Source organism: Lagenorhynchus albirostris, chromosome 1, assembly GCF_949774975.1.
Source record: "Lagenorhynchus albirostris chromosome 1, mLagAlb1.1, whole genome shotgun sequence".
Lineage (NCBI taxonomy): Eukaryota > Metazoa > Chordata > Mammalia > Artiodactyla > Delphinidae > Lagenorhynchus > Lagenorhynchus albirostris.
This window is the reverse complement of record NC_083095.1, coordinates 165,062,397-165,204,317: the sequence shown is the minus strand read 5'-3', so window position 1 is coordinate 165,204,317 and position 141,921 is coordinate 165,062,397. Positions and strand designations below refer to the sequence as shown.

At 49.8% G+C, this 141,921-nt stretch overlaps 3 protein-coding genes and 1 pseudogene across 8 annotated transcripts; 2 read left to right on the top strand and 2 right to left on the bottom strand.

The window, feature by feature from the left end:
• The first annotated feature begins 24,165 nt into the window (after window positions 1-24,165).
• LOC132504650 (U6 spliceosomal RNA) lies at window positions 24,166-24,265 on the top strand (annotated as a pseudogene).
• A 15,606-nt stretch (window positions 24,266-39,871) lies between these two features.
• On the top strand, window positions 39,872-103,226 carry ACAN (aggrecan). Its single transcript, XM_060159235.1, has 18 exons — window positions 39,872-39,912; window positions 67,693-67,769; window positions 69,526-69,909; window positions 70,844-71,018; window positions 72,330-72,457; window positions 74,191-74,484; window positions 75,507-75,911; window positions 77,770-77,944; window positions 78,442-78,569; window positions 79,824-80,117; window positions 81,908-82,123; window positions 85,190-88,324; window positions 96,443-96,556; window positions 99,756-99,914; window positions 100,338-100,420; window positions 101,284-101,428; window positions 102,239-102,421; window positions 102,794-103,226. The coding sequence occupies exons 2-18, from the start codon at window positions 67,700-67,702 to the stop codon at window positions 102,868-102,870; spliced, it is 6,165 nt and encodes a 2,054-aa protein (XP_060015218.1). The 5' UTR covers window positions 39,872-39,912; window positions 67,693-67,699; the 3' UTR covers window positions 102,871-103,226.
• A 1,400-nt stretch (window positions 103,227-104,626) lies between these two features.
• On the bottom strand, window positions 104,627-121,147 carry HAPLN3 (hyaluronan and proteoglycan link protein 3). 6 transcript variants are annotated; one of them, XM_060159166.1, is made up of 7 exons: window positions 120,977-121,147; window positions 120,254-120,552; window positions 112,267-112,446; window positions 109,937-110,305; window positions 107,210-107,512; window positions 106,061-106,316; window positions 104,627-104,857 (listed from the first exon to the last, which is right to left on the bottom strand). In XM_060159166.1, exons 1-7 carry the CDS (start codon window positions 121,099-121,101, stop codon window positions 104,773-104,775), a joined length of 1,617 nt encoding a protein of 538 aa, XP_060015149.1. In that variant the 5' UTR covers window positions 121,102-121,147; the 3' UTR covers window positions 104,627-104,772. The 6 variants fall into 6 exon arrangements, with proteins under 6 accessions (XP_060015149.1, XP_060015191.1, XP_060015180.1 ...); XM_060159208.1 differs by lacking the exon at window positions 120,977-121,147 and adding an exon at window positions 117,780-117,901 and having other exon boundaries at window positions 120,254-120,355; XM_060159197.1 differs by lacking the exons at window positions 120,254-120,552; window positions 120,977-121,147 and adding exons at window positions 117,780-117,901; window positions 118,722-118,763.
• Window positions 121,148-123,468: 2,321 nt separating this feature from the next.
• On the bottom strand, window positions 123,469-137,594 carry MFGE8 (milk fat globule EGF and factor V/VIII domain containing). Its single transcript, XM_060159153.1, has 9 exons — window positions 137,431-137,594; window positions 134,598-134,726; window positions 134,086-134,217; window positions 131,725-131,906; window positions 131,150-131,305; window positions 130,318-130,462; window positions 125,574-125,758; window positions 124,338-124,493; window positions 123,469-124,216 (listed from the first exon to the last, which is right to left on the bottom strand). Exons 1-9 carry the CDS (start codon window positions 137,501-137,503, stop codon window positions 124,079-124,081), a joined length of 1,296 nt encoding a protein of 431 aa, XP_060015136.1. The 5' UTR covers window positions 137,504-137,594; the 3' UTR covers window positions 123,469-124,078.
• Between the last annotated feature and the right edge of the window lie 4,327 nt (window positions 137,595-141,921).

Sequence of the window (141,921 nt, the reverse complement as noted above, 5' to 3'; positions counted from 1 at the left end):
ACAGAGAGGATATAAACTCAACCTTTATCTTGAGCTAAATGGGGCTCTTGCTTCTAGACCCACTCCCACATCCATTTCTTCTGTGAGACCCTCCTCACTTCTCCGCTTTGCCTTCCATTGGGAGGATTTGTTGCCTCATTTGTGACCTTATCTGGACTCTTGTCATTGGAGCCTTTGTCACAGATCTGCCTACCTCCCTGACCAGGCAGCATCCTTGTGTCCTCACACTGCATGGCACAGACCCTCCCATTTAGAAGGTTCTCGAGAAAGAAAACAATGAAGGGCTGAGTGTAAAACACATGTGGGTTTTTAAACCATAGTTCAAGGACGTGTTCATGGCAAATATTCCAACAGTGACAAAGAGGATAAATGTAAAAAGCAAAATTCCCCCGACTCTTCTCTCTCAGGCCCAAGAGGTGGTCATTGTTGTCATTTTCTTGTGTATCCTTCCGGAAATGATCTTGTATTTTTGTGTAAGCCCCTTGTACCCAATGAATGAAGACAGATAATGAAGACAAATTAACATGGGGGGAGGGGGAGTGCAGGCCAGGGATCTGAATGGATCCTTTGCCCATTATAGCTGACACTATAAATGCTCTATCTCGGATCCCCTTTATTTGGTCTGTGAGTCCTCTCCAGCTTCTCTGTGCTTTGCTTTTAAAGGCTTGCATCTGTGTTCTTCAGAGGGCTGCTCTGGGCTGCTGGAGACGTTTCCCCTCCAAACTACTCACTGCTGCAAAGCAGGAAGTGCCCAGGATTTGATATCCACCACTCCCCCCTGTGCCACCCCCCACCTCCCCCGCTTGTTTCTCCTGGGAAAATTTTCTTAATAAATCATTTGCCCACAAATCCTCACCTCAGGGTCTGCTTCTGGGAAACCAGACTAAAATACTCAGCACTATAGACTGAATGTCTGTGTCCCCCAAAATATAGGATGTATATATTGAAGTCATAACCCCTAAGGGGATGGGTATTAGGAGGTGGGACCCTTGGGAGGTGCTTAGGTCATGAGGGTGGAACCCTCGTGAATGTGATTAGTGCCCTTATAAAAGGAACTCCAGATAACTCCCTTGCCCCTTCTGCCATGTGAGGACACTACAAAAAGATAGCCATCTATGAACCAGGAAGCAGGTCCTCACCAGACACAGAATCTGCCAATGCCTTGATCTTGGACTTCCCAGCCTCCAGAACTGTGAGAAACAAATGTTTGTTGTTTAAGCCACCCAACCTATGGTAGTTTGTTCTGGCAGCCCAAACAGATTGAGACACTAGAAAGCTTTTATTCTAGTAGTGGAGATACACAATAAACAAGAGAAAAAAGTAAAAAATATGTAGTATGTTAGTAATAGATGCAAAGTAGAAAATAAAGCAAGGAAAGGGGGAATGTAGTATTTAGAGGAGATTTGGATTTTAGACAGAGTGATCTGAGTAGGTGGTATTTGAATGCAAATCTCAAAAGAGAGAGGGTGAGCAATGGAGACAGAGCTCTGAGCAACAACACATGCAAAGGCCCTGTGGCAGGTGTGTGCCTGGTATATTCCAGGAACATCATGGAGGCCAGGGCAGCTGGAATGGAGTAAGGAAGAGAGTAATGGAGATGAATACAGAGAAGGAAAGTAGAGCCAGTGAAGGGGGGAGATGATAAATGGTTTTGAGTAGAGAAATGTCATGATCTGACATGGGTTTTAATACTGGCTTCCATGTGAAGACTAAAGGGGGACAAAATAGAAGAAGAGAGACCTGTTAGGAGGCTGTTGCAGTAACTCAAAGGGGAGATGATAATGGTGGGGACCATGGTGGTAATGATGGAAGTGGTGAGAAGTGGTTGGATTCTGGATACATTTTGAAGACAGAGTCAAAAATATTTCCTGACATATTAAAGATGAGGTGTGGAAGAAAGAGGTGTCAAAGTTGACTCCAAGATTTCATGCCTCAGATACTAGAAGGATGAAGTTACCTCTAACAGAGATGGGGAAGATTCTAGAAGGTGCAGATTTATAATAAGGGACCAGGAGCTCATTTTTGGACACCATATACTGAGATGCCAATTAGACTCCCAAGTGAAGATGTCAAGTAGGCGGTGGAATAAATAAGTCTAGAGTTAAGGAAAGGCACCTGTTCTACCTAACAGCTGTGGCTTACCTGTAAAATCTGTGCCCAAATTTGAGGATGCAAAGCATCCATTCTGCAGGAAAAAGAACCCCCCCTTGAGAGAATGGGCTCTGACAAGAAGCACAAGGCCAGCCAAAGCATTCCACCATCCAGCGTCAGCCAGGGAGGATGGGGGATGCCGCACAACACAGTTTAATTTGCAAACAGCTCTCACAAGTGGGCAAGATGGAAATTTATTGAGTGTTAAGCATCAACTACCAGGAAAGAGACTTTCTGCTGTGTTTTCTCTTGAGGCCTTTTGCCAAGGTTGCTGAGGCCACCCACACTCCCTAGATCACATTGTCACCCAGATGCTGCTGCTGAATGCAGTGCTCAGACAAGTCAGCCTGGCATTTTTGCTCAAAGAGGTTCTATGTCTATCAACAAATATTTATTGGGGACCTAATACGGGCCAAATACTGATCTAGGCACTAGGCATAAAGCAGTGAACAAAACAGACAAACATTCCTGCCCTCGTGGAGCTTACATTCTATTGTGTGCAGCAGGGAAAGAAGAAGAGACAGACAATTAACAAAGTAAGTAAATGAAATATGTGGCATGTCAAGTGTCAATAATTGCAATGGAGAAAAATAGAGTAAGGAAGAGGAACTACCAGTATGGAAATGTGCTGCAGTTTTTTGCAGGGAAGTCAGGGAAGCCTGACTGAAAAGGTAACAGATGAGAAAGGTCTTGGAGGGGATGAAGGAGGGAGGGTGTGTGTTCTGTGAAAGGGTAATCCAAGAAGAAGAGCCAGCAGGTACAAAGGCCCTGAGGTGGAAGCAGGGTTGAAAAGAAACAAACTCATGTTCTCAGAGTCTTGTCCCAGACAGGCCTACTCTTAAACTGGACTGAAGACAAGAAGTCGTTTTCAGCTTCCGAGCAGCTTTCTGAGCAGCTCCCCTCCTCAGACTGATCAATTATTCCTTTTCCTGAATCAGCTGGGTATGTATCCAGGGGAGAAATGTCCTTCCTGGCCTGCTCCCACCTCAATCCCATCCTTGTAGGGACTCCTCTCCTGATGTCTGCCCTACAGAGGTGAGTGGTGGCAAATGCTCTCCTGGGATTCCTGACTTTGAATTCACCCCAAGGTCACTGTGTTGGGCAGTGGATGCTCACAGAACATAGGCCCTGTTCCAGGTGCCAGCAAGTACCCACGACGGAAGGATTGCAGTTCCCACAGCTATCTGGCTGCTCTGTCCCACATACTCCATTTAAAACCAGGCCTCGAAGCCTCAGCAGAAGCCAGCAAGGGAGACTCTGGGGCGGAGCTGGGTGTGTGGAGGCGAGGCTTGCCTCCAACCTCCCCTCCCCATTCTCCTTCCCCTCACTTCATCCTCCATCGTCCCACTGGCAGGCCACCCCCTTCAGAAAGCCTCCTCCTAGCTGAAGGAAATTCTCTCCTCTTTGGATTGACACAGCAGTTGCTCTCTCTCCGAAGCAGAAGCCACAGCCTACTGTATTCCAGTTGGTTGAGGCAGTTTCCCCACTAAACTGAGGCTCTTTGAGGCAGGAATTGGACTTGAGCCTCCTTGAGGCAGGACAGGCCCTTGCAGGGAGTTCTAATTCAATAAAGCCTTCTTGGATTGACTTGTGACAGGCTGCTTAAACACCTTCCTCCCGAGCCCCCAGGCTCCATTCCTCAAGACCCAATATCCAACCTCTCCCTGGTGGGGTGAGGCCTACAGGGCATCCTGGGTTATAGTGGCCCCAATCTCCTTGGGAAACCTCCAGAAGATCTGCAGCTCAGAGACCCATGGTACTATGGGTCAGAGGGTGAGGCCACAGCTTTAAACACAGAATAGGCTATAATAGTAAAAAGATTAAGCCTGAGTGTTTTTTCTCAAAACACAAGACTATGCCCATCTTTGGCATCAGAGCCGATCTGAGCTTTTCGCTGGTGTTGATTGGGCTCAGCTCAGGAGGCACAGAATACTTTACAACTGTTCATAGGAAAAAGGGGAATGCTCAGAGGGGCCAAAGAAAGGCCTACTGTTGGGAGACCAGATGGACTGAGGTGCCCAACTGGGGGAAGGTCAGCATCTGTGGTCAGCCCTAGGCCAGGGCAATAAGGTCACAGAGAGGAGCTTTTTCCTCAGGTAAACAATACCAGGCATTTGAAGCTGAAGAGGTACTTTTGTAACCAATACTATTCAAATGTTAACCCTGTAATAAGGAGGTGGATGGAATGGGGGACCCGGGGTGCAGCAGAGAAGAGTCATTTGGCTTGAACTTCAAATTTCACAAAGTGTTTCAAACTCAGACTTTTGAAATTCTCCCCAATAAGGCATTTTGTACAGTCACAGATATCAGCTACCAGGATGGACAGAAGATGATGATCAGCACTTGGTTTCAATGTCCCAGGACAGCGCCACCAAGCACTGTGAAATAATATGGTTTTATAAATCCCATTATTCACTTGCAAGTAGCTCAATTGTACTCTATTGCATTTTTATAAAAACATCAATTTATGTCAATATTTTAAATACACCACAACTTCAAGAAGCAAAGCCAACCTAGTAGCAATGAGCATGCCTAATGCTCAGATCTTGGTCTGTAATATTCTTCTCCACTAAAAGAATCAAGGTTCCTTAAAGAAAAGTCTCATTCCAGGCCTGGGGAAGGGTTGGTACAAGATGAGCCTGGAACATCTTGTTATGCTGCAAAGTAAGTGCTCAAAAAATGATAGGCACGTGTCAAAAGGACATGGGACCCAGCTTGAAGGACCAGCCACTGACTAAATCTATAACAATCTGAGCATCAAAGTAATTAAGTACAGTGTGTTACAATTAAGTACAGTCATGAATTATAAACCATTGAGAAAAAATAGGAGTTCATGTCCATGCTGATAATAAATAGGTACATAAATAGGGGACAGGAAGGACTCTTGGTTAAAATACAATATGAGAGTCAACTATTAAATGGGGTGGGAGTACAGGAACTGGAAAATCATCATTTTGCTGCCATGATGATAAAGATAGGCAAGAAGCATTAGTGGATGCTAAATCCAGGGGGAAATTTTGATGAGGAACAGAATATTTACATGGTCTTAAAGTGTTCCCCATAGTTGCAAGGGAGAAAATAATTATACTACAATGAAAAAGTTAGAGAATACCTAGACTGAGGGATCAAAATTAGCATCATCAATGAGAGACAGAGGGGTATCACGTACCTCCAGATGTGATACGCTGAGGAAGGACGTATTATCACCTGTGCAGTATTCCAGCCAAGAATACAAACACCAATCTAATCATCAAGAAACATTAGGCAAACACAAAGTGAGGCACATTCAGTTAAAAGCAGGGGAGGGCAGGGCCTTCCCTGGTGGCGCAGTGGTTGAGAGTCTGCCTGCCGATGCAGGGGACACGGGTTCGTGCCCCAGTCCGGGAAGATCCCACATGCTGCAGAGCGGCTGGGCCCGTGAGCCATGGCCGCTGAGCCTGCGCGTCCGGAGCCTGTGCTCTGCAGCGGGAGAGGCCACAACAGTGAGAGGCCCGCGTACCGCAAAAAAATAAAAAATAAAAATAATAAAATAAAAGAAGGGGAGGGCAAGCTGTATTCCTTCAAAAATGCCAATGTCATGCACGACAAAGGAAGCTGTGGAATGTTCCAGATTAAAGAAAGCTAAAGAGACATGACATTTACGCCTTGGCCCTAGGCAGGATCCTATATGGGAGGGGGGAAAATGTTATTAAGAACATTATTGGGTTAACTGAAAAAATTGGAATACAAATACTAGATTTTATGAAAGTATTGTATCAATGTTAAATTAATGAAGTTTATAACTGTACTATGGTTATGTACAAGAATATCCCTATTCTTAGGAAATACACACTGAACTATGTAGGGGTAAAGAGCCAAAAGGTAGTGGGTTGGCCAAAAAGTTCATTCGAGTTTTCCCATATGATGGAACAGAAAACCCGAACGAATTTTTTGGCCAGCCCAATATATAACTTACCCTTGAATGGCTCAGAAAAGAAAATAGACAGATAGGAGATAGATGGATAGATAGATAAAGAGAGAGAGAGATGATAAAGGAGAGAAAAGGGGGGAAGCAAGTGATAAAGCAAATGGGTAAGATGGTAACAGGAGGTGAATCTGGGTAAAGCGCTATAGGTATGTTTGTACCAGTTTTATTTTTGTATGCTGTCTGTAAGTTTGGAATTATTTCCAAATAAAAAGTTTTAAAAATTTGCCACAGTTTCTATAACTATGTTCTGGAATTTGTTTATTTTTAATATAGCAGAAGTCTCCAAAAACACAGAAGAGGCCCAGATCTCTCTCCGTCTTTCAATCCCAAGAAGCTCTCACCTTACACCTTGTCCTCTCTCTCCGTAGAAGGGGAGGGGCAGAGACTCCCTGGGGAGACTGGGCCATCTCAAGCACCAGCAGAAAGACAGAGGCTCAGTTGGCCCCATCCGGATTTTGATAAGTTGGAGACACCCAGGATTTTGCTAAAGTTCTTAACCTAGAATTCTTACATATCACTAGGCACCTCTGCATCGCCGGGTCCCTGCCGCCTCCCTCTGTACGTTTTCCCAGGCAAGATCGTCCTCTCCACAGCTCCGTTTACAGGGAGCTGACTCCCAGGTTTGTGTATCTAGCCCCAGCCTCTTCTCTGAACTTCAGACCCTCATATTCAACTACCTCCTTGAAAACTACATCTCAGAGGTAGCCCAAAGCCACCATCCCCAGATGCAAACTCTCATCTTCTCAGCTGAAGCTCGTCCTTCTCCAGGGCTCCCTCTCATAGAAAAAGCACCACACAGGTGCCGAAGCCAGGCCCTGCCTCCTAAACATCTGCCCAAGCCATCCACTTCTCTCCATCTCCACATCAACACTGCAACAACCTCCCAGCTGTCCACATTCACCCTCACGTCCATCCTCCAGCAACAGCCAGAAGGGTCTTTCCAAAATGAAAATCATCAAGTCCCCTCCCTCTCTAAAACCTTCCCTCTGTTTACTCTTGGGATAAAATCCAAAGACTTGAATAAGATCTACAAAATCTTGCTTGAATGGTTGATTCCAAGAGCTTCATCTCACATTCCCTCCACGGCAGTTCTGTACACCCACTGACAGACCATGTCCAAGTGCCTGGCGTGCTCCTTGTTCCCCAGTGTCTTTCCAGGGGCTATTCTCTACATCTGGAAGATTCTCCTCCTCCCCCTGCCTCCCCCCGACCCAGCTAACCTCCATTCATCCTTCGACTCCAAGCTGCCTTCTCCTCTTGCGTGCTCAGTGTTCTCTGCACTAATTAACTGACATAGAGTATGCTGGTCACTATAGCTGTATCTGGGTTGACCGGTTTGGAAAAAGAGAATTTTGTGGGAAAGGATGTGGATTTAGAAGTGGGGAAAACTGGACAAAAAATATGGGGTGGTCAGGGAGAAATGGTCTCCCAGAAGCAGGTACAAGACAGGCCTTCCAGAAGGGCTTGGTCAAACCTGTCCTCCCCAAAGCTTCCCAACCAAACTGTCACCGACAAAAGCCCCTGGCACTTCAGACCAGAGTTCCTAGTGTGAAATGGCTGCACCCAACACTTCAGCTCCATGGGTGGTGTACAAAAACTCTGTGCACAACACCTCAATTCAAGATGGCAGCATTTGGCCATGTGCTGGAATTCCAACCTCCTTCCCGCCGACAAAAGCCCAATAAGGCAGCCCTGCCAAAAGCTTTTCAGGGATAGCATGAACTCTAGAGTGCGAGCTCGCACCTCTCTACTCTTTGATCAAAGAATAAAGCTTTCCTTCACTTCTGAACCTAACTCAGTCTCATTCTATTGCCCCGAGCGACACCAGAAGAAGGACCCTGTTGGAAACCGGCTCAGGAGAGTTGGTAACAAAACCTGTCTTAAAAGGAAGAAATGAGCAGTCAACCCAAAGGGACTTCAGAATCAGAACAACAAGGAAACTGTGGGTCCTACTGACCTGAGTGAAACTGCACCCCTTGTGGGCTTTCTCTAGCCTGTGATGCTCTCCGGGGCCATGTGGGGCTGCAGGGCAGGGAGAAGCCAGGGCAGGGGCAGCATGGAGGGCAGGACCTGGAAGTTTGGCCCTGAGTGTGAGAGCGAGTAGGGGTGCAGACAGAGCCCTGGTGGAATTTCAAAAGGTCCTTCAAAGTCCTCAGAGCTTTAACCCACCATTTCTCAGAGTGTGGCAGTATAATTTCCCACTGTAGCCACAGCAGTCTCTCCCATCCCACTTGCTCTTCTTCATGTGACCTTGACACCCAAGGCTGTCATAAAAGACATGTAGCTGCTGCATAGGTCTCTTGGAACACTCGCCTGGGAGCCCTAAGCCACCAGGTAAGAAGTCCGACTACCCAGAGGCCGCTAAGCCCGAGGCACGCGGATGAGACACGCAGAGGTGTTCCAGCTCCCAGCCCTGGCTGAGGTCCCTACCACTGCCAGCAACAACTTTCAGGCGCATGAGTGAAGACAGCCTCCAGCCATAGTTACCCCCAGCCTTCAAGGCCTTTCAGACAAGGCCCCAAACAGCATGGAGAAGACACAAGCCATCCCTCCTGTGTTCCATTCGAGTTTCTGACCCACAGAATCTGGGAGCATAATAACATGGTTGTTTTATGCCACTAAGTTTTGACATGGTTTATTACTCATCAATAGTAACTGAATACACACGATGTTAATAGACATTATGCAAAATAGAGTGGGGGGGGTCCCTATAATTAAATGTTTTGGAAAGTGCTCTGTTACACAAATTCCAAGTGAAACAGGGTTTTATTTTTCTACAGGACTCCTCCCTCACAGCCTTTAATACACTATGTGCACTGTGAATCTCCGAGAGGGAGATATGGTATTTGGTGTTCCCAAAACATATTTTTTTAAATGAGCTGCCATCCTGCAAAAGGCTGAGGGTCCAGCCCTAATGGGATGGAGAATCCATGTGAGGCCCAGAAAGGTCCAGAGACCCGTCCAGTCATAGGCAGAGTCAGGACTGGAAGCCAGGTCACCCGGCGCCTGGCTTAGGGCTGGTTCCACGGTGCCGGGCTGCTCCCACGGGGCCAGCTCGGTGTCGGGCACGTGGGCTGTGCAGACTCAAGTGGAAGTGTGCGGTCCATCTGTTTCCCCATCCCTTCAGCCTCTCCTGTGGCCTGCACCTCTCGCCCCTGCCTCCTTCTCACCCCTTGCCTGCTCCCCCAACCTCTTCCTCCTGTGAGGACGCCTGTCCTCCTCCACAGGCAGCTGGGAGATGGGAAAGGAGAGGCAGGGGTGGGGAGCAACACAGTCCTCACCCCACCACACCCCAGGCACGCACCACACAGCCCACACACTGCCACCTCCACAGCCAACCTCAGCCCCTCGCAGCTGGGCCTGCCTCCGTGAAAGCTGCTTCTCTGCCCTGAACACTGCCTGTTGTCCCATCCATGCAGCCTGGGGCTTCTCCTCCTGCTTCCAGCCCCTGCTGGAAGAGGAACACAGCCGTGCCTTGTCCCTCCTCTTGATATTTCCAGTAAAAGCACCTTGAGCACAATCTCACTGCCACAGCCCTAATTATGTGTGAAATAATTTTTTTTTTTAGCTCGAAACCAAAGCAAACAAGCGCACACAGAGAAGCCCATTCTCTGCGGCCCAGGAGGAGCAGCCTCGCTCCTGTTGGGTTACCTCAGGCCTGCACAGAGACCCCGCTGTGTTTCGCAATCTGCCTGCCTGGCCAAGGTGCCTCCCAGGCCTGACCAGGGAAGCAGTCCACCCGTTCAGGGTAAAGAGTTTGTTTCAAACTGAAACTGGGTTTCAGTTTGTTCTGCACTCTCCACGCAGGCTTCCAGGAGCCTCACACAGGCCTGGTATACTGTGAGGGCACAGGAAAGACCTCTTTAAAAAAAGTGGGTTCTCGGGAGCAACGTGGGGCAGAGCGCTTTCCCCAGAAGACAAGTAACTGTTTTCCTGATCCTGTCAAATAATTATGCACCTTGGTGAAATTTTTATCATTTTATTTTATTTTACGATTTTGTTTTATTTTAGGGTTTCAAGTAGACAAAAGAAGATCATATGCATACTTGTCCCCGCATGGCCACTTTCTCTTGTTTCCATTTCTTCCTCTTCTCCCCAGATCCTCACTCCCAACCTTCTCCATTGACAACTGCATTCAAATTTGTTTAATGTGCATTTTTTATATGTATGTGCCTTTGAAAAGATAATACTATGGTAAGTGTTTGTGATTTTAATTTATGTAAGTGGTACTGTTAGAGATTCACTCTATTTCTAACTTTTTCATCATAGTCCTATATTTGGAAAGTGTATAGTGTTGCTATTTAGCCCTTCTACATATGACCACTACTGCATAACAGCCCACCACACGCCCCCACCACCTTGGTCCATTTGCCTGTTGATGGATACCTGGGCTGTCTCCAACTCCTATCTACCACAAATAATGTAATGATGAACAGCCATGTACATGTCCCTTTATGGATCTTTGCAAGAAATTCTGGGACTTACATGTCCAGGATTTGGATTGCTGACTTGCAAGATACACACTCACTTGGTTTCACTAAGTATTGCTGGATTGGTTTCCTGAATGCCTGTAACCAGTTTACACTTTCACCAATAAGGTATCAGTGTTCCTGTTTCCTCACCATCTGACCAGCACTTGATATTATTCAGCTTTCTAATGATTGCCAATATTTGCATTTAAAATGCTATTGCTTTTTAAAATTATTTTTCTTATGGCTACTGAGGTAAAGTATCTCTTCAAAAAGTTCAGGTTTCACTTTCTGTAAATTGCCCCTTAGTATATTTTCTTAACCATTTTTCTAATTTACACACACACACACACACACACACACACACACACACCTCTGCTGGAATTGTGATTGGAATTGCATTGGATATAGATTGATTAAAGGACAATTTACATCATTACTGTGTTAAGTTATACCATCATAATCACGATCTACCACTGTGAAACAGAAATATAATGTGAGCCATATATGTAATTTTAACAATTTAGTAGCAATATTTTTTAAGAAGTAAAAAGAAATAGGTGAAATTAATTTAACCCAATATGTCCAAAATATCATCATTTCAACATGTGATCAATATAAAGAAGCTAATGAAATCCTTTACATTCTTTTGTTATACTAAGTCTTTGAAATAAGTCTTTGAAATTCAGTGTTTACACTTATGCCACATTTCAGTTGGAACTAGCCACATTTTAAGTGCTCACATGTAGCTAGTGGCTATGGATTGGATAGCATAAGTCTATCTCTTCATTCATTTAAGACCTTAATTTTAAAATTGTATTTATAAATATCTTAAGCATTTTTTTGTCATTAAAATTTTTGTTACTATTGCAAATATTATCCCATTTTCTGGTTGGTTTTTCCTGGAGCACAGAAATGTTCCTGATTTTTTTCAAGTTGATCTTGAATCTGGTAGATCTGTTCAACTGTCTTAGTAGTGCCAGAGGTTTGTTGATTCTGCTGGGTTTTTATGTAACTGATCATCTTATTTATAAATGATGACTGTTTTAATTCTTCCCTCCTAATTGTTCTCCCTATTATTTTCTTTTCTTGTCTTATTGCACTCACAGCACCTCAATTGCTATATCAAATAGCAAGCATCCTTGTCTAATTCCTATTATGAAAAGGAATGCCTCTAAAATTTCTCTTTAAGTATGATGTTTTTGGTAGATATCATTTATCAAGGGAGCTTCTGTCCATTCTTAATTTTCTAAGAATTTTAAAAGTCATAATTAGGTGTGCACTTTATCAAAAAACCATGTATATATCTATTGCACAAAACAGATAAGATTGTCTCTTGGTTTTTGGTGTGTTTTTTCTCCTCTACTCATTAACATGGTGAATTGCATTGACTTTTTTCCCTGATGCTGAGCCATTCTTGCTTTCCTGGGATAAATTCTACTTCATTGTGATTTTTAAAAAATACATATTTAGATTAGTTCAATTAATGTCTCACTTAGGATTTTCATAGTTATGCTTATAAATTAAACAGGCTTATAATTTTCTTTTCTTGATCACAGTTTCTTTTCTTTTATCAGTTTTGAAATCAAGGTTATACTAACCTCATGAAATCATTATTCATTTCATTCCTATTTTCTGGAAAACTTGTGTAAGATAGGGATTATTTGTCCCTTAAATGGTTCATATAATTAACTGATCTTAGGGCTTTTTGATGTAGGGAAGTGTTTCGTTACTACTCTAATTTTTTTTTTATTGGTTTATGTGGGTTTTCTGTTGCTTTTTGTGAAAATTCGGTGGAGCTGACTTCCACTTATGTCTCATGGCATAGAGCTGGGCCCCAAGGCCACTTCACTTGGAGTGGAGATTATGAGAGTAACAATTTAATGTTTCAACCTCTATAAAGAAAAGCAACAAGGAAAAAGGGGTTAGGAATAACACTTTATCTGTCACAGTCTCTGGAAGACAAAATATTGCTTAATCTTGTTTTGTTTTCATTTTGTCATCTAATCTGATCAGTGAGTTTAACTCACATTTATTTTAATTGCTGGTATATTGGGACTTATTTCAGCCATCTCACTTTGTGTTTTACTGTATTTACCATCTTATTTTGTATTTATTCTATGTGTTTTCTGTCTTTGTCCTACTTTCCATTGCATGAATCAGATTTTCTTATGCTAGATTGAAAGTTGTATATTCTATTTTTATTCTTCTAGTTGTTTCCCCTAACTTTTTAAGTATGACACTTATGTTTACTTTTCATTGTCAATTTCTTTTCCCTTGGCACTCACTCACCTCTTTCCAGTCTCTACATCTCCTCAACATTATCCCCACCCTGCCACACTGGTATCACCCAGAATTGGTCCTTGATTGTCACAAACAATTTTTATCCCTTTATTTAAAATTTTATTTTTAGAGAATGACAAATCTTAGTAAGTTATTTACAAGTCCTTCTTTCCCATGCCTCATTGCTTCCTGATGAGAAATCTGACGTCAGTATAATTCTTATATTTGTACATGATCTGCTTTTTCTTCTGCTTTTTCTGAAAGTAAACTTTCAGAATTTTCTCCTGTATTTGGTGTTCTGAGACTTCTCTGTAATGCCTCTAACTTGAGTATTTGTTTGTCTTGAGTCAATGTGCACCATTTTAATACTCTATGAACTTTTAAAATTCAATTTATTTCTTTCAATTCTATGAAATTCTTAGTCACTATTTCCTCTTTTCCATACACTTTTTTCTATCTTTCTGGAAATCTTATTTAATGATCACTACTAAGTACCAAGTACTTTTCTAGGTGATGAGGTTACAGTGCTGAACAAAGCAAAGGCCTCATGGAACTTGCATTATGGTGGGGGGAAATAGGCAACAAACAAATTCCTATGTAATATGTCAAAGATGAAAATGCCATGGAAAAAAATTAAGCAGGATAAAAGGGGTAGGAAGTCCCAGGTGGGGCTGGGGGTAATGGGAAGGTGTCTCTGTGCAAATGCCTAAAAGAACTAAGGGAGCATTAGTTAGAACTAAGCCATGCAGACATCTAGAAGAGCACTAGGCAAAGGCCTTGGGACAAGAGCATGCTTGGCTTGTTTGAGGAACAGAAGGCAACCAGGGAAGATGGAATGAGTAAGGAAGGGACAGGGCAGCAGGGTGAGGTATCTGGGAGCCAGATCAGGTACATCCTTGTAGTCATAGTAAGGACTTGGGCCTTTATCCTGAGAGAAGGCTAGCCATCAAAAGGTTTTGATCAGGGCTTCCCTGGCGGCGCAGTGGTTGAGAGTCTGCCTACTGATGCAGGGGATGCGGGTTCGTGCCCCGGTCCGGGAGGATCCCACATGCCATGGAGTGGCTGAGCCCGTGAGCCATGACCGCTGAGCCTGCGCGTCCGGAGCCTGTGCTTTGCAGCGGAAGAGGCCACAACAGTGAGAGGCCCGCGTACCGCAAAAAAAAAAAAAAAAAAAAATGGTTTTGACCAGAAGAGTGACATGATCTGGATTTCTTTTTAAAAGACTTATCCTGAAGAAGGAAAAAAAAAAGACTTTCTTGGACTGGAGTGGGGAGTGTGGAGGTGGTAGAAGAAGGTCAGATGCTGGATATATTTTAACAGTAGAGCTAATGGAATTTTCTGACATATTCTATATGGAGTGTGAAAGGAAGATACGAATCAGCAAAATTCAAAGGCATGAAATGTCTGCAACAGTTCCAGGCATTACATCCAATCCCAACAATATCCAGTAGAGGAAGAGATTATCTCTTGCATTTCTCTCTTAAGGACTAGGAAACCTTCCCAGAAACCACCCAGAAGAATTCTCTTCATGTTTCACTGGCCAGAATTATGTCACATAACTATGCCTAAACCAATCACTGGCAAGGGGACTAACATTATCTTAGACCAGCAGTTCTTCAAATGTGATCCTTTTTTAAAACTTATTTTATTTTTATTCTTATTTTTGGCTGCATTGGGTCTTTGTTGTGGTGCTCAGACCTCTCATTGCAGTGTCTTCTCTTGTTGCAGAGCACGGGGTCTAGGTGTGTGGGCTTCAGTAGCTGTGGCATGTGGGCTCAGTAGTTGTGGCACAAGGCTTCAGTAGTTATGGCACGTGGGCTCAGTAGTTGTGGCTCGAGGGCTCTAGAGCACAGGCTCAGTAGTTGTGGTGCACGGGCTTAGTTGCTCTGTGGCATGTGGGACCCCTTTAAATGGGTCTGTAAGATTAAAACAATAATAATTAAAATTATAAAAAAACAAAATAATTAAAAAATTTTTCAAAATAATATAAGACTTCATAGGTCTTGTTCATGTTCATCCTTTCCTGAATATATAGTAGATTTTCCCAGAGGCTACATGATATATAACGATATATGATGTCAGACAGTTCGTGAAATGTATACTTGTGTATTGCTCTGTTTTCTAGAATTTTCTAAGAAAAGTAAGCTTAGGGCATAAATATCAATACATGTATTTTCAGAGATTAACTCAGTTTGTTCTCAGTACTTCTACTGTGCTTTTATTGGCTATTTTTAGTTATACCTGCTGTATTTTTGACCTAATTATCATCCAACAAACCTTTATTTTGAAATCCCAAAGTTTCTTCTGCACCTACACAGAAATGTAAGAAGTACAATTTGTTGCTCGCTTTGAAATACTATTCCCTAAATGTTCAAAAATTTTTCTTAATTTTTAAATTGGATCTCAAACTCTTACTTTAGAATTTAATAATATTTTATTCTGAAATTTATAAATTTATTTATAATATATATTTTCTTACATTTAAGAGTCAATCATTAGCTTTAAAAGGGGTGCTTAGAAGACTCACCTTCTCAACCCATCACTAAATCTAAAGATCCTGAAGACGATGAAAGTGATATGTCAGAGAGTTGGCTGACTACTGATAGGAGGAATCTACTCCAAAGAAATTGGGAGGAACCGTGAACAAGAAGCAAAAATAGGATGAAAGCAATCTCTCCCTCAGCTTTATAGAAATTAATTATTTGCCTCATTGTGCCTTATGCAACAGAACATTTCTGAATGGCGTTATGGTGCCCAGAGCCAGTTCTAGGGGGAGGCTAGTGAGGTTCCCAGGACGCAGGATGTCAGGAGACACTCGCTCTCAGGCTCCTGCAAGGGCAGGGAGGCAGCTTGGGCACCTCCTTATACCCTGTGCCCTCGGCTCTCACTTGTCTCATCCCTGTTCCAGCCCTGATGGGGCCATTTGAGTTGTGGCATCATTTTAAAACCAGAGTTTAAAGAAAAAGGAATTAAATATTTTAAACGTAGACATTATGAGCTCTTAAAAAGCCAGAAATGGTTTGTTACAGCTCTTCCAACTAGAAGTGAAAAAGCCACAGAAGCATCTGACAGAATAAGTCATCAAACTGCATTAATCGAAAGACTAAGAAAAGTCTTGTCCAGTGGACACTGTTGAATACCTACCGAATGAAAACTCAGTAAAAAAAAAAAAAAAATCACAGCACTGTCATTTCCCAGTGATACGACAACTTATTGAATTAACAATTTACTTGTCAACATGAAGACTGAATTGATCTCTCGTTGGCAGAATTGTACATTTGTCTTATAAATGGACAAATGCACAGGGGTGCCTGTGTCAGCTGCTTTGTTTGTATTTGTTCAAGATCAGCACTAGCTAATCATCAAAGAAGATCTTTTATGTGAATGCTTGGCAACAGACGAGTGGTGCTGAAATATTCAGGGTTGAAGAACTTTTTTGGAATCTTATGGTTTATCTTAAGGGTTATCAACCATGTTGACATTTGCACTGGTAAAGCAAAAGCAGTGGTGGGTTAAACTGCTGAGGTCTTAGCACCCAAGCAGTGGCAAACAGTAGTATCATTGTATACTTTGGTATCATGCTCTCCCAGTTAAAAGAAAAGCCAGTTTCACTTTAGGATGTCCTTGATGAAGCAGTAAGAATTATTAATTTTATTAAATCTCAACACCTAAACACGTCTTTTTTTAACATGATATTTTAATATCCTGTGATGAAATGAAAATTATGCATAAAGCATAAAAGCAAACAGCATGTCTGATGTATGAAAATGGTTGTCTAGAGAAAAAGCATTTGTACAATTGAGTTGTAAACTAAACTAGCCACTTTTTTCAGAGAACATTATTTTTACGTGGAACAACAATTGCCAAACTATAGTTATTCAAACTTGTTTATCTGGCAGACATTTTCTCAAAAATGAACAAAGTGAGCCTGTCATTTCAAGGAAAACAACTGACAGTGTTTGTGGCCAATGACGAAATTCAAGCTTTCAAACGAAAATTCAGATTTTGGAAAACTTGTGTCTGACATCATGACTTTGGCAGCTTCCCAATAAAAGCTTTTTGGTGGTGATGTTAACAAATATGATTTTATTTTTTACGCTGTATAACAAAATGTGTCAACATTTGGAGTATGTGCATACTCAGTAAACCAGTATTTTCCAAATATCACAGATGGGTAGACGATCCACCCAAAGCACAAAGTACACAGATTTTCCTGCGACAGGGTATGAAAAGTTCTTTGACCTCCTTTCAGATAGCAAATTACAACTAACTTTTTCAAAACTACCTCTCGCTGAGTTTTGGTGTAGTATCAAAGAAAAATATCCAATTATATGAAAGAGCTATTCAAATACTCCTATTTTCTCTTTCCTTTCTCCCCCAGCCTTATTGAGGTATGACTGACAAATAAAAATTGTATACATTTAGGTTGTACAACATGATATTTTGATACAGGTGTTACATTGTGAAATGATTATCACAACCAAGCTAATTAGCACATCCATTAACTCACACAGCTATCTTTTGTGTGTGTGGTGAGATTTACTCTCTTAGCAAGTTTCAACTATACAATACATGAATACTCCTCTCTTTTACAACTAGATAGTCCCATGAAATATTTTTGTGTTAGAAAATATACTAATTTGTCATAAAAAATATGTTAACATGTAATGGGTCTACTGTTGTTGTTTTTTCTTTTTTAATAACAGTGCGGATTTCTTCGTTGTTCGTTTTTATCAATTTATTTATTTATTTTTGGTTCAATTGGGTCTTCGTTGCTGCACTCCGGCTCTCTCCAGTTGCGGCAAGCAGGGGCTACTCTTCGTTGCAGTGTGTGGGCTTCTCATTGCGGTGGCTTCTCTTGTTGCAGAGCACGGGCTCTAGGCACGTGGGCTTCAGTAGTTGTGGCACGTGGGCTCAGTAGTTGTGGTTCACCGGCTCTAGAGCACAGGCTTAATAGTTGTGGCACACGGGCTTAGTTGCTCCGCGGCATGTGGGATCTTCCCGGACCAGGGCTCGAACCCATGTCCCCTGCATTGGCAGGCAGATTCTTAATCACTGCGCCACCAGGGAAGTCCTCTACTGTTATTTTTTAAATGAATTAATAAATAATTTTTAAATTCTCAGCTTTAATTTCTAATCTGGTAAAATCAATTGATATAACACATAAACAAAAGCTCATTAAGAGTCCTCAATTTTTAACAGTCCTGAGAACTGCTGGTTTAAACCCAATCAGGATTCACCCTCTGGGATCCAAGGGTTGTCCATCCTTCCCAGAGGCACATGGCTGCCTTGATGTGAAGGGGGCCTGAAAACCCTCGAGGTTCCCTGAGGAAGGAGGAGTGAATGTGGGTAAGTGACCACTTGGTCTGCTACAGTGGCTGCAGAGTGAATGATGACCTGTACCAGGGACTCCTGAGACACCTCTGGCCAGCAGGGCTGCATTAAGGCCAGTACATGCTGTGGCAGACGGTTGGAGTGAGAGACAGGGGACCTTTCTCCTGTAGAACAAGAAGGCTTTGTGAGGCACGAGGCATCTGCTCTGCAGTGCTGCATGACCTCTTCTGTGAATGGGCAACCCCCTGGCTGTAGAGGCCCTTCTCTATGGAGTGTAACTATGTATTTTGACTTTCCATACAACACCCCCTCAATCCCATCTTTTCACCATATTTGCAAAGTGAAAAGCCGCAGCCAACAATTTAGTTCTCCTGCCTAAACATACAATCCTATCACTTACCCATTCAAAATTCTGAAAAATCCAGTGTGTACAGAATAAAGCCCAAATTTTTACCATGCACTTAAAAGATTTCCACATTGTGGCCCCAGACCATCTTTCCAGACTTTCAGAATAAGTTTAAGCTAGTGGTTAAGAGCATGCACTTAGGAGCCAGGCTGTCAGGGTTCAAGACGCAGGCCTACCAACCACTTACCAACCGAGTGCCCTGAGTGCTATGCCAGTGAATGTTTAACAACTGGCTCTCGGGGTGGGCTTGACACCCTGATTTGTGGCATTTGCCAGTTTCCATTGTGTTAATACTTCCACTATGGCCAGTTTCAAACTACCAATATGACATCACTAAATTTAGAGTTGGGAAGTCATGCTTATAATTTGCTCTCAAGAGCCAGTGCAAGCCGGCTCCGGCACCCCTCTGGACCTTGGTAAGTTACCTTCTCACTCTGAGACGGCTTCCCCATCTGTACAATGGGGATAATGAGTGCCCAGCTATGGCGTTGTTGTAAGCATCAAATTGGATGGGGTAATGTTTCTCAATCATTAGCATGCATCAGTACCATCTAGAGGGCTTGTTAAAACACAGATTGCTGGGTCCCGCTCCCAGAGTTTTTGATTCCATGAGTCTGAGTGGGGCTCAAGAATTTTCATTTCTAACAAATTCCCAGGTGATAACATTTTGAGAGCTACTAGTTTGGTTCCTATAAAAGACTGAACCCAGTCCTAGAACAGAGATGCCCAAACACAGAATTAGCTCTCCTTTGTCTGATGCAACCCCATGCCTCCCCCATCATAGCCACACCAAGCCTCCCATCTTTCCCTGAACCCACAGTACACTTTCCAGTCTCTGTACATTTGTTTTCTCCTTTTCCCTGCACCTAAATGTCATTCTCTCTGCACCACTAACCTTTCCCATTGAAATCTTAATTCAGCTTAAATACCCCCTCCCTGCTAAAGCCTTCCCTGAATCTTCTACTTAGAAATAATTGTTCCTAACCTGTCCTCTCTCAAATTTGCAGTTGCTCTTGTTCTTCTCATCAAAGTTTGCCTCAAACTGGAATGACTGCCTCAATACCATCTCTCTTACTCAAGTGTAAGTACCTGGTGTGCAAAATACTGTCACATCCATCCCTGTCACCCTAGCCCAGCACCTCATATATAGAAGGAAACTCCAATCGCCTCTCAGTGGACAAGTCTCTTGCTAGCAAAGGAAGGTGTCCTGTTCACGGATATATGACCCATCCCCAAATTACAGGCTTCCTCATGTTCAACAGAGTTTTGCTAAGGGAGCTCCCAGGCACCTTCTGGGGTTGAATGAATGATACATACATAGAAAATGTAGCAAACAAATAAAAATATTCTTAAGTCAAGGGAAAACAAGAAGTTCTGTAAGAAAAGAAAATATATGACAGTATTCTACATGGCTGGGCTGTGAAGCACATTTCCACTCTCATAGTAATGCTCTTACTGATTTGTCCAAAATTATGATTTAACTCTACCAGGAGGATGATGGGGACAGAAAGTGTGCACATTTTGGGAGATGGTGGTGAAAGAGAGCTAAATCTTCATTTCCAACACAATGAGAAGTCAATAGATAATGCCTAGAACCTAAAAACCAAGAAGTATTACTATGTTCATATTACTTAAGGATATAGAGATGAATTCCAAATGAAAAAGATAAAAGAATTGAAGTGGTTGCCTCCAGGGAGCAGAAAACAAAGAGAGGCAGGGTCTGATTTGAGAGGTAGAGTAATAAGCCTTAAAGTATAATTGACTCTTTAAGCTGTATTCACACACAGACACACACATACATCTGTGAAAAAACAAAAACTAAATGTTTTTTAAAGTGACAAAGAGGAACCTATGACACAGCTATAATAAGCAAAACGGTGTGGCACTGTCATAAAGATAGACATATAGACTAATGGAATGGAATAGAGACCCCAGAAATAAGCCCTTGAATATATATATGGTCAAATGATTTTCAACAAGAGTGCCATGCAGTGGAGGCCATTCAATGAAAACAGGACAGTCGCTTCAACAAATTGTACTAGGAAAGCTGGACATCCACAAGCAAAAGAATGAATTTTGGACAGTTTGTAACTGGCTTTGAACAGAAGGATAACGGCACCTAGGACCCAGCTTGGGGAATGTCTACATTTAATGGCTTGTGAGAAAAGCATGAGTCTACAAAGAAGACTGAGGAGGAGTGAGCAGAGAGGTAGAAGGAAGTCAGGAGAGAGCAGGGAGGGTGGACCTGAAGAAGGGAGGGGTCATCTGTGCCTCCTGCTGTTGACAGGTCAGGAGGTCAGTCAAACAGAGAGTAAAAAATCCAACAGATTTGGTTACATGGGAGTTCAAAGGTAACATCAGCCAAAGCTGTTTCAGTAGACTGATGGAGGTGAAAGCCAGTGGTTGAAAATAAAAAAGAGAGAAGGGATCACCCACGGGAGGTCCTGAGAAGATAGTGGGGTTGGGGGATGCATGGGGTCTCCGAGGTGAGCTGGAGGACAGGCCTCAGAGAGGGGGAAGGAGGTTCCACTATGGCAACAGGAAGGTTGGGGGAAGAATGAGTGAGGATACTGCTGGTTTGGAAGTTGCAGAATCTTAATCTACAGCTTCAATTTTCTCTATAAAATACAGGATGGGTGCAGGAGTGGAGGGGGCTGGCAAAAGAGTTACTGAAATGATAGGTTGAGTAAGAGAGAAGGAGAGGGTGAAGACTAGAAGAAAGGCGAGATCCCACTGAGGATGTAGTAGGATGGGGGCCAAAGGTGGCCAGAAGGAGAAGCCATCGTGGTAGGAAAGCAGGATGCTTGGATTGGGGGTTTGTGGGGATAACAAGCCCAAGATGAGAATCAGGGCTGAGTCGTGAGGTGGGACAGGAGAAGCCTAAAGAATGAGCCTAAAGCCCCTAGACCAACCAGCTCTCCTGAGTCACTGCCCTGCTCTGCCACCAATCACCACTCCGTGGTATCATGGCAGCGTGCAAAGGACTGAAAACACAGAGCCAAACAAAGCCTATGCCCTTTGCAGCCTGTTCCCCAGCCTGAGGGAGTATGTTTTGCACCCAAAAGGTGATCTTAGGATGGACACTGGAAGAGCATCAGTTACAGCTGAAATAGAAATTTAAAGGAAGTGGGGTGAGGGACTTCCCTGGTGGTCCAGTAGTAAAGAATCCGCCTTCCAATGCAGGGGACGCGGGTTCGATCCCTGGTCAGGGAACTAAGATCCCACCTGCCACGGGGCAACTAGGCCGGTGCGCCACAACTACAGAGCCCATATGCCCTGGAGCCCGCACACCACAACTAGAGAGAAGCCCTCGAGCCACAACGAAAGATCCTGCATGCTGCAAGGAAGATCCCACATGTCGCAACTAAGACCCAACACAGCCAAAAATAAATAAAATACTTTTTAAAAAAATAAAGTGGGGTGATACCCCTATAATTTTAATCAAAAACAAAATAGACTGTGCCATATTTCATCCAGGGAGGCATGTCGACTAAGGTGGGCTCCAGACCCCCCAACTCTGCCTCACCTCTCTCAATGGTGTTGTCCTTTTAGATAGAGCAGCTGCTCTCACACTTAGCAGTGTGTTGGAATCACCTGGGGAACTTTACAGATACTGTAACCCCCGATCCCACCTCCAGAGATACTGGCTGAATTGCTCTGGGATAGAGCCTGGGCTTCAGGAGCTTTCAAAGTTCTCCAGGTGATACTCGTGTACAACCAGGGCTGAGAACCACTGCTTCTGACCAATTTCAGAGCTAAAGCAGCTGTACCCCAGTGCCCAGGCTACCTCCACTTCCAGGGCAACAGCCAGTTGCTGGAATTTCTGGACCATTCTATGGAACAGCAAACAGGCTCCCCTCTCCTTACAGAACTGCAGGGCTCTAGCCCAGACCAGAAAGAAAACCATGTAAAGCTGAGCTTGGTTAATGCCTCCGGGGCCTGGATGCCCTGTCTATTGAGCTGGGTTTGCACATTTTGAGCAATCAGGCTGGACAACGTGCCCAGAAGCACTGATCAGGTGGAGGAGTGGGGGAAGAAAGGCCAAATGGCTTCAAGTCTGGTGTGAAATTGGGCAAGAGGGACAGTCAACCCTACTAGAAGAAGCGACCCAGACGGCAAACAAACAGGGCAGTGTGGACCGAGACCAAGTTATGTGGACAGCTCAGCAGTCACAGAATCCACCAGACCCAACAGAGCTGCCTTCTCTCAGCACCTCCAGAGACCAAAACTTTCCACTAGGGACAGAGCACTTGGAGACAGCGTGACGTAGCCGTCCCAAGACAAAGCCAGAAAGTTCACAAGTGTAGGGAACGTGACATGCAGTCTTAACCTCAAGAAGGAATTCATGGTCAGACTCTAACCAGCACGGGGGTATAGCTAGGCCTCGTGGGGGTCTTTGCAGGACAAAGAGAGGCTCCCTGTATCCCCAAACTGCAGCATCCACAGTGGCACCCAGGACCACCAGATTCACCCACTCTTCCCACAAGGCTCTGTCGGACCCATCTGCACACAAGGGGCTGCACTGGCCTGTTTGCTTGTTCAAACAAACCTTGTTCACTGAGGCACCTCAGAGCCCAGCAGAAGAGCCAGTCGTTATGTGTCTAAGGAACACATGAATGAAAAGGAGAGGATGTATCCATTGTTCTTAAGCAAAGAATCAATAGCTCTTAGTTGGGGAAGTTTTCTTCTGGGGGCTTACTCTAGACGTGCTAAATTAGGCCCTTTGAAGGTGGAGCCCTGGCATTGGGTGATTATCATTTCTATTCCTGATTAGGAACCAATGCCCTATGACCCAAGGGTCTCATACTTTAGCCAGTACAAGAATCACCAAAGGTGCTTGGTAAAAATGCAGATTTGAACAACAAACCATTTGGGAAAAGAAATCTAAAAAGTAATATCATCAAGTAGCTTCAAAAACACATGATCCGTCCATGGATGAATGGGTAAACAACCTACAAGCTGATTTTCAACAAAAGGGCCAAAGTAATTCAACAGGGATAAACTAGTCTTTTCAACAAATGGTGCTGAAAAATCTGAATATCTGTAAGAAAAAAAGTTAATCTTAACTGTTACCTCACATCACACAAAAAATAACTCAAGATGTATCACAGACCTAAACATAAAAGTTAAAACTATAAAACTTCTGGAAGAAAACAGGAGAATATCTTTCTGACCTTGGTAGGCAAAGATTTCTTAGGTGGGACGCAAAAAACACTAACTATACAGGGAAAAAACTGGAAATCTGAACTTTATCAAAATTAAAGACTTCCACTCTTTGAAATTCACTGTCAAAGAAATGAAAAGGAAAGTCATAGACTGGGATAAAATATTTGCAATATTTATATTCAACAAAGGACTTGTAAGGTTCAGTAAGAACTCTTAAAGTTCACTAAGAAATTAAACAACACCTCCTACACACACAATGGGCAAAAGATTTGCACAGGCATTTCAGAAAAATATACAAATGACCAATAAGCACACCAAAAAATGCTTATTTGAGGAGATGCGAATTGAAACCACAGTGAAGTACCTCTATACATTCATTTAAATAACTAAAATTTAAAAGACTGATGTACTAAAATTGGAATGATACAGAGATTAGCACAGCCCCTGTGAAAGGATGGCATGCAAATTTGGGAAGCGTTCCATATTTTTTGACCATAACATTTGTGAAATAACATTTGAAGAATTATGTTGGTTTTTAACACAAAATTTAAGAAAATAAAAATGAAAGATTTCAAGTCTACAACTTTACACTTCACTAAATATCTACACTTTACACTAAATATCATTTGGTTCATATTTAGATATTTCTATAGTTAAAACTACTAGTATTTTCAATCTTCCGGTAATATTAAAGTATCACCTTTGTACATCACTTATCATGAACTTTTTAACTTTTTTTTTTTGGAAAAAAAGAAGCATTTTTTTAACAAGTAAGTGTTTTTCGGAATTTATGTGTGTACTACATATATTCAGTATATTTATTATATATAGTACATATATATTTATTAAAATAACCTATAACTAACTCTAGCATAAATATGTATATTTATTATAGATTATATATAATATATAGATCATAACTTTTTAATTAAAGTTGAATTATATATTTTTATTTATTACATATACATATATAATAAATAAAAGACTGACAAAATCAAGTGTTGGTGGGAACGTGAAGTAACTGGAACTCTTGTACATTGTTCATGGGAATCCAAAATAGTACAACCACTTTGGGAAAGAACTTGATAGTTTCCTATTAAGTTAAACATATACTTATAGTATAACCCAACAATTCCACCCCTTGATATTTACCCAAGAGAAATAAAATACATGTATACACACATACACACACACACACACACAGAAACTTGTTCATAACAGCTTTATTCATAATACTCTGAATCTAGAAACAATTCAAATATTCATCAATAGGTAAAATGAATAAACAAATTGTGGAATATCCATACAGTGAAATACTACTAGAAATAAGAAAAATGAACTATGAACACAAATCTCATGGAGGAATATTAAAGTCAAACTGAACAAAAGAAATCAGACACAAAAAATTGCGTACTACATGCATTAATTTCCTAGAGCTGCTGTGAAAAATTACCACAACCTTGGTGGCTTAAAACAACAGAAATTTATTCTCTCAGAGTTCTGAATGCCAGAAGACTGAAATCGAGATGTCGGCATGGCTGCACTCCCTTCGGAGGCTCTGGGAGAGATTCCATTCCTTGCCTCTTCCAGCTTCTGGTGGCTGCCAGTATTCCTTGGCTTATGGCCACATCACTGTAATCTTTGCCTCCATCTTCACACTGATTTCCCCCAGTGTGCGTGTGGTATTCAATCTCCCTCTACTTCTCTCTTATAAAAACATTTGTGATGGCACTTAGGACCCACCCAGATAATCCAGAAATATTTCCTCATCTCAAAATCATTAACTTAATCCCATCTGCAGAGGCACTTTTTCCAAATAAGGTAACATTTACAGGTTCCAAGGATTAGGACACATCTTTGGGACTACCATTCAACCTACCACATCACAAGTTTCCACTTATATGAAATTCTGGAACAAATCTCTAGAAACAAATAGAAGTGGTCATCTGGAGCCAAGTGGGGTAGTTGATTGACTGCAAAGGAGCAAAAGAGAACTTTCTGGTGTGAAATAGATGCTCTATATCATGATGGAAATGATGGTTACATGACTGTGTAAATTTACCAAAACTCATCAAACTTTATTACAATGGGTACATTTTGTTATGCATAAATTATGCTTCGTTAACATTAATTTTTTTTGATGTGGACCATTTTTAAAGTCTTCATTGAATTTATTACAATACTGCTTCTGTTTTGTGTTTTGTTTTTTTGGCCACGAGGCATGTGGGATCTTAGCTCCCTGACCAGGGATCGAACCTGCCCTCCCTTCACTGGAAGGCAAAGTCTTAACCACTAGACAATGAGGGAAGTCCCAACAGTAATTTTAAAAGAAAGCAAAAAAGTGAAGATTTGGGGGGCCAACCTCGGAAAGTCAGATTTGGCAAGTCTGGGGTGAATTCTAAACAAACAGCCCAAGTACCTGGAAGGCAGGTGGTCCTGGCCCGTCCCTGGAGAAGCAGCACTCTGGAAGATGGGGAAAGGACCCACCACGTCCTGCTGCCTTCCCCTTGGCTTCTCAGATACCTGAGAGCCAGGTGCTGAGCTGGGAGTCCCCTGCGGTGGGGTCCTGTCCACAGAGAGATCAGGCTGTTGGGAGAGACAGCCGTAACTAACTCAAGTACAAGGCACCTATGACAAGAACTGACAGATATAGAATCATAGAAGAAGGTATATTTTGACCCTAGATTATGGTAGAACTCTCTAGATGGGGTAGCATTTGAACTGGGCCCTGACAATGGGGCACGGTTTTTGCATGCAGAAATATCAGTGCCAGTTTCCTCTTGCTCAGAACCCCTTAGTGTGTCCTGAGTCTTCTTGGCCCCTTCCCCATTTGAGTCAAGCTTACTCAGGGTGGCCTCTCCAGGCATTCTATTCTGCCTCCTGTCTTTTGCCCACGCTATGCCATGTGCCAGTCATGCCAGTGCCTTCTCTAGATTCGTCACCAACAAAGCCCCAACAACAAGACATGACCTTCAATAAGGCCCCTGCTGTAGACAAGCTGCCTGGTTGTCCCTTCTCTTGACTCCTCCACCCCAGGTTCCAATCCACAGCTCCAGCCAGGCATTCATGTTCCCAGGGTTCTACTTCTTTGACTTGAATCATTGGTCCCTTCCTGCATCTTCTCTAGCTCTGGTTCCTCATGAAGCCTTTACCTGCCTCCAGGTGAGCCCTATCTTACATAGCGCAGGGGTGCTGTGGATGGTTAGGCCTTCTCCTATGACCTGGCTCTTGATCCCCACCTCCACTCCCCATTCCTGGCTCTTCCTAGGCCACAGTATTTCAACTCCTAGATTCTCACGGATGGACCCAGGCCAAGGCCCCATGGCTTCCCTGGACCAAAAATGAAGCAATTTGAGGCTTCTCAGGCCTTAGTCCCAGCACAAACCCTTGGATTTTGTTCTGTGTGCCTTGCCTAAGGAGACAGCTTGGAATCTCTTAGCCTATATCCTCCCCTTGTCCCAATAAGCCAGGAAGCTTCTCCCTCCTTTGCTGAGTGAGGAAGGGCAGGCTTCCTGGAGCCAGGGCCAAGCTGCGACTAGGAAAGTGGAGCCCTGTGGCTCCAGGTATGCCTCCCTGCATCCTTGCTGTCATTGCACAAGATGCTCCATTCTTTTCTTATAATCATTCCTTGTTTGTATCATTTTTAGGTGTCATCAGAGCTCCTCACTGACCAGCTGAGCAGGTAAGCCTGCAAGAGGTCCCCAAATGGGAATAGCCGGCAAGACCACAACCAACTCCAGTGATGCCTCCACCTTTTGGAGAGCCCAGTGGCCTCCAAGATCTGGTCCCAGAAGAAAAGGAAGAAAGCCATGGGGAAGGAAAGGGGCCTTCTGCAGAGCTAACAATTCTAGAGTGAAGAGGAGCCCTCACCCTGGCAAGCACACTGAACCCACCACCTTGTGTCAAAGACTTGAACACAGCTTAAGTGGGGCCTCCAGGTCCCAAATGCCCAGGTAAGGAACACAAGGAGGAGGCTGCCCTCCTTTCTTTCCAGAAGAGTGGGTCTAGACCACAGGCAAATGGGGTTCCACCAAATGTCCAAGACCCTTGTCAGAGTATGAAGGCTGTTCTGGCAACAAGGATCCAATAATGGAGCCATCCAGGCTGCACCCCCAGCCCCCCATGCATCATATCACCCTTACCTACTCTGGGAGATATTCTGACCCCTAAAGAAGGGATCCCAGGGACCAAAATAGCCATGTGGAACCCAAACCTTATTCGACCACTGAGATACTGACTAGAGACAGTAATCATGCCTTTCACAATATTCCAGCTTTTCATCCACCTGGCACATAGGATTACACTTCCTCTCCCACAGTAGCTGGATGGGATCACCTGACTAGTTCTAGCCAGTAAGTTGTAACCAGAAGTGACGTGTGCCAGTTCTGGGCTGGAGCATTTAACTACTGATATACAACATTCCAGGGCTCTCTTCCCCCCTCTGCCATGGAAACCTGCAATGTTCCAGTTGGTGGCTGCTCCATCAGCCTGACCTGGAGGATAATGACCTGGTGCAAAGCTCCCAACTATCCACAGTGGACGTGGGCAAGAACTAAATCTTTGTTATTTCAACTCACTGAGATTTGGAGACTGTTGTTACTGAAGCATAACCCAGCCTATCCTGACTGAAACATGGGCCAAAGGCCAACCAGCACAGAACAAGTTCAATATCACTATTCCCAGTGACCCATGCTGCTTTGCTTCCCCATCATCCACTTTTAATTTGGGGTCCAAGTCAACACCTCAGTCCTAATACAATGAAAGAGTAAGGATTCCACATAATCCTGCCCAGCTCGAAGACTCCAAATCTATAATCTTCTCTGAGTCAAAGATGCCAACTCTTCCGGATTTGGTAGATTCTGGTTCAGTGTTAAAGTCAGGGTTAGGCAGCTACAGGTGGCAAACTTTAGGCTGCCAAGCAAATGCCAGAAGTCGAACCATGACATATGAACTGATGTCTGACGTCAGACTACGGAGCTCAAACACTTCTTGCCAGGTTTGACTAAAGAAAAACTAACTTTACATCTTCTGTGGTTTCATCTTGGAAAAGGAGAACTCCCATCTGTGGGTCCTGACTTGACGGCCCTGCTGGGTCATCATCTTCAGCTTCACGTCCTAATGCATCTTAGCGGTACTCCTCTTCTCCCATCAATTGTCTAACTTGCTATCTCATGCGATTTGTAGCTTCTAGTTATTTTTGCTCCCCACCCTTGCCAGCTCAAGCCTCAGCCCATGGCCTTGGCCTGTCATCACCCTTCTCTCCTGTCATTTAGACTTCTCCTAACCCCACCATGCCCAGGAAATTCTCCTGGCTGATAGAGGCTGGCTGATCGGTACAGAGGCCTCACCCTACACACCCTTAGAGATTTTATACCTTACACATCTTTACTGTCTTATATAGCTCTAATTTGACCCTTTCAACCAAGTGGAAAGGGAGGGGGAAAGGATAAATGAATGTTTATGAGTCCCTGCAATGAGCTAGTTGCTCTCCTTCACTCACTTCTCATTCAAGCAGGATGGTGAGAGGTTAAAGGCACAATCTCTGGGACCTAATTGTCTGGCATTGAATCTCTGCTCTGCCGTTCACTAGCAAGGGGCTTGACCTCTCCAGGCCTCACTTTCTTTTTTTGTAAAACAGGAATAAGTTGTGAGGGCCATTAACAAACAGTAAGATTACTATGGTTACTAAATGAGTTACTAGACACAAAATGCTTAGAACAGTGCCTAACACAGAGTGCTCAACGCATGTGAGTTATTATGATTCACTTCTAGATTCTCTAAATGTGCCAGACATAGCAGATACAAAGGAGAGCAAACTAGACCTACTCATTCATTCAACAAATATCAATTGGGAGGCTGCAATGCCCCACACTGAGATGGGAGCTGACGATATTTGTCCCTACCCTCCTGAAGCTCAGAGTCTGGTGAGAGAGGGCGGTGGACACTACACAAGTAAACAGCTCAAAATACACACCAGCAAGGCGTGGTCTAGCCCAGGAAGGGAAGGAATGAGATGCCGTAATAGAAACTGGGGGAGGCAGAGAAGTTGGGTGGTCAGGCAAGGCCTCTCTGATATTTAAAGTACAATCTGAGGGACTTCCTTGGTAGCGCAGTAGTTAAGAACCCGCCTACCAATGCAGGGGACATGGGTTCAAGCCCTGGTCTGGGAAGATCCCACATGCCGTGGAGCAACTAAGCCCGTGCGCCACAACTACTGAGCCGACACGCCACAACTACTGAGCCCACGCGCCACAACTACTGAAGCCCGCATGCCTAGAGCCTGTGCTTGGCAACAAGAGAAGCCACTGCAATGAGAAGCCCGCACACGGCAACGACGAGGAGCCCCTGCTCACCGCAACTAGAGAAAGCTCACATGCAGCAACGAAGACCCAACGTAGCCAAAAATAAATCTATAAAAAAAAATAATAAAGTACAATCTGAAGATGAAATGGAGCCAAAACACAGAGGGGAAGAGTAAGGTGACTCGTGGGGAGATGAGGTGAGAGAGGCAGGGCCAGGTTGCTCAAGCTCTGTTGGCCGTGGTGTCCTGAATGCAACCAGAAACCACTGGATGGTTGTAAGCAGAGAAGCAGCAGGATCCCATCTGCATCTTTCTATGGGAATATTGAAATTCCTCTTTTACTAAGGAGGAAACTGAGGTTCAAAGTCACATCGTTGGTAAACGGTACAGTTGGACCTAGAACAGTTCACATAAGGCCAATCTCATGGAACTTGCCAGTTCGCCCTGCACTGCTCATTCACCCCTGTCCCATACAGAGGAACCAAGTGTACAAGGTAAGAGCTTATTACCTCTAAAAGCCCTTCACCTGCTCGTGGGGTCATGGTGCCTGCCTTGGGGGCCTGGTGACAGTTTTCACACCAGTGGCTTCTGCAAACGAGCTGCTTCCCCGCACTTCTTGCCACCACTTTTTCCATCCCCCACAGTCACCAGAGTTGACACCCAAGCCAATAACCACAGGTAAAGGTGTTTCTCCCTGGGACACAGAGTTAAACACACAACCACAGAGATGCATCTTGGGCCCAGAATGGAAGGCGCCAAGGTGCCAGGGATGACAAATCCCCCAAGAATCCAGCTCCAAGCTTCCCCGAGAGAAACCCCTTCCCAAAATAGGCAGAGGGGTCAGGAACACTCGTACAAACAGCTGATCCACAAAACCCCACTGTGCCCACGGCTTTCCCCACCTCAGCCCCTTCTATTTTTATCAGGAGGGTGAGAGGGGGTTGCCAGGTGGGGCTACACAGCTGTTTATGTCTGAAATTTGAAAAGATGCACGGTGTACTTGGGAGAAGGCGTTTGCAGTTAAAGGAATTTCGGAGGAGAATTTCAAACCCGGCGGGGTGAATAGGGGCCTTGTGCTCTGGCTTTTGACTCTGGAAAAGCCACGTTTCCAACTATGGCATGCAGAGGGGCCAGTGATGGGGAGAAAATTTACGGGTGTGAGATTTGGACAGGCAGTGGGACCCAGCTCACCTGGGCACAGGCAACAACTGATCTGCAGACTGAGGGTACTTGGGGAGGAAGCCCTCTGCCCCTCCACTGTAATTTCTATTTATTTATCCCCCAGATATTCATAGACTTTCCTTGCCCTCTTAGTCTTCTCTGATTCACCCCACTCAATGCTAACCATTCTCTCCTCTGCATCTGTCATTTATCACCTCTCAATCAGGGAGTTTTACTGAGTATTAATTTTCTTATATATACATATTTGCTTGTTATGGCTTTAAGTCACTCTCATTTGTCAATTTCCTGTTTTTGAATTCAATTGTAAGTGTCCCTTTGGTAGCTGTATGGCTACTATTCCTTTGACACACACACACATACACACACACACATACACACACACACACACACACACACACACACACACAACTTAGGACCTGGTCGACCATTTTACTCTGTAGGCACAATAGTGGGACTCAATGGTCCTATTCCTTCAATTGTGGAAGATGGGAGGCAAGAAAGAACAACAATTAAATGACACCACCCCCTAAGCTGAATGAATTTTACCATGTCTCTTTTCTTCATCTCTCAAAGGTTAAACTGGCTCTGACACAACTCTGTGTAGAACTTCTAGCCTGAGCTATACATGCCCTTATTAAGCCAGGGATCCTCAAGGAAGGCTGGGGTGACTTCTGCAGGGCTGGACTTCTGACTTGATCTGGGACCTAAGGTGGACTTGATGCCATGGTTCCATGGTGAGATCTGGCCACTGTATATAAGAAGGTCATAGCTGTTGATCTCATTTATTTGGGCCTAGGAGTAAGTGCCACAAAGCATCAGATTCATATTGTATTTGGGCTTATAGCTGCAAATATGCAATAGTCATTCAAAAAATGAATTTAAAAATTCATTAGCCACAAGGTCCTAATAGCCACAAGATGCAGCTGTCATGCAATCAAACCCTAGTTTTGTCTACGGCCGATGGAAGCTCAACGCTTGATACTTGTCCACATTTCTTTTTCTCTAGAACCCCCTTACATGCATCACTTTTCCTTGGTGCGCCAGGGTCTCTGGCATTCCTTTCCTGTTTCTGCGCATCCTTGCATTTCTCTCCAGCAGCCTCTCTTCCTCCTCCTTTTCTGCCCTTCTACTCTCTCCCTTAATTAGTTACAGTATGAAATTAAAGTATATTTTAGCATTTGTCGACTGGAATTTAATGTTCCCTGATCTTATATTAAAAGCAGACGTGTGGAATCTCAGGCCGAGCATTTCCCCAAGCCCGAGCCCCACATTCCTCTCCGCCTGCTGGCCACCTCCTTCTGGATGTCCCTCCACCTCGGAAAACCCAACTTGGCTACAGAGGGGACTCCCTGTCTTTTCTCCCCAAGACAGCTGCCCTTCCAGACTGCCCGGCTCTTGACAGGGACTCCCCATTCCCAGTCATTCAGCTTCAGAAGGTTGAGGCCATTCCTTTTTTTTTCTCTCTCTTTTTTTTTTAAGTTCCCCATGGAGTCTTAACCACTGGACCACCAGGGAAGTCCTGAGGCCATTCTTCATTCTCGCTTCTCTCTCTCCCTCAAGATCCAGTGTCTCTGATTCTTCCTTTCAGATGTCCTTTCCTGTCCATTCTCACTGCCATCACCATAGTATTCATCCAACCACTCATAGATGAATTTTGCTTATCCTTCAGTGTTTTGACATGTACTATAACTTCTCAAATTAATCATAATTTGATATTCCATAAAAATCTAGATATTTGGCTTCTCAAGGAAAACAACAATAATAACTACTATTACTACTACTACTACTACATGACCCAGCAACACTGAGCCTGAACTCCTGAATGGCAACATTTAGTTGGAACTGGCTAGTGGCTCTCCCTCTGGGTGGGCCACACCCTCTCCAGTTTGCCTCTGGTTTGAGTGAAAGAAGCCTGACAAAAAAGAGTACTCGGGCTTCCCTGGCGGCGTAGTGGTTGAGGGTCCGCCTGCCGATGCAGGGGACGCGGATTCATGCCCCGGTCTGGGAAGATCCCATATGCCGCGGAGCGGCTGGGCCCGTGAGCCGTGGCCGCTGGGCCTGCGCGTCCGGAGCCTGTGCTCTGCAACGGGAAAGGCCACAGCGGTGAGAGGCCCGCGTACCGCAAAAAAAAAAAAAAAAGAGTACTCATGTGAAGATCACATTTCTATCAAGTAAAAAATAGACAAAACTGGTCTGTCAGTGAGGTTAGAACAGTGATCTTCCTGGGGCAGGGGCCGAGGGGGGACGCGGGCAGGAGACGGTGTACTCACTAGAACACGCCCAAAGGAACCTTCTAAAGAGCTGAAAATGTTCTACATCCTGATTTGGTTGTGATTAGAGTGGTGTTTGTCGATGTAAAAAAATTACATAGAATAAAGTGCATACTTAAGATGTACTTTATTCTATGTAAATTATATATCAAAAGAAAGAAAGGGGGGGGTGGAAATGGTACAATGCCTAGCCTAGTACCAAGCACATAGGTGCTCAATAAATGACTGATATTGACATTTTCTTTAAGTATGAGAGCTCTGAAGCCAGGTGGCCTGGATTAGATGCCTGGTTCTACCATTTAGCAACTACATGAACTTGAGCAGCTTACTAAACTTCCCTGTCCTCAGTTTCTTCATCAGTGAAATGCAGGCAACAAGACCTCACAGGATCATTGTGAGGTTTAACAAAGCACTTAGCACAGGGCCTAGCATAGGGTAAGTACCCAGTAAATATTACTGGGAAATAAAGAAAATTCTGACCCCTGCTACAACATGGATGAACCTTAAAGACATTAGGCTAAATGAACAAGCTGTCAATAAAGGACTAATACTGTGTGATTACAGTTATACGAGGTACCTAGAGTAGTTAAACTCAGAGACAGAAAGTAGAGTGGTGGTTGCCAGGCTCTGGAAGGAGAGAGGGCATGGGGAGTTTACTATTTAATGGGTACAGAGTTTCAGTTTGTGAAGATGAAAGAGTTCTGGAGATGGAGGGTGGGGACGGATGCACAACAATGTGCATGTACTTAATACCACTGAACTAAACACTTAAAACTGTTAAAATGATGAATTTTATGTTACTTATATTTTACCACAATAATAAATATTAAATATCATAAATAACAAATAAACGAACCAATAAATATTATCACGATGATGAGGCTGCGCTAGCCCATGAAGAAACTGAAATCACATTTTTTTAAACTTGGGATTTTTGAGACCAGTCAGAGAACCCGCCAGCATTTTTAATGCCTATTTTTATGACTCTTTCAAGATTAAAATGTTAACAAGTAAATGTCCTAAGAATAAAAGATCATCTACTTAAATAAGACTTTTTCTCATATTCTGAGTTTTCTTATATATTCTGGTTTTCTCCTCTTGAAGGCATACACATTAAAAAACCAAATAGATCAGGAGAAACAACCAAAATGTCAAGATGACTATTCTCCAGCACCGTATATCAAATGAGTACCAAGTTTTGTGGTGAAAAGTCATGCCTGTGTCTTAGCAGATCATTTCCAAACTATGGAGTTGCTGTCTGTTCCTCTTATATTTCATTTCTAGCAAGCATTTGTTTGTGGGGTACCATATTTGTTCATTTTATACATATTTTGTATCTGTACTATTATGTGTAAAAATCTAGGAAAAATTTTCCAGAATGACACAATGTTTACCAGTGAAAGAAAATGAAAACATCAAGCCCAGTGTGACAAGGGCTGGGCGGTCAGTCCCCAAAGACTCTGATGGCTGGAATAAAGGGAAAAGCAGAGAAGAGCCAGCTCAGCTCAGGCCCGGTTGTAGGAGGTGCCCCATAGGATGCAGGGTGGGGAAAAGGAAAGATGGCGAGGCTTTCAGGAGCTTTGGGGCCTGGAGTTACCTAGGGAAGCATCCTTCTACACCTCTTCTTACCCCAGACCTGCTTGAAAAGTGTTTTTGTAATTGGTGACGATGATGATGAAGATGATGATGACAACTATGACGGTAGAAACCAACACGGTAACACCCCACTTCCCTCTGAGTTTGTCACTCGCACGGTGTTAAAGAAATAAAACGGCACTTTTCAAATGTTCCATTAGTTCTCAGAAGACTCCACTCCCCGGCCCAGTTCTGCAATAAGAACGCTTTTCTCTATCATGTTTCTATGGCCCTTTGCTTCCAGAAAGGATCACAGCGTTTTCTACACACATTACATATAGTATTAATCATTGCCACACTCCTATGAGGTGAGTATTTTTAGCTTCTTTTACAAACCCAGAAACCAGCATACAGAAGAGAATGCACTTATTCAGGGACATCAAACTGCAAAGAAGGGCAGCAGGGAAGAAAACTAACCACCTTGCACCTCGAGCCAGATCATTTGCTAGGTGCTGACATCCTAGCTCATTCTAATTCTCACAACAATTCCATAGGGTAGCTCCATTTTTCAGATGAGAACACCAAGACCCAGGGAGCTTACAAAACTTGCCCAAGATCTCTGTGCCAGACATGGGATTCACATCCAATGCTCTCGAACATACAGGGAACCTTCCCCTCCTCAACCCTGTTTTGTTGCTTGAGATACACAGGAAGCCCTTTCGTGGTGGCCAGCATGAAAACAGTTTGATGGTTTCAACTGTCCACAAGTTTCAATATCAACCAAAGGCATAAGCTCAAAGACTCACCAATCTTTGGTGGCGCCAGTAGGAGCAGAATGCCCAAACAGTGAGAGGGAAAGGTTGCCTTGGCTCTGCCCTGGTCAGTCCACAGCTGAGCTTGGGCATCCAATGCTGGGAATTACACATTTGAGGGGCATCCACAAACAGGAGTTTCCAGAGAGTGAGGAAGCCAGAGGAAACTCCTTTGGGAAATAGTTGAAGGACCTGAGGGCATTCTGCTGTGAGGAGAGACATAGAGGGATGATATGAAAACGCCCTTGGGCTAAATGAAGCCTGTCCTGCAGAAACTGAGACAGATGTGTTGTCCCAGAGAGCAGGCTAGACCCCTTACTCATACAGGGGTATTGGAAAGATGCTTCAGAGGAATTCTGAAAACACCTTACACTTGGACTTAGTGAGGCATTTACGTGGTATCACCATGTAAGGGACAATAACATGATGATACAGTTAGATGGACTGGGAGACTGGTCATCTTCTAACAGTCAGTTTAATGGAGGGTAGAAGCCAGCCTCCAAGATGCCTCTCGGCGATCCCCATGCCCTGGTATTCACACCCTTGTATGTCCCTTCCCACACTAATACAGGGTTGGCCTTATGTGACCAATAGACTACAGTGGACATGACCATGTGTGACTTCCAAAGCTAGGACAAAAAAGCATTGTGGCTTCCCCTTGTGCTCTTGTATCACTCACTGTGGTGGAAGCCAGGTGTCATGCCATGAGGCAGCTCCACCAGCAGGCCCTGTATGGAGAAGATCTGAAGCCTCCAGCCAACAGCAAACACCGACTCGCCAGCCATGTGAGTAAGCCAACTTTGACCTGGATCCTCAAGCCTCGGTCTAGCCTTCAGATGATGGGCCTACAGCTGACATCTGACTGCAACCCCATGAGACAGCCCAAGCCGGAACTGCCTGGGCGAGCTTCTCCCAAATTCCTGACCCATAGAAACCATGAGGGATAGTAAATGAGTCTTAAGCCAGTAAGTTTTGGGGTGATGTGACACACAGCCATAATTACTGGGTTATGGAGCCATGGCATCCTAGGAGGGATGTCTCCAGTGCCCTGCCCTAGAACTCAGTCCCAGGCTGAGTGAAGACCCAGAAAAAGTTGTCCTCAACCTTCTCTAAGAGCCCTTCCTAGCTCAGAGATTCTCTTGTTCTGTAATGAGTAAACCTGCTGAACAATGCCAGCACAGTGCCTCTCAAACATCAGCAGGTATAGGAAACACCTGGGGGGTCTCATTAAAATGCAGATTCTGAGTCTGGGGTGGGCATGAGTGTCTGCATTTCCAACAAGCTCCCAGCTGACTGTGCTAGTCTGTAGACTACTCTGAGCAGTGAGAGGTTAGAACATGCCTATGACAGCAGACCAGGTCAGGCAGCCTGGAAAAGGCAGTGGGCAGCTACAAAGTATTTGAGCAGAGGAGAGATAACCAGGATCAGAAATACTACACAAGGAGTTCCCTTGTGTAGACTCCTGCATTGAATAGGGGAACGTCCATATGCCACCAAGGGCTTTCAGACACTCATGTCCTTTGATTCTCTCAACACGGTCTTTAAAGTATCCAAATGTTTTCCCATCATGCTGGGTTTTCTGCAGCCTGTTAAGGTAGGCAGTGTGGAGTCATGCCAACCTGCACTCATTCACTACCTGGGTGGCCTCTTAGTCTCAGCTTCTTAGTGTGTAAAATGGTAATAAGAGTCACCTGCCAGGCCGTGGTATCAAGCAGTGTCTGGCACACAAAAGGTGCCTGTTATATGCTTCTTAGTTTCGTTACAAACTAGATGATCAATAAACATTCATTCCCTTCATTACAAAGATTAATTACCTAATTAATATTTTTCCTTGAATTGAATTGTCCTTCACTAACCCCATGTGTCCTGGGATATATGGCAGATACGGCCCCATTTCACAGATGAGGGTGCGGTTTGTTCTCACCAAGAGCATCTGATGAATGAATACTGACATGAGAATTCATGACCCTCCTGTTGGAATTTTAAAGGTTTTTTTTTTTCTAGAAGGGTCATTTCCCCTGGTCCCGACATTAGGGCCAGTAACTAATAAGATTTCATCCCATTTCTTTGAAAGTTGCTGTTTCCACCTAAGGGGTTCTGGTCACTGTCCTGTCAGCAGTGCCCAAAGTGCTCTGCAACTTAGAGACCTGACTCGGAGAAGCCAACAGACTCAGGTAGAACACTGGTGAAGCCAGAATCGCCAACCAGTGGAACACCTTAACCCCAGCTCCCCGGACCAGCGGGCGGAGTGGGCACCACGCCCTCCCTAGGCTTCACTGTCCTGTGCAGGGAAGGGCTGGGGGCCAGCTCCAGAGAATGTGCTGGGCCAGGGCCAGTCCTGCCCCGCAGAAGAGATGGCCAGTAAAATACCCACACAATTCCAGAGGACTCACGCTGGGGAAAGTGAGGCACTCCGACTCCTCTTAGCCAAGGAAAAGCTGGGTCTGTTATCTCTGTAATGGGCAGCCCCCAAAGATCCCACTTCTTGTCTTTCTCCATTCAGTCCCTGCCCAATCAGGGGTCTAGCGGCTTCTACCACACTGACCAAGGCCACTAAATCTTAGTGTCAATCACCAGCAGCTTCCTCCATAAGGACCCTGAAGGCCACCAGCCAGCCTGGGTCCCCCAAAGTGCTAAGGTTGAACCAGCAGCTTGTGTAGCAGCAGAGAGTATGACCTTGGGTTTGAATTCAAACCCCACCTTGACTGGTAACTCCATTACCCTCTGAGCCTCAGTTTTCACATCTTTTTTTTTTTTTCTTTGCAAGGGGAGATTAGTTGTAATATTTACGTGTATTTACCTCATTGGGCTCTTTGGGAAAATTAAATGAGACATTAATGTGTATTAAACAACCAGCTCAGAAGGTCTTCAAAACCTGTCAGTTCTTTTATTCTTTTGCGTGGAAACAAAATTAAGGAGGGTGGTCTCTGCAGCTACTGGAGAATTCCTGCTTCATTTGAGATGTCCTTGGTCTCTCCTAGATTTTGAAAACCCTCAGCCTTTGGTCTTGAGGCTCCCAGCCCCAGCACGCCTCCCAGCTGTCCCCTAACTTCCTCCCCACCGCCACCACCAGCCCCGCTCCGCACTCCCCTGCCATCTCGCCGCACCCCATCCCCAAAAACTTTCAGCCAGCTCTTCAGGAGGGTCCTTCCGAATTGTGGCCTGGGAGCAGGGGGCCACGCCCCTCCCTATCGCATCTTGAGGGGCGTCAGCTGCAGACCCCCGCGCGGGCGCCGGGGAGCCCTGTCCGGCCGCGGCGGCTGCAGAGCCGGGCCCGCAGGGGCTGCCAGTGCGGGTACAGCCCTCCCGGGCCCCTCCGACTGAGGAGCGGCCGACCGCATTGCAGACGCGGGCGCTCCAGCCCTTCCCGCGCCGCCGTCCTCCGGCGGGCGCCGGGGCCGCCGGGGCCGCGCCGCGGCAGGGAGCGCTCCTCTCGCGCCCTGCGCGCCCGGCGGCTTCCCTAGCCGCGCGCCGGTCCGCGCCTCTGCCTTCCCCTCCCTTTGTCGGCCGCCCCTCGGGTCCCCCGGGGGTGGGGTTTCCCTTCGCGCTCGCCCCCTCCCGCCCCGCTCCTGGGCCTTCCCCTCCCCCGCCCGCCCCTATGTATGTGTCACCGCGCGCCGTGCCCGCCCGCCCACCTACCTTCCCGCTGCTCCAGAGGGGGCTCTCAGAGCTGAGGACGCGCGCGGCGCTGCTCAAGTCTCTCTCTCAGCACCCTCGCCGGCCGGCATCTGACACGGGTGCCAGGGGGCTCCGGGCGCCTTTCAGTGTCCCTTCCCTAGGCCGGCCGGGACTCCGCAACCCAGACGCTGCCGCTGCGGCCACCGCCCGAGGGGACCTGCGGACAGGACGCCGGCAGGAGGAGGAGTGCGCAGCGCCCTCCCAGAGCGTCTCCGCCTGTGCGCGGCGAGACCCGGGCTTCCTGGCCCCAGGAGACCCCGCTGCCTCGCCAAGTGTATGGGACTGAAGTTCTTGGAGAAGGGAGCCCAACTCTTCAAGGTAACCGTCTCCTGCCCTCCAGAGAGAGGCTCTCCCAGGGCGCCTGGCGAGTCGGGAGCGGTGCTGTGGCTGCCCCCTCTGTGCTGGAGGCTGTGCTGCCTCCGTCTCCCCCACCCCCCTGGGAGGTGTGTGCTGGGGGCCCCGACATCCACCGGCTGCGTCCGCAGTGGACTTGAGCAAACTTTCTGGCTGTTGCAGACTCAGAGTGAATGGGGCGAAGGGACACGTGAGGAGGGGCTCTTGTCTCCTGGTCCCCAGAATTAAGGGACCCACTTTTCAAGCCCCAGGGTCTGGGAAGAGCCATAGTGGACAGAGTAGCAGCTCCAGAGTCAGGAAACTGTGGGTCCAAATCCCGCTGTGCTATTTTTGAGCTGGGGGAGTTGCTTCATCTTCCTGAGCCTTGGCCTGCCCTCTGTCAGTGGGGAAGGAGGAGGCCTCTTCAGCAGCAGAGTGGCTGAGGAATAAACGAAATGACACGGCAGTGTGTCAGATACCCAGCAGGTGCCTAAGTAGAGGCTGAGAGAACCCTTTGGTCCCACTTCCTTGGCCACTGGGCACCTGGAGGGGTGGGGGAAAGCCAGGAGGAATTGGCAGAGCCTGGGACAGGGCTCCTGAGCTGCCAGCAAGGGAGACAAGAGCAGCGCTCTGAACATGCCACCAAGAAGGGGCATTTCTCAAGGAAAAGGAGAGGAGGGGAGGACACATGGCCATGGGTTGCCTTTCCATCTCTGGATCCCTCTGCAGAAGAAGCCAGTGATGGTGGAGCAGGAACCCTTTCTACCCCTGGGGTTGGGTAGGCAGTTGTCAATGCCAATGGAAGCCACATTCTAGGCTACAGCAAACTGTAGGGGTGGGAGTCATCTCCTATTGGGGGACAAGATCCAACCCAAACTTCTTCATCATTCTCCTCCTTGCAGTCATAGCGGGGTTCTGATGGGGTTTTTCTAGGGTTTCACCGCTAAGGAACCCAGGTCTCTGCATTTTGATTGATGTGTAAATTCCAGTTTTGCGGTGGGGTGGCTGGCTACCAGGAGGGAAGGGAGGAAGATGCAAAGCTGAATTGGGTTAGTGTGGCATTTTGGTTCCTGGATGCTGCGGTGGGCGGGTAGCTGACAGTCTGAAACACACTCATCTCATCTCATGATAAGTGAAAGTGAACCTAGAAAGGTGTGATCATTCACTAAAGGTTGCACTGTGACTTAGGGGTAGGGGTAGGACTAGAATCTAGGTTTTCTGAGGCCATAGTTGATCACGAGTACTGATTGAAGGGTCCGGAGGTCTGGGATCAAATCCTCCTCTCTCTTCCTTGTCTTCTGGGCTGCCAGGGAGAAGGGGCAAAGGGGCTTAGGAGGCTCTGTGAAGATCCATGTTGGCATGTTGGCCTGTCAGTCACTGAGCCAGGAAGAGACTACTCAGGAATGGAAAAGCAATGGGGGAGAAAACCCAAAAGCTCGTTAGGGGTGGGAGTGTGGGGCTGGGGAGACGCTTCTAACCTGAAAGAAAAAATTACAGAACAAAAGATCTCTCCAGTTTAAGAAGTTTTGGATGGAGGAATTATCAAAAGGAAGAAAATCTCTCTCAGAGAAATGCTGCAATTCCTCAGGTTACATCAAGTTGTGTTTAAATTCGATGTATTTCTGTGCAGTTTCTAGCTAAATGCCTGGTATATTCATTCATTCATTCTCTGACATCTACTAAGCACCACCTAGGTGCCAGGCTCTGTGCTCAGTGCTGGCCCATAGCGGGTCCTCAATAAACAGAAGCTGTGATGTGACCCAAGCAAAGCTCTTAGCACAGTGCCTGCCACTGGACAAGTACTCAAAGCTGTTCGATATTATTATTATTACTGATTTTAATCTTAAGTAGAAGTTTTTCCTTCCTAGAATTTTCAGTGAAAATCATACTTAAATTGGCATTCTTCCTTTATTATTTGAAAGCCCTCTGATCAACACAAGAGCAAAGAAGCCAGAGGGGAAAACAACATATATTATTACTTCTTTGGAGGAAGTCTGTGCGCTTGAGGGGTGAGCTCCTGCGCTGTCTGGTGTGAGCCACACCTGTCCGCATGCCTTTCCTCACACCCAGGCACACATTTTGCCCCTGTCACCCTCTCACACACACACTCCTATCCCAGGCAGCCTGTACCCCCGCCTGCCAAGATGGGGCACTCTCCATCCTCACAGACCCAGAATGGCCTGTCAGACTCCCCAGTCTGAGAGGGAGTCCAAGAGAGAGCTCGCCTGCTGAGCTGGTGGGAAAGAGCCATGTGGGTGGGCAGGCAGCCTGCCGGCCAAGGCAGACCCGGGTTCAAATCCCGGCTCGGCCAACTACTAGCTACATGACTTTGTCAAGCAAGGTTTCCTTGACAAAGGAAACTCAGTTTCCTCTTCTCTAAAAAGGGGATGAAAACCTCCGATTGGGGATTTTTATGAGAATTAAAAGACCCAGTGTGGGTGCCTTGTTTGGCTCTCAGCAGGTACCACAAACCTGAATTCCTCTCCTCTAGTGGTTTCTAGGCCCCTTTGGGGTCCCAGTTCTGTCTTAGTAAAAGACCGTGTGTCCAACTTTTGGTGTGGATTTTTTTAATGATCCCTGCTAGAACCTGGTCCCCCCAAGGCCCTTCTTGTTGGATAGTAGGAAGACCTCAGCTGAGCCAGGGGAAGCCCGCAGGACCCTGTTCGGAGTGTCATTTTTAGTCCGCTCGCACATGAACATCTAGAACAGGAGTGGTCCAACTGCTGGTTTTGAAACCAATTTCGTGGAGGTTTAATGAAATAGGAAAGAATAATCTCATAGTGCCTCCCATGTCATAAAGGTAAGTATTGCTTCTGGAAACTTTTCTTTCTGATATATACTTATGCAGGTCTACATAAGTGTATATATGTTGATAATATATATGTATACACACAAATAGACACAAATTTGATATTTGTATAATGTATTTCTTACTGCGGGTTGTGATCAAAAGAATTTGGGAGACTCTGATCCTGATGATATTTCTGTCTCTGAGAAATTCCTGCCTCGTGGCTCCAGCTGGCGGGCGCTGGGGCATCCTTGCTGCTCCTATAGGAACAAAACCCTTAAGTATCATGGGAGTAGAGGCAGCGAGGGATGGAAGCTGGAGGTGGGAGTGAAGGGCAAGTTCAAGGAAGAGGACAAGCCTGCTTACAAGTGGAGCAGAAGAAGGGACAGGGCTAATGGACTGCCCTGGTAAAGAGGGTCTGTGGATGGGAACACATCTAGAAATGGGAGCCGGGAACCATCCTCTCCTGCTGTCACCAGGCTGCCTGTGGGCCATGCTTTGGGTCCTGATGGGAGCTTTACTACCACCCTCCTTCCTAAAGAAAGCCCTGTTGCAGGGGGCAAAGGTTGGGCTGTCCGTGTGGCATCTCCCCTGGGGAGGCTGCTCTCCTTCCCCTGACCTAACAGAACAGCCCCATCCCTGTCAGGGGGTCTGGGCCCCTGGGCACGGTGGGAGCTGGAGTGGTGACTGAAGAGGATGGGTTGCTGGGGGTGGGCAAGGGTAGGGGTAGAGGGAGGGAGCGGGATTGAGGCAAAGGGAGGACCAGAGAGACGGGAATTTGTAGGGAAACCGGTGAAACGGTTCCTTTTTTAAAAAGTTGAATCCAGGGCAAGAACGGAAACGGTAGAGTTTACTTTTAAAAACTCAGAGCCTTCTTGTAAGCGGCCGAGTATGTGTGTGTGTGTGAGTGTGTGTATGTGTGTGCTGGGAGGGCGGCCCTGTGGGCTGGCCTGGGCGTGTAAGAGGCGACTTTTCTCCCTCTCAATGGCCTTACAGTGTATCCTAAAGAAGCTTTTTGTTAAACTCATGAATAGGTGGATTTGGGGTGTGTGATGCTGGGCACCGTGATTTGGATATTTGGTTACCTTTGAGGTTACATGTTTTTCCTTTTAAGACACACACCCAAAAAGGGAGCCACCTCTGCTGCATATGGTCTTGGGGCGGGAGGGGGGGTACTTCCCGTCTCTCTGTAATTGATTTGACTTGGGGAGCAAGAGTAGGAAGGAGAAACTCAAGACTGGGCAGATCTTAATGTCCAGCCTGGGAGACAGCCCCTCTCCTCAACCCCTGGACTCCGGGCCTCTGAGGTGGAACATGGCAGTTCCCAGGCCACAGACGTCCAGGGCTTCAGGGCCAGTGAGGACCCTTATTTAAGAGATGGCAAAGGGGACCAAGGCCTAGAGAGGAAAAGGTATTGTGCTCCAGGCCAGCCCAGTGCAGGTCAATGAGGATCTGGAAGGGAACCTAGGCCTTCAGGCCCTCATCCTGAAACATACCATGCCCGTGGAAACTACTCGTTCATTCATTCATTCATTCTTCTTTCAGCAGCACTTGTCACATGCTAGGCACAGCACTAGGTGTGGGTAACACAGCAGTGAATAAAACGATTCACTCTTCCTGCCCTCCAGCCACTCATGGTCTAAAGGGGAAGACAGGTTATAATCAACTTGACCCTGACCCCTCATTTCTATAAAGCAGTGGTTCTCAACTGGGGAGCTATTTTGCCCCCCAGGGAACATTTGGTCATGTCTGTAGACAATTTTTGTTGTCACCGTGGGAGAGAAGCGATACTACTGGCATCTAGTGGGTAGAGACCAGGGATGCTGCTAAACATTTACAATGCACAGGACAGTGCCTTCTCCTCAACAAGAGAGAATTATACAGCCCCAAATGTCCCTAGTGCCAAGATTAAGAAACTCTGCTCCAGATCTTCATTTAGTCATTGGGTCAGGCCATGCCCAACTGTGTGTAACAGCAGGAAGGTAAGCTGGGGGTAGGAGGGCAAGAAGGGAGAGTTTGGCAGGCAATAAAGAGGAGACAGCAAATGAAAAAAGAGCCAGGGGCACAGAGGTAAAGTAGAGAGAACTTGGACTCTGGTGGCCCAGATACAGGTTGAAATCCGAACTATGAGCACTTAGACAAGTCATCTTCTCTGAGCCTCAGTTTCTGCACCTGTGAAATTGGGCTTGTGAGACAGCTGAGAGAATTCAAGATAAAGCAAATAAAGGACTTGACACAGAGTAGACCTACAATAAAATAGCAGCTGTTATGATTATCTGAGGTTTTTAAAGGTCCCACTATGGAAAGTTACAGTATCAGCAGGTACGGACATGTGATCATGAGGTCAAAGAAGGTTGCTGTTTGGGACACAGTTGCCACAATAATGCCTTCTGCTTCTGGGGGTGCAGGGTCAGCACCTCTTCACACACACAGCTCCCAGCAAAGGGTGAGAAGATGGGAGAACGGTTAGCTGCAGCAAGAAGCCCAATGTGTGCATCCTCCAGTGTGTGCAGGGGGAAGAGCACTGACTTGGAGTCACGTGAACTGGGCACTGACTGGCTGTGTGATGTGGGGAAATTGTTTCACCTCTCTGAGCCTCAGGTTCCTTATCTGTAAAATGGATATACTAAGCCCTGCCCTCATAGGTCGAGATCCAGTGAGAAATTACTGTCCAGGAAGGGGTGCCTGTGAAGGGGTGCCTGTGAAGCCCAAGCAGGACTCTTTTGTATCTGGTGTGCATTGTGCCCAAACCAGTGCTAGGCACAGTCTGAATGAACGAATGAACAAACTAGTGGACCACTGCACTATAAACTCCTCTCAATTCTTGACAAGGAAAGTGCCAGCAACACCCAAACAGGCATCCTCCACTTTGCCACTCTATCCCAAGAAAGCCAGAAGCCAGGACCTCTGGTTCCCAGTGCCTGCTAGGGTCAGGTTACCGCACCAGGCAGCAGCGCCCTCTAGAGGGAACTGCAGGTACAGCCTTTGAGCCATTGAGCTGTGACAGTCCCAAGAGCAGGATCCCCATGGGGGGAGGGAGGTAGGAATGGGACATCAGAACTGAGGAAGCTGCTGAACAGAGGACCAAATCAGGATCAGGAACCTGGAGACTTATCTCAGTGCAGGCACGTCATTGAATACCTCCATTTTCCTTTCTTTAAAATGGAACCATTACTCAACCACATGGAGTTGAAATCACAACAAATTAAGGCCTAACTGAAAGCCACTAGCCAAATGGGTGGATTTGGGAAATCAGCAAACTTCCCTGAGCCTTCTCAGAATCATGAAGCATTAGACCACAGGGGGACTAAGGAGACATTTAAATCACCTGGATCCTTCATCATGCAGGTGAAGAGACCAAGTCCCAGAGAGGGGAGGGCCTTGGACTGGGAGGGCACAGGCTGCTCTTGGCAGAGCCACGGCTTTAACCAGGCTTCTGAGGCTCCTCCCTCCACATCATATGTCACGTCCAAACCAGTAATAGGAGGTGCTAGGTCACATAAACACTGTGCCATCCCATCCAACTGTGGACACATTTTGTCCTGGGACCACCCCTTGCCCACCCTTGGGCCACCTTCTGACTCTGTCCTTCCAGGGTCCTTCCTGGCCCCAGGGTTGCTTTGGGGAAGAAAACCCTTTAGAAGAGAAATGTCCAAGGCAAGGGGGGAGCCCAGACTCCCGTCTCTCTCAAGAAACCTGGGCTTCCTTGTCCTGGCCACCACCCTGGGTCATATGTAGGGGTATTTTCCCCAACAAACCCTAGATCTTCCCTGACCTTCCCTCCGCTACTTCCCTTCCCCATCAAGGGTGCTCCTTCCGCCTCCCGACCAAACCCCCTCACTTTGACATGCTTATTCAGATGGTTCAGGGGAACACCTGGATTTTAGGATGACTCAGGGATGTAGCAGATGTTTGCCAGTTTTACGAGGCACTGAAAAAGGGGTCTGGAAGGCTGTCACCAGAGGTGACCTCTGTCCCTAGAATCAGAAACATTTAAGGAGCTTTTGAGAAACAAGGATTCCCAGGCCTCATGTGCCCCCAGAGATTGTTGATAGTGGGGGGCAGGTTAGTAATCTGCATTTTTCAAAATCTCCCCAGGTGATTCTAATGCAGTCCTGATTCTGAACCCCTAGTTTAAAGCCCAAAACAGTTCCTCCTGTTGTGTTTGGTTCTAAGCCCCTCCCTCTAGCCCTGCCTCTCAAGGTGACTTGTCCTCCCTTCCCTGCAGACAGAACTACAGCCTCTGGCCTCACCTTTGTCCTTTAGGGGAGTGAGAAAGTGGAAGCCTGCCTCCCCTCTCCTGCCTGAGACAGGGGCCCTTCTTCCTTAACACAATTGTCCTTGACCCTGGATTAAAGTACCTTTGTCCCAAGGGGCAGAAAAAGCTAGGCCAGGGTTCCCCAAAGTAGAACATTCCTTCCAGGGATGTCAGTAGCATTGCATGTAAAAAGGATCTCATCCCTAAGGGTTAAACAGAATAAAAAGTGCCCTTTCTTGCAGGACTGCTCAATATGCTAAGGGGCATTGGAAATCTCCATCAAGTTCCTCACATTGAATGTGACCAAGAACTCTTCTTCCCTAGAGCAGAGTGAGGGACTCAGTCTAGAGATGCTGATCTAGGCAGTCAGCCAGGTCTGATGCTGCAGCAGGAATGAGGCTGCTGCACCAGGGCCCCAGGCCCAATCCGGGACAAGGGAGACCCCACCAAGTAGAGCTTAAAACCCTAAACTTCAAATGCAGTCACTGACCCAACAAGCCCTCTCCACCCCCAGGGCAAGGCTGGACCCAACCTCTCCTTTTTCACCTCCTACCTGCTACCTTCCGTTTAAAGGGTGGTCATGTTGGAAGCTCATTTTAGTTCCTTTTTTTTCCTGGATTTAAAAGAAAAATGGGGAGAGAGGTAGAACATTCTGTGTGGTTTTCCGGAGGGTGGGGCCCTGGCTCCTTGGCTGAGTCCTGCATCTGAACACTTTCTCTCTCCAGACCTGACTGCCCTTGCCTCCTACCCCGTCGGCTGCAGGCCTAACCCTGTGTGCTCTACTGGCTGTCCGACTCTAGGGGGCACCAGTCTCCCAGAAGTCTCAGTGAGTAGCATCCCCAGGGGGGAATGGCAGCCCCAGAGCTGAGCAAAGAGGTGCCCTGTCTACCTACCTGTCTCTGTCTCCTGTCCTCACCACGCCATCGGTGGGCATCACCCCCACCCAGGCCCACACAGCCCAGCCAGGGGGCTTCTCCAGCCCTTTCCTCAGCCCTTAATTCCCCTTAGGGCAGCCTTATTCTGGGATTCCTACTTGCTTCCTAAGCCCAGCCTGCAAGTGGCTTCTGCTGTAACTCGCTTTGGTGATGTTTTAAGAGACAGGGTCCCCCTGGTGTGAGGGAACCTGATTGCTTAGATTGTCTTCAAACCCATCCCTGAGGGAGAGGACTGCTATGTAGCCGGGTTGGGGATTGGAGTGGCTTCGTTAGTCAAGGAAGCTCCTAGCACTGACTCAGAGCCTTGGCCTCCTACTGCCCCCTCGACCCACCTCGGCCTCCATCGCTCGTCTCTCAGGCGCTCCCTCTGCCCTCTCAGTGCCTGGGGGCACCCGGGCTTTACCCACAGGGGTCAGCAAGACTCTTATATACACCAGATAAGGCTCAGGCAACTTCAATGGCTGGAAACTGGCAACTAGTCTGGACTACTCCTCAGTCACTGCAAGTACCCTGTGGGATGACCTACCCTTAGATGCAGGCAGCAATCACGCCTGCCTCAGCCCTCTGGGGATTGCAGAGGCCCTTAGAAGGCCGTAGAGATGTGGTCCTCTCACACTAAGAATAAAGCCCAATCCCCTTCTTTGGCCCAAGGCCCTCAGGAGCTGTCTCCCTGCCATCTCAGCATCCACGATTCACTCTCCCCTCACCCACCACCCTCCAGCCACTGGCCTCCCACTTCGTTCCCACCTCAGGGCCTTTGCCCACATGGTCTCCCCTGCCAGGATGCCCTTCCCACATCACTTTGCGTAGCTGGTTCATTCTGGTCATTCAGGTCCAAATGTCACCTCCTTGGTGAAGCCTTTAAGTTGGCCACCCAATTTCAATCCTTTGTTGCATTTTCTCTGTAGCTTATCACTATCTAAAAGTTGCTGCTTGGTTGTTTTCCTTGGTGGTTGTCTGCCCCCTTCCCAGCCCCTCCAACAACAAAAGCTGCATGGGACAGGAGCCCTGTCTGTCTTGATCACCTTCTGTCTCCAACACCTAGAAAATGCTTAGCATGCAGTAGGTGCTCAGTCAAAGTCTGCTGAGTGACTTCAATCCAGTAATTTTCAAACCATGCTCCACAAGGAGTCGGCATGGGGGCGGGTGTCTCTGACACCCCTCAGGGGCCACAGAAGTGAGTTGAGAGGGGCAGTGATTGTGAGGGTCTGTGTCAGGTTCTATGAGAACAACTCTGATTTTATGTCTTTTGAAAGCCATCGTGTGGTGCATCTTTCTCTTGTCATAGATATGAAAGCTGGGACCTAGAAAAGAGTATGTCCTGGCTAGAGGTGTGGCTGTCAGAGCTGGAACAAGGGCCCAGTCTCCCAGCTCCCAATGCTCTATCTCCAGAACGTGGTGGCTGTCTAAGAACAGTCCCCACTGTCCCAGGCACCTTAGTAGCCCCATCCCACCCTGGCCAGGGCCCAGGGACTTTGCATAGTCACCTGGGCCAGCTGATGTTCTGCCATCAGCGGGACCCAGCTGAGGAGAGGAATGGCCACTCCCCTTCCAAGCTTTCCTTAGCAGTTCATGATGAATCGAATGTCTTGGGGAGCAGCTGCTTCTAGAAATAAATTTACACTTTTAGGTTCTACCACCTTTGGAGCTTCAAATTCTATCATTGGGCCACCCAACATGGACCATGGGCTATCTTTCATCTCATTTCCTGTACATCTTTCAAGCTGCAGAGTCCCAGCACTACCCATGACATGGTAGGAGGTAGGCCAGGCACCAGGGAGAGCATAGAGAACAAGATGAGGTTTCCTTGGCCTCAGAGCTCAGCGTCTTCATGATTCTGAAGACATCAGTGGGCATCTCTTCTGCACCTTCACTGTCCACACTGAGCAACATTACCCCCGACCAGCTCTGCACCTGTCATCTCAGGCCCCGCCCACTCTGGGCCTTCCTTGAACTCCAGCTCCACCTTGTCTTTCTTTTGTGGTGGAGAGTCCAGCACATTGTCACCTACATTTTATTCCCAGTTCCCTTCCTGATGACAACTAGCACTTGGACTCACCAAGAAATCCATCAGGCCACTGTCTTCCAGGGGTGGAGTCAGGTCAAAGGGCTCCAGGCCCAGTTTGGCCAATTCGCCAGCAGTGTGACCTTGCCAGAGTTGATTAGTCTTGCATGCCTCAGTTTCCTTATCTGCAAATTGGGTATAATGACTCTCCCCTCATAAGTTTATTGGGAGGATAAAGCAAGATAACATAGCTAAACCAAGGTACGTAGCACAGAGCAAGTGCTCTCGAAACACTCTCAAAGCTGTTCATCATGAATATCCCCGGACCCGTTCCTGGTGTCTCAGAACCTGACGTTTTGTAGCAGTGGGTTGGCTGATCATGTGACTGCCTCCTCTTGCCCAAACGGAAGTTCCTCAGTTGCTTTCCTGCCCACTTATGCTCTTAAGGTAGTCATACAAGCTTGGAGCAGGAAGGGACCTGAGGGATGCAACAAGAGCCTTATGTTCCCTGCCACCTTGAAGCTAGCACAAGTCTCCCGACACACCTGGAAACTGCAGCAAGCCTACTGTACCATTGTAATGACCTCATCTTAACGATTATATCTGCAAAGATTCTATTTCCAGATAAGGTCACATTCACAGGTACTGGGGGTTAGAGCTTCAACATATCTTTTGGGGTGGGGGAGAGACAAAATTCAGCCTATGGCATCCTTTATTGACTTGCTGTTATATTTTAGATCTATGCTTCATTTGTAAGATATAAAGGAAGTTCTATCAGGGAAGGCAGATTAAATAAATGATATATCTTCCAATAGGTCAGTGCGTGTAAGCTAACCAGAGACTGGGCAAGTTGAGTACAAAGGATATAAATGCCTTCCCATGACCTGAACCAAACTCTCCACGCACACACACTTCATGCTGCGTCAGCAGGAAGCTCTTTGAAGTAGGTCTAATTATCCCTATTTTATAGATAGTGAAACTGAGGCAAAGTTGTTAAGTGGTAGGGCCAGGACTTGCACTCATGACTCTCTGATTATAAAGTTAATGGTTTCCTGGCTATTCTGTGCACTGTGCCTCGAGAGAAGATGAATTTCCCAGACCAGACCCTGACATCTAGCATAAGAAAGAGAAGCACCAGGGCTTGTTACCCAGTCTGGGGCCTGTCCTTCAGGGGGTGTGTGTAAAGCCCTGTTTATTCCTGCACACCATGCCCTTGAACTTCATGGGGATTCCTTGGCTCAGAGTCAGGGCCACCTTCAGGAGAGGGAGCCATGAGCTGGAAAGACCTTGGGCCCAAAGTCTGTTGAACACTCACTGTGACAGAAGAAAATTTTGTTTCCCAGCAGGTTTCCAAGACTTCTAACACATAGACAACTGTCTCCCTCCTCCCTTCCTCCCTGAGACACTCCTCCCCACCTCCCCACACCAACCCTAATTGGCTGTCACCTTGGTCACTGGGGAGTCCATTGGCTTTGACCCACAAACTCCAGTTCTCCTAACGTCCTGGCAGGACTGGAGCTTATTTTCTATTGCGATTGTCCTGAATGTAGATTCTTTTTTTTTTTTTTTAAGAAGGACATAAGCTCAGCTTTTTATTTATTTATTTATTTATTTTTTTTGGCTGTGTTGGGTCTTCGTTTCTGTGCAAGGGCTTTCTCTAGTTGCGGCAAGTGGGGGCCACTCTTCATCGCGGTGCGCAGGCCTCTCACTATCAGGGCCTCTCTTGTTGTGGAGCACAGCCTCCAGACGTGCAGGCTCAGTAGTTGTGGCTCACGGGCCTAGTTGCTCCGCGGCATGTGGGATCTTCCCATACCAGGGCTCAAACCCGTGTCCTCTGCATTGGCAGGCAGATTCTCAACCACTGTGCCACCAGGGAAGCCCCTAGATTTTTTTAAAGGATATAAAATTTCATTTTATTTTTAGAAACATTTTTCCTTTAAAAAATAATAGAGAACAACATAGAAAGTTTAGGAAATAAAAATGCTCAAAATGGAAAAAATTAAAATCTACTGTAAACTCTCCCCCAACAATGACCAGAGTTAAATTTCTATTTATTTTTCTGGTCTCTTTTCTGTGAATAGGTATACATAAGTACAGAATGGAATTGCATTCTACATATTATTTTGCAACTTGATTTTTGAGCTTTATGATATAGTGTGAACATGTTTCCAAGTCAGTAAATAGTTTTCCATAATTGGACTATTCTACATGCCAGGCTCTCTACTGGACACAGTAGGGAATACAAAAGGAGAAATTAAAAGTTTTCCCTGACTTTCCGGAAAGCCCACAAGCTAGGTTGGAGAAAGTGATGTGTGCTCATCATGTGATGCAGAGAGCCCTAGTTCCTTGCCCTCGTACAGCTGATTGTGCAGCTGTGAGTGAATTTTTCCATCAAGGGAAATTGGCATCAAGCTATCCTGGGTTGGAGGCTCAGCTACAGTGCAGTGGTGGTCACTGGGAGAGAGCACGCTTTAGTAAGAAACTCTGCAGGCATTCCGCTGATGGGTCTGTGTTCCCAGTGAGCCAGAGACAAGGGGCTTAAATTTGCTGCTCCCAGGGTTAGCCTCCGTTCCCTCATTTCTCTGAGTGAGAGCATTTTGAGGCACCACACGTGTATCTAGTGTTTCATGACATGTATTTCTCATACAACATGGCCCTCCTAACAAGCAATTCATCTGCTGCTCAGATAAACAAACAACAGTCCCACCCAGTAATGGAAGAAAGATGATTGTGTTCAACTCTTTAGGAGAGAATGTGGGGGGCTCCACCATGACACCTTCCTAAGAGATTTTCAAGGTGAGTTTTGATCGTACCTGGTTTCCATCTTGTGTGTGGCTTTAGAGCCCAACCCCATGAAGATGCAGCTCCTCTCTGGGGTATGTGAAGGTGTCCCAGGATGCTGGAGACCAGGTGGTACCTGGGAGAGCCCTGAGTATGTGAAGGCCTCCTTGGATATAAAAAACAGTCCAGAAAAACATGGAACCTGTCCAATAAAAATAGCATGCAAAGATCTCTAGATGGTTCCAGTTACGGATATATATTTGCCTCCTCAAAAGGAAAGACAGTAGTCCAGTTCATAGAGACAGAAAGTAGAATGGTGGTTGCCAGGGGCTGGGCGAGAGGGGAGGAGGGGAAATGGGAGTTATTGTTTAATGGGTACAGAATTTCAGTTTTGCAGGATGAAAGGTGTTCTAAAGATGGATAGTGGTGATGGTTAAGAAACAGGGCTTCCCTGGCGGCACAGTGGTTGGGAGTCCGCCTGCCGATGCAGGGGACACGGGTTCGTGCCCCGGTCTGGGAAGATCCCCATGCCGCGGAGCGGCTGGGCCCGTGAGCCATGGCCGCTGAGCCTGCGTGTCCGGAGCCTGTGCTCCGCAACGGGAGAGGCCACAACAGTGAGAGGTCCGCGTACCCCAAAAAAAAAAAAAAAAAGAAACAATGTGAATGCGCTTAATGCCACTGAACTATAAAATATATGAACTTGAAAATAGTTAAGATGGTAAATGTTATGTTATGTGTATTTTATCACAGCTTTTTTAAAAAGGAGATCAATTTGTTAAAAAGGGAAAGGTAACTTTCTTGGTGAGGACAATGTTGTTGAAGAAACCCTGACTGGGAGGCAGCAGATGGCATGAATCCCTAGAAGGTGCTTTCATGAAGCTCGCTGCTCTGGCATCCTGTCGGGAGGCTGTTGGGCACCATAATCCTGACAGCCTTGCAGGGCACAGTTACACAGCCAGGAACAGCTGGCAGAGAACTGGGGACACGCCAGGGACAGCTGGAAAGGGAGGAAACGGGAACGGGGTGGGGGCAACATCATCTCATGTCGATGTTTGCACCTCTTTGCCGACTATTCTTGAACAAGTCAAGAGTCAGAGAGGTCTGTGAGGGGCTCAGAGAGCAAGCTCTCTGCCTCTCGTGAGGTCTTATTCTACAGCACCGAGGTGCCTTGGTGCTTCGAGTCAAAATGCGAAGCTCCCCGTGTAGGAGGCACACAACTAATGTCCGTTCTTTGAATCGTGCCTTTAAGCTGAGGCCACAGATTGTCAAAGGTCTTTGGGTGACAAGAACAAACTCGTGACAGGCTGTATCCTCAGCACCTGCCCCCATCCCTGGCACGGGCATGGGAAGCAGAGAATTGGCTAGGAGCACTGGTGTTGGAGTCAGACTAATCTGGGTTTGAATTCTGGCTCGGCCACTCCTTGGCTGTGGGATTTACGGTAAGTCATTTACCCACGCTGAGCCTCGATATCCTCCTTTCTAAAAATGGGACTAGTAACGGTGCCCCTCCCAGGATGACTGTGAGCCTTGAATGACATGATTTGTTTGTTCACACTGCTGCTGTGCACCGTGCCCGGCCTGGGCTCAACCTTCAACAGACAGCCATTTTTAGAGGAAGTAGTTATGGTAGGTGCTCGTGGGTGAGGGAGGCCCAAGGATGGGCAAGCCCAGTGGGTGAAATCTCCCTGCAGAGGCAGACAAATGCTCTAGGAGCATGTGCTCCTGCTGTAATGGAGGAGGTGAACCTGATCACCATGGGAACTTCACAGAGCAAGGATCAGCCAACAGAGATAGTGGGGGCTGTGATTTCCTCCTGACACACACCTTAGATCAGGTCATTCCCCAAACCCCCGAGAGCCCCCCATCACCTACAGAATAAAGCCAAAGTCATTAGCCCAATCATGGAGGCTCCTCAGAATCTGGCCCAACTTTGTTTCTAACTTTATTTGATCCTTCACCAGTTGGATCCACTCCTTTCGCCATGCCTTTGTTCATGTGGTCCCTTCCTCCTAGAATGCCCTCTCCCTACCTCCACATGCCCAGAGTGTCCTCATCTTTCAAGGCTCAGCTCAAAAGCCACCTCTTCTTCAAAGCTCTCTCACGTCCTCCCAACAGGAGTGATTTCTGTATCGCAGCTTCTGGAGTCCTCTCATTGAGAGAGGCTCCCCTCTTGTATTGTAGGATTTATTCCCATATCTTATCTCCAATCTCCCACAGTGAGCCCCAGGGGTGGATTCACACTGGTCCTTCCTTAAATCCCCCTCATCACCTGCTGCAGAGTTTTCCACATGGTGGGTGTTTGACAGAGGAAACGACAGAGGGAGGAGGGCCAAGAAGTCCTTGGAACTTTTCCATATGAAAGGCAATTATTCCTTCCACATGAGGGCCAAAAAAAGAATGCTCGGCTCTTCAGAGCACATGCACCAAGAAGGGAAAGCAGTGTCACTGATGGACGGCTGTGGGAAGAAGAGGGCTTGTCCACTGTCTTGTCCACTCAACCCACACTGAACCACCCTGGGCAGGACAAACTAACCTGATGTAGCAGAAAGGTGCAGTTTCAGGAGGTCTCCAAGACCTCCTCTTGGTCCAGTAATTCACTAGAAGGACTCAAAGAACTCAGCAAAGCTGCTGTGCTCACAAGTTACGGTTTATTACAGCAGACGAATACAGATCAAAATCAGCAAAGGGAAGAGGCCCACAGGACAGGGTCCCAGAGAGACTGGGCATGAGCATCCAGAGGTGCTCGCCCAGGGCATTTTGTGGACAATGCTTACTTCTCCCAGCAACAATGGGTTACAGCATGCATAGAGTGTTGCCAGCCAGGAAAGATCACTTGAGCCTGGCTGTCCAGGGTTTTCACTGGAGGTTGGTCATATAGACGTGGCTGACCACCCACATGGCTGACCTTAGTCTCCAGCCCCTCCAGAGGTCAAGTTGATATCACATGACCCAAGACCCCCACCGTAAATCACACTGTTAGTATAGACTATCCAGCATGGCCCAAGGCCCCCAGCTAAATAAGGGCTTAGAGATTACCTTCTGGGAGCCAGGTCTGCAGCTCCCATTGGCTCTCAAAGAGAAGCATGACCCAAAAGGAGCTAAGTGGATGTTCTCTATGAAGTCTTCCCAGTCCTGGAATCAGGGCATGCAAACTAGAGTCAAAAGAATGAGGTTTGATTCCAAATGACTAGACCCCAGGACTAAACTCCAAGAACGTGCATCCGCCCCTAGAGTTTAAGAGGTTGGGCTAGTTGCCCCTTGTTTCCTTTCAGCTGCATCTCAGGCACCTGGCCCTCGGCTTTGTTCAGGAATTTGGCTGTAACCCCAAATGCCTGGTGGCCCTTTCTGGCAAGGACCCTTGGCTTCTAGAAACCATTACTGAAGATCATTTTTGAAACCTGGGCTCAGTTTCTACCCAGAGAGGCCACCAAGGAGTCATGCTTGGTCCCCTAGCCCCTTCCCAAACTCCTGCAGGAAGGAGCATTCTGTCCTGCCAGGTTGGTGGTCAGCGCCAAGTTGAGGGAACTCAGTTCTTGGCCCAAGATTCCTGCCCCAAGAAAGGTGCTTGTGCCTGATGGAAAGTTTGGGCTGAAGGATACTCTTCCAAACTCCCAGGCCTGATATTTACACAACGTCTGAAATTAATGCAGAGAAAACCTCCAAAGTGCCCGGGCTGGAACGGAAGGCTGAGAACAGGAAGGGGCATGTCCCAAGTACCAGGTTTTTTTCCACAAAGAGAGCAGGGCAAAGCTCAGTGTCCCCGGGTGAGTGAATCAGGATCCATTAATCTTGCCGTGTACCACTCTCCACTTTAAACTGGTTTTACAAGGAAATTGCAACTGGGAGTGGGGAGAGGTGGGAATAACGGGGAAAGGTTGGTGGTGTTGAGCTGAATTCTTCCCTCTGGTGCCCACCCTGGTCCAGTCATAGGCTTCGGGGCCAGGTTTGGCTGCTTCCATCCCACCCTAGGAAGTTCCATCATGGCTGGCCTTCCTTCCCAGTTCTGGACTTGGCTCACTCCCGGCACCTTAGAAAAGCAGCCTTCATCAGGCTGCCAGCATGACTCTGAGTTCTGTTTTGTCCCTGGATGCTATCTCCTGGGTCACCCACCACTCCCTGCTTGGTGGTCCCTGAGCCCATCCTGACCACTCCTGGTCCTCTCTTAACAGGAGAGGAGGGTGGATGAATCTTTCCAGGGGCCATGGCATGCTCTAGGCTACCCCTGTTCGCCACATTTGGAGTTACCCTTCCTCCTAGAGCTTCCAACATATTCCAGGACTGCAGAGGCAAGAATGCTTTGAAATCACTTGCAACAGTTACGATCAGTCTTAAGCTTAACACTCCTTCCATTCCAGAACTTAATCCAGAAAGAACATTGCCCATTCATGAAGCACCATTCATTCATTTATTCAGCAAATATTTGTTGAACACCTGCTATGTGACAGGCACTGTTCCAGGCACCTGAAGTGTGTAGAGTAGTAAGCGAAGCAGACAAAAGTCCCTGCCCTCATTGAGGGCAGGGAAAAAAGAAGAAACAGCTAGAATGTGGCTGGGAATAGAGGTAGGATGAGGTGTGTGCAGGAGCGAGGGCATATCATGTAGGATACTTACAGGCCATGGGGACAGGCTGGACTTCATTTTAAGGACATTCGTCCTGTTCTGCCATGAAATATAGGCCAAGATCCCTTTTTTTGTTGTTGTTGTTGCGGTACGCGGGCCTCTCACCATTGTGGCCTATCCCATTGCAGAGCACAGGCTCCGGACGCACAGGCTCAGCGGCCATGGCTCACGGGTCCAGCCGCTCCGCGGCATGTGGGATCTTCCCAGACCAGGGCACGAACCTGTGTCCCCTGCGTTGGCAGGCAGACTCTCAACCACTGCTCCACCAGGGAAGCCCTGGCCAAGATCCCTTTTGCTTTATCTGTCCCTCCTGACCTGAGCTCAGCATCCCTGACTCATTCAAGGTTCCAGTGTGATACAAGCTCCCTTCCTCTATCTCCTCCTGCCACACCACCCGACAGGACCAGACTACTCAGGGGACGTAAAGGCTTCTGTTTGATAATTTAAAGGAAATTAGAAGTTTAGAGCAATTTGTCATGGGAATCATCATTCCCTGCCTCTCCTCCTAACTGGAAATTAGCCATTTCCAGAGGCCTCATTCATGGATATTCTGGCCAGAGCTGCCAAGAGACTTCCCCAAGCTCACCCAGATGGCAAGTGATGAGTCAACGGTATGAATTCAGGTTGTATTTTTAAGGTACCCACCTTCTCCCAAACCATATTGTCTCCCTGGAAACTGAGAAGAGGCCATTTGAGGAAATTGCATGGGGTTTAAAGTAGACCCCAGAGAGAAGATGAAGAACAGAATATATCTTGTCACAATAGATCCAGGTCAGTTATTACTAGCAAGGACCTTTATTGGTGAGTGAAGGGAATCACGACAGAAAGGCCAGAGAGAGGAGAAATTGATGTTTTCTAAAGTCTTTTATGTGCTCTGTGCCCTGAACCAGGGTCTACTCCTTCCAATTTCCCATTGTGCATATCACCCACCTCCGCAGGGAGGGCCTTTACCTTCAAACCTACATAGACCTTCAGCAAACCAAGGCCAGTGCTGTTTTTGTTGTGGGACCAGCATCCTCCTGGCCCCTGGTAAGGACAGGGAGTTTGGCCACAGATTGACGTTGGCAGAAATAGCTCATTGGGCTGATGTCTGAAGCTGAAATTCAGAAAGGGCTTCCTTCCCTTGAGTCGCCTCTCCCTGCAAGGAGTTGGCCAGTTCTTCTAGCTGGTGGAGGCAAGGGTCCTCACGTGGCAGGGTGGGACATTAGAAAGGTCCAGAACACCCAGCCCAAGGGAGGGCTCTACTGACTTTTCTGGTGAGTTGGCTGATAGGAGGCCAATTATTCATGAGCAAGTGATGTTCATGCCTTTGCAGACACTGGCTGAGACATGGCGCATTCAATCAAGAATGACTTGATTGGAGCTCTTTTAAAAACCAGCCCTGAAGACCCCTGGAAAGAAGTTAGCAAGGGCTGCCTGCAGCCCAGCAGAGCAGAATTGGATTTGTGCAGTGGCCATCTTTTTTTGGACCCCCTCAGGCAATTTGCCTGAAGGACTTTGGGGAAGAGCTGCCATGTTGGGCTGCAGGGGCCATTCCTCCATTGGACTTCTAGGCACAAAGGGAAAGACAGGACTCGGAGCTCTGGCTGGGGACCTCCCTGCTGATGGAAGTTCCAAGAGTGGGTCAGGACTCTCACTTGGGAATTCACCTTCTCCAGATTGGACCCTGTGTTAATCTTTGTCAAGATCCCCCCAGCCCTGCCCAATATTCCAGGTGCTCTGTAGTCCTGGGCAGAGCTGGAGTGAATGTGGATTTCCCTCTGATGAACTAATTAGGGACTCATTTTACGCTCTACCAATCCCTAAAACCCTCTGGATCTGAAATTCAATGAGAACATCCCCTATCTTCCCCTTAATTTAAATATGTTTGTTGACTGAAGAGTGGAATGAACGAGTAAAACTAATGAATGTAGAGGGGCTGGGAATGTTGAGAAGAAACATGGAATTTATAGCCATAAGACATGGGTTCCAAGCCAAGTTCAGCCACGTACTATCTGTGTGACTTTTGGCAAGTTGCTTAACCTCTCTGAGCAGTCATCTCACAATCTGTAAAGTGAGGATAACAAAACCAATCTTTGAAAGGTTTTTTTAAGCATGGCGTTATGTACCATTATGATCAGAGTATAGTTCCTGGCACATAGTAAGCCCTTCATAAAGGTAGTCTTCAGATGGTCCCTGAAACCACTGTATAAGCTGATTCTGACTGTAAGATACTCACTGTTGCTGGAGGGTGGAACCAGGAGGGCTGCCCTCAGTCAGTGAACACGGAGAAGCTCTGAGAGTGACAGGTCTTGTGTCACTGGATACGACCCCAGCAGCATTAAGATCTTACTTACAGTCCAGAATTTTACTTGAACCCACATCCTGTGCCCAGGCTTGGTGCGAATACAGGAATGAGCCTAGGTTAACCAAGTTGGTGGGGGAGGGGGTCCCATGGTTTGTTATCATTGCAGATCAAAAGACCATCCTCATGGGGCATCATTTAAATTAGATCGAGGCATAAACTGTATTTGGGTGTAACTTCTTATCAAGTCAGCACGTGTTGGTTGTGGAGCTGCTACATGCAGAGCCCTGTCCTCGGCGACCACGGCAGGGGCTCAGGGCGTCTATGCTAGACTGAATGCCGTGATGGGTGTACATGATGCAGCTGTTCTCTTCTCCCTCCTCAGTGAGGGAGGATTCAGTTGGACAAGACTTAGGAAAGGAGACAAAATTTACTGAGAGCCACACAGTGTCTCTCATTTAATCCCCACAAAAGCCCTATGCGATAGATCCTATTTGATCAGCACTTTAGAAGTAAGGAAACCGATCCTTCAAGAGGTTAAATAATTGGGCCAAGATTTTATGTTCCCATATAAGTATCAGGACTGCAAGTTAACAGCATCTCTGTGACTCCACAGCCATCTTCTCACTACACAGCCCTGCCCTCCACCCAAGCCATTCCACCCAGCCACCCACACACCCCCATAAGTGCTTGGCCTGGTAGTTTAAACCAGCGGTGGGAAAGAAGTCACAAGCTGGGATGTATGCGTTAATTAATTGGTGGTAACAACAAGGAATGACAAGAACATGGGCAGAAAGGAGATGGTTTCAGGCCAGGGTACCTGGAAGTTCCCAGGAGGTAGTATTTGCACTGCGTTCAGAGAAGGCTATGATTAGGTCAGATGTAGAGCTGTTCTACAGATGTAGAGTCTTCTGGAAAGAACAAACTGTGTGAGCAAAAGGAAGGATGGGAAAGTGCAGGGCCAGACCCAAGCCAAGGGCACTGCTGGGAGATAAGCCCATGGCCACATTTGCAGAGATACCAGGTATGGACCTGTGTCATTTCTTGATTTCTTTATTTTTTCTCCCAATTCCACCACTTGAGCCTTGCTCCTCTCCTTAGAGCCTCCCCTAATTCCCCTGAGGCTTAGGCAGGACCCCCACAACCTCACAGCTCCCCTCTTTGCATCCTGCTGCCCCTCACTTCTTCCCCAGCACATTGAGGGCACAAGGGACATCTTTCCAAGTGGGCTTGAACTTTCCCAGATAATGCTGTTCTTGGTGCAGGGGCAAGTAACAGATGATCTGATTCTTAACCATGGGGGAGGCTGTGATGTGACTATGAGATGTGACTCACTCTGACCCCATATCAAATGAGTCTCTCTTCTGAACTGTGTGGAGCTGGCATTTAGAATCTCAGAGAACTCCAGGGCCAATTTTCCCACTCTGCCCCATGTCAGTGATGGAAAAACTGACGCTCGGGGTCATACAGTCATTCTAGGCAGGGTCAAGGTTAGGATCCAGCGCCCACTCACTGATGTCTGCTATCTCTGGGTATAGGTTTGTCTCCATCCGCTAGGCTATAAGCAACTCAGAGGAAAACCCTTCCTCCCCACCTCATTGTGCCCTTCTGTCTAAGCACAGTGCTGCTTGAGGCCAATCCTAGACAAAACTATGGGCTTGAAAGGTCGATCTACAGCCCCCCACCCACTGCCAGCAGCCTTTTTCAGAGGACCCACTTAATTGCCCAGAAAGCAGGAAAACATTTGCAGAATTTACTATGCTTTGGTGATGACCAAGCAAGTAACACAATAGGAATAAGGAAATCAACTATATGGGAAAAGATACAGATGGAGAGAGAATATGGAAAAGGGAGAGAAGAGAAAGAGGAGGAAATACAAAAACAGTATTAGCATCCATGAAAATTACCTTCACAGTGTTCCTGGGGTGAAGCTTGCATTCTGATTCCAGTTTGCAGTTAGGAAAACTGAGGGCTTGTATATGTTCTCCTGGAATCAGTTTCCTGGCTCCCCTTTTGCACACCACCCCCCACCATGTCTATTTAGAATATGTGGAAAATTAGCAGCTGCAGTTGGGGTCACTCTGGCCAGATGTGTCCTTGGTGTGGGAGCCCTACCACTTCCCCTATGCTGGGTTTAAAACTCCAATCTCAAGTGCATATGCCACCACTTGTATGCATGGATCCATGAGTGGTAAGAGAAGAGGCACCACTGGGAAGTTAGCCTGCAAATAAATGATGTGCTGGAGGCTGGTGGCTAGGGGAATGGCTGACCTTGGTCCTCTTGAATCTCTCCTCAGGACTTAAGTCACAGACACAGAGCTTCTTGGGTACTGACAAATCTTACTGGTCAACTAGTCTACTAAATTCCAGCATCCACCCATTCGTTTAACAAGTAGGTGTCAAATACCATTTTTTGTTGTTCCCGACCCCCAACCCACTCCCCACCCGACCCGCCCTGTGTGAATTAACACAGGAGGACTTTTTTTTTTTTCAGTTAAGGTTTGATTTTAACTTTAAGGAGGTCACAGTCTGCATGATGAGGCCAAGCTAACGTATGTAAAACAATAGAGAAAAATAAGTGCCAAAGTGGCTGTACAAGCAGTCACAGTTGGGAGAGCAGAACTGAGGGGCAGGGCCTGATGAGGCTTCACGGAGGACACAGGGGCCCTGCAGGGTCAGGGAAGGGGGAGTGAATACATTCACTTAACCAGCAAACATTTGCTGAGTCCACACTAATGTGGCTGTCAGGCTGGGCCTGGATAATAACATGGAGATGACTGTGACCCCACCCTGCCCTCAGGCTGGCAAACTGGGCTTGGTTTCAGGGTCAGCTTCAGAACTCATGCAGGACAGCAAAATGAAGGAAGAATAAGCCTTCATTAGAAAAGGAGAAGTGCTCATGACCCTTCTGCCGGCTGCCTTCTTTATTTAGTGTTAGTAACTTCCAGGAGTGTGCTGGTAAGCCCACTCTCAGAAAAGGAAAGAAGAAAAAGAAAAGCCCTTGTTTGTAGTGTTTCCTGATTTCCATGGTGTAAATACTCCCATCGTGACCAATTTCAAGCATTGGCTCTCCCTGGAGCCCTGGGAAGGGAAGACCCTGGGGGGGTCACACTCCTGGGCTGCACCTGGACTATGACCTTCCCAAAGTCACACACTGTCACACACTGTACTGATGCACTAGCATTAATCATTACTGCTGTGCGCATCACAAGCAAGCAATATATGTCTCTAGCTGAGATTTATTGACTGCAAAATAGTCTACCTCAAAGGGCTGTGCCCCTCATGGGTGCTCAACAAATGTGGGCCTCCAGCCCAAGCCTCCTCCCTCAGAGGCCTGGGGTTGAAGGAGGTGACTTCTAAGGTTCTTGGGCCTCCATTTGTTCATTCATTCATTCATTCATTTGGTAGATATTTCCTAATTGCCCTCTCTCTCTGCTGGATACTCTGCTGGGGGCCAGGGAGACAGTGAGGAACAAGCAGACACAGTTGCCGCCTTGTGGAGCTCACAAACCTGGCATTAAGACAGCCAGTCCTGAGAACTCGGGACCAGAACGCTGGTCCTGGCTCCATCTCCAACTTACTGTGTGGCCTTGAGCAAATCACTTACCTCCTTTGGCCTCGGTTTCTTCACCTGTAAAATGGAAGAGTTGGACTTGATGTTCACTAAAGTCTATCCCAGCTTTGACCTTCTGTGGCTCCAGGGAGGGAGGAGAAGCCACATGAGGAACATTTGAAGGGACTAGGAATGTCTCCATAGGAGAACAGCAGATGGGAGAGCAGATTAGACCCCTGAAGATCTGGCATGAGTCCCATAAAGGAGGAGTGGGCTTGTTTAGTGTGGTCCCTGAGGGGAGAACGCATGGGTGGAAATTGTAATAGGGGTGGGTCACCTTGATTCCATCTTGAAATATATTGAGCACAATTGGAGCTGTCCAGCCATGGGTGGGTCACCCCGTGAAGGAATGAGCACTTCCTGTTCGATTAGAGGCTGAAGACCACCTGTCCCGGCCACATAGAAAGGATTTCCGGCAGTGAGGTCATGATTGTAAAACCCCAAAGCCATCAGTTCTGAAGGAAGCAAAAGCAGTCATTTGGTCCATCGTGCTATGTGGAAGAAGCAAATAGGATGCAAAAAGATTACAACTCCATGAAAAGCAAGTAGATGCCTAAGGAAAAAGACCAGAAGGAAAACTATCAAAACACGAATAATGGTTGGATTAGGATCGAGGATTATGGTGATTTATTTTCTCTAGTTTCTTATTTTCCAAAGTTTGGTAGGGTGGTGATGTTGTTTTTGAAGCAAACGCAGTTTTATTCTTTATAGAAAGTCATCTAGTCCAACCCTCATCCCAGGGCAAGAAGCCACCCTGTAACCGCTAAACTCTCTCCAGTCCCCACGTTCTGAGGGGCTCACCCGGGCCTGATGCCAGGGAGGTGGGAAGAGAGTGGCGCTGGTGGATGCCTGCTGAGTGCCAGACCCTGGGCTGGGTACCAAGCCAGAGACAAAGCCCCCGCCCTCCAGAAGCAGGGCCTGCCTGGCACCTTATCCTACTCGGTCTCTGAAACAGTGGTGGAGGTGGGTCCTGTGTTATTAGAGCAGGAGGTGGCCGAGCCAGGACTGGGACCCAGGTCTGGGGGTCTCCACTGCACGTTGCTGGAATAGGAATTCAGGGCAAGCAGGCAAGCTGCCCATTCAATCCCATAATCTGATGGAATAAAGGTCAAAGGCCCAGCAGGGTTGGCAACCATGGGACAGAGTCTAGCTGAAGAGGAGGTGGGTTTTCCTGTGTTCAGCTATGGGTCTCTCTCTCTCTCTCTCTCTCGCTCTCTCTCTCTCTCTCTCTCTCACACACACACACACACACACACACACACACACACACATGCACACACGCAGCCTCAGCTCAGGTTCAAAGCACTAGCAAGCTTACTTTCTCCCATCAAGCCTCCTAATAATTCTCTCCTAAAAAAGCCGATTCCTTGATGATGAACCCAACCTCACACACATGGCTCCCACAGAAGCTCCACTCACACACCCCTGCCTTCACCCAGCATCCACTTCCCACTCTCCAGGCTCCTCTTTCCCTCCATTTCAGATGCCCCTTTCCCCCTTCCTCAGTCCCAGCTACCCAATCCCCTCGCCACAACTAACTCTGCCTCCCATGGAGAAAGGCCTCCCTGTTGACGGACTGGCAAAGTCCATCTCATCACATAAAGGCTCAGTGAGTCCTGGAGACACTTGGAACCCAGACAGAATGGAATTTCTCCCTATTTTCTTTACAGCTGAGAAAACACACGCAAACACAAGAGCATATTTATTGCGATATTTCTATCCCAAAGTTTGTCTTAAAAAAAAAGAAGAAGAAATAAAATTAGTTTCTCTGCCCACACCCCGCCTCCCCCATGCCCACTCCCTGCCCTTTTCATTCCTGGCCGAGGCCAGGGAGAAAAACAGAGCGGGCCCAAGCCCCACAGAGAACCATTGCCTCCCGGACAATGTCAGGCTTGTTCAGAGAGTGAGAAAAGAAGCACAACTCCGAAAACATACACAGAACTTCTCCGTGAAGGGTGTTCCTGAGGAAAGAAGAACAGGCAGCCTTGTGTCTGGACACGGTTTCCCTGAGGCTCTGGGAAGAGGGGGGCCCGCAAGTCTAGCCCCCTCCTCACAGTGGAGGAGACACCTGACCGTTTTAGCCTCCGGGGGAATAGTTCTTGGCCATGACGGATCACACTGGACCTGAGAGAGCCAGAACCTGGAGCCCCAGAGATTTTTCTTTTTGAAGACAGCCTCTAAGGAGAAACATCCCTGAGGAGAAGCAAGGGGCTGCTTCTTAAGCCTTTGGGATTTCCCAGACTTCCCACTCATTTTGTGCCTCATGGCTCCATCTCTGGGGCCCCAGCAGCACCCGTACAGACGGCCCTTCATCCCTCAGGTGCCCAATGTATGTGGAATGAATGAAGGATAGCAGTGGAAAGATCACTCAAATGACAGACTGGGGTCACCCAAGAGGGTCCCTAGAGTCCTGGGCCCTGCCCACCCCTCCCACACAGATTCCAGAGATGGGGACCATGGGAGGCCCTCATCCTCACATCCATCCGGCCCCAGCTGATGGTGACTGAGCCAATAGCGACGCCTGCTGGGCCATCAGACGCTGACAGAGTCAAGGTCAGGGACACTGGCCGCAGCCTCAGTTGGGCATTACTCTCAGCCTCTGAAAGCTCCCTCCTTGTCTTTAGTTCCAGGCTTCCTCCCTCCTTCCGGCGGAGCATGCAAACACTCATTAAACCAAGACTAAACGCTCACAGACCGAGAGGAGGGTAGGGAAGGTGCCAATGCAGGTCCATCCAACAGAACAGCTCAGTAAACATCCTCGGGCACGTGTCATGGGGTGCGAGTCACAGGTGTCAGCAATGTGACTGCCCACATCCTGGCTGCACGTTAGAACCTTCTGGGGAGATTTTAAAACGCCTGAGGACCAGGCTGAAGCCCAGGTGATCTCAACGTGCAGCCAAAGCTGAGAACCACCGCTCTGGTTGATCTCTTGGAACTTCAGATGGGTTTTCTTGGGGTCTAAATGCACTCGCCCACTTGGAGTCAGGATCCCAGTAATGCAGGGGTTGCCCTTCAAAGATTAGTATACTTAGCGTGACCGTTTTCCAGCAGATGGCAATAAGGAAAGTTTGTTTCTCTAATTCACATGAAATCATTGTTTGGGCCAGCAAGAGGGCTCCAGGGATCCTGGGCTCTCATTTCTCTCCTAAATTATTAACCTGTCCATCCCACAGAGCTCTCTGGGTGAGCATCCTTCCCCTGACTTGAACCAGGCCCCTGAATTGTGCCCCAAATCTTGGAGCATCCTCCATCCTAAAACGCACAAGATTCCTGAATTTGAAATTGGTGGCAGGTCCAGATTTCATCAGGGAGGTTGGGTAACTCATGTCACTTTTCTGGGCCTGGGGAATTGTGTTAGTCAGGGTTCTCCAGAGAGATAGAACCATTTGGATGTGTGTATACATATAGAAAGAGATTTATTCTAAGGAATTGGCTCACATGATTACTGAGGTTTTTGGCAAGCTAGAGACCCAGGAGAGCTAGGGTGTTGTTCCAACCTGAGTATGAAGCCTTGAGACCCAGGAAGAACCAATGTTGCAGTTCGAGTCTGAAGACAGTTTGAAGGTCATCAGGCAGGAGAAATTATCTCTTATTCGGGGGAGGTTCAGCCGTTTTGTTTGACTCAGGCCTTCAACTGATTGGGCGAGACTCACCCCCATTAGCTGGGCAATCTGCTTTACTCAGTCTGCCAATTTAAAAGTTAATCTCATCCTTGAGACTTCCCTCGCAGTCCAGTGGTTAAGACTTCGCCTTCCAATGCAGGGGGTGTGGGTTCGATCCCCGGTTGGGGAGCTAAGATCCCACATGCCTCACAGCCAAAAAACCAAAACATAAAAAGCAGAAGCAATATTGTAACAAATTCAGTAAAGACTAAAAAATGGTCCACATCAAAAAAAACGAAAAATCTTTTTTAAAAAATGTTTATCTCATCCCAAAACACCCTCATAAACCCACCCAGAATAACGTTTGACCAAATATTGGAGCCCAGTCAAGCTGACATAAAATCAACCATTGCAGGGATCCTTTAGGATGAGCCTTTGTTGGTCAGAAGATGAGAGGTTCCCTAGAAAAGGTAGGAGGAGGTTTCCAGCCTCACACCGGTAATTAAACTGAGAAATCCGTGAAGGTTTTGTGAGGAGGGGATTCTTGGAGAAGATCTCTCTAGTCACAGGCAGCTTCCTTACCTTTTTTTTTTTTTTCATTTTTATTGGAGTATAGTTGATTTACAATGTTGCGTTAGTTTCTGCTGTACAGCAAAGTGAATCCGTTATACGTATACATACATCCACTCTTTTTTCAGATTCTTTTCCCATATAGGTCATTACAGAGTACTGAGCAGAGTTCCCTGTGCTTATACAGTATAGCCTCCTTATCCCTATGCAATTTCAGATCCACAGGCCAGGACTTTATCACACTTGTCATGTGACACATGACCCTCAACCTCACTGTATCTGAACCTCCGAATAACTCCTCTCTTCCAGGTGAACTATGACCACTTTACTCTTCGTGTTTCTGACTCTGAGAGTCATCGCAGCAGCCATCTCAGTAGAAGTTTCAGGTGAGGACATTCCCACTCATGTCTCATCTCCCCAGCAGGCACTGAGGACTGGACCCTGGGGATGGGGGACCCGAACCTAGTCCTGCCAGTCCTAGTGCTTACTCTGGGCCATCACCCTAGAGGCCCCTCTTATCCTCCTCCAGCCCCAAAGCTCCCTAAAGAATGAGGAATCTGTAGGGCCAGTGAGATGTGTCCGCTCAGATCTGTGCTCCCTCTGGGTACCCAGAACGCCCAGAATTCCCTGTCCAGCTGGACCCAAGTCACTTCCAGGGCTGCATGGTTCGTTCCTCTGGGTCCATCCTCCCATGGAGGAACCACGCCTCCAGTCTGAGAGGTGAAGGGGTGGCTGTTTGAGTGTAGACAGGGCTGGGATGTGAGGACTGGGGTACACACAGACCCCTCAAAGTGCAGAGCTGTGGTGGGAAGAGAAGGGGCCCTGATTTCCCCTCCTCCAGCTTAGCCAACACATCTCAATGCAAAACTCTAAGGAATCCAAGAATTCTAAATTTGAATCCTGCTTTTCATTTTGAAAAGTATCACTGTCAAATAAGAAGATAGAACATGTTTTACTTAACAATCTGTTGGCTTGATTTATAGCTTTTAAATATTTAGACATATGGTCCATGGGTCTCCGTCTGTACTCTTGCTCTGGGACCCCTGGCTATAACCTGGGGTGGTTTGCCCACACAGCCCACCCAGTTCACGAGGGTTGGTTGAGAGCTTTCAAAACTGTAGAGCCAGGCGCTGCTGTCACTTCCAGCTGTCCGCAGACAACCACCACCACTAAAACCACACTGTGTCACGTGCTAGGGTTGAGTATCAGAGGGAGGTTTCTGTGAAGGGCCTGGTGGTGACCGGCCAGGACATCAAAAGGTTAGAGTTCACCCCAAACATTCCTGGCTCCCCTTTCCCTGCCTTGTTATGTATCTGCCACCCACAAATACCTGAAACATTTTTATTTTCAACCTCTAGGTTCTCCTGGAAAAAAAAGATTCAATAAGTGTATGAATCTCCATGAAAGGTGCTATTTTTTCAAAGGCACCTTCTTGCCAATTCCAGGAAGATCTTTGACTTCTAACAGGATTTGTCAGACACGCTGCATCTTCCCTATCAATGCTCTCCATGTGTTTTTGTGGAGTCTAATCATATCCCACCCCACCCCAGTCTGACCCTTTGCAGACTTAAATGTCTGATCCTCTCTGGTGCTTCTCCAGCTAGGCTCCCGATCCCCCAACAGCAGAAGAGAATGATTCATCCTTCTGCAAGGTCAGGATGGAGCCTGAGGCAGACCTCCTTATAGCAGGCCTCGCTATACTCCTTAAGTATTTGATATTTTTATATCTTAGCTTAAAAAGTTGTATGGATATTTTTTCCTCCCTATAATAATTTTTTCTATCTCCAGATAATTTTTTGCCAATTTTTGAGTCAAGCTGTCACTCCAGGAAGATGGGTTCTGTTTATCCTATGGCTTGGCATCACTTTGGGTACCCCAGTTTCAGAAACAGAGAAGTGGTCTCCCCTCTGAAGCTTCCCCTGCCCTCCTCTGCAGCCCTTTCTGGCTCCATAGTTCCTGTCTTGAGGCACAGAGACCAGAGGTCTTGAGAAAGCTGCTCTGGAAAGGGAATTCCATATGGCGCAGGATAGACACCAGCACACTCATGGGACTTTGTCATTTCCAGAAACACTGACAGGGAGGCTGGGTGGTCCTCTCTGGGCACTAACAGGTCTGTCTCCCACCCCCGTGTCTCCCGCACAGACCCTGACAACTCGCTGAGTGTCAGCATCCCTGAACCGTCCCCGCTGCGGGTCCTCCTGGGGAGCTCCCTCACCATCCCCTGCTACTTCATCGACCCCATGCACCCCGTGACCACCGCCCCCTCCACCGCCCCCCTCGCCCCAAGAATCAAGTGGAGCTGCATTTCCAAGGAGAAGGAGCTGGTGCTGCTGGTGGCGACTGAAGGGCAGGTGCGGGTTAACAGTGCCTACCGAGACAGGGTCACGCTGCCCAACTACCCGGCCATCCCCAGCGACGCCACCCTGGAAATCCAGAACCTGCGCTCCAATGACTCTGGGATCTATCGCTGCGAGGTGATGCACGGCATTGAGGACAGCAAGGCCACCGTGGAGGTCGTGGTGAAAGGTGAGAGCCTCCTCCCACAGGGGCCCTGCTTCACCTGCAGGAAGAACCAGAATGGCATCCTCTCTCGGGCCAGGCTGTCTGGCTTTCAAATCCCGGCTCCTCCCCCTGACGGTTTGCACCTCAGTCAAGTTACTTAACTTCTAACACAGAGCTGGTAACATCACTCTCTCTGGAATTTAAATGAATTAAATTCTTCAGGGCCACAGTCGCATGAAAATGACAGTCTATTCTTCCCATCAATCCTGTGATTCGGTTGCCTTGTGATCATCCCCATTTTACAGACAAGCAAACTGAGGTTAAGTGACTTGCCTGAATGAAGTTTCCCTGGAAGTGAGCCAGAGTAGTCTCCTGACTCTCTACCCAGGTGTCTTTTCCCTCCCCCATCTCCAGTTCCAGAAGCCAAAGAAAGGGATGAGGACACCCTGGTTCCCTTGCTCTCAATGGACCAAGGAATGTGGTTGTCCTTGGTTGGCTCTAGGACTTCAGTCGGCACCAGATTTTTTCTGCTGGGTGACTCTGCCAAAGACGGTCCACTCCTGCCTGTGCCTTAAACAGGATTCCCACTAGGATGCCCCTGGGCTGAGGGTGCATGGAGCTCTAAGTGTCTCTTTCTGCAAAGCAAATATAGGGACCTGGAATGACAAGAAAAAATTATAAGGAGGCAGATTTTAGTTCAAGTCAAAGAACTTTCTGATTATCAGAATTATCACAGGTTTCCAAAAAGATGCCTTGTGAGGTAGTGAGCTCCCCATTACCGGAGGTGTTTCAGGAAAGGCAGAAGGACCACATGCAAATGTGGAGACAGGAGCCACCCATCAGCTAGGGGCCCGACCAGATGTCTCTACATCCCCTTGACTCCTGCCCTAATTCTGCAAGGGCCTGGGTGACGGGAGGCTGTGCCTGACCTGCTCTCTTGCCGTCTCGTGTCTTGCAGGCATCGTGTTCCATTACAGAGCCATCTCCACACGCTACACCCTGGACTTCGACAGGGCGCAGCGAGCCTGCCTGCAGAACAGCGCCATCATCGCCACGCCCGAGCAGCTGCAGGCCGCCTATGAGGACGGCTTCCACCAGTGCGACGCCGGCTGGCTGGCAGACCAGACTGTCAGGTGAGCCCCAGGCTACCATAGGAGTAGGGTGGGTGATGGGCTGGAACGTTGAACAGTACTGAGCTGGTGCCGGCCAGACACAGAGCCCAACCTCAGCTGGGGCTGAAGGGATGCCTTGACCAGTTCTAGGTCAGGCCCCGATAACCTGTCCCAAATCCTTGGTCTTCTGTCCTGCGGTGGAGTGAGTGGCCACTAGCAACTTTGCGCTACACAAGCATTTTCTCCATGCAAATTACACATGATTATTTTTCCTACTCATTTTTCCCTTTGCCATGATTTCTTCACTTATATCTTTTTAAAACTTTGTTGTTTATACATTTTTGTAAACCACTTTACATTCAGTTTGTCTTTAATAAGGCAAGGCGTATGTAAATTAAGCCTCTTGATGCATTTTTCCCTGAGCACAGCTGCTGAGGAATAGGTTGCGCAGCAGGACAGTCAGAGCCCTGCCTTCAAGGGACTGCAATTGTGTGATCAAGTCTGTAAAAGCAAGATGAGACACTTCTTTGGGGATGGATCAGAGCTCTAAATGCAAAAGCCAGAGCCACAAAGCCACAAGAAGAAAACAAAGGGAAATCCCTTTGTAATCTTGGGGTAGGCAAAAGATCTTAGGACACAAAACCCATTAGCCATTTTTTTTAAAGCAAAATAAGACAACAGCCTAGCATAGTGCAAGAGCCCACACCTCAGCCTCAGAAAGAGCTGGGCTCAAATCCCAACTCTGACACTTGGAAGCTGTGTGACCTGGAACAAATTGCTTAACATCTCTGGGCCCCAGTTTCTTCCAGTTTAAAATAGAGTTGTAATAGCACCTCATTTGGTTGATGAGAGACTCAAATGTTACAGAGCAAGGGTCAGCACACTACGGCTCATGGGCCAAATCCAACCCACCCCTTGTTTCTGTAAACAAAGTTTTATGGGAACACAGCCACTCCTGTTATTTTGTCTGTGGTTGCTTCATTCACACTACAATGGCAAGGTCACAATGAAGACCCTATGGCCTGTAAGACCTAAAATATTTACTATGTGCCCTTTTACAGAAAAGATTTGCAAGCTCCTGATAGAACATGTTTGGTACCAATAAATATTCAGTAAAGGGGTCCGCCTTTAATCACCAGTAACGGTGAAAACATATCTTAATAAAGCTGGGGAAAAAGCTGTAGAAACACGTAGCCCACAGATCTAGGCAGATCTCAGCAAACACATCAGTAAGTCACCGTTTCCTCCCACAAGGGAGGAGGATACAAGGGCACGGGCCACTGGCCCCCTCCACCCCCTGACTGTCACATCCCTACTTTGGGTTCCTGGTAGGTACCCCATCCACACTCCAAGGGAAGCCTGCTATGGGGACAAGGATGAGTTTCCCGGTGTAAGAACCTACGGCATCCGTGACACCAATGAAACCTATGACGTGTACTGCTTCGCAGAGGAGATGGAGGGTGAGGCCACCCCCCCCCCGACCTCCCAAGAGCCGGCTCCCCAGTCCCTTCATCCTGCTGACCCTCAGGATCACAGGGGCCTCCTCCTGGGCAGGGCATTGACCCAGGACATCACACCCTCAACACCCCCTTCCTCCCTGCCCCTGCCCCGCCCCCCTCCCTGGCCCCCAGCCTCCTCATGCCCAGCGTGGGTGGGGGAGGGAAGAGTTAAGGAAGGAAGGGTCTGGCCCCCTCACTCTCCACGTTGGGGGAGGGCCTCAGTGGCCCGAGGTACCTGCAAACTGGGCCATCACTGGGCCCAAGAATATTTATAGCTGGTCTCTCACCTGTGACTGTTCCTCCCAGCCAGGACCCCCGCTGCTTGACCAGCCCATCGCTGTCCCAAGCTCCACTGCACAATTAAAGCCCAGCTCAGCCTTGTCACCCTCACAAAGGACCCTCTCCCACCCAGGCCACTCCAGGGAGAGCCTATCAGAAATGTCATTCCCAGGAGAGCTGGCCTCCCAGCCACCCTCTCTCAGCTTTTGTGCTGCCAGCCCCCAGCCCTATCCAGGCCACCCCAATGGGCTAGTTCTGGAGAGCACCAGGGGCAGCGAGAAGAAACCTATAGTCTTTCTCTGGTTTGTAAGGGGAGTTAAGTTTGGTCACAGTCAGAGCTGAGCAAGTTACCCAGGCAAGTGGATGACACCCCTTCCCCCATCAGCACTCATTCACACATTTTGACATTGCAAACTCTACACCTCCACCCCTACCCCGAGATCACGGCTGCGCCCAGGCAGGAGAAGGGCTGACAACCTGGCCCACTGTGAGGCAGGGAACGTCCCCAGCTTCCTCACCACCGTGACCCCTTTCCTCATTCTCACCCCAGGGCCCAAGCTGGTAGATTAAGTAACGAATATTTGTGTTCCCACTTTGGGCTAATTAAAGACACTGATTAGGGCCAACCAGAGCTGCCACTGAGCAGGGACAGACAGAACAACCCCCGGGAGCGATGCCCACCACCCTATCCCTCCCTGCAGCACAACCTTGTTAGGTTTTCAAAAACAGTAAAAAGAGCCCACAGGCCCCCACCATTGACCTTATGGACACTTTGGGGCCTAGAGACCCCAATTTGGGAAACACTGCTATTAGGGTCAAAGTCTGATGCCCGCTTTTCCCATCAGAATGTGGAATTGTAAAAAGGAGTGCTCCAGCAACTTCCCTGGTGGCCCAGTGGTTAAGACTCTGCACGCCAATGCAGGAGCTGTGGGTTCGATCCCCGGTCAGGGAAGTAGATCCCACATGCCTCAACAAAGATCCCATGTGCCGCAACTAAGACCTGACGCAGCCGAATAAATAAATATTTTTTAAAAAATCAGTTTAAAAAAAGGATTGTTCCAGTGGGCAATGCTTGACTCATAGGAGAGATGCCCCGGTGATAGGAAGTTCCATAGAAAAGTGTGGGCGAAGATGCTTTCCGGCAGGAGTTTCCTCCCGGGCCTCACATTTGCTCTGCACTTTCCTCACTTCTTTGTCTTTTTGGCAGTTTCTTTATTGGTCCCTGTTTTAGGAAACTGACATCACCCCACCCAAAAGCCCATAGGAAGTGGAGGGCAGGATCTGAAATACAGACATGTGGGACCAGGGCTTTGAGAAGTTAGAGGCCAAACCCCAAGGAACCACATGGATCTCCCTGGGGACATGGGGCAGGCGTGGGAGGGAGCGCCTCACCCTGCCGGATGTATCTTTCGCAGGCGAGGTCTTTTATGCAACATCCCCGGAGAAGTTCACCTTCCAGGAGGCAGCCAATGAGTGCCGGCGGCTGGGCGCCCGGCTGGCCACCACGGGCCAGCTCTACCTGGCCTGGCAGAGTGGCATGGACATGTGCAGCGCCGGCTGGCTGGCCGACCGCAGCGTGCGCTACCCCATCTCCAAGGCCCGGCCCAACTGCGGGGGCAACCTCTTGGGCGTGAGGACTGTCTACCTGCACGCCAACCAGACGGGATACCCCGACCCCTCATCCCGCTACGACGCCATCTGCTACACAGGTGGGCTTGGGCTGGAGGCCGGAAAGGGGATCGTGCCACCGAAATTCGGGCCCAGAGGATGAGATCTTAGAGTGGGGGGCTGGTTTCTACCCCCTCCAAAGGACCACTGGGTACCTGAACCCCTTGTCTTAGCACCCCCTATTTTCACGGGTTCCTAGGGGAGCTAAGGTAGAAGCACTGAAGGCTGCAGCGTACCCAGCCTTAAAACTAAAACTAAACTAAAACTTTAAAAAATGTTTTTATCTTATATTTTACACAGTCTAGGTTATACTTACAATTAAGTGCTAATTATTGGAGGGGAAAAAAAACAATGAATAATTTGGAGTTGAGTAAATTTAATGACAAAACTGGTGCTAGCACAACAACATAGCTCATTTCATGTTTAACTTCCATAGCCTGATCTTACATGAAGAGGGTTACTTGTGCAAAAATAATTAGAATTTCCCGCAAAACTTCTCTTAACCTTTCAATATTCCTACCACCCTGTTTGAAGTTCTAGCCTCCTCATGGTTGCTCTCTTTGTTAATTACTAAATGGCTTGTTTCTGCCAGACCCCCGTTTGTTCATGACTGAGGCAGGCAGTTCTCTCATGGCACCTTCATCAACTTCATGAGCCCCTGCATCCTTGGGAAGATTTTTCCATTTCTCTTTGTAGCGGATTTACATTGTCCGGTTGGCTAGTTATAACATCAGATGGTCAACAGGTACTCACAAGATAGGTAAGGAGACAACTGGCTGGCATTAATCAGGAAGGGATGTTGGAACAAGATGGCTTTACAAGCAGTGAGCTGATTGGTCAGTCTTGTGCTCTGGTGACTGCATTCTCTTACAGTCTGGAAATCGTGGGCACCCCTATAATAAATACTCAAATCGTTGAAGACCACTGCAATGGGCCTAGCCAGGTACCAGGCACACAGTAGGTGCTTTCCTTCCTTAGCAGAGGAGGAGGCAATCCGTTGCTCACCTCCTCCAAGCCAGCCCCAGGCTGAGCACTAATGCCTGTCTTTAACCCCCGGCCCCAGGTGAAGACTTTGTGGACATCCCAGAAGATTTCTTCGGGGTGGGTGGTGAGGAGGACATCACCATCCAGACGGTGACCTGGCCTGATGTGGAGCTGCCTTTGCCACGAAACATCACCGAGGGTGAAGCCCGAGGCAGCGTGATCCTCACAGTGAAACCCGTCTTTGACATCACCCCTACCGCCCTGGAGCCCGAGGAGCCCTTCACTTTTGCCCCCGAAGTAGGGGCCACCGCCTTCTCTGAGGCCGAGAACAGGACTGGAGAGGCTACCCGGCCCTGGGCCTTTCCCGAGGAGTCCACACCTGGCCTGGGTGCTCCGACAGCCTTCACCAGCGAGGACCTCGTTGTGCACGTGACCGCAGCCCCAGGTGCAACCGAGGTCCCTGGGCAGCCACGACTGCCAGGGGGTAAGTGCCCACCCCTCAGGGGGGCTGCATCGAGGGTAGGTGGAAAGAGCTTGGCCTGGGGGTCTTCTATACCTTTAGCTTAACCTGGGACGTGGGACAAGCCTCCCTCCTCTCAGACTTGACTCTCCTCATTTGTGAAACAAGGGGGATGGGCCAGACCAGTGATACCCACGCTCTTTTGTGTGTCTATGGCTCTTTTGCCACAAAGCATTTCCTTCCAATGAAGTCATAGGTGGTATATATCAACAGGTAGAGGTGAAGTGTGATGGAGAATGGGGGCTCTTTTTCCCAGGGGCCCTCCTAGCCCCATCAGTCACTTCCATAGAATAGAACCGCTTGAGGTCGGCTGCACAGGGTGACCCCTGGGCCTGTCACAGCACTGACCCTCCAGGACAGGGGTCAGCAAACTGGCCCGTGGACCAAATCCAGCCCATCCTCTGTTTTTATATGGCCCATGAACTAAGAGTTAAGAACCTTTTTAAATACTTGAGGGGGAAAGTCAAAAGAAAAAGAATATTTTGTGACATATAATGAAAATTATATAAAATTCAAACTTTAATGTCTACAAATAAAGTTTGATTGGAAAAAAAACCACACCCATTTGGTAACATGTTGTCTGTGGCCATTTAGGGCTATCATGGTAGGATTAAATAGTTGTGCAGAAACCATTTAGCCCACGAAGCCTAAAACGTGTTCTGTCTGGCCCTTTCCAGAAAACGTTTGCCACCCCAGTTCTGGGATGATGGTGTTTCAGGTGCTTAATAAGTGTCTGGATTATTGGAATGTCACATCACATAAAGCCCAGCTGGTCCCCAGACTCAAGTCCGAGATCAGGAAGAACATAGTGGGGTGGCCTCCTTAAGGACCTTGGTGGTGTCCCCTCCTGGAGGAGGGGCAAATGGACACTGCCATCCACCATCACACCCACGATACCACCAAGTGAGATTTCAGCCTGAATTGCCCAGATTAATACAGTATGTTGAGAAGGAAGAATTGTTTAGAAGTTTTGGAGTAACACCAACCGTAGCTGAGTCCCAGGGTTGGCCCAGGGCTGGAGAGACCCTCACTGTCTCCACGTGGCCACCACATGGGAAGGTGCCAATGGACACATGAACAGCTAACCCAGAACAGGACAAGAACAGGGGCAGACTCAGATTGGGGATCCACAGCTGTGACATAAACTGGCCAGTCACCCAGGGGAGTGTCAAAAGCAAATGTGTGTCCAGCTGAATGCAATGGGGGAGGCAGAGTAAGTAAGGGCTCCAGGATAAGCTGTGTGGAGCCCAGACCCTTTGGGAATCTGGCAAAAGCTATGAGCTCACTCACCAGAAATACACCCGGTGCACCCACACAAACTCTTGCGGCCACTTTCAGGAGGACCACCCATCCCCTGAACCCTGGACCCTGGGCCAAGTGGAAGAAATGCAGTGGTTGTTTGATTTCTTCCTTATCCTTCTCTGTATTTTCCAAATGCTCTGTAATGATTGTTTATTCTTTCCACAATAAGAGAAAATGCATTTGTTTTCAAGAGTAATAGGAAAAATGAGCAGCCTAGGAGTAGGGAGTCCAGAAAGGAGGGTTGGGAAGACTTACGGCAGAAGAGTCCTAGAAGGCTCTCTCAAGGAGGTGGCTTTCAGGAGTGGTTTGAACAAGCAGAGAGGACTAGCTTGACTAGGAATCAGATCGGGAGTAGGAAAGGAAGGAGGGGATGAAGGGAGGTCATTCCTCAAGGAGCCAGGGCTCCCTCCATACCTGCAGAGCCTTGAGAACCAGGCACCATGGTCACTGGCATTGTGGCACCTGGTCCATGCCTTGAGCCTGACCTGTTTCTCCTTCTCTCCCTCTCCTCCCCACCCAGGAGTTGTGTTCCACTACCGCCCGGGCTCCTCCCGCTACTCGCTGACCTTTGAGGAGGCCCAGCAGGCCTGCCTGCGCACCGGGGCCGTCATCGCCTCGCCCGAACAGCTCCAGGCCGCCTATGAAGCAGGCTACGAGCAGTGTGACGCTGGCTGGCTGCAGGACCAGACCGTCAGGTGACAGACTAGCTGGGTTCCCCTCTTAACCCAAACCCAACCATGAGAGGTCAGGCTTGGGGAGCCAGAGCGGGCACCCACCACACTGCATGCCCATTAATTAGTGGTTTCTGGCTAATCCCTTAACTTCTCCCTCAGAATCAAGGCATATTCTGAGACAGTGGGGATGGGCCTCAGGTGGCATTAACTCCTTGGCCAGTTCACCTCAAGAGACATAGAGAGAGCTCCTTGTCAAGCCCTGCAGTCTTCCCCAGCTTGGCCCTTCCATGCCGTGGGCTTTCTTCTGAAGCCAGGAATCCCCAGCGGCCCCCAGACCCTTCCCCCAGCCACACAGGGAATGTGCCGACTGAGAAGTTCCTTCCTGGTTTGAATCCCACTGGACAGCAGAAGACACACCCTGCCCAAGTCCCCAAGTGACCTGCCATCCACACTCTGAGGCCCTGCATCCCCAGGCCCCGGAGCAGACCTTCATCCGCCCTTCCCATCCTCCTCTGCAGATACCCCATTGTGAGCCCACGGACCCCATGTGTGGGTGACAAGGACAGCAGCCCGGGGGTCCGGACCTATGGTGTGCGACCACCATCAGAAACCTACGATGTCTACTGCTACGTGGACAGACTCGATGGTACAGACCACGTTCTCACATTTTGGTCTCTAGACAGGGAGGGGGCTGATGGGGTGACACAGAGAAGAGGGAATTACTATCCACCTAATCCCATTCCCACCTGGGCGGAGAGCGGGGAAGGATCCTGTTTAAGAAAGAAGGGCTTCCCAGCCGGTCTCTCAGGTCAGGCCCCTCCTCTCCCTCCCAGATGGTTCATGTGGATTCCCCAGCATTGCGGGGGAGCGTTGGTTTCTTGAAAAAGCAATAAGTTCTAAGGATAAATGAATTAATTTACTTATACCAAAAAGTATTACATACACCTTCTGCCTCATGGAGAATCCCAACGCCTATGAACAAATCAAAGGCTCTGACAAGTCTTGCAGTAAAAAATATCTCTTTAACTCTGCTTAACCAAGCATCCCCCAAGCTTAGTTAAACACAGACCCTTGGGGCTTCCCTGGTGGCACAGTGGTTGAGAGTCCGCTTGCCGATGCAGGGGACACGGGTTCGTGCCCCGGTCCAGGAGGATCCCACATGCTGCGCAACAGCTGGGCCTGTGAGCCATGGACGCTGAGCCCGTGTACCACAAAAAAACAAAAAACACAGACCCTTTGTTTGGTCTTATTTCATTTCTTTTCATTTCAATTAAAATCACCAAATTACCGTTCCAGTGAACCCAATTTTGGAAATGCTCGTATTCAGGAAAGATCTCAACATTGCCACTCACTTGTTTTGGGAACTGGACAAGTTACTTAACCTCCTAGGCCTCAGTTTCCTCATCTATAAAATGTGGTTGATTTATGCTTATGTCAGAGACTTTTTTGAGTATTAAATAAGACGTGTATGAAAAGTGCCTGGTATAAGCAGGTTTTCAGTAAATGTGAACTTCCTTCCCAAAATCAGACAGAGACCCGGGTATTGTTCTGGGTATTGGGACCCCAACCCCTAACAGCGGCTACAGGCCCCACCTCCTGCCCTCGATGAGCTCACAGGGTGGGGATGACAGTGGGGCGGGTGGGTTGGCAGGTCCACAGCATTCAGTGCTCAGTGACTAAGTGCTGTGGTTAGGGGGAGCACGGGGTGCCCAAGGGAGTTCTTCTCTTAGCCAGAGAAGGGGGTATCTAAGTGTGACTGGAGAATCCAGAAAGGCGGGAAGGTTCTTCCCATGGTGAGAAACCAACTCATCTTACTTCAGCTGCCCTGACCCTGGGTGAGCAGAGGCTGCTCTGGCTGTGAGGGTGGAGGGTCACACCTGCCATCTGCCTCTGCCCCCAGGGGAGGTGTTCTTCGCCACACGCCCGGAGCAGTTCACCTTCCAGGAAGCACAGGAGTTCTGTGAAACCCAAAACGCCACACTGGCCACCACGGGCCAGCTCTATGCTGCCTGGAGCCAGGGCCTGGACAAGTGCTACGCTGGCTGGCTATCTGACGGCAGCCTCCGCTACCCCATCGTCACCCCAAGGCCTGCCTGCGGTGGGGACAAGCCAGGTGTGAGAACCGTCTATCTCTACCCCAACCAGACAGGCCTCCTGGACCCGCTGTCCCGGCACCACGCCTTCTGCTTCCGAGGTATGTGCCTTCACCTCTCCTCTGGCACCCCTTCTGTCTGGGGTGGTGACTCCCCCGGCTCATCCCCCCTGACCTCTGTCCATCCACCACAGCAAAGAGGAAAAAGGCAGTTTTTCTGGGCAGGGGCAGCTCTGGAGCTAGCATGACCCTAGACTTTGACCCCAAGGCAAGCACGTCCTTCTAAAATGCTCCCAGAGACACATAGAGAGAAATGAGTAAGAACTTGGGCTCTAAGATCAGGCAGACCCGAATTTTAATCATGGCTCTGCTGCTTAGTAGCTATGTGACCTTGTGCAAGTCACTTAACCTCTCTGTTCCTCTGCTTCATCTATAAAATAGTGATACAATAGTTTCTACCTCGAAGAGTTGCTGGAAGGATTAACAAGGGTAGTGCACACAGTATGCTTGGCATAGCGCCTAGGACATAGTAAGTGCTCAATAAATGTTACCTTTATTATTATAAGTAAATAACACACACACATATATATTCATATACTGTTTTAATTTGTACACCTTTGTCAAATTTTCACCTTCTAAATATTTCTGTGATGAGTTTAGCCAAATTATTATTCTTCACCAAGCACCAAAAATTCACATTTTAAATTGACCCATGCTGGCTACTCGATGCCATGTTACCAGAGTTCTGAGAGTGATGTCATCAAACAACTCAGTGGGCATGGCCAGGGCATGGCCAAGGCCTTGCTGGGTTCTGATTGGATGAGTTCTCACAAGGTCCATGGGTCTAGATGCACTGCCTAGAATGTAGATTGTGGTAATGGCTTGTGCCATATTTTACATATTATACATCAAAACTCAGTATCGTTGTAACTGCCCATGAATCTGTAATTATTTCAAAATAAAGTTAATTTAAAAAAAAACCCTGAGAACCCCAAAGTTTCCCAGACTTTCAGGTCCCCTATTAAAACCTAATTCAAAGAAAGTTCAATCCCACTCTGCCAGCCTAAGAAAGCCAGTCCCCTCCCAGAGGATTTGATGAGGCTCTTGCCCCAGTACCCTTCTCCCTGCTCTGGGAATTAGAAGCCAAGCCAGTTAGCCTCCCAGTAAATTCCTCCCATGCATCTCCACCATCCATGCCCAACCCTCTGTAAACTCAGCCTCTTATATAACTGCCAAGAAGTTTGGCTTCCTTCCCAATCGAGCCCGCTAAACCAGAACAATTACCCCGTCAATGAATCCTGCTTTCAGCCATCAGTGCCAGGATGGCTTCATGCATTTTAAATAGCACTCTCCTGATTTTGATCCAGACACACTTGGAATATAATTTCTGTCCCCAAGAAAAGCAGCATCATTGCAGTACTTGAGAGCAGAGAGTCTGGCACCGGATACTTGGGTCCAAAGACTAGATCTATCACTTAGAAGCCACTGACACTGGACAAGTCACTTACCTCTGTGCCTTAGTTTCCCTATCTGTAAATGAGATAATAGTATCTGTTTCACATGGCCATTGTGAGATAAAATGATTTTATATGCATAACACCTTTAAACAACGCCTGGCAGGTATAATAGATTCTGTAGAAGAGGTGCCCCAGACCTCTCTGAAATAAAGTGCCGATGGTGTATGCATATCGATATAACTGATGCAAACGGCTCTTATTAATTGAGGACAAGAGCCATCCTACTGGACTGGGTGGGGTGGTGGGAGGCCAAGGACCAGTAAGGTTTGTGCACTGGCCTGGCCCACCTCAGGATCCCCTAGTTGCCCTCAAGAAGGGCCAGCCTGGATTGGGTCACTGGTAAGAAGGAACCCTCACCACCCACGTGCCCTTTAGGCATCCCAGCGGCGCCGTCTCCAGGAGAAGAGGAGGGTAGGACACCCACAGAGCGCCCTGAGGTGGAAGCCTGGATCACTACTGAAGTGGGGCCCAGCGTGGCTGCTGTTCCTGTTGGGGAGGAGACGACTGCAATCCCAGACTTCACCACTGAGCCAGAAAACCAGACGGAATGGGAGCCCGCCTACACGCCAGCGGGCACTTCCCCACTGCCAGGTCTGTGTGGCTCGGGCTCCGGGCCACGTCCCGATGCGTCACACGCCTGGCAGCCTAGGGTGTGCCCCGGTGGGAGGAGGGCAGGGTGGTCTCCCCCTGGGACGTGTGCTCTGTTTCCCCAGCCCTTACACTAGCTAAGTGTGCCGCTGTGGGCAACTTCCGCCACCTCAGCGGGCCTCTAGGACAAACCCCAAGGGAGAGAAAGGGCAGCTTTGTTCATAAAACACACCTCTTTCCCTCTCTCTCTGTCTCTCTCTTTGTCTCTCTCTCTCTCCGCACTGTCTTCCAGCTACACACCCCCAAATGCCCAGCACTGTGTCAATCAGAGGGCTCTCACTCTGTGCTCCTGCATTTACACCCCTACTCTCTAACCTCTTAAAAACTCTCTTGCAGGGGGAGCTCCAGTAGAGGGGAAAGGGCCTGGGAGGGGGTGGCTGTGGGCAGTCTGACTGTGACCTGTCTCCTTGCCCCACTTCTCCTTCCGTGTCCCTCTTCTGGGCCAGGCGTCCCCAGTCAGAACTTGCTGAGCAACATCTGTTATGATTAAATCAGATGGGATTTGATGGGATGAAATTGGAAGACCCCCAAACCCTATTGGAAAAAGTGTTTTCTAGCCATAAGGTTTGGGAAATCCTGGCTTACAGGAAGATACAGATTTCCCCCACTGCAGACCTTCTCAGAGCCTTGGATATGCTAATATGCACTGTAAGGCAGAGGGGGGCAATGTATTCAGTGTGTGCCAAATGAATCTGATCAGAGGGTCTTTTTTATCATGGAGCATTTTCATTTTTTTTAATTAATTAATTTATTTATTTATTTATTTAGGCTGCGTTGGGTCTTCGTTGCTGCACGTGGCCTTTCTCTAGTTGTGGCGAATGGGGGCTGCTCTTTGTTGCAGTGTGTGGTCTTGTCAGGGCTTCTCATTGCAGTGGCTTCTCTTGTTGCAGAGCACAGGCTCTAGGTGCACGGGCTTCAGTAGTTGTGGCTCCTGGGCTCTAGAGCGCAGGCTCAGTAGTTGTGGTGCACAGGCTTAGTTGCTATGCAGCGTGTGGGATCTGCCCGGACCAGGACTCGAACCCGTGTCCCCTACATTGGCAGGTAGATTCTTAATCACTGTGCCACCAGGGAAGCCCCTTCATGGAGCATTTTTAACATGGCCCACTTTGGGTAAGGCTGAATTAGAGCAATGCACAGTAACCTGTGTGCACCTTTTAGAGTCAGCTCGCCCAGGGGTACATGCATTTGAAGAAAGGAATATATCAAAGCTTCCCACTAATTTATCCAGTCATTCAGTGCACAGTTCCCAAGCAATTTGGCCACACCAAGTGCTCCTCTGGGTGCTGGAAATGCAAAACCAGAAGGTAAAGGTGCATCAGTGGAGCAGGTGGGATTCTAACCCCAAGACCTCACCCAGGAGCCATACCTGCTTGAGGCCCTTTCCCTGACCTTCACAAGGACAAGAATAACCAAGGCCTCTTTGGCATGAGTGTGTGGCTTGGCACAGGACTCGGGCAGCCACTAATGGGAGTTATCCATGGGAGGGGACTCCAGTGGCCCCATAGAAATGTTTTCCAATATTTCTTCAGTTCCCCACCACCTCGCTGATTTGAGCCTTACCAGGGAACCATCTCTACTGCTATTAACTCTGTATCTTTTTCTTTAAATTGACCTCCTTTTGAAAAGAAATGTAGATGTATTTCAAAGAGAAACGTTATATCATATCTGTAAGTGTCTATTTTCTGATATGTGGTGTGTGTATATATATATATATATATATATATATATATATATATATATATATAGGGTTGGCCAAAAAGTTCATTCGGGTTTTTCCATAGCCTCTTACCGAAAAACCCAAACAAACTTTTGGCCAACCCAATACATGTATGTGTGTGTGTGTGTCTGTGTCTGTGTGTCTGTGTGTATATATCCATTTAAAATCGTCTTACATGTCACCACTGCTATATTGAACTCCCCACTCCCCCCGGCCAGGATTCTCCTTTAAGTGAGAGTAGGCTGTAAACCTGCCCACTGGGACCCAGTACCCTCTGTGCTCATGTTCTGTGCCTGGGAAATTAGCCCAAAAATACATGCAAGGTATAATCCCAGCTAGTTATTTTTAAATGCCAAAGGAAACAAGACAGAAAGAAAATAATGTAACCATGATTATTTAGGATGGTGGGGTTTTCTTTTCTGTTCTTTTCTTTTTTTTCTATATTTTCCAAGTCCTCTGTAATAGGGCTCTCAGAATTGAAAAAGTTCACGTATTTTTGCAAACATCACCTGGCCCTCTCAGCCTCGGAGGGATGGGTCCGGATGAACAATTCCCACTTTCAAGGAGTATCAGCATGGTAGGGAGAGCTTATTAAAACACATAGTATGGGCTTCCGTGGTGGTGCAGTGGTTGAGAGTCTGCCTGCCACAGCAGGGGACACGGGTTCGCGCCCCGGTCCTGGAAGATCCCACATGCCGCGGAGCGGCTGGGCCTGTGAGCCATGGCCGCTGAGCCTGCGCGTCCGGAGCCTGTGCTCCGCGACGGGACGGGCCACAACAGTGAGAGGCCCGTGTACCGCAAAAAAAAAAAAAAAAAAAAAAAAAAAACACATAGTGCCATGTCCCGCCCCAGAATTCCTAAGTCAATGGGGCTGGGGTAGGATCTGAGAATTTGCTTTTCTGCCAAGTTCCCAGGTGAAGGTTGGTGCTGATGGTCTGGAGACCACACTTTAAAAATCATGGTTTTAGATAAATGAGGTAATAATGTGGAAGTACTTGAAAGGTGACCTTGACTGTCTTCAGTGGCAGCCAGTCCCCCACATTCTGTAACTAGTGTGAATGGCGCCCCCTAGGGTCTCACAGAGCGTAGCCTGAGGGTGGCGGGGAGTTTCTGGTCCCCATCCTTCCCAAGAGGCTGTGCGAGGTTCCATTAGAAAATGTCTGGACACATCTCTGAGCTCTTGAGAGAAAAGTTTTACTGTGGAAGGAATGGAGTTCAGCTTCTCTGCATGAGCTTAAAATGGGGCAGAGTTACTAAATCCACACCTCATCTTTCTTCTTCCTTTCCTCCAGGGGTCCCTCCTACATGGCTTCCCACTAGCACAGCAACAGAGGAGAGCACAGAAGGCCCTTCTGCAACGGAAGTGCCCTCAGCCTCGGAGGAGCCATTGCCCTCAGAAAAGCCGTTGCCCTCAGAAGAACCATTCCCCTCCGAGGAGCCATTCCCCTCAGAGGAACCGTTCCCCTCAGAGAAACCGTTCCCCTCAGAGAAACCGTTCCCCTCAGAGAAACCGTTCCCCTCAGAGGAGCTGTTCCCCTCAGAGGAGCCATCCACACTTTCAGCCCCAGTGCCCAGCAGGACTGAGCTGCCAGGCTCTGGGGAGGTATCTGGGGTGCCTGAAGTCAGTGGTGACTTCACAGGCAGTGGCGAAATTTCAGGACACCTAGACTCCAGTGGGCAGCCTTCAGGGGATATTGCAAGTGGACTGCCCTCTGAAGACCTTGACTTCAGTGGGCTCACCTCTACAGTGGGCTCAGGCCTGCCTGTGGAAAGTGGACTGGCTTCAGGAGATGAAGATAGAATTACGTGGACCAGCACTCCTGAAGTTGACAGGTTGCCCTCTGGAGGTGAGGTCCCAGAGGGCTCTGTCTCTGGAGTAGGGGACCTCAGTGGACTTCCTTCTGTAGGTGAGGATCATCTAGAGACCTCTGCTTCTGGAGTAGGGGACCTTAGTGGACTTCCTTCTGGAAGAGAGGACCTAGAGACCTCTGTCTCTGGAGTAGAGGACCTCAGTGGACTTCCTTCTGGAGAAGGTCCAGAAACCTCTGCCTCTGGAATAGAGGATCTCAGCAGACTTCCTTCTGGAGAAGGTCCAGAAGCCTCTGCCTCTGGAGTAGAGGACCTTAGTGGACTTCCTTCTGGAGGAGAGGGTCTAGAGACCTCTGTCTCTGGAGTAGAGGACCTCAGTGGACTTCCTTCTGTAGGTGAGGATCATCTAGAGACCTCTGCTTCTGGAGTAGGGGACCTTAGTGGACTTCCTTCTGGAAGGGAAAGTCTGGAGATCTCTGCTTCTGGAGCTGAGGATCTTAGTGGGTTGACTTCTGGAAAAGAAGACTTGATTGGGTCAGCTTCTGGAGTCTTGGACCTTGGCAGAATACCTTCTGGAACTCTAGGAAGTGGGCAAGCTCCAGAAGCAGGTGGCCTTCCCTCTGGATTTAGTGGTGAGTATTCTGGGGTGGACCTTGGAAGTGGCCCATCTTCTGGCCTTCCTGACTTCAGTGGACTTCCATCTGGGTTCCCAACTGTCTCCCTAGTGGATACTACATTGGTGGAAGTGGTCACAGCCACCACTGCAGGTGAACTAGAAGGAAGGGGAACCATTGGCATCAGTGGTGCTGGAGAAACATCTGGGCTGCCCTTCAGTGAGTTGGACATTAGTGGAGGAGCAAGCAGACTCTCTTCAGGAGCTGAACTCAGTGGCCAGGCATCTGGGACTCCTGACATCAGTGGGGAAACATCTGGACTCTTTGGTGTCAGTGGACAGCCATCAGGGTTTCCTAACATTAGTGGGGGAACATCTGGACTTTTTGAGGTCAGTGGGCAGCCATCAGGGTTTTCTGGGGAAACATCTGGTGTGACTGAGCTTAGTGGACTGTCCTCCGGACAACCAGAAATCAGTGGAGAAGCTTCTGGAGTTCTTTCTGGCATTGGTCCACCATTTGGCATAACCGACATGAGTGGAGAAACGTCCGGGATCCCTGATCTCAGTGGGCAGCCATCAGGGTTACCAGGGTTCAGTGGGACAACATCCGGAATCCCTGACCTGGTTTCCAGTGCCGTGAGTGGCAGTGGTGAATCTTCTGGCATTACATTCGTGGACACCAGTTTGGTTGAAGTGACCCCAACTACATTTAAAGAAGAAGAAGGTTTAGGGTCCGTGGAACTCAGTGGCCTCCCTTCAGGAGAGGCAGATCTCTCAGGCACATCTGGGATAGTGGATGTCAGTGGACTCTCTTCTGGAGTAATTGACTCCAGTGGGTTTACACCCCAGCCTCCAGAATTCAGTGGCCTGCCAAGCAGAGTAGCTGAGGTCAGTGGAGAGTCCTCTGGAGCTGAGAGTGGGAGCAGCCAGCCCTCCGGAGCATATGACGGCCGTGGACTTCCATCTGGTTTCTCCACTGTCTCTCTTGTAGACAGAACTTTGGTGGAATCTGTAACCCAGGTTCCCACAGCCCAAGAAGCAGGAGAAGGGCCTTCGGGCATTTTGGAACTTAGTGGTGCCCCGTCTGGAGCACCAGACATGTCTGGAGACCATTCAGGACTTTTGGACCTAAGTGGACTTCAGTCTGGACTGGTAGAGCCCAGTGGAGAGCCATCAAGTACTCCATATTTTAGTGGGGACTTTTCTGGCACCACTGATGTAAGCGGAGAATCCTCTGCACCCACGAGCACCAGTGGGGAGGCCTCAGGACTTCCAGAAGTTACTTTAATCATTTCTGAGTTCGTGGAGGGTGTTACTGAGCCTACTGTTTCCCAGGAACTGGGCCAAAGACCCCCTGTAACATACACCCCCCAGCGTTTTGAGTCCAGTGGAGAAACCTCTGCATCTGGGGATACACCAAGGTTCCCCGGGTCTGGGGTAGAAGCATCATCAGTCCCAGAATCTAGCAGCGAGACGTCTGCCTATCCTGAGGCTGAGGTGGGAGCATCTGCTGTCCCCGAGGCCAGCGGAGGCACTTCCAGGTCCCCTGATCTGAGTGGAACCACCTCCACCTTCCATGAAGCTGATCTGGAGGGAGCCTCAGGCCTGGGAGTGACAGGTAGCACCTCAGCCTTTCAGGAAGGCCCCAGGGAGGGCTCGGCTGCCCCGGAAGTGAGCGGAGAGTCAACCACCACCTATGATGTGGGCACAGAGGCATCAGGCTCACCTTCGGCCACTCCCATGGCTTCTGGAGACAGGACTGAAATCAGCAGAGACCTGTCTGGTCACACCTCGGGGTTGGATGTTGTCGTCAGCACCACCATCCTGGAATCCAAGTGGACTCAGCAGACCCAGAGCCCTGCAGAGGCGCATCTAGAAATGGAGTCCTCAAGCCCCGAGCACTCAGGAGAAGAGACCCAAACAGCCGAAACACCCACGTCCCCAACTGATGCTTCCATCCCAAACTCTCCAGGAGGGACAGATGAATCAGAGGCAACCATGGCAGGTATTGTTGGGATTATTTTCCTTTAAATGGGTTTGGGTAGTTCAAACCGTAGCCATGTAGATTCAAGTTCTGAGCACAGATGAGCTGTGCAGCCCCAAGCAAGTTTCTTAACCTCTCTGAGCGTCATCTGTAGAACGGGAATAGTACCAAGAAAGATTAAGCAAGATATAAATATGTAGAGAACAAGCGTCATACTTTGCACACAGTACACACTTGCAGATTCGTGATTATTATTGTTACAGTGGAGTTACATGACACAAACATTTATATGTGAATTCAACTGTCTGTACTTGACACGGGAAGCACTATTTAGATAGTGCTGGAAATTCTGCTTATGCCCGTTTCCCATGGAGTGAGTGTGAGATGAGAGAATGAATCTGCTGATGACATTTGTGCCCCAGTATTTGCTTTGTGCAGGGTGAAAACCTGCACAGTTCAAGGAACTATGAAGTGTCATTTTGGCTGTGTCCTGCCTTTAGACCCTGCCTCCCCACCCTCACCCTGTGCAGGTGAATCCTCTGCACTATAGTGATGGCCTCACCTTGACACAAACCTGGCACTGGGCACCAGAGGCTGATGATTTTCCTTTGCTTTTTGCGTTGGGATCCCTTGCCTCCCCCTGTGTACTGAGAGACCTTCCCCAGTCAGAGAGCCCCCAACCACTCCCAGATGCTGGGACTCAGGAGGGACAGGGTCCTCAGAAGCGTGTTGACCCAGAACCAGCCTTCTGGGGCCTCAGGCCCCACCCTCGAGGTCGTAGAGGCTGCGCTGTACCCCAGGCATCTACATTCTTGATGCTCAGCCTCTCCCCGGGGGTTGCAGACCCCACCACCTGTGCCAAGGAGCCCTGCGGTGCAGGGACCTGCCAGGAGACAGAGGGACACATCATATGCCTGTGTACCCCTGGCCACACTGGCAAGCACTGAGACATAGGTAAGAGCCTCATCGGCCATGGGGGGTGCAGGCAGAGGGGTAGGGAGGAGGCAACCAAGGTCAGTTGGGGCTCAGGCTTCTCACACCGGGAAGGAGAGTACACAGTGACGTGCTGGGTAGCAGGCACAGGGTAAACATGGCACGTCTTTCTAGAGTGTCCGGTCTACATGGCGGTTTAGGAGAAAAAAGTCAAGTAATTAAACTGAGAAATAGTTCGGGTTTTTTTGTCAAGCCAATGATTGTTTTATGAGTAGAATGCAAAACGTGCTGGAATTTTGAAGATAAAACTTGAGACTTCAAAGAAATGTTGAGCTAGGGTGTGTGTTGAGGAGACCCCGTCATGCCCCACAACTCCTGGGAGGGAATCTCCATGGAGGCTGTCTTGCATCACGCAGAGTGGAGCCCTCCAGGAAAGACCCTATGGTCCCCTCCATGCTTGCGTCTGGGCGGGGTTTGGGTCCCCTTCTGGCCCTGAAGGAGATGACACAGACAGAGCTTGTCACTCCCAGCTCCAGGGTTCATGGCTGCAGGTCAGCTGTGACCCAGCAGTGCCCCACCCCTGGGCATCCACCACCCTGGGACCCCTGTTTGCCCAAGCAGCTTGTGGGATGAGTGAGGAGTCTGGGGGATCCTCTGATTGAAGGTGGCCCTGAAAACAAGATGATTAGAATCTACCTGTCACTCCCTGAGCACCCTGAGGCCTGTGGCCATGAGGACATCTCAGCTCATGAACATCACCACCCTTGAGAAAAGAAACTCCCGGTCCCCTCCAAGCTCAGATTCTTGGGTTAGCTCTCTGCGCTGCTCCCAGGCCCTTAGCCCCGCCCTGTCTGAAGTCAGGCATCAGAGACCCAAGGCCTTCCCTAAAAGGGCTTCATACCTAGGACACATGCAAAATACCTTTACATCATACACAAAGAAGCATTCTGTGTTTATAGACATTAATATATATGCAAAATAACACCTCATAATACATTATATACTCATAATATAAAGATGCTGTATCCTTGGCACTTAGACAGGAAATATATATGTTTATATAAACAGGCACTAAGGTGAATACCTATTCACTCTCTCCTGATTTGGGGTCAGCCTGTGCCCACGTGTGGGGGGCCGTGACTGAGAACACTATGGGCCTCCGTGGCCAGAGAAGGTAGGCTCTCCTAGGAAGGTCCTGGCCTTTCTACCGAGGGGACAGTGTTTCCACTGAGCCATAGTGACCCCAGGGGCTATAGACATATCCCTCTGTCATCCACCCCCAAGGGGAAGGCAGAGCACTGCCTCTGTCCTGGGAGAGCCCGCCCCTGATGAAAACTTGGGGAGACCTTGTGCGCTTTCCAGCACACAAAGTCTTCAGTCGGCAGTGGGAGTGGCTCTGTCTGTCCCATGAGCAGTGCCCCTGGAGGGCATCGTGCCAGGTGTGCAGACACGTCCCCCCCTGGGTCTGGGTGTGCAGATGGAGAGTAGCAGGGGGCCCATCTTGGGTGAAGTGCTGTGGAGCTCAGCTCTGTCAGCCAGCTCATCCTGGGTCAGGGAGGAACAGACTCAGAGCCTGACAGGACTTCCGGGGTGGGGACAGCCGCCAGGACCAGAACCCCTTTGCCCTCTTTTGGTATCTTTTGACACCTCTCTCTATTCTTAACAACTGCTTCCCCAATCTGATGCTTGAAGCAAAAATGTGACGCTGGTATCAGAAGTCACACAGCAAGACTCATGTCCTGGCACCTCTGAAATTAGAAGTAGGTGACAATGGCCCTTAACTAATCTGCTATAAGGACAGCTTTTCTCTAATGGTGTATATTTCCAAAGGGCTTTCTTTCCCACAATTTCTTCCTAGGCAGCTCTGAGAGCTTGGTAATCATCCCCATTTGAAACTGCAGCACAGAGAGGTTAAGTGATTTGCTTAACTTCACTGAGCAAGTCCAATCAAGAATTGAGGTGTTCGCTGTTTAACACACTCGGTTAAATAAGAAGCCTTCTCTTGAACATAACAACCGGTTGTCGGTCTTAAAGAGCTAGAAGCCAGACTTCAGGGGAACCAGAATGAAGAATAGCTGTAGAATTGGAGTTGGTCCAACTAGACACTCACAGACAAGCCCTCACTACCTCGTTTGTAAATAGGGTCAAAGGTAGCGGTTCTCAGCTTCAAAAAAATTCTGATGCCTGGGTCCCACCCCTGCAGATTCTGATTGGAGTGTTTCTGTGGCCTTGGCACTGGGTCTCATCCCCGCAGATTCTGATTGGAATGGTCCTGTGGCCTTGGCACTGGGGTGTTTTTTTTGTTGTTTTTGGGTTTTTATTTGCGGTATGCGGGCCTCTCACTGTTATTGCCTCTCCCGTTGCGGAGCACAGGCTCCGGACGCGCAGGCTCAGCGGCCATGGCTCACGGGCCCAGCCGCTCCGCAGCATGTGGGATCTTCCCAGACTGGGGCACGAACCCGCGTCCCCTGCATCAGCAGGCGGACTCTCAACCACTGCGCTACCAGGGAAGTCCAGTACTGGGGTTTTTTAAACTCCCAAGTGACTCCAGTGTGCAGTCAGAGCTGAGAAACACTGCTATGAGGATTAAGACCATCCGTGTACATCTGACCAGTTCCCCTTCCCCATCTCTCAAGCCACTGATTACAAAAAGCTTTGTCATCTCTAAAGGGTAAGTGGTAAGAGTCATCCACATGCAAAATCTGGGGTCTCATTGTCCATGACTCTACCCGTGGGGTCCCAAGTCGCTCCTGTTCAATTCAGGCTCAAGATCTGGTGCTTCCAAAAGGACTGCAGAAAGTGTCCAGTATCCACAGATCACCCGTCATCTGGCTCTAGAACTGAGAACCACAGGTTGTTAAAAGACAGGTTGTTAAAAGACCGTATAGATCAGTGTCATCTTGTTTAGTCAGCGTTCCACAAATAAGTTCTTGATAAATTATTAATCTCTACTCTTTACATCAAAATAAATATGTTTAATGAATACTTAGATTCTTTAGCAATTAAAAGCAGGACTGGGGACTTCCCTGGCGGTCCAGTGGTTAAGACTCTGCGCTTCCCACTGCAGGGGGTGCAGGTTTGGTCCCTGGTCAGGGAACTAAGATTCCGCATGCCTAGCAACGTGGCCAAAAAAGAAAAGCAGGACTATCATATTCGGATCCACTTAAAAAGCAGAAGCATCCTCCCCACCTCCATTGCTAATACAGTATTTCCTGTGGGGATTAGATTTCTGATTCTGAGGCTTCAATCCTGGCTACTCCTTAGAATCAGAATAGCTGGGCCCCGCCCTGAGCTATTCTGATTCACTTGGTCAGGGTGGGGAGGGTGAGCAGGGCATGGATGGGGACTCTGGTGCTGGTGGTAATTCTTTTTAATCTAAAGATTAACTACCACAGTGATTCTAATGGGCAGCTAAATTTGAGAAATCAGATCTCACATCCAATTTCCCAGCAATCACTGGCATTGCCTGGATTTCTTTAAACTCCTTGGTTAGAAGGGCATGAAATTAAAATTTAATCAGCCTCTTTTCTGTTTAACTGACATCTTTTACTTTGTGGACTTGGGGTTCTGACCTATGACCTGACCCTGTCTCTCCCCCTAGTGGGGTGATGTTTGAATTCCAGTGACACCTTATCCCTGGGAGGTGGGGGGAAGTGCTTTCCAAGCAAGTGAAAATACAAGGTTACAAGTGAAAATACAAATTACACCTTCTTGACTTAACCAAGAAGTCCATGGGCAGATTTTAGCAGGCAACTAATTGAATTTAGCAGGATATTAAAGTTACATTCAAGATCAAACTTTAAAAATATAAACAACTTGATAGTATAAATAACTATAACATACTTTTAATCTAATCATGTTTGTTTTTAAAGCAAATTGGAACTGATAAATATGCTCTTGTAATCCTTCTGTCGATTGTGATACACCAGAAAGTCAGTGTACGTATTCAATTCTGTTCATCCTGATTAATCCTAGGTCTTTGCAGGGTGCAGAGCATCTGTTGAGCTAAGAAATTGTCTCTGTGCTTCTTGAGGAGATTTTCCCCCTATCCTTGTCCAGGAAAGTCATGTCCAGGGTCAGTACATACAGCTGCACAGGTTGTACACAGAACAACTTGAGGGGTACCATTCATACCATGCTATTTACGAGTGGCAACCCCTTTGGTTGGGTATCACTTGAGTAAAAGCGCCTGCTGTCACTTCATTCAATCTTTTCTATGAACAAAATAAGCTCAAACTTGGAAATCCTGGGCTCTGACCCAGGCAACAGCTGAACAAGACCCCTTCAGGGTGGAGACCTGTGGTCTCCAACTCAGAACCCTCACCTTTACCAGGGTTCTCAGTTATTTTCTCCCTTAAGTTAGAGATATCACTAGAGGGCCTTGTTCAGGAACAAACCATCCCGTTTGGTTAGAGTAGAGAGAAGAGGACTCAAAGTCCCTGCTTAGTGATGACTGGTGAGCCCTTGGCTGGGGCAGCAGAAATGGTAATGAGATGCTGAGATCCAGGAGTCCAGTGTCTCTCTCTCTCTCTCTCCATGTGGAACAGAGGCCCAGCTTTCATCCTCATGGTCTAATTCTCTCCTCCACCTTCTCCAGTCTGTCTCCCTCACTTACCAGCATGGGCAGGTCACTTCATTTGTTTTCTTATCTGTAAAATGGCCCAGCGACGTCCATGCCATAGGGCCGCTGGGAGGATAAGTGTGTGTGAGACATAGTGTCTGGCTCAGAGAAGATTTTGGGGAGATATTGGCTCCTTCTCTTTCCTCTCTTCTTTCATACAGTCTGCCCATTGCCCAAAGCCCTTCCTGTCCTCCATCTGCTGTCACCTTGTCTGGGGTACCCAAAGTACAGCAGGGCCCAGCCCAACTCTTCTCATGGTTCCAGAAGACAAGCAATGTTCCAATTGCCTTCACAGAAAGAGGTGGGCAAATCAGGGCCAGAGTGGCTCTTCCAGCCAGTGGAAGGGGAGAGGATGCACCACAAGCCTGAGAAGGCCCCACGCAGGATGCTCAGCCCTCTCCCTACTGTTGAAGGCCTCTCTAAGCTGCTCCAGAGCCACTCACAGGCTCTCTGGTCTTCAGGATTATGGCCCTTCCTTTCCTCCTCATCTGTGAATCCAGGGCCCTGCATAAAACAGCTTCTGAGCCCGGGAACCTGGTTCCTTGAGTTTCAGTCCCTGCAGCCTTCTCAGATCCTGTGCCCTGGCCAAACACCAAAGGAAAACTGTCCTAGTCCTCAGGCCACCTTGTGGGGGCGAGTGATGTGAAATAAGCTTCTGGGACCACTGGAAGCTACCTGGCCTGACCTCCCTTGGGGCCTCCGCCCTCCCGCCCTCTCCCGCATGGGTTGGCCAGAGGCCCCAGGGTTGATGTCTGGCTCTTCTCCCCATGTCCCCTGCTCTGTACAACTGCTTTAGCGGCTACATTTGCTTAATACCCCCTTGCCCAGTGCTTCCCATCTTCCATAATGACGCTAATGGATGAAAGACAACAGTAGCTTTTCTGAAGCAGGAGAACCTCCCCCAGCTTCCGCCCACCGGCCTGATCTATTGCTGCTACTGCTGCTGCTGGGAATCCTGGTGCATGCTGGGAATCCAAGTGCATGCTGGGATTTCAGTCCATTCCTCCATGCATTTTGGTTTTGCTTGGAACAGTTTCAAACTTGGAACTGTTGGTTTCTAGCCCATGGTGTACACTCCGTGAAATAAAGTCAAGAACTTCGTGGGAAGAGAGACATACCTGAGGACTTGAGATTTTCAGGCCTCCCATTGCACAAACCCAGCTCTGGTCTAGATAACATCGGCTATGCACTAGTGAAAAGGATCCAGAAGAAAGTGCTTTTATCTTCTTATCAGAGGATTAACGTTAAGATCTAGTCAGTTCTTATGAGAGGTAAGAACTAAGTCCTGGAACGTATTTAGGGAGCTGCCTACATGGAGACCACCCACAGACACGCCAGGTCCTGAAGGTTGTATGAACAGCTGTACATATCATGCTGCCCCCATAAGCCAGTGGAACCCTTTCATTCCAGAATTTTATTAATCCCCTGGGAAGAGGAGCTTCACAATACCTTTTATAATGTTCCCAGAGGAAGTAACCCAGCCGGTGTTTTTGGAGAACGAATACAAAGAGAGTAGAAGGATCCTCTAGGTCTCTGGCTTCTCTGAAAGTGCAGAAAGACCAGATTAGGAGTTTCAGTTCTCACCTTGGCTAATGGATGAAAATTTGAGGCAAAGGCCAATGACTTACCAATGTAAGTCCCACAAAGAAGTTGGATCACAAGGAACATCCTGGACCAGAAGAACAGACGGAAAGAAGAGTCTTCTGGGGAACAGAGGCTGATGGGGACCTGACAGTAGCCCAGGCTGGTGCTGGTGGGTGGCCACTTACTAAGTGCCTCACTGGCTTCAAACACTGGTCTCCCACTGGCCAGGATGCAGCCCTTCTAGAAATCATGACTCATTGGAGATGTCCATGTTCTGAGGCCTTAAACTGGAAGGAGATTACATGGGGAAATATTAGGCTGGGTCTCTGTCCCTCCCCCCAAGATAACAATGTTGGCTTCATCTTTATAAGATACTCTAGAATCTAATTTACTGAAGACAAAGAAGGTGTCTGCAACCAAAAAAAAAAAAAATCTAACAATCTCATGCGGATATCCCACACTGCCATTTTCTCACGATCCTATACTCCGTGAACCACTTCTAGCTTGTTTGTTCTAGTACTGCACGGCCTTGTCCTCTTTCCTTGGTTCATAACTACAGAAGAAGCTAGGAAAAGAAAGAGCTCTAGCCAAGCTTCAAGAACTGGAATTCCAGTGTCCTTGCGCAGCGCCATGTTTGAGAGCCAATTCAGACCTCAAGGCCTCTTGAAATACTCACAAGAGAAGACGTCCTGGAGGAACTCCAAGCTCACTCTCACAGTAGGCATTTGCCCTCAGAAGCAGCAGATCCCTTCACCCACTGGGAAACCTGGCTCCAATGCTCCAAGCTTGCCCATCCAGAGCCACACACATCCAAGAAAACCCTTGTTGGATCTTTGGCTCAGCACTCCAAGATGGCGGCAGCAGCAGCAGCAGCAACAGTTCTTAGAAAATCCAGGGCTCTGGAGAGCAGCAGGGCTGGCCACCCATAAAGAAGCTGCAATGCAATTGTGAAGCTGGAGTTGCCGGCAGGAGTCCTAATGGTGGCCCTTGGTTTCTTGCAGACATTGACGAGTGCCTCTCAAGCCCTTGTCTGAATGGAGCCACCTGCGTGGACGCCATCGACTCTTTCACATGCTTATGCCTTCCCAGCTACCAAGGGGACCTGTGTGAGATCGGTACGACCGTCTCGGCTTCAGCTAATGTTACTAACTGCTGCACCCCCTCTTCCTCCCTCATCCTTCCCTGCTAACCACAGGTTCTAGGCCCTGTGGGGCCCCCAAGATCCATCCAGACAGCCACTTCAGGGGCCACAAGTGAGAAGTCGGCCCCACTCACTCTCACTCCTTCTCTTGCTGTTCCCTGTGGAAACCCTCCTCTGGGGCACTGGCTGATCTGACTGCAGAAGAGACATGCAGGCCGGGCCAGCCTGCACTTTGGAAGGTGGGGCTCTGGGGGACCTTTCAAACACTAACCTGCTCCAGGGCTTCCAGATGCCACCAGCAAAGTTGGTGCATGCATCAGACTAAGAAGACAGGGCCAATTCCATGCATTTGTCTTGAAGGACACTATGGGTGGGAGTCATTGGTTCTTGCTCCGGATGAGAGCCCCGGATCTTCCCAGCATGGCCATGGGCATGTGTCTGCCTGCCGTATTGCCCACGGGACCTCTGTGGCCCCTCCATGGCCTTGGGAGCCACCGTGCCACACTGGTCAGCTGCCTTCCTCTTCTTCTCTGGCAAGAGCTATGGTCTGTCTGTCTGAGAGCTCCCGTGTCACCAGCATGCTCAAGTCATGCATGCACAAGGACAGCTGCATGTCACCTTGTCCTCATTGCCACCGTGACAGCTGCCACGTCAGTGCCACTCTGGTCCACGCTTCCTTGCTCCCTCCCTTGTGCAAGGCAAAAGGCTGGCCAGAGAAAACAGAGCCTCGCTGCAAGGGCTCTGAGCTTCCTCTCTTGGGCCTTGCCAACCCCTCAGTTTCTGCACCTGGGCCAGGCCCTGCCGAGGGGAGCTGTGGGCCAGGAACTTCCTGAGGCCAGACTGAGCCCACAGCCCTCTCACCTTCAGTGTTTCCTAGTCTCCCCATCTCAGGGCCACCCTGTCTCAGAAATGGGGAGGTGGAGCTTGCAGTTGCTAGTAGCAATGGTCCGTGCAGAACTGGAAGTGTTTAGGGGCTCAAAACCATTTTCAATGAACTCTCAATTTAGACATCCCAGAAACTTCCAGACAGCAACTGAAACTCCTAATCAGAGTGGGAAGGTAGTTTTGGATTGCATGTTCCTTGGAGGCACTGCCAAGGTTACAGACTGGTGGAGGAACTTCTGGAAGAAAAGACTTGGCCTGGACCCTCCTTCCCTGCAGCCTCCCATTCTCCACCTTCACCCCAAGACTCCAAGAAATTGGTGCATGGGGTCTTGTCTGGGGTGGGAGTGGAGAGTTACAAGGATTTCCTCCCCAGGGTGCCAGAATATTTCCCACAGAGAGAAGGGCATGGAATGTCCACGCAGACAACAGCTCTTGGGTGTCAGACTGGGAGAGGAAGTGCCCTGCTGGAGTGGAGGCCAGGCCCGCAGAGGGCTCTGCACTCTGATGGAGCAGAGAGAGGGTGCCAGAGCCCCCGAACCGGTCCCTGGGCCTGGGCGCCCAACCGAGCAGGGCTGCATCTCTTCTCCTACTCCAGTCCTGAGCGCTCACCACCCCAAGGGTGCTTCAAGCCTCGGCTCTGGCCCTGCTCCTTCTTGCAGCCTTCCTGGAATTGTGTTGCTGTTTCCCCAGAGCCTCCATCCTGCATGGCCCTGGCCCCTCCCAGCACAGCTGCTGCCTCCAGCTTTGCCCACCCAACTCAGCCCTCGGGCACTCAGGTGGCCCCAAAATGGACCCCACAGTCAGCCCTGGGATGACATGCCTCTGGCCTCCTCAGGTGCTCAGCTACCTCTGAAGTCTCTCTGCCTTTCTTTCCAAACCCTTGGGGAAGGCATTGGCAGCATCCTCCCAAGCCTTCCTGCTGCTCTGCCTCTTTCTTCAAAGGCTGCTGGCCTCAAACTCTTCTCTCTCTCTGCTCTTCCCAAGCGTCCGTCTTCCAACCCTGCCAAGCATCCACCCCTTCAGCTTAAGCATCCTTCCCTTCAGGTACTGGTCCTTTCTTCCCGGAACAGCCAGACCAGGGAGGCTGCCATACAGCCTGGGGGGTTCATGGCCCTACACTCAGCTCCGGGGCCCTAGGGACAGCCCTTCACCTGTGAGGCACCAGGGGAAGAAAGAAAAGAGGGTCTTGGAATTCCCTCTGTCCCGTACTGTGCTGGCAGGTGTTTAACAACTGACTCTCAGAGAGGAAGGAGGATCCCTGATTTGTAGCATCTGCCAATTTCTGGGGTATAACACTCTCACGAGGGCCAGTTAAAGCTACCAATGTAATGTCACTAGAGGCCGAGTTGGGGACTTCCCTGATGGTCCAGTGGTTAAGACTCCACGCTTCCACTGCAGGGGGCACGAGTTCAGTCCCTGGTCAGGGAACTAAGATCCCACATGCCGCACAGAGCGGCCAAAAATAGTTAAATAAATAAATTAATAAAATAAAATTAAAAAATAAAGGCCGAGTTGGGAAGACACAGTCCTAATGGCTTTCCCAAGCCTGAAGGGGCCAGTTCCAGCACCACCTGCCTCTGTCTGTCCCTCTAGGCTCTGCTCCAAGAGCTCCACATCAGTGCCTTCTGCTGGACTCAGAATCCATTACCAATGTAGGCTTGGGAGGAGAGAAGCCCTTCCCCTCTTCCCATCTGCCACCAAGAAATAGAATGAAAAGCCAGGGTCCCTGGGTCGTGGACCCTGAGGCAGTATCGTGTGCTCTGATAGGATAGACTTAGAGCTCTGTGTCTTCTTTGGACCCAGAGCAGACATTTCTGCTCCTCTGTCCCCACCCAAGTTTCCATTTCATGCCCCCAGCACCGCCTGCTGCTGCCCCCTTCACACACTTCCCCACAGCTCCCTCTCTCTCTGGAGCCCCTCACAGCCTCTGAGCCATGTTTTTCCCTAAGCCTCAACACCTCCTACCTTCCCATCTCTTTTTACCTGGCTGCTGAGCTCTGCCAGCCCTGCAGCGCAGACTTCAACAGGAGAAAAGCTTTGTGGGTGGGAGGCAATATCAGGAAAAGAAAGGGTCCCTGGCATTTCCCAGAGGCTCCTGGGGAGGAGGGGGCAGGGCCAGGCCTCTTGGCTTCCAACTTGAGCCCCGATCCAGTCGGGCCTCTCCCTTCCTTTGGGGAGTGACACGGAAGGCAGGGTGAACGCAGGAATCCCTGCCCTGAGACTGGCAGCAGACACCATCCCCAGTCGGCCTCCAGGCCCTCTCCTCAAGCCCCTGACCTGTGTTGCAGACCAGAAGCTGTGTGAGAAGGGCTGGACCAAGTTCCAGGGCCACTGTTACCGCCACTTCCCCGACCGGGCGACCTGGGTGGACGCCGAGGGCCAGTGCCGGAAGCAGCAGTCACACCTGAGCAGCATCGTCACCCCTGAGGAGCAGGAATTTGTCAACAGTGAGTGCGCCGGGCCTCAGGGGCCCAAACGGATAACGGTCACGTGGGCGAAGGATCTCCCTTGACAGCAGTCAGCGGACTTGAGCCCAGTGAGGCAGCAGGGGTCGGGGGCAGGGAGGGAGGGAAGGGCATTTCCGCCGCCTGAGGGGCCAACGGCTCTGGCTGCACCCAGGACAGCCCACTGTCTGTCAGAGTCAGCCCTGGATTAACCCCGAGTCTGTCACCAGTCCATGTCAGCTCAGGGAGATGGTCCAAATGCACTCCAAACATGCAGGTGCTAAGACCCTTGTCAGGACCCTGGAGGCAGGTGTCACGCTCCTAGGAGCCCACCCAGCTCCTGCCACCCCTCCATCCCCTCTGTCTCTACGAGCTCAAGTTTCTCAGACACCTTCAGGGCGCCCCATACCCATGTCCTCTCTCCAGACAATGCTCAGGACTATCAGTGGATCGGCCTGAATGACAAGACCATCGAAGGAGACTTCCGCTGGTCAGATGGACACTCCTTGGTGAGTTCTGCTGGGGGCACCCGGGATAGTTGGCGGCCCAGAGGAAATGAATAAAGACCCCCGGAGAGAGACACATTCAAATCACATGCAGACATTCACTGAGCAGCTGCTGGACTGGGAGCCCTGAGATCCGAGATTGTGTCTCGTTCTTGTCCCTTTAGAGACCAGGCCAGGGCTGCACAACTGAATAATGGCCTGAAAGGAAGGGTGAGAGATGAGGAGGGCAATGAATGAATGAAGGCAAACCACCGAGAGGGAACGTGGTAGCTTTAGAGTGGTTCCTTGCCCACAGAGGACTCGAGTCCACTCAAGGAGACAGACAGACAGATAGAAAGCAACATGGTTGCCAGCTGAACAGTACACATAGTAAATGATGGAGGTCAGCAAAGGACCTCAGGGAAGGCTCCCTGGAAGAGGCGAAGATGAACAGGGTCATGGGGGAGGGGAGCAGTTACATTAGAGGAAAGGGGACTTGTTTGTCCCTGAGTCAGGCTAGAGGGAGAAGCCTGGGATGGCAGAGTCTGGACTTGCGAGCCATATCTCTACCTCCCAGTCCTGCCCAAGCAGGCAGCCTGGGTGACCAGCCCCGTTGGCCCATATGGAAGAGGAGAGTGTTGTCAGCTCATTAACAGGGACTGTGAGTCCTGGGGGCTCTGAGTTCCTGGCAAGGACCACAGCCAGATGGTGTGAGCAGTTCTTTGGAGGGCCCGTGGGTTCCGTGGCACCTGGGACAGCCCTGACCAGACTCCCAGCAGTCTTTGCGCCCCCGCCCGGAAGGGGCTTGATGCAGAGGGAGAGCAGGGGTCCGGCCAAGCTGTACTGCGGCTGCCCCCTCCTCACCCCTTCCCCACTCCCACCCACAGCAATTTGAGAACTGGCGCCCCAACCAGCCGGACAACTTCTTTGCCACTGGGGAGGACTGCGTGGTGATGATCTGGCATGAGAAGGGCGAGTGGAATGACGTTCCCTGCAATTACCAGCTGCCCTTCACGTGTAAAAAAGGCACAGGTAAGCAGCAGCCTGGGAGGGATAAGCAGCGTGGAGAGAATCAAGACTCCAGGCTCCTGCTGTGTGACCTGGGGCGAGTCACCCGGACTTCTGGCTGTTGAGGTCACCTCACCCGCCCAACCAGCAGATTGGAGCTGACCTGGGGGGCCACTCCCAATGCCAGCATCCCAGAGCTGATGCAAAGGGCCAGCCCACTAGGGACAGGAAGAGGGTGAAGGTCACAGGAGGACAGACCCCCTCCACACATACGGTGCCTTGGATATCAGCACAGAAAGTCACCCACAATCACACATAGGTTGGGAGCCTCCCTCTCTGGGGTTCCCAAGCCCGTCAGTCGCAGAGTCTGAGTTGTCAGCCTTGATCATCAGCTTTAAGTCTGTGGACACCTAGGTGCGGGTAGGACACTCCCCACCTGTTCCCGCTCCTGGCCGCGTTCCCCTCCCTTGCCCCCGAGGCCTCCTTTAGTTCCCACTTTCCCCTGCATCACTGTTTTCATAGAGAAGTCACAGACAGCCTGCCCGGCTCTCACCCTCTTTCCCCACCTTTCTCCCTTTTATTCCCTTACTGCTGCTCTAAATCATCGAGGAACCCAAATGTTAGAACCAGTGTTTTCCAGATTCTTAGTGCGGCATGAAAGCACCCCTTCCCCAGCAGTCAGGGCTCACTGCTGGGTGTTCAGGCTCCGTGCCCCTTCCTTGGGCTCTGAGCCCATTTCCTCACAGCCAGAGGGGGCCATACTGGCTCATGACCAGCATGGGGCATCACGGGAGACCCTCTCAGAGCCCTTTCTGAAGGGTGTTTGCCCCTCAGTGGCCTGCGGAGAGCCCCCCGTGGTGGAGCACGCCAGGATCTTCGGGCAGAAGAAGGACCGGTACGAGATCAATTCCCTGGTGCGGTACCAGTGCACCGAGGGCTTTGTCCAGCGCCATGTGCCCACCATCCGGTGCCAGCCCAGCGGGCACTGGGAGGACCCTCGGATCACCTGCACAGACCGTGAGCATCGCCCCACACAGCGTTAGATACCGCCAACACGTCCTCCTCCCTGCCCCCCGCTGTCTGCACCGTCCATGGGCTCAATCACAGATGTCCGCTGCCCCCAGGGAGGGCTCACTTGCACTGAGAAGGTGAAGATGAAAGCAGGTGGCCCACTTTCCTTTTCAACACCAGCCCCGAAGCCCCGAAGCCCAAGGTGGTTCCAAGAAAAGTCAAAACCAGGAAGTGGGTAAAGCCTCAGGCTGCCTTCCAGAGCCCATGGTTTCTGCAGGGAGGGGAGCCAGCGGAGAAGGGTCAGGACGGGGAGAAGCTGGGTTGGCCCACTTTCTTCCCAGGGTTCACCCAGATGTTTCCATCTCCCTTTCACCCCAGCCTCTACCTACAAGCGCAGACTACAGAAGCGGAGCTCACAGCCCCTGCGGAGGAGCCGCCCCAGCACGGCCCACTGAGAGGAGCTTCCAGGATGTGCCCAGGATGCTGAGCCCAGGAGCCTTGCCAGGCTGACATCCCACAGGGATGGTGTCCTCTCCTTGTCGCTTTCTGTCATATAAGGAATTCCATTAAAGAAGGAAAAAAAATAAATCCCACATTGTGTATGCACCCCCCACCCCCCCAAATCGCCAAACTGCATCTAATTTTCCTCCCAAATGCCAAAGCAAAGCAAACGTATTGTAACCCGTGGACTGAGTTTAGAGACGTTTCTTCAATCTCCCGTTGTGCCTTTCCAGGGACCAGCGCAGGGACAGGGGGAGAAGGGGAGGAGTTAAGTTAAATAAAGAAGGTAATTTTTTGTTTCCTGACTTTATCCAAGAGCAGTGCAATCGTTGGTTCTTTCACCTCCAGGGAGAGCTAGGGAGGAGGGAGGAAGGGGCAGAGGCCTGAGGGCATGAAGAGTGCGGAACCGCAGCTGAATGTATGGGATGAGACGGAGTCTGAGGGCTGCACCATCTGTGCGGGGGAGAAGCCTGGGGGAGACGGGGTGGCTTCCGGCCGCAGGTGAGCGGGCAGGAGAGAGCAATCGAGGGATCTTCCGAGGCGTGGGGGTCGGGTTCCTTCCGAGGGACCCTTTTCCAGAGTCGTCTCACCCAGGTCTGCCACCCCAGCAGGTGTCGATCTCGATCTCTGGCAGGGCTGGGCGGGGGGCATTTCCTTCCCAGTGGGAGTGCCGCCCAACCCTCCCCCCTCCCTCCCCCACCCCCCGGGACCGTGCAGGCACCAGGGTTCCGTGCACCTATTTATATTTTTGAAAACTAAAGATTATGATAATTATAATGATAATAAAGACATTGGAAGAGATCTATTTCTTTTCTTTTCCCTTCTTTTCTTAATTTAAAGAGAAGGCGACCATGGTCCAGGGTCAACTGAAGGGGCTCTTAGGTATGGGGGCAGTGGGGACACATTTTGATCAAATGACCCCGAATTCTTGCAAATCCTGCCTGATCAGAAAGCCTGGGACAGTCACACTTGTGGTGCTTTATTTTCGCAAGTGTACCTGTGCGGATGATGGATTGTGTGTGTGTGTGTGTGTGTGTGTGTGTGAGAGAGAGAGAGAGAGAGAGAGAGACCGCCAACGGGTGCTGTGTATGGATTTGCCAGTTGGCATGCTGTCAAAGAACAACTCAAGTGAGACATCTGGCCACTATCCGGAGTTTGGTCCTTTGATTTACACTGTTTGCTCACATAGGAAGAGTCGATTGGTAGAGAGAGTCCAAGAACAGAAGCAAAATCAGGATTTATAAGAGGAAAGAAAAAAATTGCAGACAGCCTAGGAACAGTGAATCTTGCTTATACATTTTTGAGGTCAAATGGTTAGCTAGCCGCTAGCACAAAGGTCCGGGCATCCTGCCCTTAAGTAGGCTGTAGGATACCAACGAAAACGATTTCGACTGTTTATGGATTTCCCTCAACAGACCTTGAGTCGAGCTGGAGTGTGCACTCCAGGCAGTGACCCTCCGCCAGCCTCCTCCTTAGAAGGCCAGGTCGGCGCCACCCTCTCATCACACTTGCTCAGCGGGCACTGATTCTGTGTTTATGAAGGTGTCTGGGTGTTGGTTAGTGTGTGCCAGTGTGAGTCTGCTAGTGTCTCTTTGGGTGTGTACGTGTGTGGTTGAGTATTTGTTGGTGAATATTTTTGTGTACCCAGGTTACCTACAGATCTGGAAAGGATCAGTGGACAAAAGCAGAGGATGCAGCAATGGTCACATAGGAGGAACGCAATAATCATGCAGTTTATTGATTAATTAACTGAATCATTGGGAACACGACTGTGTCAGTAGTTTTCAACCTTGAGCCTGCATCAGCAACGAGAGGGCTTGTGCTGGGTCCCACTCCAGAGTTTCTGACTCAGCAGGTCAGGGGTGGGGTCCAGAAATTTGCATTTCGAACACGTTCCCAGGTGAAGCTGGTGGTGCTGGCCACACTTTGAGAAGCACTGGGCTACGTGAAGGATAGAGTGAGTTACTGATTGTGGGTGACAGAGGTGTGCCTGTGCAGAGGCAAATGGTCTGGTTTCCTGAGGCTGACATGGGGGGCGGTGGGGACAGAAGGTGAGGCACAGAGAGGGCTGGTCTCCAAGATCCTCTGCAGGGCACAGCTTCCTCTGGTCTCCCGAGAGGTACCTCCCACTCTTGTGCTGTGTCCGCACAGACTCACAGCCGGGAGTGGGATGGTGGGAGAGCGAGCCAGCACCTCCAGCTGCTAGGCCAGCCCCCGAGGCAGGGTGTCCCCAGGGCAGGCAAGGCCAGACCACGGCAGCCCAAAGGTGCAGCCCATGGTGTTTCCCACCCACTCCAGTGGACAGACCCAGTCGACCTTTGAAGTCTGGGACAGAATGGTCCCCCATTCCCACCGGGCAGGGAGCTGGGCCCTAAGACTGAATGAGATAAAGAGTGAGACCCAGAGCAGGGACTCGGGGTGGAGGAAGGGGTCACAGCACCATTTATTGTCCAAAAAAAGTACACACACCTGAGGGCTGCTCCCCAAATAGGGAAAAATGAGAACAAAATATGGACTATTTGGAACTAAGAAAAGGAAAAGATGGGGAGGAAAGTCTCTCTCTTCCCTGGGATGTCACACAGAAGCCCAGGGACCCACTTCCAGCCCTAGCTCCTCCGCCATGCTGATGTGGGCCAACTGCTTGCCAAAGAAGTACGAGGGGGCAGGAGGCTGCAAGGCCCAAAGCCCAGCTCCACAGCCGCCCTGGATGCCCTCTCCTCCCTCAGGCTGAGGCGGAGGGAGGATTGCAGCCAACACGCCCTGGCATCTCATGCCACTGCCAGCTCTGGGCGCCAGCCTCCCAGGGGCAGGGAAAAGGGGCTGGACTCAGCAATGGCAGAGAGCACCCTCATGAGCCCATGAACCTCAAGTGTCCTGGAGGAGAGGGGCAGGAGGATTCGTGGAGGGGGAGAGCCTTGGAGTGTCTACCTGAGTAAAGGGAAGATCTAGGATCTGTGGGATTTACAAAAAAAATAGTATTTAAAAAAATTTTAAGTTGAAAAGTATAAAAACAAAATGAAAATTGCCCCAACCTGCAAGGGAAAATGAACTACTCAATAAATACAGCCCATGAGGGGATGGGGTAGGTGTGAGTACAGAGCTGGAGCCCGGCGCTAGCGTGGCCGGTAGCAATAGACGCCATACTTGCGGCTGTGTGGGTCTGGGAAACCGAAGCTTCGGACCCCAGGCTCCAGGGACCCACAGTTGCGACGTGGGTGAGCCACAGGGTAGCGGGCACTGCCATCTGCCAGCCAACCAGCGTCGCAACGGTCCAGACCGTGGAACTTCCAGGCGGCAAAGAGCTGGCCCACCTTGGCGATCTGGGCACCGTCTTCCTGGCAGGCCTCCTTTGCCTCTGCCAGTGTCAGCTTCTCAGGGTGCTCCAGGTAGTACACCTGCCCTGTGGGATGTGGGGCGTGAGAGCTGCGCAGTGGAGTGGGCAGCCAGAGAAGACAACAGGGCCTGGAGCAATGCCAGCCCATCCAGACCCCACCAACCAGCCCCCAAAGACCTGACAGCTCTCTGAGCCTAGGGAGATGCCAGGCTATGGGCATCAGCAGTGGCTACTGTTGGGGGATAACTTCCCTCTCTGAGAGTGCCATCCTACCTGCCATGGGGCTGGGGTTCCTCCAGTCATATCGGTACACCACCCCAGCCTTCCCTAATTGCACCCTGGGTTGGTGCCCCACCTCTGCTGGACCAATCAGAGTCTCTCATTCACTCAGACATTTACTGAGCACCTACTATGTGCCAGGCAATTTTCTAAGTGCTTGGGATATGGCACGGAACCAATTTGTTTTTATTCATTTCTCTTCCCATGAAATGAACTCCTTTGTGAGGACGGGCTGTGTTTTATTTGTCTATGATGACCAGTGCCTAGCCTTGGCCCCAGCACATAGTGGGCACTCAGGAAATGTTTGATGAATGACTAAACCAATGATTGGTGTGAAGCAACAGCAGCAAAGCACTCAAAACTCAGCTGGGGGACTTCCCTGCTGGTCCAGTGGTTAAGACTCCACACTCCCAATGCAGGGGGCATGGGTTCAATCCCTGGTTGGGGAGCTAAGATCCCGCATGCTGCAAGGCGCGGCCAAAATAAATAAATAAAATAAAGAGCATCCCTAATGAACACCAGGAAACTTAAAAAAAAAAAACTCAGCTGGACATGGCTTCAACATGTGCGGGTGCTCCAGACCTCCAGGTGAAGGTGCCAGCAGGGTGGGGAGAGAGGTCTGAAAGCTCCCCAGACACTGCCCTTCCACCCGCAGGCCTGTGCTCAGCCATTCCACTCACCCCTGAGGGCAGCAGCAAAGCAGAACACATCATAGCGGTGCAGGCGGCGGTGGCGTGGGCCGTAGCTGCGCACACCAGGTGCCAGGCCCACGCCACCGCAGGGGTGGCGGGCCTGCGTGATGGGGTACTGCACAGAGGCGTCCTGCAGCCAGCCTGCGTTGCACCAGTCCAGGCCTTCCTCCCAGGCCCGGAACAGCTGCTCAAAGGAGGCCACCACCGCGTCCTGTTCCTCGCAGGCCCACTGGGCCTCGTGGAAGTTGAACTGGTAGCGCCCTTGGGGGTGCTGGTAAGGGAAGACCACACCTGGGGAGGGAGGAAAAAGCAGCTTGAATGGGTGGGCCGGGCCCAGCTGATTGGAGACCCAAATCTACTGGGACAGATGCTCCCCTCAACACACACACACACACACACACACACACACACACATCCCTCAGAAAAACTCTGTAAACCTGTCATCTCTTGTCCAATATCCAAATCTGAGGCAGAGCCTATATCTGCTTTACACCTCCCTCCCAGAGCTAGACTGGCACACAGCAGTACTCAGAAAACTATTAGCTTGTTAAGGTAATGAATTAATCAGCTAACTAATATCCCCAACTACAGAATAATATCCCCAACTACAGAATAAGACTAAGGCCTAATTCACAGGGCTGTTGCAAGAACCCCAGTGCTATGGTCTCAATGTGTTCCCCCAAATTCAGATGTTTAAATCTTAACACCCAATGTGATGGTATTAGGAGGTGGGGTCTTTGGGAGGTGATTAGGTCAGGAGGGTGGAGTCCTCATGAATGGGGTTAGTGCCCTTTTAAAAGAGACTCCAGAGACCACCCCCCACCCCCAGCCCCTTCCACCGTGTGAGGACACAGCGAGAAGTCTGCAGTCTAGCAGAGGGCCCTCACTTGAGCATGCTGGCACTCTGATCTGGGACTTCCAGCCTCCAGAACTGCGAGAAATGAATTGCTGCTGTTGTTTATGTTGCCCACACTGCGGTATTTTATTACAGCAGCCTGAGCCAAGACACCAGTGAGGAGGTACTGCCATCTACAGGAGAGGGTGCACTGTTGGGCTCTGGCTCTCCCTGTCGGTAGCTGAGACCTCATCATCTACATTAACACTAACATTAATGTGGAAGCTTCTTAGGAGAATACAAGTTTCCATGTGGGACAGACGGAATTCAGGGGAAGAGGAGGGATGGTAAAAGGTCTTAATAAAGGGGAGGCTCAAGGTCAGGGAGGTCCTGGGCAGGGGGCTTCCCTTTCTGGTGCCAGAGGCTTATAGGTACCATAGGCTCCCTCAAAAGTCACCATTCATGTTTGAAACTTTACCATAATAAAAACAATTTTAAACACCCTAGATCCAGTCTCTACCAAGTCAGATGAAACCTTAAGGAGAGGCGGTGTCCCTAGTGCCTCGGACTGACGTTGTTTAGAAGCAGGGCCTGGAGTCCTTAGAATCTCCTTCCTGTGGCCAGGGGCCTGGGAACATCTGGGCCCCACACCCCCAATATCACCTGGGGCAGGAAGCCAGGCCCCTGGGCAGAGCCAGGTTGAGGAGGCAGAGAGGCTCCAGGGCCTTGACAATCAGCACACAACCTCCATGTGTGTTTGCAGGGGGCTTATTTCATGCCTGGTTCCGTCCCAAATTCCCAGCCCTTCCAGCAGCAGGAACACGGTGAGGGTTCCCTGTTTCTCTAGGCTGCTTCTGTGGTCCCCAGACAAATGGCTCTCACAGGCTCCCTCCCATCCCCAACGTCATAGGCCACCTCTGGGCCACCATCTAAGCCACGTGGACTGGGGATGCGGCTGCTGATGGCAAAGAGCTGCACTGATTGATAGGCCCTTGACTCACATTTATCCTCATCTCCTCGAAGGAGGTAAAGGAGGAACTGCCCTTGTTCTTCATTTCACATGTGAGGGGCCTGCAGCTCTGGGAGTGAAGCACTGACCCAGGGTACCACAGCTGGGATGGGATGGACATGGAGTCAGGTCACCCTTCTCTACATACCCCCCAGCTGCCTCCCTAACAGGTAGGAGATATATGAGGACACAGAGCCCCATCCTAGGGACAGAGAAGGTAGGAGTCATGTAGAGATCACAACAGGGACCCATACATAAGATCTAGTGGGTAGAGTTTGGCTGGCTTGCACAGCACTAGTTTGATTTTTTTTTTTAGTTAGATTTCACATAAAAATATAAGCTTCTCTTTTCAAATCAGAAAATCTGGCTGCACTAGGCCTGCTTCTGATGTGGCATCATCGGCTGGGCTTGAATAGAGCAGCTCCTTTCGGATGGATGAGGGCTCAGGAGTGTGCCCCAGTCCCCACCACTCCCTATCACTCACCCTGGGCTGCCTCATTTGCTTGTGTTGCCTGCCAACCCTGCTTGAATCTCAGCTCTGTCTCCATCAGCTGGGTGCCCCGCTCTTGTCCCCCTCTCTCTGAACAGGATGTGAGCAAGAGGGAGTAGAGAGTAGTGGATTCTGGAGCCTGACTGCCTGAGGTCAAACCCCTACTCGGCCATTTATGAGCTGTGTGACCTTAGGTAAGTGACTTGACCTCTCTGTGCCTCAGTTTTTCCAGCTGTACAATGGGGGTGAGAATAAGAGCAGCTTCCTCCTGAGGTTGTTCTGAGGATTAAATGTTTATCTGCGGAAAGCACAGAGGTTTGGATGCTTTCTCAGAGCCCTCTCCCTGTAGTTCCCAGGACCCAGCCCCCATTGGGGTCTCACCCCGCAGCTCCAGCTCCACCAGGCCACTTTCATCCTCCAGCCCATCAATGACCTCGCAGCGGTAGCGCCCATAGTCCTCCAGCCTCAGGTCCCGGATCTCCAGTGACACTTCACGCTCCCTCTCCTGCCACAGATGCACCCGGCCTCGGTAGTCTCCGAAGGCACGGTGCCTCAGCCCAATAGCCACCAGCACGTCCTGCTCCGGGGCCCCATTCTCCGACAGTTTCCACCATTTGATGCGTACGGGCCGAGGAGAGACCACGGCCGGCTCGTAGTGGTAGCGGCAGGGCAGGGTCACGTTGGCCCCACGGTAGGAGAACAGGATCTCCTCAGGCGTCTCTACCACCAGCTTCACTCCATTGAAGATGCCTGGGGGGAAAGGCGGGTGCAGATGGGGACCCGCTGCAGCACATCTGTACCCCTGCAAAGGCCAACCCACCCTCACTCTCAGCTCCTGCTAGGCCCAGGAGTTCTAGATTGCAAGAATCGCTGCAGTGCTGCACCCCTCCCTGCATCCACACGCTCTGCAACGCAACTTTACATCTCCTTCCATCAGGAGGTGACTCTATGCCCCGCCCCCCTGCGACCTTGAATCCTTGCTGGCCCTGCCACTTGCTTTGACCAAATGAATATGTTGGAAGTGACGGTTCTGTGGTGCTTGCTCTGAGCCAAGGCTCCAGGAGGCCCTGCTGAGGCTACTCTTTCTCCCGGAACCTTGCCAACCACCATCAGAACAAGACTGATGCTGGGTGAGAAAACGCAGAGAGCAGAGACAAGCCATCCCAGCCGAGGCCATCCTGGACCAACCAGCCCCCGGCTGATCTGCCTGCCAACCGCAGGCATGATCAATTAAGTGAGCACAGCCAAGACTGAAGAGATGGAGCCCAGCCCAAAATGCTGACCAAAATGGAATCATGAGCAAAATACATGGCTGTTGTCTTAAGCCACTAGGTTTGTTAGGTATAAGAAGCAAACTGGTTATAAAGCAGAAACTAACACACCATTGTAAAGCAATTATACTCCAATAAAGATGTAAAAAAAAAAAAAGAAGCAAACTGGGGGACTTCCCTGGTGGTCCAGCAGTAAAGAATCCTCCTTCCAATGCCGGGGACACCGGTTCGATCCCTGGTCGGGCAACTAAGATCCCACATGCCGCGGGGCAACTAAGCCCGCACACCACAGCTACAGAGCCCACGTGCTCTGGAGCCCGCACGCCACAACTAGAGAGAAAAAACCTGCACACCACAACTAGAGAGAAGCCCGTGCACTGCAAGGAAGATCCCACGTGCCACAACTAAGACCCGACGCAGCCAAAAATAAAAAAAGATAAAATAGAAAATATTTTTTTTTAAAAAAAGAAGCAAACTGGTATAGCAGGCAGCAAGAGCACCCCCAGATGGGTGGATGGCTGGGACTCTAATCTCCCTGAGTCTCCTTCCCGAACACACTGGCCACAGGAGACCACAGCCTGCCCTTCACTCTCTGTCCACTGTCCACCACGACTCTTCCCAAACACCCGGAAACACAAGTGAGATGAGGCCAGGACTTCTAGAGATTATAGTCAGGACTCAGGGGGACAAACAAACACAGAGCCTCCCATGCACCACAAGAACCAGGTTTATGGGCTAAGGCTGGCCCATCTCTAACTTGAGCCCCTCTATAGGGGCTTCATGGTCTCAGGACCTTGGGTCTGGACTTGAGACCTTGGAGGTACACAGGGTGGGGGCAGGGGGTAGCCTCGAGGGTAAGCAGGAGACAGACAGGGAGGCTCCCTGCAAAGGAGCTCATGCTGAAAAACCTACAAAACCTACACCTAACAAGGCCTCGCCTATGTCAGGGTTTCTGTGAGGATCATACCAGGTAACATATGTAAGGCACCTAGAAGCATGCCTGACACATAGTAGGTGTGTAAAAGCACTGATAAAAAGTCACCTGCCCAAAGCCACGTAGCCAGGAAGCGGCAAAATTGAGATTCAGACTCACATCTCCCTAACCCCAAACCCCCTTTCCAATGGGGAGACCTGGGGAGGTCATGTTTAAGCAGAATCTTGGAAAATTCGGCAGGATTTTGGGGAAAGTATAAAAGCAAAAATGACTGTCCTACAGTGCACTTGGCTCCACATCTGAGGGGCCAGCAAACACGGAGTAACAGAACCACACCTCTTCTGCTCATCTTAGAAACGAGGCTGGACCACTGCACAGCTGGGAGAGGGGCTGCTGGCTTCATACCCTCGCCCCTGTCCCAGCCTGGAACCTGCACAACACAGCAGAGGCCAGGACAGGTCTTCGTCACCTGGCCAAGCCAGAAGTCGACCCAGGAGGCCACCCACCTTCGCCGTGGCCCTTGCCCGGGTTCCAGCCGTGGGGACTATTGGAGTAGTAGAAGCCGTTGTAGAAGGGCAGGCCCGAGACGCAGCACAGCGAGAGCAGCAGGCCCAGCGGCAGCAGGCCCATGGCGTCCCGCACGTGGCAGAGCCCAGGCGTCGGGGAAGGCTGGGGGCTGGGGCAAACTAGGAAGAGGAGAAAAACAAGCCAGTGAAAGAAGCCCTGAGGCGGGGGGCCGGGGACCCCTGGGTTCCAGCACCCACTCATTCACTCGATCGACAGGAAATTGTAGAGCATCTTCTGTGTGCCAGGCACCCTTCTCGAGGCCAAGGAGACAGTGGTGATGAGCTAGACAAGGTCCCTGCTCTCAGGGGACTGCACCCTGCAGGCAAGATGGGCAACAAGCAAGCCAACAAGTCCTAAACAGGAGTTAGGAGGCAGCAAAAAGACCATGGAGAAAATTAAGCAGGATGATATGACAGTATCACCATTTTTCAAACACCGGGATTGAATTGGAAAAGTTGTGAGCAGCATTTTTTAATGACAACCAAGAGACTAGATTAGACTAGAAAACATCAGGTTGCATTCATGGTTAGTGAAGATGAGTCCTGCACTGCAGAGCTTTTGTTTCAGTCCAGAAATATCTGTGGGGATGAGGTCGGGGGCGGGGGGGTCACAGTGTGAAATTATTTCTTATCCTGGGTCAAGGTAAAAAAAAAAAAATTTAATACCATGCTAGAGTATTTCTGGGGGGCTATTCCAGGTTCAGTGGACATGCAAATGAAATAGGCAGCTGGCCCATGGGCTGTAGTTTGTTGATTCTATTTTTTTGTATTGCATCAAAATATTATATCTTTTTAAATTTTACTTTTGGCTGCGTTGGGCCTTTGTTGCTGTGCACAGGCTTTCTCTAGTTGTGGCGAGCGGGGGCTACTCTTCGTTGCGATGTGCAGGTTTCTCATTGCAGTGGCTTCTCTTGTTGCGGAGCACAGGCTCTAGGCGTGTGGGCTTCAGTAGTTGTGACTCGTGGGCTCTAGAGCTCAGGCTCAGTAGTTGTGGTGCACAGACTGAGTTGCTCCGCAGCACGTGGGATCTTCCCGGACCAGGGCTCGAACTCGTGTCCCCTGCATTGGCAGGCGGATTCTTAACCACTGCACCACCAGGGAAGTCCCAAAATATTATTTCTTGATTATTGAGTTTTTTTGCACACACACTCCCCTCCCTTAAATTTGCACATGAAGCTAGTGCCTCACTCACCTCCCCCAACCCCTGCCCTGCTCATTGCCATTTACTGAGTACTCTCAACAATTAAAAGGCCGGGTCACACCTTGGAGGAGCCCCGTCCAGGGAAGGGGCAGAGTCATAGGCAGAAGATATCGTGTGGTGAGTACAAAGATAAGGTACAGAAAACTAGACTTGAAGACACAGGAGGTAGCCAGGTGGAAAAGGACAGCAGGGTTTGCCCAGGAGGGGGCGTAGCAAGTGCAAAGGTTCAGAGGCCAGAGAGCACGTGGAGGGCTGGGGTGTGCTGCCAGGTGTCCATTTGTGCCCCCCCCCACTCCCTGGTCCATCTCTGCTCTTTTCTGCCCTGCACTGATCACTCCTCCCAGGCCCCCAGGCCCTCTGGCTTCCAGCTAGATTCAGCCAACAGGAGGCACACACAGGAGATGGGCAGGAGGGGAGAGAGGTTGTGTCTCTGCAGTACCCGTGTCCCGTCAGGATCACAACTCCGCCGGGCGGCTCCTCTCCCCAATACCACTCTCATGGCTTTGTAACACTCTTTCCTCCCCTTTCTCCTCGAGGCCAGGGGGGCACCGACTGCCATTGCTTGTCTCTGCGCCCCAACTCCCTAGCTTGTTGCCTTTACTCTCCTCTCTAAATGTCATCGCATCATGAGAATCTCTTATTGGAAACATCTAGGGTGAATTCTGCTTCCTGCCAAGGCCCTGGCTGATATAGGGGAAAGGAGGGGAGAGGGCACGGCAGGACCAGAGTCTAGATGCCCTTGTGTGTCAGACCCAGCAGCCTGTCCTTTGTCCCCAAATCCCTAGGGTGCCAGTAATGGCTTTAAGCAGGGGAGCCACAGGATCAGACCTACATCTTAGAAACATCCCTCTGGGGGCTGAGTGGAAAGTAGGGCAGCAAGACCAGAGTTGACAGCAGGCATTTGGAAGCATGACTGTGATTATCATGCAGCAACATGGAAAGTGCTTAGGGTATCATTTAGAATAGACAAGGCAGAACATAGACTTGCCACTCTGCTCTGATTGTAAGTGTGTGGCCCTAAGAATGCCTGTGAACAGGAACCAGAAGGGGAGGGAGCAGCAAAAGGAGAGAAAGGGAGAGGAAGGGAGGGAGGAAAAAGAAAAGAAATGCATTGGCCTGTAAGGGTGGTGGGATTGTGGGGGAAACATTCTTGTTTCCAGAACAGTTAGGAGCTCTTGCTGGAGAGGAAGGAATGGATGTGAAGGAAGTTGAGGGGTAGAACCCACTGTTCCCTTAGGCCTCTTTGCAGAGAGCCCAAGGCCCAGACTTGCCCTCTGTGCCTTGCACAACAGGAGGACACCGTGAGCCTTGCTTCTTGTCCAAGAGGAATCCCCAGGTGACACCCACAAAGCCTCTTGGTGACTTGGATCTGGGCAGCCTAAGCACAAACAACCCAATACAGAAGTTTGGACCCCTGATAATGCACTTTTCTGTTATATGTATGCTGTGCAGTTAATATGCTTGTGAGCAAAAATAATACATGCCACATGCAGGTCTTACACTGAAAACGATCTGGGATGCCTTTCCTTGGTATTCTTTCCCCCAATCTGTTGGCAGCCAGAGTAGCCACCTTAGACTCAGAGATGGAAACCACAGGCTTAATGACAGAGCCACCCCACCAGCCCTGGATCTCCCCCACCTACACTGTGTCATGAGAGAAAAAGAAAGTCCTATTGTATCTAAGTCCCACATTTGAGTCTCTTCATGAACGTAGCTTAGCCACACTTGGCCTAAAAAATAACTCCACAGGGTTGCTATGATCAGCATAAAAATATTAACAGCTGACTTTAATGAGCACTTACTATCTCACTTAATTCTTACCACAACCTCTAGAGAGGGACCTATTGGTATCCCCATTTTACAGATGGGAAAATCAAGGCACAGAAAGATTAAATAATCTGCCCAAGGTCATCCAGCTAGGAAGCAGCAAAGCCAGGATTTGAACACACTCCAGCTCCAAAGCCTGGAACCACAATAACAAACTAGGGAAAGTGACATGTATAAAGCACATAGTCCACTGCCTGGCACACAGCAGGTCCTCGTAGGAGTTAGTTTCCTTTCCCTTCCTTGGGTTTCCATGTTTAGAATGCAAAGAAAAGTGGAATGAGGTTGGAGAGGCTGGATGTCCCAGGGTTCGCCCTGTCCCTGGGCACCCAGAGCCTCCTGGAGCAGAGGGGCTCCCCAGCCTCTGCCTGCAACGTTTCCAGCCTCTTTCCAGCACCTCATCTAGTACAGATGCTCCCCAGTGAGAAACGGCTTCCCCAGGATGAGCAAATGCAGGCATTTCTGCCACAAAGTGATCTTTGTCTGCCTGGGAAAAAAAAATGTGTATTTTTGTAAAATCATGTATTAAAAAGTAACAAGGTTAGGGGAAAAATAAGTTTGGGGCAAACTACTCGAAACATATGCAACTTTATAACCAGAGCACTAACAAAAACAAGAGCAATTCTAAAAAAAAAACAAAAAAACACCAGCATCGTTAACACTCCACTGACACTGGCACCCACGTCCCATCAATCAGTCCTTTGCAGACTTCACCCACCACTGGGGCAAGTGCTTCTTTCTTCAACATGTAGGTCCTTGGGGGCATTGGATTCCAATTTTGGTAAATTCCAATGGATTTACCAAAATTAAAAATCTGCCACAGGGTGAAGTCACCTTCTTCAATGTTCTGTTTTGTTTTAACACAGAGGAAATGTCTTTGCAACTTCTTCAGCTGGTTCCAACTTTTATCAGAAAACTTTACGCCAAGTTCTGTTAAGCAGCTAAACCAGCTGTACAGGCATTCCTCCCTCACCAAATCTATTGCATCCTTGAGTTGGGATGGCAAGAGTTTGGATATTGAGAATTTGGGGGATCCAGATAGGGGGGGATGCTGTGTTATTCAAATCTATTTGGTTTCTGTGTTGGACAGTGAATAGCAAGCATTTGGATAGCGAGGGACATCTGTATTAAAGAAAAGCACTTTCTGCAGGACTGGCAGCATTTATCTTAAGGAATTCATACATTGCTAAGGTTTTCTCTTTAATTGTGAGAACGCTTGTTTCAGTCACTCCAATACACTAGCGAGCTGGAAAAAAAATCACCACCAGACCAACGCAATTCCATGTTTTACTGACATTGTTCCCCCAGGGTTCTTACCAACCATGGATGAGGTAATTCACAGTTCAGAAATATGAGCTGAGGCAGAACAGACCGTTGCACCTTCTGGTGTCTCCAGAACCAGAGTTCTGCCCTCCAGAACTGCAGAGTGTAAGTCTCCGAGGCACCCTTTCCCAGCCTCAGAGACCCCGGCACACACTCACAACCTTGAGCCTGGGCACCACACTTTCTCCCTGGCTTTTAAAGGGCTTCCACATCCAACAGCTCCCTTGATCCTCCCAAGAGCTCCCCACCCCCACCCTGATCAGCAAGGAGAATTTCATTCTCCCCAATTAATCCACAAGTGAATTAAGTGAACAGAGACACTGAGGCATGAAGCAACTGTCTAAAGGTGACACAGCCTGGAGGTGGTAGAGGCAGGACTCTGTTGAACTCTTTTTAGCCAATCTCCATAACAATCTGTCATACTGAAGGGCTGCCTTCTACTTGTCAACACACTTTCATGAACATCATTGCTTATAGGCCTCACAATGTCAGAATTATCCCCATTGTACAGACCAGGAAACTGAGGTTCAGAAATGCTAGGTTGCTTGGCTAAGGTTACTCAGGTAATAGATGAAGGAGCTGGGACTTGACTGCATTCACTCAACAGATATTTATCATGCATTTACCATGTGCCAGGCATGGTTCTAGGCACTGGGATTACACACCAGGGGTCCTTGTGGGGTTTACACTCTAGTCAGGGAGACGGACAATAAACACCATGTGGGATAATGTGATGTGAATGAACATGTGGCTCGTGACAGAAGAGGATGAAGCAGGGGGTGCGGGGGTCCTGTCAACAGGATGGGTCAGGAAGGCCTCCCTGAGAAGTGGATGGGCAGTGAAGGCATGAGCTTTGAAAATCCCAGGGAAAAGTTTTGCAGGAAGAGGGAACAGCAAGGGCAAAAGCCTATGGCAGGAGCAGCTTGAAGGCCAGTAAGGTTGGAGCCCAGAGATAGAGAAAGGGAGGGTGGCAGGAAATGAGGTCCAAGTAGCAGTCACGGGCCCGGGCTGTAGCCCTGAAGGGAAGTTATGGAAGAGTTTTCCACAGAGGAGTGTCATGAATCTGATTTACATTCTAAAAGGATCATTCTGGCTATCTTCCTACCTCAGTCAAGTGCATGTCCTCATCCTGGCTCTTTCTTTCCAGCTACAAACAGCCCTAGTGCTCTCCATTACTCCTCCGGTCTGAGGACCCACCTTGGTTCACTCCCTGGCTTATTAACACAGCTGCAAATGAGAGGTGTGATCTGGTTAACATCCCTCTGGGATGTTTCAAGCAACCTTAGAATATGTGAGGGGATGCCAGGAAAAACAAAATGAGTCTGAAGAAAAGATCAGTCTGTGTCCAGGAGCTACGACCCTCCTTAGGAGTACTGACCCTGGGCAAGTCATTTGACTCATCTGCACAGAAGTTTCCTTGTCTTCAGAGAATACTAACAGAATACTAACAGGCTCAGGGCCTGAGGACAAGGACCACCCTGAATGTCAAGGCTAAAACACAGAACAGAGTCCTGGGTGTGAATCAGCGGTGGCAACTGCTGCCTAGTTGCTGCCCTGCCCCGGGCCAATCCCCAACCACAACCACCAAGGGGAGCGATGGACGGCCTCTGCTCCCTGAGGCTGGCTACTCCGCCATCAGCCCCTCAGGACCACCACAGAGATGTCACCAGCTGGAAGGCCCATGTTCAAGTCCAGCCCAGTCACCTTGGCAGTGAGTGGCTCCAGCTGATTTGGGGCACCCAGACTTGGGCACACAGGTCTGGGCCCAGCATTAGGGCTGGACACACCTGCATCCTGCTGTGTGACCTTGGGCAAGTTACTCAACCTCTCTGGGCCTCCACTTCCTCCCCTGTAAAAAATAATAATAGTAGCACCTCCCTATGGGTCTGTGGTGAGAATTATAAAGATGAATTTTGTTCAGCCCCTGACACACAGCAGGCGCTCAACAAATAGTAGCTAATACATATTGGCGGAAGACACAGTGACAGGCTTCAGGCTCTAGAATCAGATTGGCCACCTGGAATCAGTTCTGGTTCCACCCACTTACTAACAGTCTGTCGCCGGGCAAGTCACGGAGCCTCAGTTTCCTCATCTGTAAAGTGGTAGTCAACAATAATACCAACCAGAAAACCTTTTTGTGAAGATTAAGGAAAAGAATGGCTACTGAGTACTTTGAAAACTGCCTGGAGGGGGCAAGCACTCAAAAAATATTAGCTACGATTACTACTGTTAACAGTTTACAAAGTGAGTCTCACAAGATTTCAGTAGATTGTTCTCTCTCATCGTCTAGAAGAGAAGCAGCCACTGTTGGGAAACTGAGGCCAAGGGAGGTGAAGACCCAAGGCTTTATCTTCGGAAAACAGGTTAGAGAAAATTCAGGTCTCCTCACGGCCCATCTCCTTGCTTTTCCTAGCACCACTTGCCTTGGGACCCCTCCACACACCCGAGTAAGCTGAACCCTGACTTGGAAGGAAGATGGAGCTCCACCGGACCACCCCGACTACACAGCTGTGGAGTACAGGTCTCCCAGACACCAGCAGAGGGCAGCATTGCCCTCCAGGTCTGCAGCAGCCCCGGCTCCCCGAGAGGAATTTGACTTCGGTGCCCCCTGTTTGGGCAAGGCTTACAAGGGCCTTTGAAACCTGAGGTTCCCGGAAAGTGGAAGCTGGAGGTGTTTCCTACCAGCATTCCCAGCCCACTGGCCCATGCAAGGCCGCGGGAAAGGGGTCAGGGCCCCTCTCAATCACCTCCCCTCGTTGCAGAGGGCAAAGGCACTCCGGAGGTCGGCGCTGGACGCCAAGGTCCAGACCGGGTCACAGGCTGCTGAAGGCCACCCAGCGAGCTGGTGACAGAGCTGGGTCCAAGTGCCCGGAGCTGTTTCTTTCCTGTCTGCTCAAAAGCCCTAAATTCCTCCCTGAGCGATCCCATCTCCCACCCAGGGCTCTACCCTCAGCCCTCCCTGCCCCTCTGCTGTTCCTAAGACAGAAACCCCAGTGAACCCAGGCCTGAAACCGACGGGCATCCATTGCGTTTGCCCTGGGATGGCCAGAGCAGGCCGTAAGAGGCCGAGAGGCGCAGGTTCGCCTGCCCGCTGCCTCACGAGTTGTCCCCAGCCCGTGCCAGGTTTCCCGCGGCCCCCGGAAGCATCGGACAGATGCCCCGGGGCAGAGCCTGGCGGGCGTTGCGCTGTGCTGGAGGCTGCAGGACCGCGACAGGACGAGACGGGAAGGGACCCGGTGGCTCCCGGTGGGAAAGAGGGGACCCGGGTAGTGGTCTCGGAGGCCACTGGTTTCCCTCGGCATTTGCCTCCTCGCGAACAAGGGTCTATGCACAAGGGTCCCAGGGAAGTCAGCCCGCGCCCCGCGCTGCTCTCAACCCACTGGCGCCGGGGGAGCCCCCCCACCGGCGCTGGCGATCACAACCCAGCTCCGCTCTGGCCGCACGGTGCCCAGCTCACTCCTCCGGCCGGTTCCCCAACCCTGCCCCGGGAGGCGTGGGGCCTGCAGGAGACCCAAAGCGGGAAAAGAGGAACCGGCCCACAGGGGGGCCCAGGAGCCCGGCCACCTCTGAGCCACGTACCGTCCCCAGGCGGCTCCTCGATGGCTCGAGCGCTCCAGGCTGCGGGCTGACAGGGTCCGAGGAAGCAGGCGGATTTAGGGATCTTGAATGGCCAGAAAGGAAGCGGCAGCGGACAAATCCCCGCGCTCCCGGCGGGCCAGCCCCTTAAAGGAACACACGCCCCTTTCCCTCCCTCGGGCTGGGCCCAAAGGGAGGTGCTACAGACTTGGGCTGTCTCCAGACTCGGCTGGAAACCACCCAACCCGCAGAGCTGCTGGCCGCGATGTGAAGGGAGTATCCAGGCGTTGAGGCTGTCACATCTGGGGGAAGGAAGTGGGGGAGGATGGAAGCGGAGCGTTTGTAGAGGGAGGGTCTCATTAGCACGCTCCGGTTTACCAAAAGCATTGGGACTAAGCAGGTGGAGCCCCTCTCCACACTGCAGGTGGACTATGGCTGCCCCCCACCTTCAGGAGAGGGAGGGCTGAGCGTTCTGTATACCCGCCTTTCCCCCTATAGAAGGCAAGGGGGCGCTGACATCCCTCCTGCCTCTGAGTTTGACCGTCAGGAAATCACCAGTCCGCCTCTTAACTCAGTGTCAGGCACGGGGATGCTGCCCCTAGTAGGTGGGGCTTGAATGAGCCCTGGGAGGTGGGGGGGAGCACAGGATGGGGGATGGTGATCCCAGCAGCCCACAGGGGCGGTCGGAAGCCTTTCTGACTGGTCCTCCAACAGGGGTGACCCTACCTTAGAATCCTGACATCTGTCAGCACAGCCATCAAGCAGCCACCTCCCAGGATGCCTCTGTTTGGACAGGGTGTTTTCTTTCCCCTCCAGACAAACAGGAGGCCTGGCCTGGACAGCCCCTTCATTTCCTCAGCAGCAAAGCCTAAGGAGGTCCTTCAGCCTTGGCCAAGTGGTCACTGAACCCAGAGCCTCTTCCTAAATACACCTCGACAGCGTGTGTGTGTGTGTGTGTGTGTGTGTGTGTGTGTGTGTGTGCGCGCGCGCATGTGCACACACACGCACGCATTACATACCCACAGCCAGGAGCAAATCAGAGCACAAAGAGCTGTGGTGGACAAGGCTAAATTGCACAAAGTGACTCCCAGCTTGATGAGCAAAAGGGAGCCAATGAAAGTTCCTCCATAAGGAAGAGAGACCAGTCTGTGCACTGGATGCAGGATGGATTGGAGGGGGAAATAAATAGGACACGAGTTCCAATTAGGAAAGTTGCAAGCTTTTCTAACAACAATGACCAAAGTTTTTGAGGCCTCTGATGGGCCAGGCTTTACATCAGTGCTTATGTACATTCTCTCCATCAGTCTCAAGGCCATGGAGTCGGTTCTATTATTTCCACCTTACAGATAGGGAACTGAGACCCAGAGAGATTTAAGTAAATTGCCCAAGGTCACTCAGAGCCAAGATTTGAACCCAGGTTCTCCAACTTGAGGCCTTGCACTCCCAATCACTCCACTATATTTAAACCAGGAACGGAAAGCAATCTAGACTCCTGGGAGAGGCGGGTCAACAGATGCCAGTGCTGACAGCCACACGTGTAGGGAGAGGGATGGACAGCAGAGGTCAGTTTTGTAACAGCTAAGCAAGTTTAATGTCCCAGCCAGTGGCAGGGCTGGCCAGCAGGTGGAATCTCAGAGCTGGGTCTCGGGACTGCAGTCAGGAATAAAAAAGTTAATTTGTGGAGGTGATAGTGAACACTGTGGAAGTGGAGGGGGCTGCTCAGGGAGAGAAGCCAAAGACAGAAGGGGTCAGGAGGGAGGGGGCCCAGGTCCAGGGTCCCAGGAAGGGGACTTTCAGAAGGCTGTGGCCAACACATCCAAGGCTGCAAAGATGAGCAGGAAGAAGGGACTGAGAAGTGGCTTAGGCAATTCCATAGTCACCTTGGATCTCCTGGTCCAGGTGGGGGCTTGTGACACTAGCCCACCCAGCCAACCAGCCAATGAGACTGGCCCACAGAAAATATTCCACGCCACAAAGAGGGTCAAATTGACAGATGGGAGTGATGCTTGGTTTCCCCTTCTGCAAGTGGGACATTCTAACAAGGCTCGACTGCAGTTACTTATTGAGGAGGCATCCAAGAGTTCCCAGGAGAGGCCTGAACAGGTTGGGTGGTAGGAAATGCTCCCAAGAGGGAGTCCTAAAGCCAGCAACCACCCAGAAAGACTGACTTCAAACCCAACCCATGCAACTCCACAGAGGAGAGCTCTGAGACAGGAAGGAGTGAGCCAATAGACCCCCAGGGGTGGGGAGCCCCACAAACCCAGTTCATTCAGAGACCACAGCCTGGCCCTTTTATTCCATCCCTGCCCAGCCAAGAAGCCCTGGCAACAGGAGCTCTTGGGGGGCGGGGGTGGAGCCACTTCCAGACTAATATCTCTGATGAACTTCCAACAAAGCCACACCCTCCCTTTGGCAGCCATATGGCCAGATCTGCTGCCTAGAGGTGCCTATGTGTACAAAGGCATGGCTCCCAAAGTCTGTTCTGGAAAATCCATCTTGTGTCCCAAGGCACTGAATAATACTAGGGTGGTTTCATATGCCCTTTCCCAGCTAGTCAGTCCCTCTTTTATCTGCAAGCCCCACTTCCAGATCACTGGCCTGCACTGCCTCCCACTGGCCACCTCCTGATGGCCCCTGCATGGTGTGAGGAGGTGGGGGGAGAGGGGTACCCCTGGAGCTCTCCTCCCAGCCCTGGAGTGGAGTTGCCAGTGGCCTCTCAGGAACCAGTGTGCTGGGCCAGGAACGCCCCACCCACTTGGCAGAGCCCTGGCCCCTCCCATCCCACGCTGTACCCCGTCCTGGGGCTCCTGCAGCTCTGAAAGCAGCCCAGGTTCACTGAGTTTCTAATAGTTTCTCCAGCCCACCGCTCCAGTTGCAGAGAAAATGGCAATTGCCGCAGGGGAAAACCAGCAGCCTCTGCCTGTCTTCCTGGCGTGGGAAGGGAGCAAAGGCATTTGTGAAGACAGCCTCTGCATAGGCCCTGCCCCAGGCACTCACCTGGCAGCAGCGATGGCCCTGGGGCTGCATGGGTCTGGAGGAGGAGAATTGAGGGGAAGAGTTCTGGCTCCTCCAGTGGGACCCCTCCCCCAGCAGTCTCCTCCCTCTCTATAGTCGGACAGGTGACACAAGAATGCTGGGACTCGGGGAGGACTCAGGGTGGGGACACCAGCCCAAGTCAAAGCCCATTTTGACGGAGCAACGATGAACCACAGCGAGAGTTCAGGGGGTGATATAAATATATTTTGAAAGCTGCCTGTGTACTCGGGGGTGAAGAACCAGCACAGAGGGCCGCCCAGGCCCAGCCACCTCCTCCCCCATCTCTCCACAGACCCACCCCACCCGCTTCTGTCTCCCTCTAGGCTTCAGGAGGAGGGTCAAGAGGGGTCTCCAGGGAGATGAGGGGGAAGTGTCGGGGGGCTAGGTGGAAGCAGCAGAGTGGCAGCATCATGCCCCAGGGCTGAGGGGCAGGAGACCAGCACTCTCCAGCTTGGGGCCTCAGGGCCTATTCCTCCAGGGCCTTGGGAATGGGGGGTGTGGGAGAGGCGCTACGGAGGACCCATGTGCCCTACTTCGCCCTTCCCTGTCCATCCCAGACCTACTCAACTCCCACCGTGGCTAAGAAAATGGGATGGCATGAGGGGTAGGCACCACGGGCACGTGGGAGGGGGAGGGAGGGAGGGAGGGAGAGACGACTGAAACCCCCGCCCCCAGGTCAGCTACAATCAGGAGGACGGGTGGAAAAGGCAGCAGGTCCCCAGAAGGCCAGGAGAACCAGGAAAGGGGCAGGTGCCCCCACGGCCCTTGCGGTCACTGCAGCGGGGCCTACCACTAACAGCCCAGCAGCTCCACGCGAAGGGTGATGCGGTTGTGCCAGGCCACAGGCAGGATGCGCACAAAGCGAGCCAGGAAAGGCACCTCAAACATGTTCTTCTTGTGGGAATTATTGTCCATGTTGCCAGGGAAGATCTAGAGACACAGAGGGGGTCAGGAGGGCCCCAGAGCCAGCCTTCCTCCCCTTAGGGCCCCGGATCCCACTCGCAGGGCATCCCTGGAGTGGGGAGGGAAGGACAGCTGAACACACACTCACCTTGCTTTCCACGGCCCCCTGGTCCCTGTACTCAGTCCAGTTCACACCATCGTCACCATAGGCCACCTTGTAGGCTGCCACATATTGGATGTGGCCAAAGTCTCGTGCCCCCTGGGTGATGATGCCAGTCACTCGCTTCTGAGAGCCCAGGTCAATCTACAGGAAAAAAAAAATCCACCCCATCTTCTTTGCTTGGACCATCTCCAGTAAGGTGGGAAAAGGCAGACACACTGGGGCATACAATCTAGTTTTGGAAAAACTACTTCACTTGGCAGAGCCTCAGTTTTCCATCTATAAAATGGGCATAAATAATTCCACTTACTTTGTCAGACACTGTTAAGCACTTTGATGCAATGAAGCTCAGATTTCAGAGCCTGGGCTCCAGCCAACTCACTGCCAACCCCTCATAGGATAGGAACAGGGACAGGGGAGGCCATAGCCTACAGGGACATGAACTGCTCCTGAGGCCCCTGCAGGGCTGTCCACAGCCTGACATTGGTCCTGAGGACTCCAAAGGCAGGCAGCTCCTCACGGAACCCAGCCCCACAGGCTAATGTGCTTGTTGGGGCCTAGAGATGCCCCTCCTGCCCCCCAGTTCCCTGCCCATCCCAGGGAGCCTGCCGGCTGCCCCTGGGCAGGCAGTGCGAAGACCCAGGCTGCAAACCCAACTCACTGCCAACAAGCGGGTGAGCCCCAGGCAAATCCTCACCCTGCTGGGACCCAGTTTCCTCATCTATAAAATGAGTGGATGCTCTGGTTTTCCATGACTCTCCTGTGCTTCCCAATTTCAGTGAAATCCAAGGGCTGTCACATGGTGTGTTCTCAGACAGCAAGTGAGAGAGCATCCTCTGAGTGCAGGCAGAGAAATCCTGAGGTGTCCCTCCTCCATCCTGCCCTGCTGCACGTGGGCTCAGCCTTATCACCCTGTGGCAGCCAATGGAGGTGGCCCTACCCCTGCACACACACACACACTCTCACCACCTGGGGCTGGGGGCCTTGGTGGAAGCAGCACTGAGCTCCCCCACCATCCCCCCCTCTGGAGTTATAGAATCAGGAGAAAGGTGGGGATATGAGAGGAAGAAGGAGCAAAGCCGAACACAAACAAGGCCGTGCAGAAACTCCCTCTTGGGGAGCAGAAGCCTGGGTTGGGCCAGGGTCACAGATCCAACAGCCCCACCCAAACCCACCCAACGCCAGCCTACCCCAGCCCTGCACCCCAGGGGGAGCCTGACCCACCTGAAGCCACTCAGAGGCACTGTTGGTCTGGGCGGTCCAGGCGTTGAACTTGCCCTGATTATCCAGCCGCGCATAGGAGGGATACCAGCTAAAGGCACTGAGGCCCCAGGTTTTGTAGAAGCTGGAGGCTGTGATCTGCTTACTGGGGATGGTGTTGTCCTTCAGGCCTAGGGGTTCGGCGCATCCTGCCAACAAGGGGGGTGCTGTCACCCAGATCTGGGGTCCACAGCCTCCCAGGGGTGTGAGCGTGAGGTGGTGAAGGGGAAAGAACTCTGTGGCTCCTGACCGACCTCTGGCATCCTCTTAGACAACAGACGGAAGATCCTTCCACTTTTAGGGCCAACCAGTCTATTTGCTTACTGACAGCCCCACCCACTCCTCAGCTCAGCTCCCACCCAGGGCCCCTCACTTGCTCTGCACAGATCACCCACCGCTCTTCTCCCTCTGCACCACGGCAGGCCCTGATCCACCACCTCCACCCTCCTTCAAGGCCTGACTCATGGGACACCTCCTCCAAGAAGCCTGCCCTGACCACCTCACTTGGGTGGGACTTCTCCCTTCTCTGGACTCACAGCACTTCCTCTCTGTCACTCCTACAGTACAGCTGCTATTCACACCGCTGAGTCCTGGGATAACCGTCAAGAGTGCTAATAACAATCATCTCACTGACTCAGTGCTGACTTCAGTCATTTAATCTACCACACAAAAACCGGAACGAAGAGGATATTAGTAACCCCATTCCACAGATGAGAAAACTGAGGCTGAGGGGCATTAAGCATTGTGCCCGAGTCTCTCTCTCTCTCTCTCACACACACACACACACACACACACACACACACACACACACACACACACACTCCTAATCACCATGTCACACTGTGACACTATCTCCACCATTCCTGCACCAACCCAGAGCCGCAAAGGCCTGCCTGGTGGTGACCCAGCGATGAGCAGGACAATATTCCTGCTCTCTAGCAGGTGGAAGCAGAAAAGTCAGAATTCCTGGGGCTCAGAACCAACCCTGTATGCCTGCCCCACAGCCCCTCCCAGAGGGCCTTCACACACTCACTACCTGGCATGCTGTCAGAGAGGCCTGGGAGGGCTACCTGAGAAGCTGGCCTTGGTTTCACTCAGGCCTGCTCCAAACACTCAGGAATGTGCTGGCTGTTCTGCACCTGCAGGTGGCCAGAACAGTTGGGAACGGGCAGGAGATAAAACTCCCAAAAGAACGATGGGCGTGTCTCACACGTGGCAGAATCACCACTGTACAACTGCCTGTCCCTTTGCAAAGTCAGGAGTGGGAGAGTGGGCTTGGAAAGTCATGGCTCCATCTGGGAGCTGACTATAGAACCCAGTGCTTTACCTCACTGTCTCCCCACACGCTCACTCCCCTGCCAGTAAAGACATTTGCCTCCAGAGTGTGCTGATGCCGACCAATCGTACCATCTCCTCGTGACGGTGGTGCACCAGGTAACCTCTACCCTGCTCCCACAAAGAGAGGCTGCTGGGCTGGGAGGTGGCTCATCCCACGGCTCCAGGCCTGGAGGAACATGAGACCGGCCCAAGGCTGGAACACTCTGCAGAGGACACCAAGGCATCATTTGCCCACGGTGGACCCTTCTACAGATCATCTGCTTCCAGCAGTTCATGCCCCCATCGCTTACGGCATGTCAGACAGCCTTCCACATAAAATGCCCTGGGCAGGGTGCCAAGCCGAGAGCAGGACTGTCAGCTCCACCACTCGCTATGCAACCCTGGGAAGTCCCTCCCCTCTCTGGTCCTCAGACTCCCCATCCATAAAATGAGGTACCAGGGCAGTGCTTCTCACAGATCACCTGGGGACCTTGTTAATATGAGGATTCTGTCTCAGAAAGTCAAGGGTGGGGCTGCGAGTTTGCATTTCTACAAGCTCCCAGGTGATGCTCATCCTGCTGGTCCATGGAGCTCACTTTATTAGAAGGCTCTAATCTGCCCAATCCATTGATTCCACCACCCTGATCCAAGCCACCTTATCTTCCCACATGTCTCTCCCCTCACTCAGTGGCCCTCTGCCCCCATTCTCCCTATACAGCCTAAGGGAGCTTTTCTAGACCCAACTCTAACCGTGTCCTATTAGCACTCCCTCCACAATGGCTGCCCCTTGTTCTCAGGATAAAGACCTGAATCCTTAAAATGGTCTACGTGGCCCCTGCCTGGTCCGTCTCTGCCTACCTCTCCAGCCTCATCACCCACCAAGCTACCCCTCATTCTCTAGGCTCCAGCTCCATTGGCCTCCCTTCTATCCTTCACATGCCCCAGGGCCTTCGCATGTGTCAATTCCTTGCCTGGGATGCCCTTTCCAAGTTCTTCACGCGGCTTGATCTCCATCATTCAAGCCTCTACTCAAACGCCATCCAACACAGCAGTCCCCATGCCGTTCCCTCTCTTCACCCCAAGTCACCCTCATCACATCTCCCTCTAATGTTTCCTTCATAGTTCTTGCTGCTATCTGACCTTTCTTTTATTTGATCCTTGTTTCACATCAGCATCCCTCATTAGAATGCAATTTCCATGAGGTCAGGGATCTCACCAATATTGCTCCCTAGAGCCAGGCACTCAGAAGGAGCTTAATAAACATCTTAATAAATGTCTATCTACTGAGTTAAATAACTAATCAATTCACCAAGGACACCTTGCCCGCTGGTGAAGAGGAATCCTGGTGCAGGGCATGCCCAGAAACGCCCAGACCTCAGCCCCACGCATGTGCACACAGGCACACACCAACACTCTCTCCAGGTGACCAGAATGCCTACAAGGGAAAGGAGATGGTCCAGTCCTTGAGGGAAGCAGACAGAAAAACTTCACTTCCTCGGCTTGACAGACTCACCCTCTCTTGGCCTTGGAGGTAACCGGCTGTGACAGGCCTAGGCTGGAAATTAGCCAAAGGATTCAGACTATGACAGTGAGTAGTGAGGGACTCCAGGGAGAGGAGCCCAGGGTGGGGGGCCCCAGACCTGTCTATGTCCTTTACCAATCGCCTGAATTTCCTTTTAGCAAAAGGCAAAGTCTTTAACTCCCCACTTAAAACAGTTAGGCTTGGGGGACTTCCCTGGTGGTCCAGTAGTTAAGACTCCATGCTCCCCATGCAGGGGGCCTGAGTTCGATCCCTGGTCGGGGAACTAGATCCCACATGCATGCTGCAACTAAGGATCCCGCATGCCGCAACTAAGACCTGGTGCAGCCAAAATAAATAAATATTTTTTAAAAAAAGAACAGTTAGGCTCAAAAAGCAGTGACCCTGGGAGCAAGAATATGCTGGCTCAAGTACATACTTTAAAAAAAAGACTAAACCCAGACAGTCACTGAACTGAGCTCTGAGTGGTATTGGGCAGTAACTAAAACGGGATAACAGAAAGAGGTGCCACAGGGGGTGGAAGGGGGAGCAGAGGGTGGGTCTTGGGTTAAGATGAGAAAGACAGAGAGCACCTCTGCTCTGCAGCTCTGCCTAGTGAGCCCTACAGTTCTGCCGGTGGCCAGCAGGTGGCACTGTGGCTGCAAAAAGAGGGAAATATCCAGGCCTCAGAGAAGGCAAGGCTGGGCTGAGCTGGGCAGAGACAAGGCCCTCAGCCCAACCTCTGCACCCTGACCTCTCCAGTGGTGAGATTTTTTATGACTCAGCAGAAACCTATCCCCTTCTGGTCCCCCATCCCTCCATCTGAGAATCTCTCCGGAAAGAGCAACAAGAATCACCATCCCCGGGCTTCCCTGGTGGCGCAGTGGTTGAGAGTCCGCCTGCTGATGCAGGGGACACAGGTTTGTGCCCCGGTCCGGGAGGATCCCACATGCCGCGGAGTGGCTGGGCCCGTGAGCCATGGCCGCTGAGCCTGCACGTCCAGAACCTGTGCCCCGCAACGGGAGAGGCCGCAACAGTGAGAGGCCCGCGTACCCCAAAAAAAAAAAAAAAAAGAATCACCATCCCCAGGGGACTTCCCTGGAGGTCCAGTGGTTAAGACTTCACCTTCCAATGCAGGGGGTGCAGGTTCGAACCCTGGTCAGGGAGCTAAGATCCCATATGCCTCTCAGCCAAAAAACCAAAACATAAAACAGAAGCAATAAAGTAACAAAATCAATAAAAACTTTAAAAATTGTCCTCACCAAAAAAAAATCTTTAAAAAAAAAAGCACCATCTCCAGCCCTATGACCCTAGAAGTCCCCATGTTTCTCTTGAATGCAGGCTACAGGTTTGGGGAAAGAAACAGTGGATGGGTAGGTGTCAGAAGCCCAGGAATTCAGACCAACTTTTAATACCTACCAGCTGTGTGCCCCTGATAAACAATTTATCTGGGCCTCATTTTCCTCATTCATTCATTCACTCACTCATCCATCAATATTTACTGAGTGCCTATGAGCCAGGCTCTGTTCTAGGCACTGGGAACGCAGCAGTGAACAAAACAAACTCCTTGCCCTCGTGGAACTGACATCTGCAAAACAGAACGAATGCTACATGTTCTAGAAGCTCAAGGAACCAATCAGAGTTAAGTGAAAATATTTTGAAAATTGAAGTGGTGTCTTTTTTCCTCTACCAACCAGCAAAGAGCAAACACCTGGGCAGGACTGCTGATGGCCAGATGATCCCTCTTGTGGCCATCTCCTGTGACAGCCCAGGTTCCTGGGCCTTGCTGCCACCCTACTCAGCTCAGCTTGGCTGAGAAAAGAGGGGGCAGGGAAAGCCATCTCCGAGGATTACAGAGCCTCCAGCACTCACCATTCAACTCACAGCCAAGGAGCTCAAAGCGAAGGGTGCAGCCCCGGTGGCAGATCACGGGCACCAGTCTCACATACTGCACCTCCAGAGGGGTTTCAAACAGGTTGACCTTCAGGCCGCTGTTGTCCACATTACCCATAAATATCTAGGAGAGAAGAGGCAGACTGGAGGAGTGGGTCAGTGTGGGCAGTCCCACTTCCTGGGGTGGTCTCCCCTTCCTCTTTGGGCCCGGAGGCAGAGGTGGGCTTAGCAGAGCCAGGAGGGGCTCAGCCCTTCCTCTGGCCACCTCACAGCCCTCAACACAGATTCCCTTTTTCAGATCTTCCTTGGTCACCATGGGGCCTGGGCATAAAGCCCCATCTTTCGCACAGGGCCACCTATGATCTATAGGGTGCCTCTGTGCAAATTAGGAAAAGGTATTCCTTTCTCAAAAGACGTTTTTATAACAATTTTCCCACAGATAGAAGTACACAAACATGATGTGAATGGTGCTGACTTAGTAATGACACCAGTATACAACCTGTATGACTGTACATGGTATCCCTGACGGCTCTGAATGCATCCCATATCCACCACTACCGCCACCCTCAACGAGTCACTGAACCTTTTTGAGTCTCACTATTCTTATCTATAAAGTGGGGCTATTACTTTTAACCACAGAGCACGGGCACAATCTGGGTTTCCCAAATTCTTCAAACCAAGATACACCTGAAAACCCACCTCATGGCCAATCACCCAGGGCACTCTCACCTCATTGGGGGCCCTCAAACGGCGCTGGAGCCCCAGGGGTTGCTGACCACAGCCCTTCTTTAGGGCTCACGACAAACCTCACCTTATCTCCTGACTCCCCTGTGCCCTGGATGAACTGGAACTTGCGCCCATTGGTGCTGTAGGCCACCTTGAAAGTCTTCAGGTACTCGGCACTGCCTGCGCGGCTAGCACCCTGCGTCACCACACCCGTCACCCGCATCTTCCGCATCAGGTTCACCTGGACGAGGACAGGAAGGACAGAACCCCCATCTCCCAGGTTCTTTTCACCGCCATCACTCCCCCAGCCCAGAAGGAGAACAACCCAAGCAGGACAATAAGGGCGGCTTTCTCATCTGGCCCTCTCCAGGCTTTGGGCCCAGTGCTCAGGGAAGCACACAAGGACAAGCTTCCAGAGGCCTCGTACAGTGCAAAGAGCCCCTCTACAGCCTAGCGTTCACTCCCCCTCATCCTGCCCACGCACTCCAGGCCCCCCAAAGCTGCCCTCTACTTAAAGCTACTTCACCCGTGGGAACCTGCTACCATGCTACCTGGATCCCGGTTATGAATCCTCCCGTGGTGACCCCCAAATGCAGGTGCACTCATCCCATCTTCTTCATTCCCATCACGCTACGCACCCCTGAGCCGTCCCTTCCATACCTGGATCCAGGGGCTTCTGTCGTAGTTGCTGGATGTCCATGCGTTGACAATGCCTGTGAGGTGCAGGCGGGCCAGATACGGGGCCCAGCGCTGCAAACCCATGAAACCCAAGTGCATGGACGAGGCGGAGATCTGGGAGTCGGCGATAGCGCCCGTCTCCATGCCCAGCGGCGAGGTGCAGACTGAGGGGGGAGGGGGCAGTCAGAGGGCCACCCGAGCATGCGGGGCCCAGAGGACACAAGAACAAGACAGTGTGGCCTCTGCCGGGGACCCAGAGCAGAGACCATGAAGGGACAATGAAGGCCAAGGAGATACCAAGACAAGGTGCACAGTGAGGAAGAGAGGGGCCGGGCAGAGTCACTGGGGGTTGGGACCCTGGGCTGCCAGAAGGTTCTAGGGCAGGCCGGCACTCATGGTACTGCCATGACTGGCAGCTGGTGTCCCCCACCAGGCTGCAGGAGGTGGTCTCGTTCTTACAGGATATGGAGCAGCAATTATTCGAGGGGGGGGTGGGCTGCTGAGTGAATAGCAGCGTGGCCTCCTCTTCCTTCGTGCCCCCGCCCCATCAGGAGGACCGCCACACCCAGCCCGGTCCCTGGTTCCCCCAGGAGGATGGCTGCGGAAGAAGCGACGCCTCAGACAGCAGTGAACATTACTCGTACTGCACATAAAGCAAGAAGCACATCTGCCTGGAGGTTTCTAGAATCCCACTGGCAGGAGTTTTCTGGATGGGGTGTGAGTGCCATTCTGTTTTCCCTCATACCCTTTGCCCCTTCTAGCTACTGGTCCTGACCCAGCCATCTGGGAAGCTGCCCCTGGCCAAGCAATGTGGTCCTTGGGGGCCGAGCCTGTGTGCCTGGGGCTCAGCTCCCAAGCAGAGAATCCGGGACAGATCCACTCTCATTCCAAAATCCCAGGCTCACGCCAAGCTCGGTGTCTGACATTCTCGCAGGGAGAGTGAGGCACGAGGGAGGCCATACACCCGAGATCAGAGCCGGCCACTGGCTGAGCAGAGACCTGAAGCCAGGTCTGCTCTGCTCTGTCCTCACAGCCCCCATGCCCACACCCAGAGGGCCCCAAACGTGCATTCTTTGGGCCTGTGGGGTCCTGGTGGGCTCCAAGGAAACACACCATGTAACAGATAAGGAGGGGCTGCAAAGGTCTCTCTGGGGGTGTTCCTCCAGCTTTGTGGTCGCCTCCTGCCTTCTGCCCCAGGTGCTGGACAGACCCCAGGCCAAGAAGCAGAAGGAGGCTAGATGAGTAATCCCCACTCAGGCACACCCAGGGTTACCTGGGCTCCCAGCAGCGTAATTAGTGGGCCCACCTGGCCCCACCCAGGGCTCTGTCAGCTTTGGCGACCCCGCCCCCCCGCATTCCTCCACCCAGTATCTCAGACACATCGGCCTCAGCCCAGGGCCCAGGGCCCAGGGCCCAGGCCCTCGGGGCTGTCTCCTCTAAGATGAAGGGTGACACAGGCACTTCATCTGCTCTCCCCAGGAGCCAGCTCCCACCGGGCTGGCCCTGCCCTCCCTCCTCCTCCCAGAGCCCAGCCCCACATCTGCCTACAGCAGGAGCACCTGCCCCCTGCCCGCAGGACTCAGTGACAGAGCCACCGGACTGCAGACGTCTGGCACCGCCACCCCTACTCCCCCTACCCCTGCACCTAGACATGACCTCGCCGCCCCACAGCAAGTGAGGAAGAGTCCTGGGTTGTGGGAGGGACCCCAGCCAGGCCAGGAGGGAGACGGCGTGCACAGACAATGCTGGCCAGGTCTGCCGGGTACCCGCCCAGCACCGGTCTGTGGCCACGTGGATGACCAACCAGGCCAGGCGGGTCAGCCCCTCTGCACACACAGGGCCTCTGAGCGCCTGACCGTGAGGGGATGACCCAGCCTGCCCAGGCCTCTCCCTCTTCCCAGAGCTCTGTGATGAAGCCAGAGATCAGACCTGGGCCAGAACTGTCAGACCCTGAGGCTCAAACCTTATTAACTAACCTCCTGGGCCCCAAAAGATTAAGAATCTGTTGGTTTTCCCCTCTTGGTAGAAAAATGTCAAGACTTTACCCTAATGCTGTGTGTCTGATTCATGGTGACATAAAATAACACTCCCACGACCTCTGGGGTTACCACCAGCCCTCACTCCCCTGCAGAGACATCAGGCCTGGCCTGCAGTCCCAGGAGAGAGGGCCAGGCAGGAAGAAGCCTGGGGAGGGACAACAGGGTCCCCTGCCCCTCCCCCACACACCACCCCAGCCTAACTGAGGCTCTGTCCACTTCCTCAATGCACCCTGACCCAGGAATAAGGCTGCTAGGACTGTGGCTCAGGGTCTGCCCCCTGGAACAGGCACCCCCAGATACTCACCAATCTCACAGTGGATGCCTGTGTAGCCATGAGGGCACTCGCAGATGTACTGGGTGAAGACATCCCCTCGGTGGAAGTCGTCAATCACCTGGCATTCGGCATCATTGTGGCAGGGATTTGGGAAACAGGGACCTGGGGAGAGGGAGGCAGGTGAGATGGGCAGGTGATCAGGAAGGAGCTGGGGACAGGCAGAAGCGCCAAGCCCAAAAGGACCCTCCACCCAAACTTGGCCCACTGCCCGCTTCCCCCAACCATCTCGTCCCTCTCCCCTCCCAATCTGCCCGATGGGGCCTGGGCCAGCCTGCAGCCAAGAAGGGTCACGGGTAGGTGAGTCAGCCCAAGTGAAGGAAGCACCCAGCTTTCCAAGTGGCCTGGGAGCTTCCAGGGAAAAGCTGGCGGGCAACAGGAGGGGTGCTGGGGACCAGTGTCCACTTCGGGAGGAGCTCAGCCCAGCAGCCTGGGCTGCAACTGGGAGCCAGTGGGAAGTGGCAGGTATGTCCCAGGGCGGGTACCTCTCTCAGTCTCATTGCATATGAGGCCCGTGAAGCCTTCAGGGCAGAGGCAGTGGAAGGGGGGTTTTCTGTCCTGGTCCAACAAGCAGGTCCCACCATGCAGGCACTGGCTGGAGTCACAGAAGTCACCTGCAATAACAGTTCTGAGTCAGGAACAAGTCGTTCATTGAGTAAATATCTCGGGGGCCAACTACCATGTACGTCCTGGGCCCCTGAGACAGAGAAATCAGATGCAGTCTAGGCCTCAAGAAGCCAGAGGAAAGCCAGACAAGTCACCACATAATGAAGAGGGGCCACGAGCTCTGACGGAAGCCTGCATGGGGGCCAGCGGAGGATGGTTTCTGCCAGGGAGCAGGAAGTTTCAGAGGTGGGGACATTTGAGCTAGTTTAAAAGTCAGAGAGGGAGGGACTTCCCTGGCGGTCCAGTGGTTAAGACTCTGTGCTTCCAATGCAGGAGGCACAGGTTCGATCCCTGGTCAGGGAACTAAGATCCCACATGCCCTGTGGCATGGCCAAAAAAAGTCAGAGTGGGAGGGTGTCAGGCTGGGGAATGAGGAAAGAACTTTCTTCAGAAAAGCAGAAGCACAGAGGACATGGTATGCTGGAGAACAGTAAGACATCGCTGAAAAGGGAGACTGGTAGGGACTCTTAAGAATGACAAGTTTAGACTTTTCAGCCTGCAGAACAAGGGCTCTTAACCTTCCTTTAGTCTCCCCACCATTGTCCACCAGGAAAAAAAAGTCAGAGATTCTCAAGCATGAGGTGGGAGTGGGGAAGCCATTTCTTAGTTGGGGATGGAGAATGTCAAGCAAAGGCCATCTGCAGAGATGTGGATGCGCTGCCCAGGGTGGTGAGGCAGCCTGTAGCTACACAAAGATCCCTCTGGCTCTGTGTGGAAACAGGACGGGAGCAGGTGAGGTAGGAAACCAGGAGAGCATCAGGGAGGCTGTCACAGGCCTCCTAGTAAGACAGGAAGTCAGGCGAAGGGGTGAGGAAGAAGGACAGATTTGAGAAAAACTGGACAACGAGTAGAGGTGGGAAGAGGGCTAGAGAGAACATCACAGCTTCCGGCTGGGGCCCTGGCTGACAGATGTGCACTGTTAGTCTGTCCCCAATCCCTTGACTCGAGTGAACTTCAGCCCACTAGGTCAGCCAGGCCTGCAGAGCACCTTCTAGCTGACCTTAGCATCCCAGAAGGGCTGCCTCAGACCCCACACCCAAACCCGTCATTTGGGGTAAAACATGAGACATCTTTTTTCCTCACTGCAGAGTCAAGCCATCCCAGGCTGGAGGCCTTCCTGAGATCCCAAAGCTCCAGAGACCAGGGCGGGGGCTCCAGGGAAGGGAACACTGTTAATGAGCAATGGAGGCCTCAGAGCTCCACCTCAGCGTGGGCCTCGGGAGCTTAAGGAGGCTCCCAATGAGCTATTAGTCACTGGCTTTAAATAGCAGGTTAATCCCCTCCCTGACCTGACAGGCCACGGTGGGCACTGCCACGGCAGAGGCTTGAGAATGGCCAGAGCCCTGGGCTCCCGACCAGGCAAGGTCCAACTCCCCTCTCTCCCCTTCCCAAAGTGCCCTCTCCCTGTACTGCTCCAGGGCAAAGCAGGTGAGTGGGCAAAAGGGAAAGGGAAAGGTCTCCCCTATCTGGCAGGCCCTTGACTGACTCACCTGTGCACTGCAGCTGTGGTACTTCCCCCTTCCCACAAAGCCAGGTCACCCTCCACAAAACCGCCTTTGGGATTTCAGTGTCCTACCCTCTTTGGGAGATTTCCCCAGGGACATTTTGCCAGGGCTCAGGCTCTGGGGCCAGAGAGGAGTGGCAAGGGACTTTTAAGACCCAGCCAGCTCTCCATGTCTCAGGGGAGCTTGGAGAGGCCTTAGGCGTCCACTCCAAGCCTGGGGGTCAGACTGGCACCGGATGGCACAGCCAGGGCTCATCTGGGACCCACCCACCCACCCCCAACTTGCTTCAGCCAATCCTATTTCTATGAGAAAATGATGGAGGGGGTGCCTGAAGAGTCTTTGCCATCTCCCCCCACCCCGTGGGCACCCTTTCCTCAGCCCACTGTGAAGCGAATAGGGCATCCCCATGACCACCCTGCTGGAGGCCCAGCTGCCAGCACGATGCATCCTAGGCGGGGGAGGAGGACCAAGGAAGATAAAGCAGCAGCCCAAGGCCGCAGGGGGAGGGGGGTAGCCAGGAGCCGCCACCTCAGGAGGGAGCCCTTTTCCAAGTCCCTCCCCAGGCTCCTTGCCCCCTCTTGGGTCCCAGCTGGAGGCCCTTCCATTCCACCGACTCCCCAGCCCTTCGCTTATCTGACCAGACACCTACTTTGAAGCAGAGGATAAAATTCCAGTGAACTGACCAGCCGCCAGGGCTGGGAAGGGAGTTACCAGGGAAAGTTGGCTGGAGAAGGCTTATCAATACAAGAGTCCTAGAAACTTTCTGGTGGAAGGAGCGCGCGAGTCAGACACAGTTCAATGGCCTCATTTTACAGATGGGAAAAGAGAGGCCCAACACAGCGGATTCCTTTGTTCTGTGTAAGCCACATCCCTGGGGGAGGCTGGGCTGTCACCCAGTGTCCCGAGTCCCCGCCCAGCGCTCAAGCCTCTATCACCGGCCAAAAGCCCTCCGGCGCGGAGACAGCAGGAGAGGCCGAAAGCATCCCCGCCTCCCTCCCGGGCGCAGCCGGAGAGGTCGCCCCTCCGCTTGGCGCCGGTTCTTTGACCAAGTTTGTAAACAGTGGAAGTAGAGGGAGGGCGCGGCGGCGAACTTCCGAGCGGCGCGGAGAGGAGGGGCGAGGGCGAGAGGGCGGCGCGATCGACTCACCGGAGAAGGCGAAGAGTCCCGAGGCGCAGAGGAGCGCGCCGCAGAGCGCGGCCAGCACACGGGGACACGGCATGGTGTGGAGATGCGGGCCCGAGACCCGGCGCTCGGGCTGTTCAGACCCGGCGGTTCTCACTCCTTCTCCTGGACGGGAATAAATCAGGCAGCGCAGCACCTCCCACTGGGCCACGTGCTCCGCCCAGGCCCGCCAGAGGCGGACTCGGGGCGGGGCTCCGCGGCTGGGAGGGGATGGGGGGGAACCGAGGGCTCCGCGGCCACCCACTCCAGCTCCGGCCACGCCCGGCATCCCGCGTGGTGTTGGTGGTGACCAGGCCCTGAGTCCTGAGTCGACTGGGCTAGAAAGGGCTCAGAAGGAATTGTTTGTTCTTTGCTTTTTGATTTTTTAACTGTTGGCTTCAGAAAATATGCTAAACCTTATTCATAATAAGAAAAATGCAAATTACGAGTACCATGTTTCAGTTATCAGATTGGCAAGTATCAAATTATTAGCGCACTGTTAGTGCGAGGCTACGGGAACAGGCTCAAGGGAGAAAATGTAAACTGGTTCAAGTTATCAAGAGAGCTGTGTGGTAGTATCTATGAAAATGACAAATGCTGAGACAGTAAGACCTAGCAATTCCACTTACAGGAATTCACTCTACCAAAACACACGTATAAAATGACATACACTACGATATCATAGTATATCGTAGCGGCATCCTTTGAAATGGTAAGAGACTAAAAAAAAAAAGGAATCAGCATACTTTTTCTGTAAAGGGCCACATAGAAAATACTTGAGGATTTTCAGGCCATAAAGTCTCTGGGGCAACTATTCACCTCGGCCCTTGTAGCGGGAAGGCACCTCAATATTCCAGGAAATGAGCATAGCAGTTGCTAAAGGGGAAGGTAAGCAGGGTGTCAGGGTGGGAAGAGACTTACTTGTCATGGTTGACTCTTTCCTAAATGATTCTTTTTTATCGTGTGCAGATATTACATATTTACAAAAAATAATAATAATTTTAATAATAGTGTTCTAGTCAGACTAGACACAGGAAAAAAAAAAAAAGAGCAGCCAGATATCTCCCCTACCAGGTATGTTGATACCTAAGTTGGGACTAGAGTCAGACATAACTACTGGCAGGAGGCCCTTCTTAAAACTATTCAGAAGGAAAATCACTACCTATGATCAACTCAATAGCCACAGAAAACGCATTTGGTGAAAAACCCCTTCATGATAAAACAATCAACAAACCAGGAGTAAAAGGGAGCTTTCTCACCTGATATAGAATATCTATGAAAAACTCACAACTAATATCATGCTTAATGGTGAAAGACTGAATGTTTCCCCTACAATCAGCAACAAGATAAAGAGATCTGCTCTCACCCCTTCTATTCACCCCTGCTCTCACCCCTTCTATTCACCCCTGCTCTCACCCCTTCTATTCACCCCCTCTAGAACTGCAATGAACGTTCTAGCCAGGACAATTAGGCAAGAAGTAGAAATAAAAGACATCGAGGTTGGAAAGGAAGAAGTAACACTATCTCTGTCTCTATTCACAGATGACACACTCATATATAGAAAAATCTAAAGAATCCACACACCAAAAAAAAAAGTCTATTAAAACCAATAAATGAGTTGAGCGAGGTCACAGGATACAAGGTTAATGTACAAAAATCTTGTGTAGTTTTTACACGGGAAATGAACAATACGAAAATGTGATTAGAGTTCAGTGGGATGGTATCTCCTTGGCCTGAATACTTTCTTACCCAGTACTAGATAATTTCAGGTCTTAGTGCTGCAAAGACAGCAAAACAATATGATGTGATTTGAATAAGGAGGAGGAAAGGAGGACATGTTTAAACAGGGTGGCCCAGAAAGGCCTCTTTAAAAAGGTAATTTTCACACTGACCCTGAATAAGAAGCCAGCCTTAGAAGGATCTGAGGAAGCAAAAGCTCTGAGAAAGGAACAGAACAGAGATCTCAGAAATTGGCCACGATGTATACACCGATATGGTCAACTGAATTTTGACAAAGGTGCCATGGCAATACAATGGAAAAAGGATGGTTCTTTCAATTAATGGTACTGGAAGAATCAGATGTCTATATGCCAAAAAAATAATAAAAACAAAGTTAAACTTCACATCTTATACAAAATTTAACTCAAAATGGATCATAGACCTAACTCTAAAACGGAAAATGATAAAACTTCTAGAAGAAAGTCTGCATGACTTCTGTTGGGGTGATGAGCTTGAAATGCAATACTAAAAGCAGGATCCATGAAAGAAAAATTGATAAGTTGGACTTTATCAAAAGTAAACAGTTTGCTCTGTGAAAACACTGCTAAGAGAATTAAAGACAAGCCTCACACTAAGAAAACATTTCAAATCACATATGTTGTAAAGAACATGTATCCAGAATAAAGAACTGTTAAAACTCAAAAATAAGAAAACACACAATCCAGCTTTTTAAATGGGCAAAAAATCTAAACTGACAAAGTAAATAAATGGATGGTAAATAAGCATATGAAGAGATGCTCAACGTAATTTTCCACTAAGAAAATAAAAATGCAAACAACCATTTAATACCACTGCAGACCTACTGGAATGGCTAAAATCCAACAAAACTTCATCATACCAAATGCTGACAATGATGCAGAGCAATAGGAAGTCTCATTCACTGCCCATGAGGATGCAAGATGGTACAGCCATTTTGGAAGACAGTTTGGTGGTTTCTTATAAAGTTTAATATAGACTTACCACATGACCCAGGAGCAGTTACACTCTAGATGCTTACCCAAGTGAATTAAAACATATGTCAACATGAAAACCTGTACACAAATGTTTACAGCAGCTTCATTCATAGTCATCAAAAACTGGAAGCAACCAAGATGTCCTTCAATAGGTGAATTGGCAAACTGTGGTGTAACCATATGATGGAATAGTATCTGTGATAAAAAGTACTGAGGTATTGATTCACACGACAACACGGATGAATCTTAAACGCATTTTGCTAAGATAGAGAAGACAGACTAAAAAGGTTAATGTTATATGATTTCATTCACATAACGTTCTGGGAAAAGTAAAACTATAGGGATGAAAAATGGATGAGTGGTTGCCAGGGGTTTGGGGAAGCAGGAGTGGTTAACCGCAAAAGGGAAGTATGGGGGAGTTTTTAGGTGATGGAATATTCTGTATAATACTAGGATGGTAGATACATGATGCTACCCAACTGCCAAATCCATAGACACTATAGCACAAAGAGTGAAATTTAACACATGCAAATTTTAAAAAATCAACCGGGATGCTGGGGGGCACCAGATTGTGACAAAAGAATCTAACTTTATTGCAAATGTATGACAAAACGTCAGTGCGAGTTGTTGTTATATGAGGAGAGAAGTGGAGTGGAGAGGAACTGACCTAAGTAACTTTGGAAAACAGTGTTTTGACTGGAAACTATAAGGCTAAAGACAAACGGAACTGTACATAATCCCTGAAACCTAGTCAATAAAGTCAATAAAAGTCACTAAAATTGTTTTTCATGGGGATTCTGGTTAACACGCGCATGTATGCTGGGGCTTAAACAAATAAGTAAATGGATGGTTGATGGTAGGAGTCAGACTTCTTACGGTTGGAGAAGGAAGTTATAGATAAGCAAGGGAGGAGGCTGGAATAATCCACATGGTACTACATTAATCAGAGATACCAGTAGGACTTCGTGTTTAACTTAACCTAGATACAGATGGGTAGGTACAGAAATTATTATAGATATGTGTGTATATAAGGGTTATAATACATATGTTTATTTCCTAGCTCTGTCTGCTGAGAGGGACTAGAAACAGTGACACCCCAGTAGCAATGAGCACCTCAGTGCTCAGACCTTGGTCTCCAATACCATTTGCCAATAAAAAGGATGAGAGTTCCTTGGAGAAATGGCTGTTTCTAGGACAGGGAGAATGTAAGATGAGCCTGGAGCATCCAGAAAGTGCTCAAATGCTCTCCAATGACAGCAGCTATGTATGCATTGGGAGACAGATTGGTGTTGTAGGCAGTGGGCTCCCTGTGACTGGAGAGATTTAAGCAAAGGGCATGTGTCAGGGGGACAGTGTTTGAGAGGCACAGTGAGGACAGGTGATCTCTGAAGTCTACGTTCTCTCAGAGATGCTGGTTTACAATTACGTATTTGTCAACACTGCCCAACTCCATCCAGGTGGAGAGGAAGGAAGTTTGCCTGGTCCAGCCCCTCTTCTTCTGCTCTCCAGCTTCTGTGAATGCAGGCATCACATGGGCTGGAGCAGAATAGCACAGCAGTCCCATCCTCACACTCTCCTTTCCAAGACCACATGCTCAAAGCACACATCATGATCTATGAGCAAATATCTCAGCCCAGGGAATGAACAACCTCCTTTTGTTTTTAAGCCAAAGGCCAAGGGCCAGGGGCCAGCGCTGGAGAATAAATATGCTTTCAGTTTAAAAATGTAAAAGTGTTTTCTCTCT

Coding starts and splice junctions, on each gene's coding strand:
- ACAN (XM_060159235.1), top strand. CDS start 67,700: ATGACCACTTTACTCTTCGTGTTTCTGACTCTGAGAGTCATCGCAGCA. Junction 72,458..74,190: donor CTTCGCAGAGGAGATGGAGG/GTGAGGCCACCC, acceptor TATCTTTCGCAG/GCGAGGTCTTTTATGCAACA. Junction 96,557..99,755: donor AGGGGACCTGTGTGAGATCG/GTACGACCGTCT, acceptor CCTGTGTTGCAG/ACCAGAAGCTGTGTGAGAAG.
- HAPLN3 (XM_060159166.1), bottom strand. CDS start 121,101: ATGAAGGGGCTGTCCAGGCCAGGCCTCCTGTTTGTCTGGAGGGGAAAG. Junction 110,306..112,266: donor GGGCAAGGGCCACGGCGAAG/GTGGGTGGCCTC, acceptor CTTTCCCCCCAG/GCATCTTCAATGGAGTGAAG. Junction 107,513..109,936: donor GGTGGAGCTGGAGCTGCGGG/GTGAGACCCCAA, acceptor CTCCCTCCCCAG/GTGTGGTCTTCCCTTACCAG.
- MFGE8 (XM_060159153.1), bottom strand. CDS start 137,503: ATGCCGTGTCCCCGTGTGCTGGCCGCGCTCTGCGGCGCGCTCCTCTGC. Junction 131,306..131,724: donor ACAGAAGCCCCTGGATCCAG/GTATGGAAGGGA, acceptor GTCCTCGTCCAG/GTGAACCTGATGCGGAAGAT. Junction 124,494..125,573: donor GTGCCTCTGAGTGGCTTCAG/GTGGGTCAGGCT, acceptor TTTTTCCTGTAG/ATTGACCTGGGCTCTCAGAA.